This window comes from Populus alba, chromosome 10 (genome assembly GCF_005239225.2).
Source record: "Populus alba chromosome 10, ASM523922v2, whole genome shotgun sequence".
NCBI lineage: Eukaryota > Viridiplantae > Streptophyta > Magnoliopsida > Malpighiales > Salicaceae > Populus > Populus alba.
In genome coordinates this window covers 9,661,494-9,800,570 of record NC_133293.1, presented here as the reverse complement: position 1 = coordinate 9,800,570, position 139,077 = coordinate 9,661,494, and the positions used below count along the sequence as shown (strand labels likewise).

Here is a 139,077-nt window from a genome sequence, read left to right as displayed (position 1 = left end):
ACAGTACTGTATGGCCGGGGACCATTCAAGCTACCTCACCTCACTGTACCCTAAATTCTGCTTGCCGAGAAAGACCAGATGGGAAGATACAAGAGTTTTCAATAATCTAGGCTTATAGGGGTTACTAGAATACAAAAACGCCTCTGTCCATCCCTCTGTGCGTGTATGTTTATGTAAAGTTGCCGTGAAAAAAAAAAATCACCAGCAGGACACCAGGTACATAGAACCGCGGTCCCTCGATCGAGATCCTTATTGGGTTGTTGACACGCGTGTTTCGACGTATCTAAGCATTTTAGGCCCACGAAGCATGGCCCGCATATTAATGTCTTTGTGGCCAAGCAAAGGCCTCTCGTCAACATGAAGATTTAATAGTTTGGATCGTTATTATACGGCTCGGGTAATCCAGGTTCTTGCCTGAGTTTTTAATTACAAAAACATAAGTTTATAAGTGCCATGGTCAACCTCGCCCACCTATTGAGTCAACCTGAAATCTGAGTAAGATTTTTTTTTTTATATATATTTTTATTTTTTTATAAATTTTAAAAATATAAAATTAATTTATGAATAATTAGCCTTTATATATTCTTTTTTATAATCAAAATTCACATGGATTATTTAATAACTTTTCAATATGGAATAATTATATATAGAATACATCCACATAAATTATTTTTAAAATTTTTAATTTGAGATAACTATATTACATTTTATTTTTTTATAGCTTACATCTATATGCATTATTTTTTTATGTGAAATAACTATATATGGCTACATTTACATGAATTTTTTTTAATTTTTTTTTATGTGGGATAACTATACTACACTTTATATTTTTTTTATAGCCCATATCCATAAGATTTATTTTTTTAACTTTTTGATGTGAGATAATTATATATAGTTTACATTCACATGAATTGTTTTTAAAGTTTTTGATGTGGAAAGTATACCACACTTCACATTTCTTTTTTATAATCTAAATCTATATGAATTGTTTCTTAACTTTTCAATGTGGAATAAATATATTACACTTTATTTTTTTTTATAACCTACATTCACATGCATTGTTTCAAAAAAATTTTATGCAGGATATTAAAACCTCAAATATAATTTTTTTTCTATTAACCTTAGTCAACCTATATAACTTGGGACCCAGCTTCTTGGCTAGATAAATCCCTGACCGAGTTTAATAACTATAAAATATAAAATAAATAAATAGATGGGTTGTTTTATTTTGTATGCATTATCCACCCGAGACTTATTTCAGTGCTTACTTTCATGTTCAATATTTTTTTGTTTACATCTCCTTTAAGATTTGTTTTTCATTTGTCATTAAACTTTATTTCTTTATAATTTCATTCTTGCTAGTTATGTTAACATAGTTTTTTTTGTGTTGATATCTATTTTGATTTGCATGTTGTTTTTATCAAATATTTCATATAGTATTTCAATATTTACATAATAGAAATTTAGGTTATTGTTAAAAAATATAAAGGATAAAGGAGCAAAATTAAAATTAAAAAAACAAAGGTTTTTTTTTTCATTTAAGGTACCAAAATCTTCAATTTGATTCCTAAAATTTCAATTTATACATTTGGTCTTGTTCTTTTAGTTTTTTATATTTTTATCCTAAACTTTATTTTTCATCAATTACTGTACTTTCTCATAGGAGAGAGAAAATATTTAATTAGTCATACTTCAATTCTAAAAAAAGTTGATTTTAATATTAATGAGTTGAGAGTTCAATGGAGATTGTGTTTTTCATCGAAACATGATGGAAACAAGTAGATCGAAGTCTAAAAAAGAAATTATTCAACTTAATTTTTATTTTTTAAAGTGATTCAAAGATTTTTAGAATTGAAAATAGGTTTATTGAGAGACTTTTAAAATGTTTTTAATGTGTTTGAAAATATGTTGAAAATTAATTTTTTAGAGACTAAAAACTCAAACCTCCAAAAATTATAATAGTAAATGACTGGTGAACAATGTGTATTCCAATCTTTTTGTTCAAAAAAAGTTTTGGATGGATAATGTTTTAAACAAAACAAGCACAAGGTCATGATCTCTATTTTTTTTAGGCCATATGCATGGCTGACCTTTCATGCCCAATAATACTTGGCTTTTTTTTTTTGTTTGTTTTTGTTTTTATTTTAGTTTTTTTAATTAATATCTTATAAATTTTTCTTGTTTAACTATTATCTCATATTAAGTAGTCTTTCGAAGAGTTTTTATAATTTCACTATACATCAAAGAGAGATTATTGTATTTTTTTATTATTTTTTTGTTAAATTTTAGATAAATCTATTATATTTGTATTATGCATTTATTTGATGGATAATCATATGTGTTTATCAATCAAACAAAATCTTGGAGATAAATGTAAGAAAAATATATAAAATAAAAGAACAATCCTAAGTTAAATATTTGCATTTTTATCTATCTTTTACCTTTTGTTACAAAGATCAACTTCTTGCTTTGTTTTTCAATTACTGTTTACAATTTTTATTTACGTATCATTTAATATTTTTTTTGTAATTCATTGTTTTAAGCATATACAATATCTTTTAATTCCTCTATGACACAAATTTCATGATTCTGAAAAAACATATTCACACTGCTAACACCTCCTTCTTTTTTATATTAAAAATTAACTTGAATTAATTCTACCCGCAACATAACACACATGGTATATATACAAAAAAAAAAAAAAAAAAACAGAGAGAGAGGGAGAAAGTAGAGGTATATTTTTATTTGTTTCTTGTTATTAGAGTACAAAATTTTACTTTCTATCTCTATTTTTTAAACTAAATTCAATTCTATCTTTTTCTATATCAATTATCTTTATTCTAAAATATTAGTCAAATACAATCACAATTAAAGAGAATCGGCACATTTTATATGTATGAATTAATAAAAATTAATTCTTAATATCTAATATATATATTTTAAAATTTCTATCTAGATATGTGCTTCTTCTTAGGGATTTTTATAGCACTGTTTTCCATCTTCTTCCATTCGTGTGTAATCATTTACTTGATTTTGTAAAAATATTAAATATCAATGACAAATAAATTAAGGGAAAAACAACTATATATCTATCCAAAGAAAAAGCTAACTAAAAATTGTAGCATTAACTTACTTTTCAAAAAAAAAAAAAAAACTGATAAACTCACTTTTAAATAAAGGCATTCATACAAATATGAATTTAATGATACTTTTTTTAAAATAAAAAAAATTATAATCAAATATAATAGTTTTCATAAATTACAATTGAAAATATTGTTTTTTTTTCCCCTTCATAAACGTGGATTAAAGTTCGCGTTTTCTGTTTTTTTTTTGTTTTTTTTTCCTTTCTTTATGTAGTTGACATAAACAATTATAAAGAGAATCATTTTGTTTTATTTTCATAGTTATTTTCTTGGTTACATGTTCTCCTAGTTTTGGATCAGTTACACAACCTTACTACATGTAATTAAAAAAGAAGCTATCATACAATATCATCATTGGTTTTGGTACGTTTCATATACTTACTCACTTTTGTGGGCCCAGACAACCTTAAATTCAACTTTCAAAGCTACCACGCTACCTAATTAATATACTTTTTCACCTTTTACACATTGATTTAGTTTGGTACGTTTCATCCAAAACTTTTAACTACATCTTTTTTTTTAACCGTTATTTTATTTGTAATCTCTATATATAATACACAAAGTTTCCAGACAATTTTCGATACTTTTTATATCACTGAAGTTTCTACTGAATTTGATCTTCCTTGGCTCAAAAATAATTCTCAACTAATAGTTTAATAATATCATGTGTTATTAAAGCATATTACTAATTGTAGTCAAGATAATAAAATGGACTCTTTAGTAATAGATATTAAATACTAGAAAAATATATATGCACAATACTTTACCTAATTGACATCAAAACTATAGTTATTTAAGCATCCATGTATAATTATAAATTAATGCCACGATGTATTTGATTAATTTTCTATCATTTATTTGTTTAACGTTTTTCTTAGGAAAGAAAATAATTTAACCTCAAGCACATATCTTAAGGTGCAAACTTGTATATGATATAAAAATTAAACTTAGTTTTCACATTCATAAACTGACTTGAATGTGTCACATGAATGATCATATAACAAGAAAAAAAAAAGAAAAAAAAAAACTATATCACCCTTTATGCACCGGAGTATTTTGAGACGAAATGATAAGGAAATAGAAAAATTTTACTTGGTTTGAAGGAGTAATAAATACTATTTTTAAAGTGTTTTTTTTTAATCGTATACAAATAACATTATCAAAATACAATTAAGCCCTTAAAATCTTAATAAAATAAATAAATAATACAAATATAAAAAATACATTCATGAGTATTAGTTTTGTGTAATAACAAATTTTGTTAATAGACTTGAAACAACAATAGAACTATAAACTTTTTACAAAAAAAAATCATGTTTTTAATTAAATAGAATAATTGTTATTAAATTTAATTCACCGGTAATTTCTATCCATAAATTAAATATAAAAATTAACAAGATATTAATTTAAAAGATTTTATTTTGTTTTTTTAATATGCGGGATTATGAATTTATAGACGTATTACAATTTTTTTTTCTTTTAATATAAAAGATTATAAACTTATATGTAAGACATATTCCTGATATTAAATAAAAAATAGTTTATTTTTTTTTATGATGACATTAGAACGGTGAAGTTTTTAACATGATAAATAATAATCTCCTTACTGAGAAAACTTTTCTTAAACTTTAAACAAATTAAATATTAGAAAACCTAATATTTTTTTTAATTTATATTAGACAAATAAACAATGTAACTTACTTCAAATAAGATATACTATGGTGCTAATATATTCTCTTTATATAATCAGTTCTCATTATCTAGACTCTGAGACCAATTAAGATATTCAGTGATCAAAATACTAGGTAGGCGATTTTTATTTTTTTTTTTTATTGACATGATTCTTGATAATCTCGATTTAGGAGAATGATCACTATGACACCGCACACGTGCAACAATAACATTCAATTTTTTATTCTATTTTTTTTATCACATTGTAGCATGCACCATATAATATAAACAAGTGCTATTTTGTGTAGCCCCTCTTTTTTTTTTTTAAGATTTTTTTTAATATTTTTTGTTATATTTCATACGCTTGTCTATTTTTGATTACATAATTAAATAAATAATGAATTAAAATAAGTTTTCATCTTCAATGTTTTTTATACATTTTTATTAGAATTATCATTCCTCAGAAAACTTTTCTGGCAAAATTAGCCTCGTTTTATTAAACGTACGCGTCTTCTCAGCAAGCAATATATTTTTTTCTTGGCGGTGAAAAACGCATTGCTGATGACTATACATCTTTTTATTGAAAAAAAATTAATTTATTTCATCCCGCGGCAAAGCGTAGCCACGACACTAAACCTCTAAAAAGAATGTTATCATAAATGAACCCGACCATTAACCGATGAAGCTCCCAAGTCATTGATGTTGTGGTTCGACCAGTGATTGTAAATATTATTTATATTGTGTTGGAATTTCCTATATAAATTAATTTTCTAGTCTAGTAGTTGACGTATCTTTTTTATTGTTCATAAAAATTGGGTTCGGATCGCATGCAGCAGCCACGTGCCTTTTCCCATTTGCTTGTGTGGACATATGGCAAGGATATTTATCTATATATATTCATTGCAAACAGGTCGAGCCACACCGCTAGTGGCCAGCTGGAGAAAAAAAAAAAAATCTTTTTGACCGGTGGTCTTGGTTCGATGCTCAAGCAAACACTTAATTCTATGTTTTTTTATTGTTTAAAAAAATTTAAATTTTTTTCCTTCTTAAATTATTTTTTATATTTTTAAATCAATTTAATATACTAATATTAAAAATAAATTTTTTAAAAATTTTATTTTAATATATTTTCCATACAAAAAATATTTTAAAAAATAATATTCGCTGCATTCTTAAACACATCCTTTTATTTTGTTTTTATTTTTATTTATTTATTACTAGATGAATGCAAGTATGACCCTCTCGAATTTCACAGCTGATTCATATTTGCAATGGGCACTTCATCATGAGCAATAGCGTGCATACCGAGCAAACAAGTGTCTGGTGAAGTCGAGACACACACACACACAGTACTTACATATGATTCGAGCTAAAACTAGGGTCTAATATATATATATATGGCAACAACTAGTTCAACAAATATAGGCTTATTATGTAATTCATCGATCCTTGGCAGTCTTCATCATCGAGAAGTTGGGTGAAGATATGTGACAGACCTCTATTAACCGATACTAAGGTAATTTAAATCTCAAATGGGAATCTTTGAGATTTTGTGAGGGGCATGTGCATGGCCACTGCATAAAATCATGATTCTTGCATGAAACTCCTTGAATCCGTGCTTCATATGTTGTGGTTTAGCGTGGCAACCATTTATTTTGGAATAGATGCTATGCTGGATTTTAAAACTATATATCTTATTCTCTAATCCAGTTTCTATTAAATAATAAATTGCTATATGTTTGATTGAATGCAACGTGATATAATATAATTGAATGTGTAATATTGTAATGAAAAAGAATATAATATAACGAAATGGGATAGTTTATTATATTCATTTGTTTGGTTCCAATGTAACGAGTGCGCGAACAAAGTTTTATTTGAATTCTTCCAAGTTTTGAAAAAAGTTATTGCAGTCCTTGCGTTTTATTTCTATTTATAAATTGGTTTTTATTTGAAAGCTTTTTGGTCTATGTACTTTATAAAATCAGAACTTAAGCCTTTATAAAGTTTTTTTTACAATCATGTCCTTGTAACATTACTCTTCGTCAGCTAATAGTTTATTACATGATTTTTAATATAATGCTTGAGATGTAATAAGTCATTATATATAATTGTAATGATCTATTACATTATAAAGTCATAATTGTATCATATAGTCCATTATATGTAATTATCAAACGTGTAATTAGTTTACACAGTATTTTAGGACGAAATATTAATTCGTAGGCTACTGACAATTCATTGATTTTAGAAAGTATTCAGCAATCAGGCGGATCAATTATTTGAACAAGGCAATATCAGGTATGCTAAAATGGAGAGAGGGGCTGCATAAAAGGCAAATCGAGAGATGGTTACAAGCATGTCAGTATATTATCTGGAACATTTACGTACAACCATATGTAGATATCAGGTATCCTGCGTAGATACCGAAAGAAATGCCCATCTCTCTCATGCAAACCTTTCAGTAAAACCGCACTTAGATTGCTTTCTTATTCCAAGAGAGAGAGACATTTGTTAAAATTTGCAACGCTTATATACAATATATATATACAGAGAGAGAGAGAGAGAGATTAAAAAAGAAGAAGATACTTTATATACAAGAAACAAAAGCAATCTACAGATTACCAATTAAAAAAAAATAAACAGTATCTTCTTCTTTTTGCCTCACATTGTACGTCTCGTAGCCGATTGTACAAATTTCATATGTAAGCAATCTAAACCAGAGTGTGCGCATAACATCGTATACTACTACTACTTAACTGCAATGTCATATATATAAGTGTGTGTGTAATGATCACACAAGCTTAATTAAGTTATTTGAATTGTTAGTTTCTGGTTAATTAGTTAAGGGTTTTGTCGTCAGGGCATGAGCTTTTTTTTGGGTGCAGAGGCATGAAGAATGAGATTCAATCAAGTTATATTATTCTAAGCTTGATAAATTAATGAAGTTCATCAATACAATATTAATTTGTATAATTAACTAATAAAATCGTTGGGCACCGAGTATCTAAGATATGTAGATATGCGCAGAATATATATATATATATATATATATATATATATATATATATATATATATATATATATATATATTAGCTATAAAACCCTAGATGAAGGGAGATAACCTAGATCTGCATATATTATGGGGTTTACTATTGAAGTGTTGAGTGTTTATTGGCCCACATCAGCGTAGGTACAGTTAACTTGCTTATGATAGATTGCATCCATATCGCAGGAGGAATATAGCAGCCAAAGGGAATCTATTCCAAGAAAGAGAGGAGATTTTGAAAGCAATGATCATCTATTGGATATATAAAATAGATGTTGAAATCAGAAAAAGGGATTCATTTGGAATCTTGAAATCGGTAAATGATATCTCAAAAGGCCAAGGCAAATCTAATCAGGGTCTGGGAACACAGATCGATCAGCCATATGTTAGGTTATAATTGAATCGCAACATATATCCATGAACTTTATTCTCGAGAATGGCTCACGGCGTTGCTAGCTAGCTTATGCACCTGGTTCCATCATCACACCAGGTGGTGCAAAAGGGCTTCTAAAACAAAAGAAAAACCTCAAAAAACAAGTCGTTTTCCTGATTGTCTAGATCAGATACATGTTTCTAATTAACAACTCCACGCAGCAGCTGGCACCAACCAGGTGTAGGATCGGCAAATATCCAAGATATGGCAAGTTTGCAAAGAAAAAGGTTATCATCAGCGAACAAAGAAAAGATGCTTATATGGAATTGGGATAAACACACATCACATTATCGTCAGAGAGAGAGAAACAAGCAGCGATGAGAGATTCACAAATTAAATCTCCTTTCTTCCTAGCAAATTAACCATGCAAGAATTTAAGTAGATATGGTCCCCTCATATGCTCTCCTAGCATTTGTACACCCACCCCCCTTTCGGCTCCTGGGTTTGATGCTTTACTTCTCACAGTCAGAGAGATAGTCCCCCACCCTCCCAGGGCCCAGCCTAAGAAAGTATTTAATGCTCCTACAATATATATGGAAACACTCACTAACTTGTCTGCAAAATTGCATGGTTCTATTCTTGGCGTGACAATATTCAATTTGCATCATCAGGGACCACTCCTTACATTTTCCATATATAAATTTTGTTTTTGTTTTTATTTTTTCCCTGAAGCCCGCTTTCTCAATTTTCACTGTCCTCCTATATATTCCATCAACGACGAAAAATAAAAATAAAATTAATGATAAAATAATCCTGATAATTCATAACTCCCCTTCAATCCCCTCCCCATCCTTCTATATATACCTCCTTTATCCTCTCAACCTCTTCATACCCTCTCATCTCCTGCTGTTCTTAAACTATAACATGTGCTAGCTAGCTCTTCTGAGATGACTGTGCGTCTTCTTATCGTGCACCTCTATCAGTTGAAGCTGCCAGCATGATCTTAGCCTTCCTCCTTTGTTGAGGAAAGAAACAGATCATGTGGCTGTTTCACCTGTTGTTGGTATCACGAGAAACCCTAATTCTAAATAAAACCTAATCAATTTCCTTTCTTACATGGCTAGCTAGCTAACATTAGGGTTCTCCTTGTCCAATCCCTAGAAAGGTAAGTGATCTTCTTTATAGAGTATATCATTTACTCTCATCTGGGTTTCTTGGGTTTTGCTTCTTACTGTTGTGTTTGCCATAAAATTTTGCCTCTTTTTTTTGTCTGTGTGTTTAGTGTATTGATTGTTGTGTTTCTGCTCTTTTATTATGTGAAACTTGTGAGGAAAATTTTCAGTGCTAAGGTTTGTTAGGGTTTTAGGTAACAGGATTTTGCGTCTCGGTACAGTTCGACGATTTCAAGATCCGTCCTGTTGCTTTGGTGATTGAGCCCTGAGGTTCCTATAATTAGCTTGTCGTACGGATCTTGTTAATTAATTTGGTAATTAAGCCCCTTCTATTTCCTGTAGATTATAAATGTACTATATCTTATTTTTCTTTGTTTGGGTTTTATAACACGGTTATATGAATTGATTCTGGCTTAGATTAGCGGCAACAAATTTCGAAATAGCAGCACTCATTTTAGGGTTTCAAAAAACATCTTATATGCACCTTCCCATCATCACCTTTATTTTAAGTTGATTTGGAATATAAGCTCACCTTACTAGTCTGGCTAGGGTTTCTGTGAAGTGCGCGCATTCCTTTCTAATTTAACAACTCGCAAATCAAAGTGTTTGTGTGTGTGTGTGAGATCAGAGAAAAGGAGAGAAGAGTCAATAATTTCTTTAAATTTTTTGCGTTTTTGAGACTAACACTGTTTTCTCTCTCAATTAATCGAGTACTCATGATATAGAAAGCAAGTTTTTTTCTTGTTATGTTTTCAAAAACTTGCTCTTGTATTCCTTTGTTGTTTCCTGTTTCAGGTTCTCATGATGTTGGTTAATTTATCCAGTCTTCTCACTTGGTGAGTCGGATCTTGGTCATTTTACTGCACAAATACAAGTTACACACCCACAAACTACCCAGAGTTTTTCTGGGAAGCAATTGAGATCTTAATATGTCATCATTTGAGATTGGTCAAGAAGAGAGCACTCGGTTTTTTTTATGTGCGTGTGATTTTGCAATTTTGAGTCGTGTAAGATTTCATGAAATTAAACAGTAAGATTGAGAGACTGCTTGAAATTTGGAGAATATATCTGGTACATGAAATAGAATAGTAAGCTTGTCCTATTTGAAAAAGTTCTTTCTTTAACATTTTATAGATCATCTCGTGGATCTCTTATCTCTTGTAGCTTAAAGATTCACAATGATGAAAGCATGGGTTTTTTTTCATACATATTCTTTGAAGTTCCTTATCTCTTCCAAGTTTGATGGTGAAGAAGAAGAAGAAAACAATGGTGACGATGACAGTGAGAGGGATTATTAAGATGACAACCTCTTAGTCTTTAGTTTGAATAGCTAGGAGACATCTTGTCTTAGGAATATACTAACAAAGGGTTTGGGGATCCAGTTGTAAATTATCAACATGAAACGAAATAAATAACCTTAAGAAATTCACCTAGTATTTCCCTACTTTCTTAATTACATGTGAACAGCAAATAGCAGAACTTTTGAGTTGCTGTAACCTTTGGGCCTCTAAATGCCTGTTTGATTGTTTAATTGATATTTGGTTGCGTTTTGGAGAAGGCTGAGAGCTACAGCATTATTAGGACAATGGTCTGGTTAGCACCAGCCCCAGCTCTGAGACTTAGACTCTATATTTGCGGACCACAACAATACAGATCGTGTGGACTGGCTGAATTGAGCATTAATGGGGAGTGAACCACGGGACAATTTATGTTGCGATTGAGAGAACCGCAACCCCAAACACTGCTTAATTTTACATCCTATTTTTATCCTTTGTCAGATCACATGCAGAATATTGCAAGAACATTTGAATCTTGATAGAGAAATCTGTCAATGGAGCCCAGATGTAGACATGTAACATTTTGAATTTTGAGAACTCACATTTCTACATCTGGGCTCCATTGACATATTTTTTGTATGTGATTCGTGCTTATGTTTCATTTTTGTCTCAATAAAATGTATTCTCTTGTCGTGTTATCAAAAATATTTAAACGTTGGCTTGCATGTGAACCCCTTAAACTCATTCCCAGTCCTTATACTCCATGTGCACACAAGAGTACAAATTAAACATTATAGATGTACATACATACATACATACATATATATATGAAGGTTGATGGTTCCCATCTAGCTATCTCTATCTTCCCTAGTAAATGTCACCTCTCTTTTATCTAGACATATGTGCTCGCTTGCTGGCATTTTTTTTTCAAGTACACAACAAACACACACACACTGGGGATGCTTATGCTTAGATACTTGAAGTCTATAGCTTCTCTCTTGATTGTTCAAGTATATATGGCCCCTCTATTTTTGTAGGAAGATCTATATGGACAAGATTCGATATTGCTTTCGTTTTTCCAGAGAACTCCAGAGTGCCCAAATAAGTAAAAACGTCATTAATTTGATTTCCCCAGCCATTACCAGAGCTTGCAATTGTCATTTTCGTCGAGGACATTGGGTGGAGGATCCACTGATGATAAGGCCTTGTTACATGCCATTTTAAGGATGCTCTTGGGAGACCATGATGCTGTCTGGACAACGACAATACAACTGACTTTGTTTTCTTGAAGGGACCCGGGAATGGTTCGCGTTTAATTGGTGAAAGAGAGAGATCAGTTGAAAAGGTTAGCAGAGTATGTGCCTTTGATGAGGTAGTGTGTACGTTGAAATGGATAAAGCTTGTATGTATCCTGGTACTGCACAATTCACATGCGGAGATAGTATCTTTGATATCTTTAATAGGGGAATTAATGCATATACTCAATGTGAGTTAGTGCTTCTTACTTACTTCATATGATGTGCCTTGCATTTTTTTTAGCTGTTACAGTCTTCCTAGCTGGCATCAGTACTTGAATTTTAGGATATGCTTAGCTTTCGGACGTTGGCTTAATGCAATTTGATGAGCTCCATTTTTTAAGTCTTTATTTTATACTCTTGACTGTTTCTGATGTAATGGCGGAATGACATTTTCTCTCAGAAATGTAACTATGCTTTAGCGCAACAAAAAGCAAATGAAAACTTGGTTAAAATTGAAGGTCCTGAGTTTCATTAGATTCTCAAGCATGGGGCACAGCGAATGCTAGTGGAATTGCAAGTGAACGGTGAAAAACTGAAAATGGATGGTACCTCACAGGAGGAGTGGACTGGGACCTCTACAGTTCTTAAAAAAATATATGTAATTATATGCTCTTTTACTATGAATTTTTAAACGCAATGATTTCGTGATTTTTAAATTATTCTTATTGATTTTTTCTGTCAAATTAAGTATTTAACTCTTTTTTTCGTTACTTTTCTAATTCTTACTTTTAAAAAGTGATTCTGCTCGAAGTTTATTGAATTTCATTTTGACAAAAACATGAGAATTGATCTCTTTTGATTTTAAAAAACAAGAATACACTGTGGCACTTTCAGGTTTTCTAGAATGATCAGTTCTTTTGCAATTGAATTTGAAGGAACTGTACATTTCCAATAGCAAGACGAATACATTTCAATAGTGGTTGACTTGAATTTTATCTTTTTACTTAAATTATGTAAAAATATTTTATTTTATCAATGCAGTATTCACTTTTTAAAGTAATTTATTTGAATTTCTTTAAAAAAAACCATAAATCTATGTTAGAGGAAAGCACCAGTATCTTCATTTTTTATAAAAGTAAATTGAAGAGTGTGTTTTTTCTCGAACAATAATTAAGTTCACTTAAACCCATTTCCCCCCCTCCAAGATAGTTCAACTTATATTGAATTTTCCAAAATACCCTCTTGATAAATAATTAATTTTTATGTTCCTTAAAAACATGCTTTTTTCTTTTCCGGTTCAATATATATATATATATATCTGTTTCCTGTCTCAATGTTTCCAAGAAAAAAGAAAAAGAAAAAAAGAGTATTTAAAAAACTATAGTAGAAATTGAAAACAATCTTCTAAAGGTAACCTAGTTATCAATGATGATACAAAAGGCCAGCTAACTTCCCCAAGATCAGCTTCTAGTGATATATATCCAAGATTTACTTGAGTCAATATTATCAGTCGGTTAAATTATAGCTAGCACTCACTATTCGCCTCTACACTAGCATAGAGGGAATAGCAGGACATGCATAAGGCAAAGCCGACGTGAAGTGTTAAATAATATTTATATAGTTTTATTTATTAAAAATAGAATAATATTTTCAGTTTAATTTATATATATTTATTTTTATTTAGATTAAGAATATATATTTATAATAAATAAATATTCAGAATTTTAATTTTTTTTTTTTTGTGTTTGATTTTAAAATCCATTTTTTCGGTCGCTTTCTCGGAAGGCCAGAAGCTTTTAATGGGCAAGAAAGAGGTCATGATTAGATGGCCCAGTCGATCCTCTCAAGTCTACCATATTTGGGTTAGGTTTAGACCGAAGACAATTCAATGCCAACCCGCTCGCCTAGCTCGAGCCTTTGAAGAAACTAAATTTAGGGCTGGGCTGGGACTTTAATGTAGCCTTAAGCATTAAAGTCGTATGAATAAATATTGTTCCGAATTTGTATGCTTCCTGGCTCTCTGCTGTTGCTAACACTGAAATTTTACTTGGGTAAATCTTGATTTCCCCTCTTGACTAGAGGATTGTGGAGGGTCTCATTGTAGGCCCAAGACTTTGTTTTATCTCATTCACGTCCTCCAAGTTTCACCAATTTTCCAATCCTCCTTCGGCCCGTGTATGTTTGTGATTGAGGAACTAATTAAGTGAAACTATTTTGTCTCCATTGTCTTCAAGTTTTGAAAAACTATCAGCTAAAGCAACATTCATGAATCATGATTTTCTTCTAGGATTATATTTTCAAGGGATTTCATAGGTTATATACACATACAGTAATGTTAATCCTTGTATATATTGGTGAATTAAGGCAACATGTGTTTTTTTCATGGATAAAAAAATAGAGTTCTTTGAACTTTCCCAGCCAGATTTTATCCATCCAACACTGTCAATGGATATCATTCTCTTTCGAATAACAAAATCAAATCTCAAAATATTTATTTAAATGACCGAATCTTTCAAATAAACTAGAAACATAAAACTCTCATTTGGCGAGAGATAAACATACCAACAAATCATATTTGAATAGATTCATTCTAGCCCTTTATAGTCTTAATAGTTCAAAATTGTCCTCTTTCTTTCTAGACAATCACCTCCGTATCTCTTCAAACTTTCTTTACCCCATACCCTTGAATCCTTGCTCAGACCCCCACCGAACCGTTGGAATCAGACCAAGGCTATGGTCAGTCACCAGACTTTGCCACAAGTCAGTTTTTGCTGCAAATTCTTTCTTAGATCACTTGTTCTAAAATCCTGAAATTTTTACAAGAAGAGAAGTTGGGTAAGAGGGCTGTTGTCTGGTTCTCATGCCAGCACGAAGAGCTCGCACTGTGCCCAAGCACCCACCGAAAAACCTAGTCTTGGCCTCATTTTTTACCAGCCAACTTCAAATCTTTTGACCCTCTGCAAATCCATCTGTCGCTTCCGTTCTGCATTTTAGTCTGGAGAAATGAATGGTAACAGATTGATTATAGCATGTGTGACCATACTAGTTACACACACACAACTCTAAAACTTATCCACGAGCCAAAGAGAACACAAAATCGGGGTTGAAACTTCACAAGTTACTAGATCATGCGCTCCTCAATGGGGCAAAATTTCCTACGTAGCGATCGATTCATTAATGAACATTTCTTTACAAGGCCTACTTTGTTCTTCCCGTCACCTGTGTTTAGGAGCGTTTCTCATGTTTTGAGATGTTTCAAGAGAACAACCGACCAAAGGCTTTTTGGGATTCTAATCACTGAGGTAGAATGAAACATTTTGCTATCATGCTTGTGTTGTTACATGTACATGAGAATTCTCAATACTAGCATCTCCAGCTAACCACTACCTGAATCCAACTTCCATTCCCCCCTAACAATAAAACATTACTCTCTTTACATTCTCTTTCAAGGCCGGCAGTGGCCGGACACCAGATTCTCCTGCTCGTGTTCCCTTAGCACCATGGCCGGCACCACTGCCTGCTGAGCCATTCTCCTGCATTACTGGCTCCGTGTAAAATCGAGCACGAAAAGCAGCTAAATGTGCATAGTATGCCGGAGGAACTGCACAAAAACCACTAACCACTTGAGTTGCAAGTTGTAAAACAATCTGCTAGAACACCCCGCAGAGAACAGGAAAAACTTGAGATGAGGAATTCATCATATGTCCATACTTTATTTGTTCGCATTAAATGCACCAGACTAGCTAAAAGCCGAAGATTGCATGTATTGTGCATCTATGGGTTTGTGCGGGGCGGGAGCATATGAAAAATCATGAAACAAATTTCCCTGATTGTTCCTATGTTCTCCCTCAAGCGAGGAACCTCATTAACTAGTAGCCAATTTCATAGTTCCTTTTGTTTTCTCCAAAAGAGAAGTTCATAAAAGCATCCAATTAATCAAGCTTCTGCTGTACTTTTTTTAAAATAGCTTAATTTTCTTAGTTCTTGCAAAAAGACTTTTAGGAGGTTAACTTCAATGGACAAAGGACCAGTATATATATTGTCCACATGATTTACCTACTGAAACGGAGCGAGTGCACCTAGCATATGTGTAGCAGAGATTGTTTGTCAAAGACTGGATTCCATCAGCTGTGAAGTTGTTCTCATCCCACAAAACATGATAGTGCGCTGGCCTACTTGTCCCCTGTCACATCAGATAGAAGCAAGTTCATCTCTATCTCGGAGAAAGCAAGACAGACAGTAGTAAATAAATATACTGATATTCAAAATTTGGAAGAAATAAGTCATCCTTAATTCAAACTGTCAGCATTTGCAAGAGATCCTCAGCAACAACACAACAACATTGAGCATTTGCAGAACAAGTTAAAGGCAATCAACAAATCACTACTTCAAATCTCAAATTTGGCAAACATTATCTGGCAGCATCCACCATGCTTGGAAATTATATCTGACACAAATCTCTGATCTGTTCATCAGTCTGATTTCAGTTTAATCCAACCTTAAGTAGCATCAAGTTAAGCTTTCTGCGTTTCCTATCTCAACACGTTAAAAAAATGTCATAACTCCTTAGATAGATCAATACTCAGAGATCCAGTCTGTAAACCATTAGCACGCCGTTTACCTGTTGGCAAGTAGCTATGAACCTAGCCTCTCCCAAGTCCCAACCCAAATAACATGATTCAGATTTCCAATCAAATTGAGTTTGTCCATGACAGTTGAGTAAATTATCACATTTGCATAGAGCAAAACTTCAACAGAAGAGGTATGATATTCATTGGAATAAGAAACATCCGCCTATGACAGTCTATCTAACTTAAATTTTAATGCAACTGGCACCTTATTCCTTTTCCTCTCTTTGAAAAAGTTCATCCATTACAAACACCCCACCACCACCACCATCTAAACAACCATCATAAAACAGCAAGGAGGTACTTGCTAAACATATACTTATGTTATGATTAATGAACCAAAACATTTCTAGTTGCTTATGAAAATTTACATTGAAGATAAATTCTACCTGAATACCAGCATGGCTACAGAGATAGAAGTCAAACTCTGTTGGATGACAGATTTTAGAATCAACCACGGTGCCTGGATAACAAAAACATCAAGAAAAACGAATTTGAATAATATAAGCTATTAAAAAAGAGGGAAAAAATAGACCAGTGCATCTTTGTGCACATACACAGCCAAAAAAATATTCTAAACTTTACCAGGCAGTATGTTTCCACTCTTGTCTGTGCTAGTCCTGTCCCTATGGTTGTTAGCAAACAATCTAGTGTGGTGACGTTTTTGTACAACAATGAAAGTTACTGGTGGCTGATAATTTGGCTCCAAAGACGCACAGGCCTGTGAAGAAATTATTTTATAGAACCAAAAATATTTCCATTTTTTTTTAATCGGAAACATGAATGTGGATTCAATTTCTAACCTTCCGAATCGCATCCAACTCATAAAGCAGAACTTGATAAAATTGTCCTTCACTAACACCATCCCTGCACAAGTTACATCCCATCACTTTAAGAATTAAAGTATAAAAAGTGTTTAATACAATGCATGCATCTTTCATATGTTCATATAGCAGATCCCGTAGGCAGATTTGCATGCAGATGCACAAGCATTTCCAGGCATTTGTAGAACAGAAAAGTTGAAAATGGTGCAGGTGCGCATGTATCCATGTGCAATCATCTCAGCTACCATTAACTGAGTATCATAGTAGTTGGGTGCTCACACCAAAAAAGCTGAACATAAATGCATTTGCGCATGTAGCCATGTTCTGATTGAACATGCAGTGTCTGCCCTGAAATGATGCATACATGTTATCAGAAATTTTTTGCATAAGATGACAATACTCGCCTGTAAAATATGATCCTTAGCGGCTTTTGTCCAGTTGCTTTCCTGAAAGAAATCAGAAGATCTCTGCACAGGAGAATATGATATTCAAATTGCAACATTCGGAACAATTATATAAACAATATTAAGAATTCAGGCAAAAAATAAGCCGAGGGAAGTGAAATTTCTTTACCTGATCATGCCACCGCTAACAGTACCACGAACAGGATCTTGCCATGTTTTGTACAAGTCCTGTATGAGTTCCTGTCTGTGAGCTTGAGCACAAACTAGTCCAGCATATTTTGTTACTTCAGGCCAGTCCTGAGAAGCCACCACCTGCAGGCAGGCCAACATCTATCAGCAACCAGATCTTAATAAATTTGAAGAGCAGGTTCAGCAAATAGAATTTGGTAAAGAAATTCTACAGCAGCTATTGAGGGGCTTGAGTCCTCTCCGTTCTCTGGGTGAGTCACATCTGCTCCAAAAATAATGGTTGGTATGTCGCTAACTAAAGGTATTCTGCAGCTGATAGCATCTAAAAGGACCGTATTTCTACCACCCATCTGCACCATGGACATGGAGAAAAGTAAGTGCTGGGAGCATGAATGATTAAGTAGTTAAACATTCAGGAAAACTTCAGACACTGATATGGAAATTAAAGAGCAAAGTAACTTATACCCACCAACACACACACACACATGAGAAAAATCAATTAGATGCATGCGTTCCATTGTAATTCTAGAACGTCACTGAGTACTCTGGTAGTTTTATAAATATACAACATTACAAGAGTCACTTCATAACTCTAGAGGTGCTTCAGACATTTGTACAGCATTGCTATTTTCATAAATCAGAGAGTTGATCTAACCTTTACATTGATCTTGAGGGACACATTTGCCAAGTACTGCTTGCTGATCTTGAACACATGTTTCGAGAGACAGCATTGAGATATTAAACCAAGATCAGTTTCGCATATTCGCTTCAGATCACCTAAAAAAGAGGCATATGTTACAAAATTCAAGTACTGAATCATATCTTCATTTTTTTTGTCAATTCAAGAAAAAAGAAAAAGAATAAGCATAAGACAACTTAATAGATCACAGCAATCAAATCCTCAGCACAAATGGCATACCATAGAGGGACCCATTGTTGTCAGGTAGAATAGCTAAGAGAAGCTCTAGCTCTTTTCCTTTGGTTCTGTTTGTGGATGCATGAATGACGTGCTTCAAAGCTTTCTCTACATGCTCGGGCCTGGCATTGTAGATAGGGATCACAGGCTCTGAATTGAACTCCTAAAAACAGAAACAAATTATCTACTTAATAATTGGTAAGGAAAAGGAAGGACGAGTGTTAAAAAGGCAGTCTGAATTATAGAAAAACTACCATTCCAGAAACTTGACACATTTGGGCAAGTTCATTGCAAAAGCCACGAGCAACACTCTCTTGCACACTCCTTGAGAAGTTAATACATGCCCACCGGCTTACAGTCATTCCATTAATCATTTTCTATGCATATGTGAATCAGTAGACATAAGATCATTGTTAGAAGGCATCAATGAATAGGAGTCAACTCAAATGAAAATGATATTCTTAACACATTCCAATATTCAATGTCCATTTGCAGCTTAGAGTATAACATCATATTACCCAATATATATATATATATATATATATAAAATAAAAAAAGAGTCCATGATTAAGGTACCAGTGCAATACCTTGTTCATCATATTCCATTGCCCCACTTGAGGCAAGCAATCCTTTTCTTTTCCAGTTTCATGATATTTCAGCTGGAGGTTCATGTGTCATTAGATGATGAACATGTAACAATACCATCTTCCTCTAGATCAATACAAACTTTAAAGCGAAGACTTTATATTTACCCAAGGGGCAGGGAGAATTCGAGCCTCAACAGAAGCAAGCTTTTCACTGATTTTGATCCCAAACTCCTTCGCGTAGGGGTCTTGATCATAAGCATTATTCTGAACAGTCTGCTTGTGTTGGAAAGTGCAGAGTACAGAATATTAAAAGATTAAAATAGGACACAAAAAAAAAAAGCAAAACATTAATGCAATACCAAAAGACACTAGACCACAAGCTAATTTCTAGAAAAATTGCATGCTTCTTTGTGAGCAGGAGTAAAATATACAGTTTGTGCAATTATTTGAACATGGAAATGACAGCAGTTATTCCATCAATGTCAGTGCTGGTCCAACTAATATGAGAGAACTCAAGATTCTGTCAGAGACCTTTCATCTAACACAAAGCTTGTAAAGCATGGTGTGGCACTTCAGTCATGGCATAACATGTGATATTATTTTTTAAGCAATAAGATTGCACAGTTTCTATTTTTCCAGTGATAGATGCGTGTTGCTCAAATTCACAAATCCAACTTGTTTGGTCTACACAAACAATATTCGCTTGAAGAGAAGGGAAGTCAAAACACCACAAATACCTGCAAAATGTCATTTTCCCGATCCCTGGGTCTTTGACACGTAACTTTTAGAAGGGCAGTAATTTGCCTCTCATTCAACCGTTTTGTATACCGTTGCCCCTCCACAATTTTGCAAGCCTAGCAAGCCAATTTGGAATCCACAAAAACTTAACCAGAGTAAAAGAAAGACAACTGAAAGCAAGGCATTGAGCAGAAAAAAGGACCTAGGCTTACCTCCATGGGTAGATAATTTGCTTTCTTCTGGTTTCCAACCTGAAGGCAAGGTAGATGTGCATGTTGAATGGTGAAGCCATACATCTCTTGGAAGTATTCAACAACTGACTTCATTGTCGAGTTATCATCAACAGGAAACCTACACAAGAAGAGCTTTGACTATAAGAACACGCATAAAGAATCACAAATATTCAGAAGCTCTTTGAATAAAACAAAATTAGAGAGAATCTTCCATTTCCTTGATCTAATTGCATGCTGAATAACCTCAAATAACTAATCAATTGCCGTACCTTTTTCACATAAAAGAAAATCTCAATGGCCTGAGTAATTAGATAATTTAAAGAGCACATAAGCATGAGAGAACTAAAACTTACACAAGTTCTCTTGTAGGCTGAGATGTCAAGCCCGAGACACGATACTTTCTTCGTACACTCCCTCTGTGAGTTACTTCAACTTTCACTCCTCTTAGACCTTTTTTAATCTGTCATCATGTTTTTAATTAGCAGCTCAAGTTAAAGTAAATTCCAAAAGATTAAAAACAAAAATAGCCTTCGTCATCTCCACGGTTTAAAGTACCTTCACTCGATCAGAATCAGACAATGGCCTTGACAATACATCTTTGCCTAGAAGCTGAGCGACAAACTCTATCACAGGAAGAGGCTCAATGAATGCAGCCGAGGCCATATCTACGCCACAATACATAAAGAAACATAAGATGAGACTGAGAAAACATCATGCAAACTACAAAAAAAATCTATCAACACGCTTCAATTTCTTGTAATTAAATTACCAATGTTTAAGGACAGTCCCATTTGAGTCGGTCTTATACTCTGGTAAAATCCGCACCAGGATTCCAAGCCATCACCTAGTCGCTGTGGTGCTCTTATATCGGGTGAAAAAAAGGATCTTCCAACAGGGCAATACCTTGACAGAGAAAAGACATCATGAAATAATAAGGCTCAATCCAAGAATTACAAAATTATTGTGCTAAAATTTGAAATGATCAGTAGACTCAATAAGAAATTGTACCTCTTTGTAGAGAGCTCTCTCAGTACAATGTCAAGAATCTGTAGAGCTTCCTGCGGGGCATCAGCATGTTTTCCAGCTAAGAATTGACCCAAATGATACATGTTTGCCCTTGCAACAAACTTGATCACCACTCTGTATTCTCTCTCTCTCCTGAATAATTGTTACAAGGGCCAAATAATTACTTCATAACCGCGAATAAAACAGAAGAAAAATCTAGCATGCATTATTAATGTGATAAACAGGAACTTCTTTTTTTTTTCAAAAAACTTAAATTTATATTTCTTACCCTCAATTTTCTAATTCCTTATTAATAACAATCTTATATTGAGCCAGCAGAGGAAAACAAAGTAGAATATAAAATGAAGGAACCAAGACAGGGATAATAAATACTAACTTGGGACCACTGATACCATCCTCTGCATCAACAAGCTTAATAGCGAACTCCTTCCAAGCAAACGGAAGTTTACCAGCTGTGTACAAGCTCTTTCTGCCATCATAAGCAGGCAGTCGCATTCCTAAATCAGATTCTTTGTAAAGCCTCACGAGCTCTGCCATAATAGCTCTGTTCATATTTCTTGATGCCACTTCAGGAGTTATAGTAACCTGCAAGAATCAGAAGGAACAGATGGTGAAAAATGGTAACAAGCAAAAAGAACATATTAACGGCCAGATTTAACACACTCGTAAATGTCACCAGAAGTACAGAAGAAAAAACAGAAACCATTTAATTTCATCTACAATGCAACAGCAAAAGATAAGAAGAAACAACAGTATAAACGCGTCAGCTGTCAGATTTAGGGCCACGAATCAGCAATGCCATAAATTCTCTTCAGAAAAGAAATTAAAAACTTAAATATTCTACAGCAGCGTATATCAACAGTCATGTTCAATACTGTAAGAATCCATCCAAGAAACAGAGAACAATAAGAACATTTATATGCTCAGTGTCGGGTTAAGGGCCCAGATGATGAATACAGAAAAATCCATTAGACAAAACTTGGGAAGAAAAGGAAGAGGAAGGAAAGAAAAGAAACAAAAGACATCATCTTTCCCTTCATTACAATAAAAGAAAGAAGCTTACATCATACTGGTTCAAGTCCTTGTCTGGTAACTCTGCAAAGAAATGGTTGGCCTTAACAATACACTTGCTACCAACTTGACCAAAACCAGGCCTGCGCGCGAAACTCAAAGACTTGCTTGAGGTAGGGAACCCCGGACCCATCTCCATTTCACAAACATTTTTACCAGTCTCAATAGGCCCAGTTGAAGTAGTTGACTGGAGATCACCAATTGGATTCACAACAGGTTTATGTACTACGGTACAAGGCCTTGAACAAGGCCTCATACATACATCTCCTTGATCAGACTTTCTACCACCTCTGCCTCTCCTTCTCCCTCTATTCTTTGCAGGAGGTGAGGTCTGGTTTTGGGTTTTAGTGTTGGAACTTTCTTGGAGTGGTTGTGGTGGTCCTTTGCCATTTTGAGCAGTTTTGTGGTGTTTTTGAGGTTGGTTTATGGAGTTCTGCATGTGAGTTTTAATCACTAAGTGCTGCTCTGAGCTCTCTTTCATTTGCCTTATAGGCATAGCTAGTTTTTTCTTTCACTTTATTCCCTTCACTCGCTGAAACTTTATGTGAAAGCAGCAAGATACTGTCTTCAAAAAAGTAAAGATTCACCGAATGGCAAAAATATACTTTATTTATCTTCTAGTCTTTTGCTTGTTGGCCTCACAGGCTTGGACCTAAGACCACTTCCCCTCTGCAACCAAAAAAGGTTCAAAATCAATAAGAGAAAATGCATGGCAGCCCAGTGAACAAAAAACTAGGCACTGTAAAGAAATAGGAATGATAATGATGACGGTGCAATTCAAAGGAGTTTTATACGCAAGTACAAGGGTATGGATAAAAGGCCGGGACTTTTTTGCACTTCACAAGCAGCACTAGTCCTTTGCAAATTTTGAAATCAAGCCTTTCACCTCTGATTCAGCATATAAACCCCATAAACATAAATAAAGTACAAAAAAAAAGGCAAACCATTGAAGTGGCGAATGCAAAACATGAGTGCACAATACATTAATAGCACAGGCACATATATATGGTATAGATTGTTTGTTGAAGCTTTAAACAGATTTTTTTCTCTTTAAAAACTACCTTAAAATCTCAGGAAAGGAACCAAGAAAAAGAAGGGGGGGAATTAAAACAAGAAACCCCAAATAAGACCAACAACTGAAAATCAGGTCCGCGACTCGAAAAATGATGCCAGATTCAAAGAAAAAACTGACCATCGCCAATCCAAAATCTTCTTATAGATGGTTCTATTTAGCAAGCCCAATGACAATGAATCGAAAGGACAAGAACAAGCAAACAAAGCAGTAGTACAAAAGAAAAAATCAAATATGTTAGTAGAAGGAAGAAGCCCAAGAAATACATTAGTTATATACCCAGCAGACAGAACCAAAACATTAAGCCTATCTGTTCCTTGTACAAAACTGAAAGTTCATAAATAAAAGATCAGGTAAAAACCAAGCAGAAAAAAACACAGCAAGAGCATTACAGAAAATTCTATTTTATTTAAAGAGAGATTTGAAACCCATATGAGTACACGTAGAAGAAAACAAAACAAAAAAAAAAAACAAGAACAAGGAGGAGTAAGGTTGGTGTATACAAAGCGAAGGAATAAACTTTGTAAAGGGCAGTGAAATCACTATCATACCCAAGCAAATTTATTGCTTTGATAAAAATGTCACAGCAATAAATACCAACAACGACTCCGACAACAAGAGAGAGGGTGAGGGAGAGAATTACTCATACACAACACTCACCTGCTCACTCACTCAGTCGGTAACAACCAAGATACAAGAGTTGAGGTTGCAAGAAGAGAAATGTTTGAGAGAAGAGGGAGACAAAGAACGTGAAATGATGGGTTTAAGGAGAAAGGAAAGTGAAGGCTTTTTATGGAGGGTTTCAGTTCTTCTGGCTTTAGAAATAAAAGAGTAAGAGAGAGAGAATTCTAGAGAGACGATGATGATGATGAATCTTTATACACGCATGCAAGTGTGCTTTTGGTGTTTTCTTTATCACGTGTAAAAGGCTTTGTGAGTGAGGCCCTCTGCCATGCCTCCCTCCCTCCCTCCCTCCCTCCCTCTCTCTCTCTCTGCTGCTTTATATATTACGACTACCCTGCTTTTAGCCCCTCTCTCTCCCTGTCTTCGGTTTCAGTTCTTGATGACTGAATTGCGCAGCCTCGGGGACGTACCATTGCTTAAAAATATAGGAGCAATTTGAAAAGAAAATATAAAAATAAGCGAGCAAATATGTAAGTGACACGCTTAAGAAAAGGGCAATGCGGGAGACAAGACTAGAGGGAGGGGAGGGATGGGGTTTAATATTAGAGAATACTGATATTATTACTATTGTTGTTGCTATCTGTATGGTCCAAAGAGAGTCACTGAGTAAATATAAAAGCAATCATCCACGGAAGAAGAATAATTCGAACTCACAGTCCTCACTCCTGCAGATTTCTACATATGTTATGTAATGTTCACTCCTTTTCTCTCCCTCCCTCTCTCTCTTTTTTTTTTTATTCCTAATTCTTAATTTCTCTTATACTACTTCGAATATTCTCTAGTCCCTATGTGCCCACTAAACAAACAACACCCCCATCCATTATCACAGCCTTGCTGAAGCCTTCAACGGTCGATTCAAGGGGACTTTAGAACACCGGGTCCACCTTCCTTTATTTTCTTTTTTTTTTCCCTTACTCCTTATCTATATATGTGGCTCCCACTGGCCTTTTGTATTGATGGTCTGATGATCCAGCGGGCATCATGCTCTACCTTCAATTCATGGCCTTGGCCCCCACCAATCTGAGGGCTTTGATGAGGAGGAAAGCAAAGTGCTTGGCCCTTGTTGCTTTCTTATTTTGTTGGGTTCTGTAGGGGAAATGATCAAAAGATCATAGATTCATAGGTTTGTTAATGAGCAGGGAAGTACTTAATGATAGCCTTGGATTTTTGGATAATAGGACAGGAAAAAAGAGAGGAAGGAGTGCGTAACGAGGGAGAATAGTGATTATGTGCATCATGATATCCTAGACTTGGGGAAGGAAAAGGATCCCACTAAACGCATGTTCTTGGTGGGAAATCAAACTAAAGTTTGATGAAAACCACTTCATTATATTTTGGATGGTTCTGATTGGATCGTCTCGGATGGATTAGTGCTTCGTTGACCATGTTTGAAATGCTTGTGGCTTTGCTGTCTCTGTACAAGCAATGGTGGGCAGTTTATTAGCGGGTAAAATAAATCATTTCCAGCAAGAGAGGGTAAAAAAAAAAAAGTGTTTGTGTTTGTATCCTCGACGGGGATACTTTGGATTTGTTTCTTCAAATAAACGTGGTGTATTTTGTCATAAAAATAAAAAAATCGTGCAATCTCTTGGATCTGCTTCTTCCCATATCAATTCACTGTGAAGATATACGATTGGTCCTCTCGGCTGTTTTACATGGTATCTATTGACGAAATTGTTTATGTGATATGATTACGTGGTGATAACAAGCATCCATCTCCGGTTTTTCTTTGTTTTGTTTTGATTTTTTTTTCTAGGAGTGTTGCAAAATAATCGTGCCATCAACAACAGTTGTTGCTCTCACTTTGCCAACCCTAAACTCTTGGAAAATCACCAATTATTTAGCGCTCCGAACTCTACTGTTTCTTTGAGTTTTCTTGAACTTTTTATAAACCCATGTAACGTTTTGTGTAGGCTCTTGTTGTATGGATGAATAAGAATTTGTAATATCATAAATCACCAATTGAGTTTTCTTGAACTCCATCCATGTTTTTTCATATTTTAACCATGTAATTGCTAATATTAATAATATTAGAAATTTACCTGATTATTAATTTCAGAGTCTATAAAAATTAGTCAGGGTGCGCGTAATCTTACTTGAATACCCAATATAAATAAAAAAAATACAAATTTGTAATATCTTTCATGCATCCTTTTAACATGTTTTTCTCTAAAGTCCTAGTTCAAGAATATCTCGACTATTAAAAAACTTTAGCAATCAAATAAACAGGTAAACCCCCGAAGATCATGAATATGGATTCATGATGAATATGTCACTTATGAAAGAAGGTTTGACATTTGCAAGTTAGAAATCCAGCAAGTTCAGATGTAAGGTGGATATGACCAGCATTATCTTTCAATATAAGGTGAAAATTAAACGTAAAACCGTGGATTGGATGGGGAGTTGCTTCACTATGGGTGATAAAAAAAAAAATGAAAATATAAAAAATATGATACAGCAGATCACCCCATCTTCACAGTTTACATGGTCAAAGCTATAATTTGGATCATGAATTTTACCGAATTTAATAATTTTATTTTTTTAAAATTATTTTTATTTAATTATATGATAAAAAAAACTCTCATAAAATTAAATATCAATCTCATATCATGATATTTTTTTGAGATTGCAGCAACCCTGTAAAAAGCAGATAAAAATCAACTATAAAGACATCTTAAGTGCCATGCACTAATTATATACTCGAACGTTTAATTGAAGACTATGATAATTTTATAATAAATAAATAAAAATAAATATGAAGGTTAATTTAAAATTTATCAAATAATACACGATAAAACTAGAAAATAAAAGGCTTAAAGAAAATATCAAAGTGAAAAAAAAATTGAGCCACGAACTGCAACAATTATTTTTTCTTGTTGTGCTAGATTCCATTTTTTTTTTTTTTAGTGACATTGCTCTTTAGAAAAAAAAAAAAAAAAAAACCCTCATTTGGGACAAAAATCTTAAAGGTTGACTTTAACAAAATAAGTAAAATGAAAGGAAAAAACATTGTGGCCATGGACTGAATTTACTATTCAACATGAAAGTGTAATTACTTATTTCCCCTTCAAAAAAACAATTCAATGAACTTGTTTTTGGAGGGAACTTGGTCTTTACATATAGTACGTCTATTAGCTACTATAAAATTAACCGGGAATAACTCGGTTTTTTTTTTATTTTTTAGCATAGTAGAATTATTTAGGGTTTATTTAGAAGTGTCGGTTGATTATTAAAATGTTTTTCTCTTGAAAATATATCAAAATAATCTATTTTTTATTTTTTTAAAAAAAATATTTTTAACATTAACATATCAAAATAAAAAAAAACATAAAAAAATAATTTAAAGCAAAATAATTCAATATTTAATGAAAAGTCGGTGCAACTGCAAGCCCAAACAAGGTTTAAATTATCTTAAAAATAAAAAAATGAATTGTCATTTTCATCCTTTTCTTTTTATTAGCGTAATACCCTTAAAAAAATAGCAAACTATGGTGCTATTTTTGGCCTTTTTCATTTTTTTTTTTATATTTATGTTGACTCAAATATAATTTTGTCTTTTAATGTTTATAAAATACTTAAAAAAATATAAAGTAATTGGCACATACAAAACACGCGTTCACATGTCATGAACTCCACCACTTTTGGACGAGGCATGCAAAGGCTTTCGACAATCAACAAGGGGCTTTTTTTGGTGTGGTTCAATTCATCTCGACAACTTCTCCCTTTCACGAAGGCAAGTGTAGCGTTTTGACCTCTAGTTTGATTTTGATGGGCTTTTCTTCTTTTACTTCTCTTTTCTCCACCCTTGATTTTCATGCATAGCACTTCAGAATTTCAAACAAAACCTTTAATTTTTTTTCTCTTCAGATTTGATTTTTATTCTTTTGGATATATATTTTTTTAAACGGTTTATATAATTTTGATTTTGTTTCAATTTCATTCTCCTTTAATTTATTATATGTCAAATTTAGATTGTTGTTTATTTTATTTTGAACAATTTTTAGAATTTAAGTTTTTTATTTTTTTCAATTTCATCCTTCTTTTTTTTTATTGTGTGATTTGATCCTTGATTTTTTTCTCAATTCTTTTCACTTTGGCAATTTTATTTTTTTACGATTTCACCCCAACATTAAATTGATTGAGAATTAAGTTTAGTGATTGAACATGAATCTAGGATTTCACGAGTTGTGACTTTGAAGGATTAACTCAAGTTTGTAAGATTTACGTAGTTTGCTTTTTTTTTTTTTTTAAGTTAGGTTTTTTTTTTATTTTATCATTCAACATTTATTTATTTTTTAATTTTATCCCTTTTAGTTTTTTATATGTTATATTTTATCCTTATTTTTTTAATTGTTATTTGTGCTTGTCTCGGGTGATTTTTTTTAATTAAAGTTTTTTTGTACAATTTCATCCTCCTTCAATTTTTTTTTTCCTATGTAATTTGATTCTTATTTTTTTTTTTTTGCAATTCTTTTTTCCTCTGCATTTTTTTAATTTATATATATTTTTTTTACAATTCCATCATCCAGTATTAAATAAGTTGGGAATCAATTTTATTGATTTAACCCATGTCTGGAATTTCACATATCGTGAGTATGGATAATTAATTACTCCGGTTGAGGAGATTTATCTAAACTTACTTATTATTTTAAGCTAATGTTCATATAGCCTTCATCATTGAACATTTATTTATTTTTTAAATTTCACCTTTATTCTTTATTCCAACTCGAGAATAGTTCTGACTTGATCAAGGCCCAACCATGGAAAGAATAAGGGAAGAAAAATGAAAGAGGTAGATTTCTAATCCACGTTAAATCACTGTGATCATGTCCATTCCACGAATAGTCAAATTTGCAGATTATCACAATTCAATACAGTGTGGCTATCTTTTCACTTAACCCCTTGTATTTTTTTTTGCTATTTAATCATTTGATAGTTCATTGTTTCACGTTTGAGTTAGGATTATGTAAAAATTAAAATGATAATATTATTATATTTTTTAAACCAGATCATCATTTAAACAAATGATCAGTTTGCTCGTAGCCTGGTGGAACAAGCCACATCAACTTTTTCCCCCCCCCCCCGATTATTAATGTATATAACGATTTATTAATTTTATATAAAACAATGATTAAGTTTTTAATCTTTATTTCAAATATTTTATTGCATGCATGGAAAAAAAATTAGTGACACTTGCATTTATGTAATGCAGCTGTCGGTTTGGATCCGATTCGCAGCCAAAGCAAGGACCCGGACCTGGTTCATTGTTTTTTTTTTTTGCCTCGCTTAATCTTAATAATGAAAGTTCACGGCATTGATGAAATTTTTATCTCGAGATTTGGCAATTCCCAGTTTCCCATCAGCATCAATGGATCCCTGTTGCCTTTTCTTCCTGTATTATTGTCTCTGTGACTCTTGGCGATTAATTATCCTCCCATCTCTGCTACATTAATTTCCCTGTCATCGGCACTGTAACTCTCTCTCTCTCTCTCTCTCTCTCTCTCTCTCTCTACCTCTCTGTCATTTCTTCAAAGAGGTGATTAGCTGTCTCCAATGACAGTTACAATGCATAAAACTCCTTTCCAATCCAGGACCAGGACTAAATACTACATGACGATGATATTCAATGAACGTGATCTGATTATCAATCTCTACCAACAAATTGCATTTCCTCTAATATCCCTCAGTTTCATCCCGTCCTTTTCAAGGTTCGATTTTAAAATTTTTAAAAATAGTCTTTTATCATGGAAGTCCCTCTCGACATTTAAATATGGAGTCCAAATCTCAAATCTTAACAGGCTGTCATCTCAATTATCAATTCTATTGTCATTTGAGCTTAGACATGAAAAAGCCTCTTACACAATTATTTCCGTCGCTGGGTAATCACTGTAACGACTATTTCTTGAACATCTAATATCAATCCAGCCTCGAACCCCGTACTTGGGAAGGATATAAAGTATATATATACTAGTTTTACTTTATAGCGATTCATTACGTTGCTGATCCAATTTTTTAAAAAATTCTAACATTTAGTGTGTATTTCATGTTTTGGTAGTTTTTATGATTATGGTTTTAAAAAAATAGATTTTAAAAAGTAGTTTTAGTTATGATTTTTAAAAAATATATATTTGATTAAAATTATTGTATGATGAATTTTTACCTTGGAGATAAATGAAAAGCATATTCTTACAAATAAAAATATACTATTTTCTACTAAACTAATATTTGAACTATAATTATACATGAATTTCAATGTAAATATAAAAAGAAAAAATTATTTGATTAACTAAACACTAACATGTCAGTAATCTAAGAAAAAAAAAACAAATATTTATAGAAAAATAGAAGCTTGCAGTACTAAACAATATCTTACAATAAAAGAAAAGAAATGCAAGTGTTATTATTTTTTTAGATTCGAGAAAATTTTATTTTTCAGAAAGTATATTTTATGAACTCCAGATGAGTAAGTAAAATTAACTAGTGTTTTAGGTTTTTAAAAAGATATATATTTTGATTCGAATTCGAGAACTGCTATGCAGGTCTCAAATTCTTTACCATCACATCATTATCCCTTGAAAAAAAAAAAAAAAATGCAACGTGTTATCGTATCTAATTAATCATGAACAAGAACAGCAGAAAAGGGGGGGGGAGCGTGTCCAACTCTTTATTTTTCACCGTTTTAAAAGGAAAGACTGAAGAATGCCATGCATGTACACAGGCGAGAGTTAGCAAGCCATCTACATCGCACAGGATATGAACACCATGTTTCTGACGACACGGTAACAAGAAAAAATCCTTCGGCATGATGGCGATAAGCTTGAAAAAAACAAGACCACTTGGTCTAGGATTCTAGCGAGGAAGTCTATGTATCGAGGGGGGCAAGGGCAGGATATGTACTGGAGTACACATCATCACAAGATCTTGTGATGTGAATGTGGAATGGTCCACACAAATGAGAATGTACCATTTGCTGGATGGTTTTGGTGGCATGCACACACATAATTCAAAATACCATAAATTCACCAAATCATTACCCCCACAGGGGATAGAGGAGAGAGAGGGCATTTTTTATATATATAGCCAAAGGAGTTTGTGACTCTGGGAAGGGAAGGGTATGTATGGGCCTGTCTTGTTTTGTTTTTGTCATCAAATAAAATAGTGAAAGGCATGTATGCTCAGTCGCTCACTATGTTGGTATTTGTGGACAAATTAGAGGTATATTTGAGAATGGTGATGACAGTGTGGTGGGGTTTCCAAGTTAATGTCTTCCCTAAAAAATGAGAAGACAGAGAGAGTGCGTGTGGCGGGGCCCATCCTCCACCTTGTTCATCACACGCACCTGCCCTCTATTTTACACTTTCGTGAACTCGCTCATTTGCCTCTCTTATTTATTCCAATTCTTTCATTGCATTTATTATTATTAATTTTTTATTTTATTATAAATTTTCAAGTTAACTTACATATATATATATATATATATATCAACTAATTCTTTAAAATTTTAAAATTAATGATCAAATAAATCTTCAATAACCTTGAAATTTTTAACATTCAAATTAATAACTTTTTTAAAAAAATAAAATAAATTTAAAATCAAATAAGTTAAACTATTCTTTAGTAGTAGTAGTTATTATTATTATTATTATTATTATTCAAGTGTCATGGGAAACAATGTTTTGGACAGTAACTCACACGTGTAGAGAAATTGGACGAGTTGAACAGATAAAATTAATCACCTTTAAAATGGTTACATGTCCTAATTATTTGGATGTGGACATGATGGATGGATGCTCCAAGTGCTTCAAGTGGGCTTGGAACACGACCAATCATTAATAGGACAAGTTCCTATCATGTCATGTGAGCCCCATGTACAGTATTACGTGGCACCATAGTTGAGATGGATCATCATCAGCTCTTTCATCTTTATTCATTTATTTTCATCTCTTAGAATATTGGATGATCATAGAAAATTTATTTCAACTAAGTTACTGGTTTTTTGTTCGTTTGTGTTTGTTTTTATAGAAAGTTATTTTTGTAAATTGTTTTTGAAATATTTTAGTGCTCGTTTAATATTCAAAAAATCAGTTAATAAATAATATTTTTCAGTCAAAAAATAACATGAGAGTGTTTTTTTTTTAATTCTGAATGAAAAATACTTTATAAAAATTATCAAAAAATAAAAAATATTTTTTTATTTGTTAATTATATTGCATTTGGTCTTTATTCTTTTGATTATTATATATTTTGTTTTAAATATATTTTTTTAGTTTCGCATCTTAGAATTTGATTTAATTTTATTTTTATGTCAACTTTGATTTTTTTTATCATTATTTATTTTTTCCTTATCACTCTTAATTGAATTTTTTTACCTATTTAATCTGTTAATTGCTATTTATTTTATTTTAAATAATTTTTATTTTTTTAATTTTATTATCTTTTAATTTTTTTATTTATCAAATTTAATTTCTATTCTTTTAATAAAATTAAAAAAAAAACTAAAACATTAACAAGTTAGTTTCCAATTTATTTTTCATAACATAATTAATATTTTTTAATTTATTTTTTTGTGATGTTAAATCACAAGGAAATTAACTTTTTTAAAAAAGAACTTTAAAGTACAAAAAGGGGCCTAGAAACAAGTGAAATGGTCCAAAAATAATTTTTGATGATCATAGAAAATTGATTTAAGCTAAAAGAAGGTGCAATGGTCTAGAAATATGTTTTGTTTTTAAAAACAAAACCTTGATATGTCCGCCGTGGTAGCCGGTGGACGGTAGGGTATGAAATTGGCTGGTTGTTGTGATCATTACTAGATGGTCCCAATGCATGTTTAACAACGAAAAACAAAATTCTTCTGTGATATCATGCTTAGGACCCGATTAAAAGGATAGTAATTTTGATACGCAAAATTCTACCGCTATAATTTTTCAAGTGGTTTCCTTATAAAATATAATTGAAGGCCATGATGCTTCGTTGTTGAAAAAGTATCCGCGAGTGTGGTTATTCTGGTACCACATAGGATAATGTTCGGTTATTATTTAAAAAATAAAATAAAAACTAGAAATAGTAAAGATAAAAGAGATAACATAAAAAGTAAGAATAAAATAAAATTACAATCGATAATGATATACATAATATAATAACTTTCTCTGTATCATATTTAATTATGATAAATAAGATATAATAAAATATAAAAAGTCTGTTTTATTTTTAATATGTATTGTTGTTAAATTCATGTTAAAAAAACAATTCAATATTATTATTTTTTATTTTAGTTTAAATTGAGTTTTGAAATCAATAATATTATAATAATTCTAGTTATAAAATCAGTATTGACTTTACGAGTTAATCAAGGGCCTAAACTGGTCCAGTTTAAAAAAACATAGAGAAAAGATGGACTCAACTTGACCTGGTAAAAAAATCCAGGTCAACTCGCAATAAAACACGGATCAAAAACCCATATGAATTTTTTTGAAAAATTTTTTTTTGGGACAACCAAGCTTACCTTCTTGACCCGTGACTCAAACTTTGTTTCAGGTCGATTTTTAAATTAAGTTTTAAAACTATGATAATAATTATCTTTATTCATACGTTAACTTAGGTCAACTTGTATCAACCCGCTTGACCTATGACCTGGTCCTTACCCAGATTAACTCTTGAGTTGAGTTTTTAAACTATGAAAATAACAATTACATTAACATGGATCAACCCAGATTGACCCTTTTGATCCGTGACTCGGGCTTTGCCCCAGGTTGATCCCAAAATCACATTTTAAAACTATGATAATAACTATTTTTATTTTACATTGACCTTGGTCAACCTAAGTTGACCTCTTGACACACGACTCAAGCCTCACACTAGGTTAACCCTTAAGCCGGGTTTTTGAATTATGATAATAACCATTTTTATTTTTATGTTGAACCGGGTTAATGATCAACCTTACTCGTGATCCAGGCCTTGCCCTTGATCGACCTTGAATCTAGTTTACAAATTATGGTAATAACCACTAACATTGAATTGGGTCAACTTGGATGAATCCGACTCATGACTTGGGCTTTGTTCCAAACTAACCTTTAAATTGGTTTTTTAAACTATAATAATAACAATTTTTATCCTTACATATCTTAGCTGAATAAATTTGAAACTAAAAGTTTTTTACATGAATATTCTAGGGACAAAAATTAATAAATATTGTCTTCGAAGACCTGTCCCCTTTGTGCCTCCTGTTTTAAAAGTATAAAAATTCATTTTAAAATTATTTCAAAGATAAATTTATTTTTATGCTTGTCTCTTAATTCAACCAAAAATATTTATGTTTTTATATTCTTTGTTCTTCCTATCCAAGACATTATAAGATGAGAAAAATTAGAATTGATACCTGTATGGTCACTAAAATTAAAACCCTAATACCATTTTAAGAAAAATTCCTTTAAAGCTTAAGACCTTTTTAAGCAAATATTTTAATCCTAATATATATCTCATGGACCATCTATATTCTATTTGTCATAATAATAATAATAATAATAATAATAAAAAGGGTGCTTGAATGAATCGATTATGCATCGGTAAAAACAAAATTGTATCTCATATCATGTCTGTTCATACTTTAAAAAAATAGTTATACATATACTTAAAATCAAGACTTAATTAATATGCTTATTCAATGGGAATATATATAACTAAACCAACAAATTAAAAAAAAATAATAATAATAACAGTAACAGTAAAATAGTTGCCCTACGAACACCTTGCATCCCATATATAAGTTATCTTGCATCATTGAGGCATTAACTATCTTCAAGCAAGTAGATTCCAAGGCTGCGTTTTGCTTTGCTCGAGCAAAGAACCTCTGTTTCATGAAGGGGGGAAAAAACTCCAGGAGAAGTAGCATTTTGCATAAATCTAGGTAGTCTATCACAAACAAAGCTTCTTACTTGCAAGACTCCAAATATGCATAACTGGTATGGTAACACAAGATTCAGGCTCGTTTTGGGTTCAATATTATATATGCAGTTTCTTTCTGGCAACACTCGTGCGAGTCACGATTATCTTCAACCTCTCGTTTTCCCTGGAAATGAAGGGCTTTAATTAAAGAAGTCCATTTCTTTAGAATAGATATTGGCGTGGCGGCAGAAGAAGTGGAAGTCATACTTGTACGGTATGGTTAAAGGAATTAAATAAAATTTATAGAATTCTCCCCATCATGAAACAAGCAAATTATTTAGCTATCAGAACAACGACACATGCCCAGCATTAATCTTAGTTTTCGATCCTGTTTAGATTTCTTTCCGATTTTTTTACATGTTATCTTAATATAAGTTAAGTGCCGGTCTCCCAGCCATATTGCATGCATCACCTCCCAGGTCTTTGATTTAGTTTTTATTCTCTAATTAATCTAATCCGTTCATCTCTCTTTCTGCTAGTGCTAAATGTTGTGGATGTAGTCAAAGAGTGTGATAAAAATAACTTTTTATTTGCTTTTCATCTGGTGACGAGGAGTTCCAAGTGCTTTGCACTCGATATTGTGGGCACTAGTGAGAATGGAAATAATTAACAAAATGTGAAGAGTCGGACTCCTAAGTGACTTGACCATAACATTATTGTGTCATCCTACCTACCATCTCTTGCATGAGGAGAGATTCAGATTTAAGCAAATCGATCTTCGAGCCGTTTGCTGAGTTCTTCGGATTCATCCTCTTCTTGTTTGACAATTAAACTTTATTCCAAAGTATATAAGATCAAATTTGCAAGACATTTCCTCCGGATTAGGGCAGAGTTATGAACTTAGAAAAAGAGCCCCGTGAATAGGGTTCATAATAAGAACAATCCATCAAAGTCGCAATTCTCAAAGTCGATTTGCTTTTAATTTCTCATGATTTGACCCGTGTACGTAGTACTCTTCCAGTTTTTTTTTTTTAAAAAAAACATCTTATACTCTTAGCTTTTTTATATCGACCGAGTTTCTCTGTACTTTATTTTGCTTTATAAGGATTATTCTATCATTACATGAGTTCATTCGCTTGTATAAAACATTTTTTTATAATAACTTTTGTGTTTATGAAATTATTTAATTAAAGAAATAAAAAAACTAGATATACAAAATTCAATTAGCTTTCCTTTGAGTGTCAAAACTGTTCAAAGTAGAAAAGACAAAAGCAAAAATAATGTGGTTGGGTAGTTATTTGTCTCAACCAAAAAGTTTTGGTAACATAAATTGTCAAAGAAAATGACAACGAGAACTGAAATTGCAAGCCAAGCTAGTTCTTTTGATTGCACGCAAAATCAGAGGGAAGAAATTAAGGAAAGCATTAAGAAGAATTGAAAATTAAACAAATAATCCATTCATTTTACGGAACAAATAAATTAATTAAAAAAAACTATGATAGAATCGAATGTATCCAGTCAAGTCAAAAACCCTAATTAAAATTAAAAACCAATATTAAGATAGATTACAATACGATCTTGCAAGGTTTTGGCTTCTTCAGCCACGACTCGATCGGCTTGGTGAACAACAGAGTTGTTCCCTACTTCCACTGCCTTGCTCACATAGAGAGAATTGAACATAAAGTGATACAACATACTTGTTTTTCAACAAATGAAAACTTAAGCACAGAAAGAAAATTAAATTGTCCCTGGTGCTATTAATCTGAATAGCTATAACTGCAAAATATTAAGATTCAAAATATGAGCTGAGCTCTTCCTCTTGAGTCCATGAAAACTAAATTTTTATCCAAGACTGAGTTTATATTATTGGGCTTTTCTTCAAGGTAGAGCTCATGAACAGTTGGAACTGTACATATTGCATGAGACTTGAGTTTTTAGGTTTTCGAGGGTTTATTTTTATATATATAGTTAAATCTGAATTTATCATGTAGCAACTTGAACCATTATTATCTATGCAATGGCTTTCGAGTAACATTAGAAAATGCCATGGGTATAACTGAGAACTTGTAGTAAACCATTATCGCAAGCAGCGTAGTGAAAGCTGCTGCCTCAGACAGGTGTTTTCCATAAATAGAAAGTAGAACGCTTATCTCCTGCAGAAAAGTATCCCCAGGGCTTAAAAGAGATGGGGCAGGAGCAGAAGGTAAAGACAAACACTAGCTTCGTTATTAGCAGAGATCTAAAGTTTTTATTTCTCTTACAAGTTTATTTCCGACCCTTTGTCATGGATTACTACGAGAGTCGGAGACACGAAACTAGTGAAACTGCCAAAGAGGAAAATGTTTTGGCTTTTGGGGACGTCGATTTTCTAGCAACAGCAAGTTATTAATTAGAAATGTGCAGAGAGCTGCCGCAAAACGTTTGCCCTTCCTTCTGAAGTTCGGATAAGAGAGTGTTTGGTAGTTCCGGCGAGATTGTCTTTAAGTGGACGGTTTACAATTCTCACGTCACAAGAGAGGCAGACGGCGGAGAGTAGCAGATCGAGCCCAATCTAGATGAACTTATCATCATCTCTTACTTTGGACCACACCGAAGGAAGAGGTCCCAGCAGAAATCCAAGGGAAGATTGATTCAAAAGAGTCTAATTATTAGCTTAAGCGAGTCCAAGATGTAGGCTAGGTTAGGGTCCATTTCGGTCACCATCACCGGGTCATAATAGTCGGACCCTCATGGCTTCACTATTTATTATATTTGTCTTGATCATACCTTTTGAGCTCGACTTGCGTTTAGCCTCTCCCGATCATCTTCTTGCTATTAGTTTTTAACTAGACTGCGACTCGCGAGCCCCATGTTTTGTATCAAAAAGTAATTTTCACAGGGACCTAATTTGTCTGTTCCTTTGACGTATAGCCTCAGAATTCGAAGCAAATTACCATGATCCCGTGGATGAAAAGGGACAGCCATTATCTATGAAAATCAACAGTGTATTTTTTTTTAACGTGAAAGAAGTAGAGGCCATTGCTCCCTTAATGGTCCTTCTTGTTACCATTGTCCACAATAATTCAAACAAAAGATCCATCACTATTTTATGTTTGATGGCATTTTGGTCCTTTCAAGACATGCTTTCTATCATTGAGCAAACACACATGTTGGCATCGAAAGGCACCATAACCTTTTATCACTCGCCCAAAAGCAGAAACGGTCAGAACTCAAAGAAAACACCGAGTGCTTTAATCATCAGCACCACGCCCCCTTTATTTTACGTCAAAGGTGCAAAGGGCATTCTTGTTCAATAACAATTACACACACACACACACACACACACTCCTTGAGAATCTTTTTATCTTGGTGGGCCCCACAAAACCCTCTCAAAGTCCATGGGCTAATGAATGTTGTTGTGGGGGCCCATGTAATCCCCCACCTCCAGATATCATTCCGTACAGTGATATGGGCTAAGTACTCGCTTTTGAGTTTTGACCGACCGATTTTTTAAGATCCAAAAACAGCTTTGATGGCATTTTGATTCTCTTGAAAGCGATGTCCAACAGATGATACCGTGAAAAATGCTTTTTTCACACTGGTTTATTCAATCAAGAAGGTTAAAAGAGAAAAGAAAAGAAAAGGAATGATTACATCATTTTCGTAAAAAGTGGGCTTTGCTTTGGTTGCTGCATGAAAGAAGCTCGAAAGGAAAGGGCATCACTTTCACTTTATGATTTTATTGGAGATCACAAAAGGTGTGCTTGTTTGTTGGGACACTGAGAGCAAAGTGATGTGTTTAAGACCAAGACATTATCCCTTTTGCTTTTCTTGACTGCTAATATGTCTGTATGTGTGCCATACGTTAAACTTTATCTTTTGATGGAGCCTTTTATTTATTTTTATGCATCTTTTTAGTGTAAATGCACGTCCGTGTGCACATTATCATAAGCATTTTTTCATTGAAACTTCTTGTCCATGCCTTGCACTGTTTTCCTTTTCTCTCCTTTGTTACGATCCAGGCGTCATATTTGAACATATCTAGACCAATTAAGAGCTGTGTAACCGACCACATTTGTCACTAATCATGCAAATATTCAAGACTGTTTCAGAATGATAAGAAACAGTACTGATGACATTACCTTATCCGAGTCACCTTTCTGTCATTGTTGAGATTCAAGAATGCTCGTCCTAATCTTGAATCTTTCACACCAGGGTTAGGTCGTGGGGTGTCTCGTGCAAAAGGAAAAGCTAAATATGATGCATTCTTAGGGTTTTGATACCTTTTGGCATTGATATCAGCGTTGAGCTTCTTTTTTCTCGGTTACAAGCATCAAGTTATAATACTGAAACAATCAGCAATCAGGATTTGGGAGCAAGATTGTACCGAGAAAAACAGACATTCATATGAAATCTTGGGCGAAATGCTGGCAAAAGATCGAATTGGCTTCTAATGAGCTGGATTCTCTTACTACACCCCCTCCTCGTTCATCAACCTAGGGTGGACTGTGTTTTGTATGGGCCTGTGAGAGAGGGAAAAACAGAGAGAAGACTCTTTATGAACGTCTGAATGTGTTGAGATTGGGGCCTGTGAGTTTCATTTTTCTAGTACAAGTTTCCAGATGAATTAAGGACCAAGCTCCGGGGCCAGATTACAGATGGGCTCTTGCGAGCCCGCCTAAGACTGGCTTAGGAAGGACTCTCTCCTGGTTTCTAGTAACTACAGGCCTGCCCAAAAGAGGCCCAACAATATTCCTCTTCAACTGACCGATCACAAAAGCCACGCCTCCATTGCCTTCTCTCTAACCGTGTCCTGGTCACCACACCATCAAAATCTCCCTTCAAAGCTAGTGGATCCCCTCGGAGTCTAACATATTTTTGAGTCGACTTGTCTACCCGGTGAAAACTGTGATTCAAGTTAAAAAAAGAAAAGGAAGATGTTTTATAACTTGAAGCACAGCAAATCACTTAGACAAATGGATACTTAGCTCTCATCAATCATGTCTTGAAATTCCCTGAGAACCGTCGTGTGATCGCTGTGCTCAAGCCTCGTTGCTTAAAATACCATGGCAACTGTGGCAAGCTGGATGCGGATAGATCCTTGCCGCTAGTCCTAATTGGGACGTAGATGTTGTTTTTGGAAATCCTACAATGCATCACAGTCGCGAGCTTCCAAATAGAGCATGGTCTATTTGTTTTCATTACATTTCCTGCAAGCATAAGATTGTGCTAATTGGTTGGTGAACATTGATTAGTCATTCTCTTGAGAGTCCTTTTTGGATATTAGCAGTTTTTTTTCTTCCTCCGCTGTATTGAACAGTTTTGGCATGGACAAAGTGACTGAACACAGCAAGAAAAGGGGGGTATTTTGAAGCTGATTCTTCTCCAATCATTGTGATTTGCAAATTATATTTGATTTGACATTAAATGATCACTTAGATATTTTGATTTGACAATAAATAAGAATCTGGATATTATATTGTTACTGTATACATATTTGACTGGGAGCGGTTGCTGGATGCAGACTGCAAAGCACATTGGGGTCAGAGACAGGCGGCAATAATATATATTCATTATCAGCGTGTCTGTTTTTTTTGTTAAAAAATGAAGTGTATTTAAAAAAAATTAATTTCTTTGTTGAAATTATATTTTTTATAATTTTATATAATTTTGATGTATTGATATTAAAAATAAATTTTTAAAAATTAAATAAAATATTACTTAATATATTTAAAAATAAACTTTAAAAATCAACTATGATCGTAATCTCAAAAACTAAACCAACGATCTTTTGTCTCATGGTTGGAAAGGAAACACCCTCTAGGTGAAGACAACTAGCTGGGCAAAAAAGTTATCAGTTGCCCACAACAGGATTTACTGCAATGACTAAGCTCCCTGTTTACATCGTGTTCCCATTTCCGCAAAGCATTGCAGTGTTAGTTCTCGTTCTTAGTACAGGGAAAAAAACATTCTTTTGGTGATGTTTGTTTTATGAAAAACACTTTTTTCAAAAATTATTCTTCAAGTTTTATCATGTTTGTTTAAATGCAGTAAAATTGTTAATGAAAATCGTTTTCTAATCAAAGGAAAAACTAAAAAATGTTTTCCTTCTCTCTATTCCAGAAAACACTTTCAGATCTTTAACGTAAAAAAAAATAAAATATAATTTTAAAATAAAAAAATTATTGTTGTGTATTAGACGTGCTAGCATATCAGACATGCCACAACACCTAGGTGATGCGTGAAACCACATACAGTGTCTAAAAATAATCGTTTTTTGATGTGGTTAGAATCATCACGACATCCTTTATCTTTTTTAACAGTGTGTGTTGCATACCGGTTTCTGATGTGAAGTTAACAGTCGTTTCTCTTATTTTCTTTTCTCTCCTTCTTCTCTTTCTCTTCTTCTTGTTTTTTGTATCGAACCCTTTGAAGTTTTCAAACAACTCTTCAATTTTTTTTTTCAAATATAGTTCTTATTTTTCTGATTATTATTTATTTTATTTGAAATAATTTATAAATAAGAGTTTATTTTTCAATTTCATCCTCTATTTTTTTTATCTGTTAGGTTTGGTCCTCATTCTTTTTATTGTTTATTGTTTATTTTAAATAATTTATAAAATTGAATTTTATTTCAATTTCACCCCCTCAACTTTATCATCTATCAAATTCGGTCCTTATTTTTTTTTATAAAATTTAAAAAATATTAATAAGTGATTTTCCAACTTATTTTCCATGGCATTGTCAAATATCAAAAAGTGTTTTCCAACTCATTCTTTAATGGCATTGTCAAATATCGAAAAATAATTTATTTTTCCATGAAAACCATTTCCCAAAAAAACTATTTTCCAATAAGCAAATAGGTTCCAAAAATCAATTTAGCCCTCAATTTATTTAGGTTTCTTAATTTCATCCAAAACCAAAAAAAAAATCAATTTGATTCAATACCTATCTTTTTTATGCAATCTTGTCCTTTCATTGAACCAACATTATCACTTGCTCATACTAGCTATTAACTCACTAAGATTACCACAAAAATTATCCAGGAATATACAAACTTTTCAAAAAGATCATTGGTAAATTTGAATTTAAATAAAAATCTTGAGGTTTTAGGTCTGTTTTTTTTTATAACTCTTGTTGTTTATTGAAATTATAAAGACTAAATTTAGGATGAATACTTTGAAACTGAAGTCATAAAAGTTGTATGTTCAAGAGTAAAATGATTATATTTTAAAGGAAGTTTATCTTGTGCATTATTAGTATTTGTGATGGGTTCATTATTATGTATGTATGGAAGGGTCCATTTAGATTTTCTCATTTAGGTTTAAAATTAAGAAAATATTGAAAAAACTCAATTGAAACTTGCTTATTTAACATCATTAAAGAACTAATTTGAATTTTTTCTTGGGAAATCAAGCTTATTATTTTAACTATTAAAATTATGAAAAAACCTCAAACATAAACTATGTTCTATAGAGCTTTGATCCTAGATTGATATGTGAGCTTTTCTTCAAAACAAGTCTTTAATGAGCATATAAGACACTCCAATAAATAAGTTAGTTAAGATATAAATGGAATAAATAATGTACAATGAATGAAAAAATAACAAGGAGAAATTGTATAATTTAGAAAATATTGAGCTGGTGTTTGTGATTCTATTAATTGTTGAGTGAATGTTTATAATTTTAGAAATTATTGGGTGCTTATTTGTAGTTCTAGGAGTTGTTGAATACAATGAAATTATTGGTTGGTTGATGATAATTCATAGATTTGGGTGGTTGAAGGCAGATCATAAAATTACATGGGGGAGTTTAAGATTTAGAATCTTGTTTATTGGTGTTTGTGACCGAATTATTTATACATCCGGTACTTGAATTTATTTAACAGATAAGAAAAATATTTTAATGAAAAATCAAATCACTTAAATGTTGTGTGATATTTGTCACTAGAAAAGATGTTGATAATGGATCATGCCATTATAATAGAAAATAATACTTACTTCGTATAAATTTACATGAAAAGTTTGCACACGCAGCTCTTAAAATATGTTATAAAAACACATTTAAGTACGTGGAGGACAATATTTAAACATCTAAGGAACTAAATTCTAGCCGTTCAAGGACAGACAACTATAATTTCTAATTGTTTGGCAAGCCCAAATGATCAAAAGTGCCAGCTGATTCGGCTAGGCACAAACAGCTAGAAGGTCAAGCCGCTCCAGTTGCATAGTTATCTTGTTGGTTAGGAATGCTCTTATAATTATTTTTTAAATATTTTTTTTATATTAAAATACATGTTAATGATATTTTATTATTTTTTAAAAATTATTTTTAATATTAATATATCAAAATAATTTGAAAATACTAAAAACATATTAATTTGAAGTTAATAAAAAAAATTTTAAATTTTAAATTTTTTTTCAAAATGTAAAAACAAACTGATGTGAAATGAATTTTTTTTTTTTTAAAAAAAAAATGTTATGCTCCATCACTAACCAATTTAGGATTTGATAAAGAATAAAAAACCACCGCAACTGCATATTAGTTGAAAGAAAGGGATCAGAGATTCAAAACCGCAAAAGGTCAAATACTTCGACTATAATAAGTTGGGTGAAAAATTAGAAGTCCAAAGCAAGATGACGACCGAATGGTGGATGTTGGACGGTAGCAGGGGCATTCTTGTCCGGACTCGTTAGATTTACTATGGTCATTCTCTTGTCCGGACTCGTTAGATTTACTATTTAGATTCGATGATGCCCCGGAATCTATATATATATAGTTTTAGGGATAACAGGTAATAAATATCTTGATTTTTTTTTAATTTAAAAAGCTTTGGAATTATAATAGACGGTTTAAATATATGTAAAAATAGTTTCAATCTGGAGACTCAAGACTCTCGGATAATGAAATTAATATTTTTACAAAAAAGTTATTAAATAACTAAAAAAAAAAATTTTAAAAATAAAAATATTTAATTTTAAATTTGTTAATATTATGAGATATAAATATTTTTATTTTAAAAAATAAAAAGTTGTGAATTTTCCCCCAGAATAATGAATACTTTAGAGAGCATTTATGTATTCTAAATCTTGTTATTTTTATAAAAAAAAACTAAAAAATCTTTTATTTTTAATGATATTAATAAAAATCAAATATCTTCTACGTATGAAAACTTTTATTTTTTCTCGGATATCAAACATAGGTCATCTGAAATATATATAAAAACTATGAATCATCTCGACTTCTTTTCTTTTTCGCATGATCCATCCAATAGTTTTGAAGCTGCCAAATGAGCCCATGACCAGAGGTGTCTTTTCCAAATTACAAAGGGCATGTTAGCTCTCAGATGAGATCCATTAAAACAAGGGATACGTTGAAATCTAATTCAGCAACAGCTCATCATCATTTTTTAATGTATAATTTTCTTATTAACATTATATTCTTAAATCACATAAGTATATCATTTATGATTTATTTCACAATTAAATTTAAACAAATCCTTAACCATGTTATTATTTTATCCAATGATATTATTGAAATGTTCAGTTGATTGATATATAAAAATTGTTTATTCAACTTTTCACGAACCATGTTATTATTTTGTTAAATGATATTATTCAAATGTTGTGTTAATTGATATATTAAAGAAATTGTTATATTTGACTTTTCACACAAATTAACAACCCTATATTCTCTAATAATGATAAAAAAAAATTATTTAATACTACTGTTAGAAAAATAACTTATATATATTAGATAAATAAATAAAAAGAATTTTATTCTACATTTAAAAAATAAAAAGTTTTATTTTGCCTTATAAGATAAAAAATATCAAATTAATAGATTTGGATGTTGAAAAGAAGACTTGAAATAACAAGTCACTTTTTCTCTTTCTCTTTACGTGTTCGCGTGCATATATATTTTTTATTTATATTTATTATAAATAAATAAAAATTCTTACAAAATTTATAGTGAATAATTAAAGGCAGATTCTCTATACATGTGACTTAACAACCACTGCATAAGCATACATTAAAAAACAAATCATAGAAAAAAAATCAGGACTAATTAATGCAAACAGTGGCAGATCCTCGAAGGGACATGAGAGGGCAACAACCTTCCTAGGTTTTGAATAACATTACGGTTGGTCCATACACTTTTAAAAGTTACAATTTTATCCCTAACGTTGTATTTAATTATATGACTCGTGTGAATGGCAGAATTATATATTGGTCCTTGGTTTTTAAGAGAATAAGTTTATGTATATTTATAAAGTAAAATCCCTTAAATTGTCCGATAAGTCAATACGTAGGATGGAGAAAAATAATTGTTTCTATTAAAAACTTTTATAAAAATGCCAGATTTTTTACTTGCATGGGTAAAACATTTGTTCAACTTGAATAAAAAAACTATTTTGTTCAGATTATACATTTACGTGATTTGAATAAGAATGGTCAATTTATAAATAAAATATTATATATATGAACAATATTATAAATAATATCATATTATTGCTATTTTGATCAGGATCCGCCATTGAGTTCGAAAATTTGAAATATATTATATCGCACAGTGTCATGATTCCATGTGGACTCAAAATTTCAAATTTATTGATAGTGTGTTTGGTAACTGTGGGTGAGGTCCTCGTAAAATGCTTATTTATAAAATCAAAAGCTTGAATAACACTTACCGTGATAGTGATATGTGCACATTTTTATTTATGATTATCTTCCTAAGCTTTGGCTCAGCTATATGACAGGAATTAATTCAAAAATATATGTGAGATTTCAATATATAATTTATATATATTTTAATAAACCCTCTTAAATAAAAAAAATTTGGATTTAAAACTTTTTTAGATTCACGTCACTTTAAATTTAATTTTTATCAAATAAATAAGGATAGTGAGATTCAAAATCATGACCACTAGATTATCAAGACTCTGATACTATATCAAAAAACCATTTCAATTCAAAAGCTTGAGCTGTTAAGTGAAGTTTCGAGATATAATTTATATTAGTATCTAACAAGATTATTCTAGATGAATGAGTAGTATAGTGCATACTTAATGTTCTCTTCATAAATTTCAATCACCATATAATTTTTTTTATTTCAATACTACTTTTTTTTTAAAAAAAAATAAAAGATAGCAATTTTATTAATGATTTAAATCAACTAATATATCACTATTTTAATGTGATAAATCCATATTTAACACGCCAAAAATTCAAAATCTTAGACAACTTGCATGAGCCCAATCGCCCATAGACTTAACGCGAAAAAAAAGTTCAACTTTCATAAGTTCAGTCTTGAAGAATAACTTAGTATTATGGACTCAACCTTGAGGAAGAGTTAAGCTCTCGTGATCTCAACTACATTTTAGATTCTATTCTCTCTATATCTTTAGCTATATAAAAAATTCTCTTATTGCATTAATGTTTGTGTAAAATATTTATTTCTCATTAATACATATGTAAATGATATTTATTTATCATTAATGTTATCATGATAAATAACAATTTTACCTCTCATTTCCACAAAAAAAAAAAAAATCATAGGTTATAACTACTCTATAAATCCTTCAAGTTTCAGATTCATAATTTTTATTCTCTATTGCATATATATTTTCAAAGCATCTCTCTTTAAAATATCATTATACTTTCTCTTTAAAAATTACTTAAATATGTTAAGAGTTCGTAAATCTATCAAACAAAATATTTTGCAAATATAGCCATCTTGACTTACTATATATATACTAGATATAAGCCAATTATCTTGGTTAAAAAATAATGAATTAGGTTGTCGATTATCCAACACATAAATTTTATTATTGAGGTATTTGAATATTTTGATCCATCATCACAGTAGTAAAATGACTTGAATTATAAATTGTTATAAAACCTTTTTTTATAATATTGAAGAATAAAAATATCTTAGAAAACAAGTAGTCTTTATCATCGAAGTTATTAAAAATTTAGAGAATCATCCAAAATGGGACCCTTTTTTCTGCGGATCGTGTACACGGTCAAACTCATAGCATCATAGAGACAATCATCAATTACCAAAAATTACCAAGAAAAGAAAAGACGGTGTAGATCTCTTGTAACCCGCAAGAGACAATCATCATCATAACGCAATTTCCTGGTAATGCCGGTATTGTGAGCTTGCGTGCAGCGTGGTTTAGTTTTATCCAAATGCCCCAGAAGAAACATCACCTTACGTGCGGGCAAGCACCTTTCTTTTTTCTTTTTCTTTTTTAATCCTGTTGTAAACGTGGAATTGGATAGTGTTTATTCTATTATATTTATAGCTTTATTTTTTTTTTAATTCGAATCTTCTCATATTTGTAAAGAAACATGATACACACTGTTTTAAATCTAATCATTCATTCTAATTTCAATAATCTGAATTATATGAACAGTTAAAATATTACTATATTTATTATGTACTAAATCATACATATTTAATTTAATAAATCATATTTTAAAAAAATACAATAATCGTGTTTTTTTTACAATTGCTCCTCTAACAACAAGACAACTGTGGTTTTGACATATGTAATTGTCTTTTTTAAAATAATAAATGGGACTCCCAAGAAAACTTTGCCTCCACTTCTTAATGGTGGCTTTGAATCTGGCCATGAAACAGGCAGAATTCAGCTGAAGAAGACGTTAAAAGTAACGTCAAGTCGACATAAACTTGAAAGAGACGGCTTTTTCCTTGTACAATTCTCTGCTTTTAACAGCTTTTCTACTGGACATGTTGCCGCCATTTGCCGCGAGCAGAGCAATTTGTTTTTTGATATAAAAAAGTAATAGATTGAAAAAAAAATAAGTCATAGATTAAAGTGAGAATTTAAATAATATGAAAAAAAAATTATTCGATTTTATTTGAATTATTAAACAACTCAATACTAACATAACCAAAGAAAAACAAGAAAAGAAAGCCAAACTTTAATTAAAAAACAACTAGCTTAAAAAAACAAGAGAAAAATCAAGCAAATACAGAATGAACTTTTTAAATCCAATCTAATTTGAAAAAACTTGCAACATGTTAAATTATGAATTCAAGTTCTATCAAAAAACTTCAATGTCATCAAATTTAATTTTAAATAATAAAATCGTTGAAAAAACTATTAATTAAAAAAATTACAGAAGAAAAAGAACAAAAAAAATAGGGCTAAAATCTGACAGCAAAAAACCAACAAGGATGAAATTTAAAAAGAAAAATCATCCCAAACAAGAAAATTGCAAATAAAAAAATTAGAACTAAACTTGAAAGAGTTAAAAAATCACAAGGGATGAAAATAAAAATAAATTATAATATGATAAATTATTTATAAATTAAAAAATAATAGGGGTGAAGCAAAAAAAATATCTAGTGTTAATCAATGTTTAGTGATGTAATTTTAAGAAATAAATCCATTAAAAAAATGATTTTAAAAAAATATCAATTAAAAAAGTTATGATCAAACTTGATATAAAAATCAAATGAAAATAAATGCTTAGGGGTGGAGTGACAAAAAAAAAACAAACAATCAACAAAACAAAACAACTATCAATTAAAAGAACAAATATCAAATTTAAAATTTTTTTTTTAAAAAAAAAATCAAATGACGAGAGATGAAATCAAAAATAAAATCTAATTAGAAATAATCAATGTAATTAAAAACATTGCAAATAAGAGAATATAGACCTAATCAGAAGAAAAAATAAAGTTAAGGACTAATATGATTTTTTACATGTCAACACGTAATATGAGGAAAAAATAGAAGGTAAGGAAAAGAAAGAAAGAGAGCAATTTGGGGCCAAACCATACCGTATCACTATAGATGCGCCATCCAGAGAAAAATAAAACGTTGAAATGAACTAGATGATACAACAAAATCATGGTTACTACCACTAGAGTTAGCTACACGTGTTGCAAGAAGACGACAAAGTGACTTTTTGTTATTTGTACAAAATCAAAAATACTCCAGATAGATTCATATCAATTTTTTTTGCCTTTTTTGTTCTTATTTTACTTGTCATTGTATTTTATTGATTCATTTTTTTTATTTATATTATTTAAATTACTAGAATAATTAGTATTTTTTCATGTAGAATTTTGTTTTAACCAGCCCGAGTCACCGCAAATCCAAGTCTAACCCTACTTCCGTTCTAACTACATTAACAGTACTAACTTTGCATTATGTATTGGATAGAGTTGGACGGGCATAGATTTTATAGATTGTGGAATATCATGCTTCTGGTTGGATTACTTTTTTTCTTTTTATCTTGTCGACTCCAGAAGTATTGGCCCTCGTACGAACAAATCATTGAAGTCACACCAGAGACCGACCATGGAGAATTGCTCTGTATTTTAAAAATATTTTTGAAAAAAATAAAATGTTTTTATTTTTTATTAAATTGTTTTAGTATTTTCTAATTGTTTTATATGTTAATATAAAAAACAATTTTTAAAAAATAAAAAATATTTTATTTAAAATAACGATGAACAGATTCCAAGCAAGATATAAATAAATAAATAAAAACCAAACATAAAAAGTGAAACCGAAAACAGTGTTCAGGTCCTCCCATTGTTTTGTACTACTCAACTCTCCTCTCTCTATTTCCTATATAAATCCAATCCCTCTCTGTGTCTCCAGCTCCAAGCCAAATTCTGCATCATCAGATTTCCACTTACCTAACATCTCCTTGTCACTTATTACTATTACTAAGTTTACAAAATACCCTCGTCCTCATTATCAAACAACTAGCCTCCAAGAAATAATAACTTAAGAGAGCTACAGATAGAGACTCTCGGTCATCTGCATCAATGGCTACCATGTCTACTCTATTCACCAAAACCTCTTACAGTTCTCACTCTCTCCCAAAACCAGTCAATACCCACTTTAGCCCTACCCTCAAGCTATCATTTGCCCCCAAAACCCAATGGAAACGGGTCAGGATTCAAGCCGGGTTGATCGACCCAGATGGTGGGAATCTTGTTCAACTATTCGTTGAAAAGTCACAGCAAGATCTTAAAAAGAAAGAGGCAATTTCATTGCCTAAAGTTAAGTTAACAAAGATTGATATTCAATGGGTGCACGTTTTAAGCGAGGGCTGGGCAAGCCCTCTCCGCGGATTCATGAGAGAATCCGAGTTCCTCCAAACACTTCATTTCAACTCGCTCCGTTTGGAAAACGGGTCGGTTGTTAACATGTCGGTGCCTATTGTGCTCGCTATTGATGATTTGCAGAAGCAGAGTATTGGCGAGTCCAAAAGGGTCGCTCTTGTTGACTCTGATGACAATACCATTGCCATTTTCAACGAGTAAGAATAACTTTTCTTTTGTTGGATTTTATGCTATTTGCATGTTTCAGCTGCATTGATGGAAAACGAATATGTAGGGCAAAATTCTATATTCGTGTTTGAAAGTGATAATGAATATGAATACCTAAAGTTTTGATTTGAATGGTCTAACTTATAATGGTTTTATGAAAATTTTATTTTACTAAGTTCTGTTTTATTTTCAGTGATGGACTGTGCTTTCCTTTTATTTTTAAGATATAGTATTGATTTTACTATATGTGTTTCAGATTTAATCAGAGTGTAGATGTGGGGATTGGAATTTTAATTTTTTCAGCTTATGTTTTTTAGATTAATTGAATTTGATTTCCTGGTATAAAATAACATGACCTCGGTTATTCTTGGAGGTTAAGATGTTATCCGTGATCTGGTGTTTCTTTGTTAATTTGACTCCAGTCCTTCTGTTATATGGTCTAATATAAATCACATTCTATATTCTTGATTTGGTTATTGATTTCATATATCAACAAATTAAGTTGTTTCCTTTGCCATTTCAAGCTATCAATACTGTAAATTTCGATTCGCCATTTTGAAATAAAGGAATAAAGAAGACTTTCCTATTCTGCTCTGCAGTCCATGATCTACCCTTGATTTTTTGGTGTCTTGTTTGCACTCTAAAATATTTTTCAAAGGCCTGAATTAATTACATTTACATGAAGTTATACAATATTATGACCATACTAGAAATTAGAAATTCTATGTCGTCTATCCAAACACCTTTCAAGCTAACCTTTCCTTAGTTGTTTAATTTTTTGCTGTTAGCTTCGTTCGCATGGATGGATGTATGCAGTGAAGCTGGTCTTTGTCCAATGATGACATCAATGCCCAAACCCTCTGTTTTAATTGTCATAGTGATAAGGATCATACAACTTTGAAATGACATGATTAAAGGGCTGTTTAATTAGATTGCCACGACTCTCACTTGCCATTGCCACATTTAGTTTTGTTACTTTTACTCAACGAGTCCTTGTCTAAGTTATGAACATCTGTGTTTGCCATTTTAAAACGTTTTAGTGCATGGCAAGACCAGCAAAAAAATATTTGGTTCACTGTAAGCCACAGGTTACATGCTGGACTCTATGATCCACCATTGCAAATCCCAAATGTACAAACTATTTCTGCTTGTTGTATTCTCTCTCATCTGGTGATTACTTTACTGAGGATGCATGATTCCTTCACTACTGTTGCAAAGGTCTGTGTTTAACCCTAACTGAAAATTCTCCATCTTGTTACCTCACAATGATGTCTAAAAGAATAGTTGAATGAACAAAATTGTCCTGGCTCGTGGTTTAGTCTAGTTTTAATGTGATTTATTGTGTACTTTATGCATAAATGATAGTCTTTCTTTTACCGAACATGCTAGGACAAGTCTACCAGAAACAGAAATGTAACATATGTCCACTATTGTTCATAATTGCTAAAGGCATACAAGTTAGATGATTGTTCTGCAAGTCGTAGATTGTGTATTTTATGCTATCCAATTTTTATCAATGATGAAGAAACTATTAATGGATTAACTAATATCCTGATTTATTTATCTGTTTGTTTGTTTCAGTATAGAGATTTATAAGCACCCCAAAGAAGAACGGATTGCCAGAACATGGGGAACTAGCGCTCCTGGTTTACCTTACGCTGAAGAAACCATAGCTAAGTCTGGGAACTGGCTGATTGGAGGGGACTTGGAAGTTTTAGAACCAATCAAGTATCATGATGGCCTTGATCATTTTCGGTTGTCACCTGCAGAACTCCGTGAAGAATTCACTAGGCGTAATGCAGATGCTGTCTTTGCATTCCAGCTCAGGAATCCCGTGCACAATGGACATGCTTTACTCATGACAGATACTCGCAGACGGCTTCTTGAGATGGGCTATAAGAATCCCATCCTTTTGCTTCATCCACTAGGAGGCTACACAAAAGCAGATGATGTTCCACTCAGCTGGAGAATGAAGCAACATGAGGAGGTATGTGCAATTAAACTCTCCTCCCTGCCATTTTCTTTTCTCTACATGGATTCATTTGTTGTTGATTTATTTTACTGATTTTGTTTGATGATGATGATACATTCTCAGGTGCTTAAGGATGGTGTCCTTGATCCAGAAACAACTGTGGTTTCAATATTCCCATCTCCCATGCAATATGCTGGTCCAACTGAGGTGCAGTGGCATGCAAAAGCTCGGATTAATGCAGGAGCTAACTTTTACATTGTTGGCAGGGATCCAGCTGGAATGAGCCATCCAGTTGAGAAGAGAGATTTATATGATGCTGATCATGGGAAGAAGGTGTTGGGTATGGCCCCAGGACTGGAGCGTTTAAACATTCTTCCTTTCAGGGTATGTATCTTCTTATCATGAAGTCTTTTGATATTACTCCTGTAACCTTAATTTGAAAAACTCATGGTGATCGTAATTGGATGCAGGTTGCTGCATATGATAAGACTCAGGGTAAAATGGCATTCTTTGATCCCTCGAGGCACGGAGACTTCCTCTTTATATCTGGCACAAAGGTATGTAGCCAACTTATTTTTTCAATTCTGTGATTGTCTAAAAGATATTAGAAACAAGCGGAGGAACAAAATATGAGGAAGAAGTTTTGGACCGAGTGGGACAGAAACTTAATATTTTTCATTTATATATAATTATGTTGATCTTTTGGCTGCATATCACAACGCTTGCTTGTATCCTGCAGATGCGAACACTCGCAAAGAACAAAGAGAACCCTCCCGATGGATTCATGTGCCCTGGTGGCTGGAAAGTGTTGGTTGAATACTATGACAGTTTGACACTGGCAGGCAATGGCAAAGTCCCAGAACCTGTCCCAGCTTAAATGGAGTTAAGGATTTGTTGTACCATACTGTTATGCCATCTGGTTGGGAGATACTGTAAAACTTATTCATCTCCATCGTGTGCTCCAGCGTCTGTATAGATTCTCTGTCCAGATATCTAATAAAATCACGAGGCACTGGAGCAGGGACAAAAAACTTGCCTCAATTTGCAATTAGATGCCTGCTGTGGCATCTCGCTTTGGCAGACTAGCATGTGTGTTGGGAGCATTGTATCATACTGTGGTTGTGATTCTATAAAAGACATGGTGTGTTTGTTTAATTTTTTGGGTACTTTGTTGAAAACTCAGTAGCCACAGCACACATGAATTGAAAGAATCCCAAACGAGGGATGCTAATGTCTTGACTCTTGAGCTACAAAATTCCTGAGGAAAGTGTACGCTTCTGGAACTGTTTTTTACCGTGTGTCCTGAAGTAGTAGACCTCAATTACATCAAGGTACCTGACAAATATCCCAACATATTTTATAATTAAACTATAGGAATTTGTAATACCAACTAATATCTAACTTCTGTATAGGAAACATGCAGAGGGGAAAACATAAGAAAAATGACAAAAAACTGCGACTTGAAATTAGATCACTAAAATATTACCACGTGAACATATAATATTGAAGTCTATTTTCTGTACAGGACACACAAGAAAACTGAAGAAAAATGATGACAAATTGGAAGGGTGGAAAAGATAGGAAAAAAAATAAAAGAATCGTATGACTTCGACGGTTTATCTCTTCCAAGTGAGATAGCTGAAAATTGGTTTCTCTGGAACAGGTATGCACTTGACAACCCAACCGATTGGCCAAGACAGTGCTGCGATTCCGATACAGGCACCCCATTGGCCCCAGTTCAACCTCTCTGTGTCTGCAAATTTCTTCAAAAATTCCACCATCAGCACCTGCAGGAGAATGGTTATACCAATGATTCCTAGAAACAACTTGTTCTTGTGTATCCCTTTGAAAACATTCTTCTCCTCCAGCTTCCTCGCATTGAATTCGTTGAACACTTGGCATAGTACAAAAATGTTGAAGATCAAAGTATCATTTACCCTTTCAGTCAACCCGAAGATGGGTTCTCCCTTGAACTGGAGTGTCAAGAGGATAGCTATCTGAAACAAAGCTTGAGATAGTAGGTTCCTCCACATGATGTTGGTGATAAGTGGCTCAGTCCTACCCACTGGGGTTTTTTTCATGAGCTCCTGGGTGGGCTGCTCAGTAGCTAGAGCCAGAGCACCCAAGGTGTCCATAATCAGATTCACCCACAACAACTGGACTGCTGTTAGTGGTACTTCACCTGCTGAAACTGCTGCTACAAAGTTGATAACAAGAGCGGCAACATTTACTGTGAGCTGGAACTGAATGAATTTCTGTATGTTGCTGTAGACACATCTACCCCACCTCAAAACAGTGGCTACCGAAGCGAAATTATCATCTAAAATGACAATATCTGAGCTTTCTTTAGCCACTTCAGTGCCTTGAATTCCCATAGATAGTCCAATATCAGCTTCCTTCAATGCTGGTGCATCATTTGTGCCATCACCAGTTACTGCCACCACATGACCTTTTTGTTTCAGGCACTGTACCATGAGAAGTTTATCAAATGGAGAAGACCTTGCCATCACACGGATTTTATCGACCTTCTCCATTCTTTGCTCGTGTGTATAATTTCGGAACTCTTCTCCTTGTACCACAGCTCCATTCTCTGCACCATATTCGAGTATTCCACACTCAATCGCTATCGCTCTTGCAGTGAAAACATTATCACCAGTGATCATTTTGATTATAACACCAGCATGTTGACAATCATCAACAGCTTTCTTCACCCCAGGTCTAATTGGATCCTTGATACCCACAAGTCCTAATAGTGTGAAGCTGTCTTCTTGGAGCCTTTTCTCTTCCTTTCCATCTTCATACTGCTCCTCCGATAATTGTTTGTGCGCAAATGCAATGCAACGAAGGCTATTAGCTGCCATAACTTGGATAATTTGCTTGAATTTATTCCTTTCTCCAACATCCATGTCTTTCATTAATCCAGAAGCATCATAGTAACTGGAGCACATTGCTAGGATCATCTCCGCTGCTCCTTTCCAGTGGACGTGGATTGTGTTGTCCACTTTTCTCCTGGACAAAACACCGCTCCTTTTCTTCTGTGAATTGAAGGCTTCGACATAGAGAATCGTAAAACTATGCTTCATTTGCTCCATATCCATGTTCAGTTCATGGATAGCCCAAGAAAGAATTGCTTTTTCAGTGGGACTACCTGAGAACTCAAACTTAGATTCTGGACTTTCTCTGTAAGCGCTACTAGTCGTATTCAGAGCAACCCCTTGTTGTATCAATTCAAGAACATATGGAGAAATAGAAGGACCGCTCTGTTCCATTGATTCTTGACCCAGCCAAAACTTCGTCACCTTCATCAGGTTCATTGTAAGAGTGCCTGTTTTGTCTGTACAAATTGTGGTGGCAGAGCCCATAGTCTCACAAGCGGAAAGCTTCCTCACCATTGCTTGATCTTTCATCATTCTTTTCATTGAATAAGCAAGAGTGAGCGTGACTGCCAATGGTAATCCTTCAGGAATTGCAACCACAATTATGGTCACTGCTGCAGCTACAATCCCCACGACCGCATTCACTATATCATCAGCCTTGGTCTTGCTACCATTGAATTCCTTATTCCCACTCTCATCCTGTGTATTCCCAGTGAAGTAGCGAACCAACAAAACTACAAGAACAAGAAAAGCCACAGTCAATCCAACCTTACCTATCGATGAGGTTAGCTTATTGAGCCTAGCTTGTAAAGGTGTTTGTTCATCTGTGTCGCGACTGATGTGGCTCATCATTTCTCCCCATGTCGTGTTCATGCCAACTGAAGTAACAAGCATTTGACCGTAGCCATCAGCCACCTTGGTGCCAGAGACCAAGAATGGATTTTTCTTGTGATTGATTTCCACATGATCGCTTTCTCCTGTCATGCTGGATTCGTCTATTTGTAAGGAATGCCCATCAATGAACAATCCATCAGCAGGAACCTGATCTCCAATCTTTAGACAGACGACATCCCCCACAACAATTTCAAATATTGAAACTTCTTGTCTTCGCCCGCTTCTCACAACTTCAATTTTGATATTACTGCTGATTTTCGACAGCTTATCAAACTGTCTATTTTGTCTATAATTACTTATAGCGGAGACAGCAATGACAAGAAAAACAGCAACGAAAATGCTGCCACCATCATACCAACCTTCCTTTAGACCATGCTCTTTGATACCGAATCCAAGAGAAAGCGCTGCGCAGCCTAAAAGAATGGCAATGGTAAGATCTTTAAATGCTTCCACTACAAAATGGAAAAGGCCCTTTGTTGGCGGTTTCTTATACGTGTTGGAACCGAATGCTTGCTGTCGGCGAGCAATGTCCTCAGCACCGCCACAGATGCCACCTTCTTTGTCGGTTCCAATGGCAGAAGCAACACCAACAGTGCCACCAAAATTCTGAAGTTGGTGGAGGTCTTTCTTGTTAACAAGCTCTGCAAGACTTGATTGATGAATCTTGAAGTGCTCACTGTCTAAATTAATGTTTAGTGAAGTATAAGACGGAGAGGAAGAAATGTCGGTGGGCCTTTTGAGCTGAACAACTGGTATTTTCGCTAGAGAGTAAATGGTCCTAGAACAATAGATAGTTACAAAAGCTAAATGCCATCTTTTGTTGGGTTTGCTAAGGGTGGCAGGGACACCAAGTAATCGTTCAATGCAAACCATGTTTGCATGCAGATGGGGGGGCATGTATAATTTCAAAAGCTAGCAGAAAATTGAATAATGACAGATAGGAGAAACAGAAATGACACTTGACAAATTAAAAGAAAGGATTAAGCTGTATTAACCTACCAAAAACCAAAGAAGAAACGTAGCTGGAGGCCTACGTTCCGTGGGGATGTAGGAGTCAATGCAGATTAACACTCAATTCTAAATAAAAGATCGATTTAATTAACAATGATCTCAATGCTGTGATGATTATGGTTACTTGTTTTATATATAGGGAGGTGAGCCGTGAGCGCGTTAAGGAAGCGTAAAAGGAGTCGCAAAGGAAGAATTAGATTCCTGCTGTGGTTCCTTCCTTGTATTGGATACGTATACTTTATCTTTATCCTTTCTTCGTCAGCCACCTTTTGCATTAATATTTTTTTTATTAAAATTTAATAAATCTATTATTTCTAAATTTAATTTTTATAATATAATCGAAAAATAATTTCTAGCTAAGTTTTATTATCACGATGTTTCCTTAGTTGGAGAGTAATCTATTTTCTTCTTGGGAATCAAACAAACAGGGCTTGCTTTTAAACTTGTCAGTCCACAAAGTATATGTCGACATGCTCTGGGCCTTTCTGTTAAGGATAGCCCTAGTATGAGCTAGCCCATCAGCTAGCTTGAGAAGAAGCCCAATCAAAGCTTCTCCTTTTCTTTTCCCTCTCTTTTGAGAATCAATTAAAACTTTTCTTAATGGATACGTAACAGCCAAACATTTTTATTTTTCAGTGGGACCTTCTACTTGGGAAATTTAATTTCTTGAACTCGCATGATCGATGTGGCGATATGAAAAGTGGTGGTTGGTTGGGTCACATGCTAAAATGATTTAAAGGCAGACCAATCTTCTTCTTCTTTTTCAAGATTAATCACTTATTTAAATAAAAATAATTTTCTTAAATGTAGTTTGGAATTTCATTCCAAATAAATCATAAAAATATTTTTTTAATATATTTTTAATAAAAAAATAATTTAAAAAACAATTATCATCGCACTTTAAAATAGCCTTTTAATTTAAACTTTTCTGACAAACTTTTTTTAGACCATATTGTTTTGCTGGAAAGTATTTTTTTTGCAAAGTGAATTTTGAGAAAGTGAATTATTTTCTAATATTTGATAGTGTAATGAAAAATAAATTGAAAAACACTTTCCAGTATTTGGTTATGTTATGGAAAATAAGTTGAAAAATAACTTATTAATATTTTATTTTTCTCAAGTTTATTAAAAGAATAAGAAACAAATTTTACAAATTAAAAAGTTGAATGAGAATGAAATTGAAAAAAAAAATAATTTCATAAATTATCTCAAATAAAATAAATAATAATCAAAATAATTGAGATCAAATCTAAAAAAATATAAAAAAAATAAAAGATGAAGAAATTAAAATAATAATAATTAATATTTCATAAATTATTTCAAATAAAATAAGTAATAATCAAAAGAACAAGAATCAAATTTGATAGATAAAAAATTTCAATAAAATAATAATAAGGAAAAAAGTAAATAGCAATTATAAAAATGAGAACCAAAGTTAATATAAAAATTAAATTTTAAGAGATGAAATTAAAAAATAAATATTCAAAACAAAATATATATAGCAATCAAAAGTTTGAGAATCAAATTTGATATAATCGGTAAATAATATGATATTTTTAATTTTTTTATAATTTTCAGAAAGTGTTTTTCGCCTAAATTTTTTAGGAAAACATTTTCTTGAAAACCAAACTAAATTTTTTCTTTAACTAAAAAATATTTTCTATTAATCAACTTTTCTAATAACAAACAAACATAAAAAAAATTTAAAAAATAATTTTAAAAAACCAAGGAAACAAACATAGCTTAGTCACGACTTCCTGTTCGTCCATAGATGCCTTCATTAAATCATCATTTCGGCGCCTCACATTTTGTTAAAAAAATTTGAGGGCGGTGGATTTTCACCGGCCCATCCTTTTATATCTTTTTCGGTTGGGCGCGTTTAAAATTATAATAGTGATGAAGAATTTAAATAATTTTTTTATTTAAAAATATATTAAAATAATTTTTTTTTTAAAAATTTATTTTTAATATATATCAAAATAAAACCAAGACGTATCACATTTTTATAGTTTTTATTTTTAAAAATTTTAAAAAGCATAATTTGCACTGTCACTGTGTTCCAAACACTTTCTTCATATTCCTCTCAGCCAGAAAAGAAGAAGAGGGAGGGTCCAATTCGACGACTTTTGAGCCTGTGCAAAGGTAGAGAGTTCTAAAGCAACGCAAAGCTATAATGTGGCTGGCCTTTAAAAATAGCAGTCTTCAGCCACCCAGCGGGTAGAATAAACTTTAAGACTAAGAAATCTTGAGTAGCAGACCCACCCTGTTCAAAGCCTTACCACCACCATTATTCTACACCAGTCTGCTACTTTGCTGGAAGAACTTGGCCAATCTATAATCTACATGTGGCTGACGCCAAATCATTGGTTTCGAGCCCTCGAGTTTGAACACATGATCAGATAATGGCATGGATATATATCTTATGAGTTGAGAATGGATTAAATCATCAATCAATGACTCAAATGTGTGCATAACTTTATGTAAATTGTATCTTGGATTCTATCCGTGTCCCAGTAACCTTATCGGCCATATGGGTTGGTTATTGCCATCCATGTAGGCCCTTGAAACCCTAGCTTCTTTTACAATCGATCTGAACGTTGACATCCATTATGGAAGTAATTGCGGATAGGTGGAACCTTTCCATGATTTTCCACACATGCCTAGCATTACTTGGAGTTGGAGGCTTTCATAAACAACCAGATAAAATATGGTTGATGCTAAAATAAATGTCCTACCAAGCATTATTCTTGTAGTTACAGAGTAAATACTCACACACACACACAAGAAAAAAAAGGAACTGGAAACGAGAATGAAAGGATAAATTTGCCAGTACTTTAAGTGATGCATCAGTTTAGGTGACCAGAAAATGAGGCTTATGCTTTAAGCAATACAAGTTGAGAAACTGGCAGCCTCACAGAAATCAAGCCGTCCTAAATACTTATGGCTACAGGCAGGTGAAAACAATGATCATCATGGTATGTAGTTTTACACTTGTTGACTTTGAATTTGAACTCCCTTTACTTCATATACCGCCACAAAAAGAGTAGCCATCGCGGCAGACAACTGTTGAATGTTTGATCTTACTGCATCATTTATACAGCAGGATTTAAAATATTGAGCATGGGAAATGAGATGGGCAACAATTAACACATCTGGATTGCGAGGTACGGATTGAAATCTACTTTAGCTTTTCACTTTCTAATTCTGATGCTTATTAGTCAACGCTAATGTATGCAGAAGAAGATACCATGGCCGATGAGGATCAGGGAAAATATGTACAAGAACTTGTTAATGCCAACGTTGTAAAAGAAGAAAATCATGTGCTTCCTGCAGAAGAGAGTGAGGATTATCATGAAAAAGCTACAGGGTTAGATTCTGACGATCCAAAGGGTTCTGGAGATACTCATGATCATAACCAGGAATCTGATGAGTCAGGTTTGTGGCTTACCGATATCTATATATACATGGAATACACGCATCCATCATGAATTTTATCTTTTGGTTGTTGAAACTAAGGGTTTGTTAAGTTGAACTGAGTAATTTTAATCTGCTGACGGATTTCACCAAGAAACTATATCCATTCTGTTCAATACAAACAGTGCTGAAAAATCTGTAAGCTTAACTCATGCCTTCTCCTGTGTAGATCATACCGAAGTTCATCCAGCTGCTGGATCTCCTAAAGCAGAACTGAAATCAAATGAAGTAGGTGGAGAAGATAATCAATCTCAACCAGCTTCTTCGCCGAATGAATTGGAAGGTCATGAGAAGCCAACAGAGTCCAATTTGGAGGAGAATGTTCTGGGAGCAAACAGTAATCAGCTTGAGAAGCGAGCTTCCTTCAAGAAAGGTTAGCATGCCCTCAGATACTCTGTGAAACACTATTCTGATTGCTATAATACATGCCAATCATGTTTATATTTTTATTAGATAGAATTCTGTTCATTAATATTTGGAAAGTAGAAGTAAAACTTAGATTTACAAAAGTGTAGTAAAACCTAGTTTAAACCTTGTGTTATTTTACTATAAATTGCAACAGAGGAAGAGAAGGTCATGTCAACTTCACCTTTTCTTACCATATCACCATCACATGATCCAGAAACTCAAGACTCTGTGGGATTGAAGTTTGATCAGCATGAATTAACAGAAAATTGTGCTGACCAATCTGCACAAGATAGCTTTAATTCATCGAAACCAAGTGAAAATATCCTAGGAACAAGTATTGCAGGCATCACTTCGGAGAATGATCACCTGTTGAATACCTGCCTATCTGACAACCTGGATGGAATTCTTGTTTCTGGGACCAATCTAGATGTGGAGGAGAAAAGGGGTGACTTGTCAGAGAAAGAAATGACATCTCAAGAAGATGAGATGCTCAGTGAAGAGAAAGTTGAAGTTGAAAATGAGGTTGGAAATAATTCAGCCAAAACAAATGTTATTGACGCAACAAGGATATCATCAGATTCTCGAAGTGATTACAGAGATAAATGTGAAGAAGAGTTCACCAGTGAAATGGATTGTTATGGAAACAATTGCTCAGAGTCACATCCAGAGGCCAATCTGATGGCTAATTCACTAAACTCCCATATAGAACTATCTGTACCTGAAGACAAATGCATGGTCTCTACTGAAGAAACTGAATTCATGAGAAAAGAATCAGAAATAGAAGTTAGCGAGCATCATTACGACCTGAATCAGTTAAGTGAGGATTCAATTAGAGAATCAGAGAATGACTTGGCAAATGCATCTCAAACTGATTCTTTTCTCGGACCAAATTGCAAGAATAATGAGGAGAGTTCAGTTAATGTTTCTCATGATCCTGTTAGCAACGGAAGCTGCCAAGTTGAGAAGGCAAAGGTTGATGAGAATGGCTACCACGTTGACTTGTTCAATGGCATCCAGAGTGAAGCTTTTGAAGACAGCTGCAAGGAATCTGAAGGAGACGCTATGATTGTTCCTGAACTTGGAATGCTCCCAGAAGAGTTATCCATGTCCAACAGAAGAGGCAATGAAGAGGAAACAGATTGTACAATGGGGGAAGAGAAACCAGAAGAGAGGCAAATTGTCGAAAAGATAAAGGAGAAGACCGAAGTTCCATGTGCCGTGGGTAAGGGTGCTGAAGAACAGCAAAGCGGAGAACTTCAGTTTATGTCCAGAACAGTTTCGGTTCAAGCAGAGGCATATACCCCAAAGGCTCCGGCTTCTCTGTTCCAGACTCAAGATCAGCAACAAGAAACGGTAATGGCATCTGCCGTTGCTCAATGTAGCAATGAGTTAGCCCTGGAATTGAAGCCTGAGAGTTGCAAGGAGTTCCTTGTTGCGAAGGCTTCTACTGACCAAGCCGCGGGCATAAATATTGTAGGGAACTCAGCTTCTACGGTTGAGTTGGCAATGGACAAGCCTCAGCAAGAAGATTCATTCTATGTCATAGCAGCTCCAGAAATTGTGAGAGAAACCAAGTCCTTCGCTTTTGAACAAAGTGAAATACTTGAAACACCTATATTTCCAAAGGGTGGCCATGAGGTACAAGAAAGTGTGGGGAGGTTCAGCACTGAATCAAATCCTGACGATCTGAACATCCATGTACAGATGCGAAAGTCGCCAAGCTTTGATCTTGATCTCCGAATAGAAGCAAGGAGTGAAGAGTCAGATCAGACTCCACTGCTTTATCAAGACAAGACTACAATTGAAAGCTCATCAAATCAGGCTAACGTCAGACTGCAAAGTCCACGTCTACTTCCTCACTATAATCAAGAATCACTTCGAGCAAAGCCAGTGGAAGAGAAAGTGATTACTCTGGAAAGAAGTGATTCTGAGAAGTCAGGAACACCATCTCTTGGTTTCTTGAAAGAAGAAGAGGCTCATGTTCTTGTTACACCAACGAAACAGGATAATCATGCTGCTGCAAAGAAGGCAGCTAAGGATTTATGGAGCTCACGTACGAAGGAAGTGGCATCAGCTTCACCTAAAGCTAAAGAGAAGCATAAGCGCAGAACATCCCTCTTTGGTCAGTGCATGTGTTGTGCAACGGTGATTAATTAATAGAAATTGCCAGTTTTCGAGTTCTACTTTTCAATTTGTTTTGGATGGCTTTCTTACGTAATTCTAAGTTTTTCAAGAAATGGAGTTTTGATCTATGGAGAAACTGCCGGTTGGTTCAGTTGACCCAAGAAAGGGTGATTACTAAATCTTCTGCGTCTGTATTTTTTTGTGCTCTTCCCTGTATATACTTCTTCTGAACCTGCATTGCCTTGCATTCTGATGCAAGTTCTTAGCTGAATCTCTTGATTTAGTTCGTTTGTAAGTTTTCTTTGTTTATGAATTTGTTAGAGAGAAATTGGAAGGTTTGGAAAGGAAATTGTAAACCGGGCAGCTTTGCCGCTGCCTTTGATTTTGTTATTTGTTTATTCTATTTATAACAATCTTAGTGAAGCCGTTTGTTTGAAATTCCAACACATCTGTCTTGTTTTTCATGATAAAAGGAAGCAGAAATTCACATTCTTTTCAATCCAATAACTTAAATTTTTAATTAAAAATTTTTTAAAAAAAATTATATTATTTTTTAACACATCTCCTCGAATAAAAACTTACATAGATTCATATTACTTTGTGTTTGATTTTTTTTATCAAATAAATAGAATGGTAAGATTCAAACTCGTGACCGCTTGGTTATTAAGGCTTTGATATCATGTTAGAGAACCATCTCAACCTAATAACTGAAATTTTTTAATAAAATTTTAAAATATAATTTATATTATTTTTTAATAATATCATAATGTTTTCTAAATTTTTTGGAGGCGTCACATACAAACTCCCTTTTCTGATAGAGGCTGTGGGTGGGACGTGGAAGCTACAGAAAGAGCCCATGGACAGTAATCTGCCCTTCAGCATGCAGGGGGGAGCCCAAAGAAACATTCTCCTGTCAATTCAAGACGACAATGTCCCACTAAGGAACACCATAAGGTAAGCTCTTTCTGGTCCAGGGGATCACGTAAACCTCAACTGAATATATAACATGCCGTCCTTGATCAAATCCATACCGTCCTTGTCAATTCAGGTGGTCTAAGGAGGGAAATGCATCACAATTCATACATAGAAATTGAAAGGAATACTAAACCTCGGTTGTATTCCCACACGCGCATAGATTTAGCCATGTCAATGCCGACATAAATCTTCTCCCCATACGCGCATTGCAAAACACCACACGCTCTTACATCCCGACGTGGAGTCTGGAATGGTCTGTTGTCTTTACAATTGTATTGACGTTGGCATTACATGTTAGACAAGCGGAGGTCATTTTAGAAAGCACAAGTCAAAGAAACTTTATTTGCTTTTCTTCCCAAGTAAGATAACAGAAAGAAAGAGCAGCTCAAATAATGGGAAAGGGGCGGTTTTCTTCTCCATCTTTTCAAAAAAGAAAAAAAAGATGATATTTTACTCTTTTAAAAGATAAGAAAGGTTTTAATTGGAAATAACAAGAATACCCTTGACAAAATAGACAATAGATATAAAATCACATTCTTTTTTTTTTTCAGGCTTATAGCTTTATTAGTGAACTTTCTATTTTTTTATATTATACTTAATGTTATTTTGTATATAAAAAAAATTTATATTATGGATTTATTTATGATATCAATTATTGTGTAAATATTTGATGGAGTTAAAAGAAGAAGTTTATATAAATATTGGGTTTGCTAGATAAAAAAAACATGGAAAAGGACCTTATAAGTCGTGTGTGTATAAAGTTTCTTTTTTTTTTTATTTACGTGGGTGTCCGGGCCAGCTTGCGCGCACCACGACTAATCTCACGGCTCACTGAACATTCTGCAAACCCAGTGAACATGTAAAGCACCGCGGAGGTGACAGGCGTGTACAGTGAGGTTTGAACCCAGGATATAAAGGAAGAGAATAAATCCCTTCAACTGCTAGGCCAAGACCTCAGGTCTTGATCGGATTCGTGAAAAGTAGAGGTACTTTACATACATAGCCGACCATCGATCCTTTAGCAAAAGCAATGAGTGCAACCAAAAGTCATATCTTCTTAAATCCTTTGAATTGGAGTCCTGGAAAATATAGGAATTTAAAAGTTCTGGGTAAACTATGAATCAGTCCCCCAATTATATGGGCAGTTTTGATGAGGGGTTTCCAATATTCAAAATTAAACCACGTTACTCTAAAAATCCATCTCACCTTACTCGTTATTATCACCCCTCATTTCTACGTATCAGAACCAATATACAAAATTTGTGTATTATGCATTTTTTTATAATATATATTTTTTAATTATATGTGAATACATATAAGTTCATTGAATAATCAATGATTCTTGCACGAATTTTGTATCATGAATTGCGACAAATTCGAGCCATTCTTTGATCAAGTGGAACCGAAAATGAGCCCTACTTGGATATTTTTTGAGTCTTTATAGAAATACCCCAACATATATTGCTTAGATTAGGACCAAATTGAAATAGTCTCTATCAATTGGGGATTAATTTATAGTTTTTTTTACTGGCAGCTAGGGGTGTTCAAAAAAACCGACCAACTGATTAAACCAAGAAAAAATTAACCGAAAAAACCAAACCGATATAAAAAACCAAATAAACCAATTAAAAAATAAAAAAACCACTCAGTCTGGTTCGGTTCCGGTTTAAAAAAGCTTAAACCGATTGAACCGGACTAAACCGATTCGGTTTAAAAAAAAGTATAAAAAGAACAATTCCTAATCCTAAATCATTTTCCCTCTTAATAGCCGTCAACCCCCCCTCCAGCCTTCCCCTTCCCCTTTTCCCCTCCCCCTCCCCTTCCTAGAACCCTAAATCACTTTCCCCCTTTCCAGCCGCCACCCCCCTCAAGCCTTCCTTTCCATTTCCCCTTTCTCAGCCTTCCCCTTCCGGTTTCACAATCTAAATGCGAGGGAACCATTATTCAAGAAATCCATATAATATAACTTATACTAGTTCCATCCTTGTGCTGGGCAGAGGCAAGCTTTGAGATTCTTTATATACCCCAAAAGAAAAGGCTTTGCTAAAGCCAATACGATATTTATAGCTAGCAAAAGAGCCAAAGACCCAAGAAAATTTATGGTCAATCAGCTCTCTCAGGACCTCCCTTTCCCTTCCCCTTCTCAGCCCCTATGTGGAAAACTTTGATTTCTGGTTGCTTTTCTTGAATTTCTAAGTGGTTGCTGTGATTAATAGCTTAGATTGATATTTGATGTCAGATTTTTCCTTTGATTTAGCTCAGTGATGAAGATGAGTTCGGTTTTTTTGGTTTTTATGCTAAAAAACCGACCTGAACCAAACAAAACCGGTTCGGTTTGAACCGGTTCTCGGTTAGGTTCGGGTTATATTAATAAGAAATACTCTTTTCCGGTTCGGTTGAATTTTTGAGTTAAAACCGGACTAAACCGGACCGTGAACACCCCTACTGGCAGCTTTTCCCGAAGAGGAGGGAAAATTTGAACCAGTGAAAGCAATGGGAAGAGGATATCTGCGTTTGCCGACGCAATTTTTTTTTAAAAGGTGTGTCTGGATCGTGATAATATTTTAAAATATTTTTTAATTAGAAATATATTATCATAAATTTTTTTTAAAATTAATTATATTTTTACATTAATATATTAAAAACAATTTAAATTAAAAAAATTAATAAATTTATTTTTTAAAATTTAAAAAACCATGATTTTAACAACGCTTCAATTATGCTCCATACAACACGCACTAGAAAGTCTACACTAATTCCATTGGAAATAAAACTCATAGATAAATAACTTTTGGACCAAAAAACAAGAATACAATTCAGCTTAGGACAAATCAAATGGTGATTTTTCAGCTCATTCTAATTTTTGGTCACTCCTATCTAGCTACTTAGAGACAGTTTTGTTTTTAATTTTTTTAATATATTAATATAAAAAATAAAAAGATATATTATTTCAAATACATTAAAAACAAAAAAAAAAAAACCTACTACAATATCAAAACTCTTAAAGCAGCAGCAGCAGCTGTCTACTGATGCTGCAACAACAGCAAATGCATACAATAATGGAATGGGAGAAAGCTGATTTATGGTGGAATTTAGATGAAAATCAAAGAATTTTGAGTGTGGCATTAATCTTCAATCTGATTGGACTGAATTTTTTACCCCACATTCATCATCATTTTAACAAATTCATCATAATTAACTTGACCATCACCATCCAAATCAGCCTCTTTAATCATCTGCTCCACCTCCTCGTCCGTAAGCTTTTCACCTAAATTGATCATGACATGCCTCAACTGAACATGAACAAAAAGAGAGAATTTTTAATTTGCTTAGATTCTCTGGCCAATTAAATAAGTAAAATGCTATGATCCAAATGCAATGTCCCATGAAAAATGGTTAATGTTCACTGCATACTGAGCTGTACGGCTTATCTCATACGAATTTTTGTGTAAACTAAACCTTCAACTTAGGAGAAACATGTGAAATACCAGATACGAAGATTTATTAATTTTTTTACACGAATATCAATATAAAAAATTAACCTTCAACTTAGAGAATTATTTGTTTTACTTGTGTTGTTTCCAAAAAACACGAGTTTTAAAAATTTAAGCAAAAAAGAGCCCCATTTGCTTATGTTTTTATGGTCTGTTTTCCTTCAAAAATCAGTGATTATTTGGGAAACTCCTTTGTCTAGATAATTGTTTTTTTATTTAAAAATATATTAAAATAATATTTTTAAAATTTATTTTTAACATCAACAAATCAAAATAATTTAAAAATTATTAAAAAAATAATTTAAAATAAAAAAATTCAAAAACTTAAAAAAAAATAAAAACAAATAATATCTTGAATTACTAAACTTGATTAATAATTCTATTTTTTCGTCAACGTCAACCCTCGATAAAACAAAAGCAAGAGACATGTCGACTGAGGATAAGCATGAATTTGCATAGCACTATCATTTTAAATTTTAGAATGTCTAAATTTTTCTAGAAGTCTGAATTTTCAATTATGAGAAAAAGTACACAAGATATTGAGTTAGTTTCCATCGTGCGAGTGAATCTTGTGTGGTAATTTACTATAAACGTAAATTATTTTCAATAAATATTACGAATGAAGATGTCGATTAATAATATATATTAATAAAAAATGGAAAAGAAGGCCAAATTAATTACTCATATTACCTCATTAGCCGATATATAGCCATTCTGATCCTTGTCAAACACCTTGAAACGCCTCCTTAAGCTCTTCCTCCGCATCAGTCTCCTGATAAATTCATTAATATATTTCAAAACTGTAGCCTTATATATTACCAAACGCTATATATATATATTGATGAATTACTAACACAAATCAAAGGGTAATATTAATTAATTAATTAATTATAATTAAATCAAACAAAATGTACTGTCACGTGTGGGTGTGGGTGTGTGATATACCTTCATTTTTTTGGCCATCAAGTTTAAGAACTCAGCAAACTCTATTGTCCCATTTCTATCAGAATCAACTTCGCTAATCATATCCAGAAGTTCTTCTTCTGTTGGATTTTGATCCAATGACCGAATGACCGTGGCCAATTCTTCAACGGTAATGCAACCTGCATCCATATTTTATATATACATGTATGCTCCAGTTATAATTAATATATATATATATATATATATATATATATATATATATATATATATATATATATGTTGAACACGGATTGAACACACAGCAAATTATGACATAATTAAGCTATTTAGAGAGAGGAAACTAACCATCTCCATCCTTATCAAAGAGACAAAAGGCTTCTCTAAATTCAACAATCTGTTCTTCAGTCATTGCCTCTGCCATTAAATGTTTGCTTTTTAGTTCAAGAACAGCCAGAAATCAAAACTTCTGGTTAATGGGAACGAGAGAGAGAGGGAAGGAGGGAGAGAGGCAGGGGGAGAAAAGAATGCCGAGCACTACAGATTGCAGCTCAAGTGCGAGCGTGGGAGAGAGAGCGAGGGAGGGAGGTGTTTTTTTGGTGACGAGAGAGAATATGTTGAGTATTGCTCAATCTTAGCTGGGTTTATGTAGACATCCAATGAGGTGAAGTTAGCGGGATTTTTCTTTGTTTATTTTTTTTTTCTTTCAAATTAATACATCACGAGTCAAATCAAGCTTATGACTAGATTGGTTGTCACGGCATTATTGGCCACGAAAGAATCAAAAAGGCCATCTGCTCGGACCAATGACCTTGCATTGCTTTTAGATAGATGGTCTATAGTGTATGTATATCGTATCCACAGCATTAGGTTTAGCTAGCTAGATGATGCTTTGAATTGTATGTTTGACTTGAAAAATTTTACAGCTATCAGGGTTCGCTGCTCAGGAGACAAGGAGCATTCAAAGAGTAGATGGATGACTTATTGGGAGGGTGTGCGCTTTACTTTATGTTGAGGGATTAAGTGGTTGTTTTTTAAAATAGTTTTTTATTTAAAAATATATTAAAATAATATCACCTTGAAATGATTTGAAAATATAAAAAAAAAATATTAATTTAAAATGTTTTTTTTAATTTTTAAAAAAATATATTTGAAACATAAAAATAAAACAAGGTTTAATGTATTATTTGTTTTTGTGTTTCAAATGTATTTTTGAAAAAAATTAATTTTTTTTATTTTTATTTTTTTTTAAATTAATATTTTTTTTAGTATTTTAAGATTATTATAACATCTGATATCAAAAATATATTTTTTTAAAAAAATCATTTTAATATATTTTTAAATAAAAAATAACTATAATTATAGCTTAATTTAGTACCCAAAGCCCACGGTGCTTTGCTTGATCGAGAAGAGAGATATATTTCTTACAAAACCATCTTAATACGCATTTTGATGACCTACATAAATGTCTCTTGTGCTAAGCATTGCTTTGAAAATGTTATTTATTGTTGGTTTTTCATGTATCAAAAAGAAAAAATAAATTGTTAGTTTTTGCTTATAAAATGTATACAAGCAAATTACTTTGAAAAGTATTCAAAGCACGCTAGAATTTTAAACAGAATTAATTTGTAAAACTCTATTTTGAGCTCTTTGTGAAGCATCCAGTTTTTTAAAAATATTTATTTTTAGATTTTTGACATTAAAATATCAAAAACTTTGAAAAGCAATAGAAAAAAAAATCAATTTAATAATATTTCATGTCAAACATAGTTTGTAGCACCGAAAAGACATCAATGATATATTTGCATACATAAAATTTGGATTATTATATCTCTCATTTTTGGATATGTTCATTATATTTCAAATTTTATCATTGTTTTGTAATATAATGATTCTGAAAGAAACATCAAGTAATTATATTTTTATCATTTTTAAATATGTTAAAATTAAGTTCCTTCATTTGAATTTCATGATTTAAAAATAATAAATATTACCAAATATGAAAGGATTTCAATCTGCCCATGCTACATTATCTCCTTTTAACAATTACAGTTTATTAACTTTATTGTTAATTAAAAGGAAAATATGAGTGGGACCATTCCTACTCGACTGGGGGCGTGTGTTTAAACTCCTTGGCCGGCTTATGATGTAGTTAATCTTTTTATAATATATGATTAATGCCAGCCTTGAGTCATAAATGGAGCTAGATGCTTATTAATGAGACTGCCTGTCGACGCGGTTTCTCTTTATTGGGGTGTTCATATTACAGGTTGTTTTTAAAAATATATTTTTTATATAATATATTAAAATAATATTTTTTTTATTTGAAATAATTATTTTTAATATTTTTAAGTTGTAAAAATGTTTTTGAAAAAAATTGAAATTTTTTTTATTTATTTATTTTAAATTAATATTTTTTGATATTTTTTTATCTGATATACTGATTTTAAAATTAATGTTTTTTTTAAAAAATAAAAAATATTATTTTGATATATTTTTGAGTGAAAAATATTTTGAAAATCAACCAAGTCATATTCTCAAACAGAATTTAAAATAATTTAAAAATATAAAAGAAATAATTTAAAACAAAAAATTAAATAAATAATTTTTAAATTATAAAAACGATCTGTCAAGATAATTACGATATCGGTGGTTGCGACAGTACATTGCAGGCTGTATTATACAGTACGGTAAGTACGTATCATAGAATTCAGTCCACGGCTTCTCTTAGAAGGCCCAGCATTCACGTGAATTGTGGTCCAACACTTACGCTGTAAGTTATTAGAAGACTGTTGACCTATAAACTAACTTGAAGGAAATTGATCGAGTCCTCACCACGACTAGGCCACACCAATTGCTGAAAATTGTGTCCAACTTCTCGAACTCGATTTGAACGAGTCCTACAGCAACAACTTTACAGGTCCATTGCCTAGACAACGAGAACGAAATCTATGAGGAATTTTTTTTTAAAGGGTGGAATTGAAAAAAAAATTTGCAACTCTAAAATTATCTAATTCAATAAATTATTTTTTAATAAAATTATAACCAAAAGAATAGAAATTAAATAAAAAATAAATAAAAGTTTAGGGGTTGACCTAGAAAATCAGATGGTAGGACATAAATACTGAGTTAAAAAGAAAGAAAAAAATCACCGGTGACAAACCAAAACCTTTTATTGATGCATGCACCATATATTTAGAGAGGAGATGTTGAGATGAACATGAAGCCACCCTGAAATGATATTTTTTTGCCTCTAGAATCAACTGCGTGCATCGTTCCAAAGACAATGAAGCTGTTGATGCGTGCGCAACACGAATCTGTCTTTTTTCTTTAATTATTTTTTTAATTATTAAAATACTCAAATGACCCCACCCCAAACAATTAATTAAAAAAAAAACAACAATAAAATAACAAAAATATCATTTTAACCTAAGAGTTAATTACTTGACACAAAGGGTGTCAAGCATAGTTTTTAGAATCGGCCCAATCCAATGCCCGAGTTCCAGGTTTTGACCGGATCAATTTAAAAAAAAAATTAAAAGAATATCATTTTTGTAAGGAAAAAAACAAAAGTCAATGGGTTGCAACCGGGTTTTGCGACCTGGTTAACCCACCGAGTCACACCGGATTTTTTTTTCCCTGTTTTTTCTTTAATCCAGCCTGGTTCCATCTCCTGGATATGCCAAGTCCCAGGTCGACCCGTCGGGTTGGGCTGGGGTTTAAAAGACCAGGTTTTAAAATTATGGTGTCAAGATTTTTTTACTATGCAACAATATTGAAAATAACAAAAAGGCCTTCCATTTGCATGATATTTTTTTTATTCCTAGGGTAAAAATGTTCTTTTAATATGTATTTCTAGTTGAAAATAAAAAACTAACCTTGATTAGAAGTTCAAAAATTAAATTATTTTAAAGATAGTGTTGTAGATTCACTGTACATTAATCCAAATGTGAAATACCCGTTCTTCCTCCAATCAATTTTAGAATACCAAAATTATCCTAAGATAAAGATTATTTTACCCTTAAACACATGACAAAAAGCTTCTTTTTTTTAAAGACCAAGAAAAAGAAAACATTGTCCCAGGCCATAGTGAGTTGTGTCTAAGACTCTAAGTGAACAATGTTTTCTCTATCTTTTTTAGTTTTCTTATTTCTTAATATTAAGAAGCCAAAGAGGAGCCCCGGTGAGTCCATAAAATATATATATATATATATATATATAGAAACAAGAGAAGAAGAAAAATTAGTTGAAAAAAGGTTTGTCAATGACTTGTAAAAAGCTAGGTATTATTGTTTTTATTCAATGTGCGATTTTGAGAATGATGAATCAAGATGTTGGTTGGTCAGCAACAAGTCCTCCACATGCTAAACTATTGATTAGTAGAACTAGGAAGGATGCGAACAAGGAAAAGTTACTAGCCCAATTTACCTTCTTCCTTTTTTTTTCTTTTTCAGATTCATCTTTTATTTTCACTATAGATTTCCCATGTTGTTACGACCAGGTTTCTATGTGTGTTTGGTAGTGATATATTTTTCATTGTTATAGTTTGAAAAAATAAATTTAATAAAAATTATAAATTATAGTTTTTTTCTTAATGAAAACTTTAAGAAAGAGTTTTCAATGAAATTTACATAATGTATATTAATTAATGAAATATTTTTAATTATATAGTCAGTGCAAACACAGACCATATCAAACTTCAATATTACACTACAAGGATAAGCAAATCATTTTGAAATATTTCATTTGTCATTTTTTGTGTATTCTAAGGGAACGTTATATATAAAACGATCATAACGGCTCAACTCCCTGCACGCATGCATGATACATCCCCTTCGCGGCTATTTTCCTTCATGTTTTGTATATGAACCCATTGCACACAAATAAAATCCAAGAGAGCCCGTTTTCCTTTCTCAGAGAAACAGCCCCTCTCCGTCAACAACAAGATGCGTGCACCTCCTGTTCTTGTTAATTATTGCTAGTCGCTTGTTATTCTTTATTTTTCGCTATCTTCCCTTGTGTGAATTGGGGAGCGTTCTTTTATTGGAATGTATTATGGGTTTCTCATTATCTTCTGTTTGGTTACTGAGAAAATGGAGGAGAAGAAGTCATCAAACGTAAAAGAAAAGAACCTCCGTCTTGTGTTCTTACTAGTGCTTGCTTATCTTGATGTTTTTTATTTCAATAAAATGTAAAATCCGAGCCCAATTTAATACAAACAATTGCAATTATTATACTATTTTGGCGGAAGGTTGTTTTCTTGATATATTAAATAATATTCTAAAAATGCGTGGAAAAACTGTTGTAGTTTCCCACGCCTTTCACTTTTTTTATTTTTAATATATTTATTTATTAATATTTTATATTTATTATAATTATAATTATATGCTGTTTTTTTCTTTTTTGTTCTTTTTAATGAATTTTTTTGTTTGATTTAGCTTGCTTAAGCTATTTGGTTGAAGTGGTTCTTTGATATGGTATTAGAGCCTTGATGATTACGCGGTCATGAATTCGAATCTCATCATCCCCATTTATTTGATAAAAAAATCAAGCACAAGGTAATGTGGGCTTGTACAAGTTTCAAGATCAAAGAGCTTTCACTTGAGGGTGTGTGTTAGAGAATAAAATAAATCATATCTTGAATCTCACCTGATAATTTAAGCTATTGAGTTGAAATAATTTTTTGACATTGTGATATACAACAATTGGCAAGGTCATTGTTATTAATTATCCTTTTCACTTTTTATTTAGCTTAAGGAAAATGGTTTAAAGGCACTGCAAAAACTGCCCCTTAAGTGAATTTTGCGATGGTATTTAGGTTCTTTGACAGGTAATTAGTTAATATGCCGAAAAGAAATTCTGCTTCGACATCCAAGCAGTTTGGGGCATATGAGCTACTAACTGTAGAAGTCTAATAATGCACAATTGCACATACTGTCAATAATATTTTGTGTTATCAGAGTGATTTGATAACCTACAGTTGTTCGTGTCTTTCTACTTTGTTGAAAAGTAGATCATCTGCTAGGATTATTATGATGGCTTGCTGGAAGCTTTATAATTTTCTTATATTGTTATTACCTACTTAAGTTTGTGTTCATTTACAAATTTGGTGATGTTAGACATTTTGAGTATAAATTTACTGGATTTGTCTGTCACAGCTTTAAGAAAATTGTTCTAAGTTCTAATTAAAGTTTGAGTTATTAATGTTACATTAGCTCTTTTGAGAGAAGAAGAATGAGAAATACACAAAATCCTGAAGTATTTTTAGACATATCCATTGGCGGGAATCTTGCAGAAAGAATTGGAATAGAGGTAAGATATTTTCTCTGTTCACACCCCATTGTGGCCCTGTATTTACGCAGTCATGCCCTTTTCAGCTTCTTGCAGATCAGGTCCCTAAGACTGCACAGAACTTTCTAGCGCTTTGCGCAGGTGACATGTAAATCTTCTCTATATTGTTAGAAATTCTGAAAGGCATGATGCTTGAATTTGACAATGTGAACTTGTTTAGAAAGCTGGATAAACATGCAATTGGTTCTATTTGTGTGCCAGTTGACATATAGATTATCAGATGGGTGGCTTCTGTAAATTAATTAGGTCAAAATTATAATTTTTGCCATCTCATGAATCTCAATAGGAACTATATATCAAACTCAAGTGCCAGTTGACATGGGGCTTGGAAAGCATACGGGAAAGCCTATGTACCTCAAAGGGTCAACTTTTTATAATATAGTGAGGGGAAAATGGGCTGAGGTATTCGTCTTCCTTCCTTTCTCCCTTAACGGCTTTATAGTTTGTCTATAGTTTGCTGTATCCAGAAGCCTCTAAATAGCGGTCATTACAGCATGCCATTAAATAAGTAAAAGTTATGCTCACTGTTTTCGTGGTTCATGCAGTGATTCATTGTTTCATTCTATTACGATAGATAGATTTTGGTATGAGCCTGTTCATAGAATTAGTGAAATCATTTATTATGGACTAGACCTTCTATTGAATGATATGTCTCATTTTTCATGGAACCAAAAAAATCTCATCATTTGCATCCCTTGGTTTTGCTAAATGTTTCATGCAACCTTATTCTCTTCTTAATGTTTTTTCCATCTTCACAGGGTGGAGATTTCTCTGAGGAAAATGGTTAGTCAACAGCAAGGTCTTCTGATCCTTTTAGTTATGCAGCCGTTTTTTTTTTCATCGTTATTCACAGATTAGTAAAGCATCAGCTACAATGATGATTTCAGGAACTGGTGGAGAGAACATTTTTTGGTATGTAATATGAGCCCGTGTGCCTTAATATGCAGATCTCAGTCACCCTCTTGTATCTTTGTTTCCGATGCATGTTTTCTTATGTGTGTATCTGAAAGGAGAAGTTTGCTTGTGACTGTAGTTTGGATTATCGTTTTCTGTAATTATGTTAACGTCTTCAATCTTTACACATGCAGATGAGGGCGAGAGACTCAAACATGATGCACCTTGTCTTCTCACAACGGCAAGTGATTATCATAAATATACAATCGATCCTGTTTCTTTATCACCTTCAATGAGCTACATGAACTCGATGGGTATGGTGTTATTTTGTTATTTGGCACAGAGCTCTAATTTCTAATTCCTATTTTCTAGATTACTTTGTATTTCACCATGCTAACAACTTATTCAGCTTCACTTATACTTTATTATTACACAACATTCAATGATGGCATATTCTACCTGTTTCCAGGAAACATGTTGTGTTTGGAAGAGTTGTGAGAGGCTATGAAACTGTGCAGAAAATTGAACAGGTCCAAACATTTCCTGATGGAAGGCCCGAACATCTTGTCATCATTACAGCATGTGGAGTTTCTCCTAAAACTAGAAGTCTTAATTCAATCTTGATAAGGAAAGGTATAGCATTTGCTGAATTTTCTAAACAGTTTGGAATCTTAATGCTTTTCTTTCCTGAGAAAAACCAATATGATTTGCCTTGTCAGGTAAAAAAAAGATTTCTCCAGCAATTGCATATTGAAAAGGCAGATGAAGACTATGCTCTGTAATTTCAAGTTTCTGGCTGTAGTTTTCAACAGTGTTCCAATTATTTGGGTTCTTTGACAGATTCCAGTTTGCCTTCTGAAGGAAGACATTCGAGAAAAAGAAAGTAAAAAAGACACAAGAGTTGTTGAGCACCACTCTAAATCCAGGTTTTTGATGTTGGCTTGCTTTGATCCATTCTGATGTTAGCTTGCTATTTTCCTATATGTGTTGGGCGCGGAATCCGGTGACCGGTGATGTACTGATAATTGCTCAACGGAGGGATAAGCACACTGTGACAGAATATTTTACGTGGTTCGGCAAAACCGCCTACATCCACGGGAGAGAGTCCATTTATTAGAAATTAGAGAAAGGATACAATAAATACATGGAGGAGGAGGCACATCCTCTCAACTCAACTCACTATTCTCGCAGCTGCAGGGCTGCTGCCATGGGCAGCAGCTCTTTCTCTCCTCTTTCTCTTCACTTCATTCTCACGTTCTCTCACACTCTCACATTCTTGCTCTCAAATATAAGCCTTTATATAGGCAAGACCATGGCTGAAAACATGGCATGAATTATGCCATAATTCATGCTTCCACTTACTAGTGGTGGGGTAGCCCCACTAATGGCAATACCTAACAATCACCCCCTTTGCCATTTATGTGGGCAATTTTCCTCTTGCTTCTTCAGCACAAGCTTGCATCTTGCAGCTCTTCCAAGCTTACCATTCCGAGAGCGTCTGTGGCTAAGTTTACAGGTACTCGCCCAACTTTTCAATCACCAGAGTCACCAAAGCACACCCTTGCTTACACCAAAGGATCACTTCAACCAGATGGTCTCACACATCACATCTGAAGAGTGTTAACGCTTGTCTCTGGGACACAACATTCCCCTTCGAGCGTATCAGCCATGCTCAGTCCGGAATGATTTATCAAGCCTTACACCAAGGCTTACAACACCCCCTCAAACGGATATTCCAAGTGCGACAGTCATTATTTGAGTATCTCAATATGATCACAAGCCCACCACTCTTCCAAGAGTCTACTCATCCAGGAGTTGCGCCTGCCCTTTGTTCCACCATAGGAACCACGCCTTACTTCTCCATGAGTCTCTCGCTCTTAGTCGTAAGAGTCCAGGTAGCTCTCCACCTTTAACCATGGGGGCAGCCCATTAAAGGTTGATCCATATCTATCTCCATACTCTGAGTATTACAATGTCATTACCGAGCTCACCACCTTGACAAGAGTCAACTCGTTCCCGGAACCTGCGCATGCCCTCTGCTCCTTCATAGCAGCCGCGTCTTAATGCTCCACAAGTTATCCACTTATTGTCCAAGGCAAATGTCTTCTAGCTCATTGATCTTTAGCATGGGGGCAATATCCATGAAAGTCAATCCTGCATTTGTCTTCATACTCATCATAGCCACTTCATTGGCTATCCATCTGTCCACTTATATCTAGCCATCACATCGGCTCTGGGGCGTTCTGAACTTGGGCTCCTATCCTGGCCCTCACACCTTCTCATGAGGTGTCTCCGCTCGTCGTCATGCGGCGGTTTGAACTGGGCTCACATCGTGGCCCACACCTTCCGTCTGAGGTGTCTACACCTGTTGTCTTGGGCGACCTGATCTTGGGCTCATTTCATAGCCCTCACACCTTCTCTCTAAGGTGTCTCCGCCCGTTGTCATGGGGCGGTCTCATCCTCCTTCATTGGGGATGACTCAAGTGGCTCCAAGATTCTCTACCACCATGTGGACTTGGGAGAGATTACTGCCACTAACTACATAGAAAGAGAAAGTTGCAGTATACTCCTCGCAATCCTCCACCTCGATTTCTATGTTTGGAGCTTCTATGCCTTTCTGCTTGACAGCTCCACCTACACCACTCTCTTTGGTGTCTTCGCCTTTTATCATAGGCATTTGCACCCCCTCAATTAGGTGCCTCTGCAACAGCTCTCTTTCCATCCTTGCATGCATTGGAAAGGTCTTCGCCTGTTGTTTTCATCAAGAGCATAAAAGACTTCCTGTTGTACAAACTTTAACAGTCTCTGCTCTGAGCTTCATCTGGGAACACTTCTTCTCTTTGCACCTGTTGTCTCATTTCAGTACCTCGTTGGATCCCTCGGGTACTCTTGCACAATCTCCGTGTGCCCTCGTGCAATTTCTGTTCTCCAGATTTCTCCCTATTCCTTGCTTATGTTTGACAGCAGCTCATCCTGTCACAACACCTGTCCAAGTCAAAATAGGGTGCCAATCTTCATTCCCTTGCTGTATTTCTCTTCCATTATCAGGGTCTTCATCAATTCTCCCCTCGAGAAATCACAATCACCGAATCTGCCTTCTTTGGAGAAATCACCACTCCATTAGATCCTTGATCATGCGGAACACAACTGTTCCTTTGTGCCGTCATCCTGCTAGTCTTCAACCGTTTCATTACAAACTGCTATATATACGAAAATAGTACCGTATGGATAATCCTTCCACTAAGCAAGTTCCCAGGAAAGATTGGAGGGGTCACACTAGTCCCGCTTAAAACCCAATCTCCTAGACAGAACTTCTTAGGCCATATCTATCCATCGTACTGTCTCTTCGTATATACAACCATTTGCTAGCTTTGTTGCGGCTTTCCTTTACAAGTGATCTGGGATATACAGGTTTAATACATGATTTCTCAACATCTGGCGAGACTACCAGTGCTTAGATTCGACAAGATTGGTCTTCATCAGTTTTCACTCTACACCTCAAATCGTCCACATCTCGGGTGTCCTGAGTGTCCCAATTTTGCCTTCCATCAAGGCATTAAATTTTTCCATTTAACAGTTTAGCGCATGTAATTGGGTAAACATGTGCACCTTCTTCTTCTTCATCTCCATCGACCTCAGTCCAGACCCTCAGATGCTTCCTGATCGGGCAATCTCTCTTCAATAATTCACCACTGCCATTTTCGGTCTTGAATCTCAACGATCGGACCGTACCATTGCATCCGGAATGCTCCAATTAGCTGGAAACATGTCTTGAATCGTCCAAATCGCACATCATACAGCTAAGATTTGATCAAAACAATTCTGGCCTGATCAACGGCTCAGATTCACTATCAGATCCGGTTGCACCTAGACTCTGCTGCACAGAATCCTTTCCCTCAGCTCGCGGCTCGGCTCGGCTCCACTGGCTCGGCTCCGCGGCGCTGACGTGGCAGTGGGCCCCACTTAGCTGACGCCACCATTATGTCATGCTGATGTCATCATGGGCCATGCTTACTGTGCATGCTGACGTCACAAATTACGTCATGATGACGTCATCCTTATCCGGGTCAGCCACGTGGGTCGGGTCGTCTGGTATTCGGGTCGGGTCAGCCCATCCGGGCGAAGAAGACGCGTGTGACGCGTGGCGCGCGTCTGCGCGCGTGGCCAGTCTCTTCGTCGGCGCGTGACGGCGCGTGTGGACATTTCCAAATCCGATTTCGACGCGGTTTTCACCAGTGGCTTCGTCTCGTCCTCCTCTACACAGTGGTATGGTCAAAACACAATTTTGACAACTTTCATTTTTGAGCAAAAATCAAACACCACTTTAACCATATGCTCTGATACCAATTGTTGGGCGCGGAATCCGGTGACCGGTGATGTACTGATAATTGCTCAACGGAGGGATAAGCACACTGTGACAGAATATTTTACGTGGTTCGGCAAAACCGCCTACATCCACGGGAGAGAGTTCATTTATTAGAAATTAGAGAAAGGATACAATAAATACATGGAGGAGGAGGCACATCCTCTCAACTCAACTCACTATTCTCGCAGCTGCAATGGCTGCAGGGCTGCTGCCATGGGCAGCAGCTCTTTCTCTTCACTTCATTCTCACGTTCTCTCACACTCTCACATTCTTGCTCTCAAATATAAGTTTTTATATAGGCAAGACCATGGCTGAAAACATGGCATGAATTATGCCATAATTCATGCTTCCACTTACTAGTGGTGGGGTAGCCCCACTAATGGCAATACCTAACAATATGCACGTATGAAAAGATGTTTCATAAACTCTTTATCTGCTTTCTTATGCGGGAAAACTTCCTTTTTAATTCAAAAGGCAGAAAAGCTAATCTGTCTTAGTATAGCAGATGTGGTGACTTGTCGTTGTAAATATTCTGAACTTTTCAGGCATGATCAAAATCAGAAAGGCCATTCCAATCAGTCATCTCCAAGCCATTACCAAAGCAAGTCAAGAGAAAAAACTTCCCCTTGATGGTATTCTCTCGTTAGTACACCGACAGCAATTGGCTCTTGTTATGTTTGTTTCAGCAGGAGTGCTCGAAGCAAGAAAAACTGACACGTGTTATCATTTTTTCAGGAATTATGAAGGCGACGGGAATAGTGCCAAGGAATCAGTCCCTAGGCATTCAAGGAGCAAATTGAGAGACAAGACTTCCCAAGGATCCCGATGGTATACTCTTTCTCTCAAACGTTCTTCATATACCTGTTTTCCCTTCATAAAATAGAGAAACCAAAGCATGAAAAACGCATAAATATTGTGTTTTTTGCAGGCCTAGTCCAATCCAGAGAAGTGATTCCAAGCACTCACCTCGGAGGCGTAACCGGAGCAATTCAAGAGACAGAACAGGCCATCAATGGTATTCTATCTTCATAATTTATTGTGATTATGATGGAAGTCATTTTCTTTTGGTTGTAAAGTAATGTCTTCCCAAACCAGCCCGGCTCTCAGAAATTCTTGATTTACTGTTTTCCCCTTATAAAATACTTGAGTAAGAGAGAGCAAGGCAGGTAATCATACACATATTCTGATTTTTGCAGGCGTATTCGAAGCAGTGTTTTAAAACCCGGATTGGCCCGGCGGGTCAACCCGGAACCCGGCCGACCCGGGCATGGAACCGGTCCGGATGAAGGCCAAAACCCGCTTGGAAATTGGCCCGGCCAGACTGGTCGACCCAGGACCCGGTCCACCCGGCCAGACCCGGGTGAAACAAAAACCATAATAAACTGGGGCTGATAAAGTAAAAAATAACCTATCGTTATGATGGGGCCTTGGTGTTCCTGTTAAGTAAACGATAACCTCCAAATGTATCATGAAGTTGCAAGCGATGTTCAACAGCTTGTGCAATTATACTATGTGGGAAAATAAAAATAAAAATCAAGCAAAAAAATCAAGAAAAAACTTGCAAGAGTAGCGACATTAGAAATGCAGTCGACAGATCCTGAAAGGACTACAGCCCATCTGATGAATGAACTATTTCCTTTTTTATCAGTAAAATTGAGTAAATTAATGGACCTGAAATCATGCATTTACAATTATTGGCTTCCCAAATAAAGTAAACTTCATCATAGCCAGTGTGAATTAGGAAGTAGCTTTTTGACATGTTTTACCTGATCGGGAAGATGATTATGAACACCACTATAATGTTGGTTTATAATTTAAATTTGGCTTATGTAAGTGTTGCATTGTAATTAATTATGTGTTTTTTTATATAGTTTTTTTGGGTTGACCCATCTGACCTGTGACTCGATCACTTGACCGGGTCAATGGTCGGGTCGAATTTCAAAACTATGATTCGAAGTGAGAGAAGTGATGCAAGGAACCGATACATGAGCAAGTTAAAGTGACAAAACTCATTTTCTATTATATTGAAATTCATTTTCTCTAGTTAATTTAACCAACTTCATGCCTTTTCCGATTCTAAATTAAAGAAGCAAAGGAACTTATTTTCTTCTCTAAGACCACTCCATTTTTCATTGACAATTTCCCCTTATTAGGGAAAAATAAATGATGCATATATCTGTGTGTGTGTGTTTATTTATTTTTAACATTGCTTAAGAGGGAAACTCCATTTTTCATTGAAATTTTTTTTTCTTAGAATGAATTATTAGATTGAGAATTTCAAATTCATACCAAAAACAGGGAACTGACAATTTTGAATCATTTTAATATTATTTTTCTAATTTTTAAAATTGATTGATTTTTCTATTGTTTTTTATTAACGGGATTTTGAATATATAATATATGATTTTGTCAAATCTTTAAATCTAAATACTTTTTTATAATTTCATGATATTTTAAATGAATTATTATAATTTATCATATTTTTTTAATAGTATGTTGACTATTCATTTGCTTTAGGTTCATGGAATTTGACCTTCCCCTTGAAATATAACAAGACTTCCACAGAATTACTACATACGACTCTCTACTCCAGATGCAAAATGAGCCTAAAGGAGGCATGGTGATCATCATTCCAAATAGCCCATCAAAGAAAAAGTAAGTTATATTCATATTCAGAAAGGATGCATCTTTTGCAATGGACCTTTGCACTGAGTTTTATGCGCCCCACCACCTATCATAGAAGGCGACATTTGGAGGTAGGGTGCCGCCTCACACACAGCTAGAAGAGCATGAGTGTTGCCTTCTTGCTGACATGTGTATTGTATGTGTTAATTACTTTTTTATTTTTAAACAATATTTATATTTATTAAAAAATCAAATTGCCCCTAGACAATTTAATAATTACTAGAAAACCAATTTTTAAATTTAAAAAAAAAAAAGCTTTGAATGACAGTTTGGAAAATATTGCTTTAATGATTATAAATTTCATTTTATTTTTGATGTCTCAATTTACCAGTTTGAAACGTTATTCTTTATTTCCGTTGTTTTCGAAATAAAAAAAAAGGTAAAAAAATATAAGCAGTGACGATACCAAGTGGACCTTGGTTTTTATAATCTTAGCTTCCACTGATGACTGAACAGTCACTTTTTTTAAAAAAATAAAATAGAAAACTAAGAAAATAAATCATCCTAACTGTCCATTTAATTTCCCCTGTGCTGGGTACTATAGGCTTCGAAGAATATGCTGGGAGCACTTCCAGTACTTCAGCAGCACCAGTCAAAAACCTTCAGATGACGAAAAAAATATCATTAAGAATTTGTTTATTTACTGAAAAATAGTTTTTTTTAAAAAAAATAAATTCTGAAGAAAGTGAATTTCGAGAAAATATTTTCTGATATTTGATAATGTAATAGAAAATAAGTTGGAAAAACACTTTCCAGTGTTTGGTTATGTCATAGAAAATAAGCTGGAAAATAATTTATTAATATTTTATTTTTCTCAAGTTTATTAAAATAACGAGGAACAAATCTTACAAATTAAAAGTTGAATAAGAATGAAATTGAAAAAAAAATATAATTTCATAAATTATCTTAAATAAAAATAAATAATAATCAAAATAATAGAGATCAAATCTAAAAAAAAATAAAAGATGAAGAAATTAAAATAATAATAATCAACATTTCATAAATTATTTCAAATAAAATAAGTAACAATCAAAAGAATGAGGACCAAATTTGATAGATAAAAAATTTCAATAAAAATATGATAAGGAAAAAGCAAATAACAATTATAAAAATAAAGACTAAAGTTAATATAAAAATAAAATTTTAAAAAGATGAAATTGAAAAAAAAATATTCAAAACAAAATATATATAGCAATCAAAAGTTTGAGAATCAAATTTGATATAATCAGCAAATAATGACATTTCTAATTTTTTCACAACTTCTGGAAAGTGTTTTCCCACTAAATTTTTCAGGAAAACACTTTCTTGAAAAACCAAGCTAAATTTTCTTTTTACTGGAAAGTGTTTTCCATTGACCAACTTTCCTACTGGCAAACAAACACAAGAAAGTTTGGAAAAGTGATTTTCCGAAAACCACTTTCTGGAAAACAAACACAGCTAAAGGGAAAACACTTTCCTGAAAACCAAGTCAAATTTTTCTTTGACTGAAATTGATTGGAAAGTGTTTTCCGTTGATGAGAAAATATTTTCCATTGACCAACTTTTCTAATGACAAACAAATACAAGAAAATTTAAAAAATAGTTTCCTAAAAATTACTTTTCAAGAAAAAAATATGGTCTAAATAAAAACATTTTTTTTCCTGCAACTAAAATACCAAGTGGGACCAAAATACAATCCCATCCACCCAACTAATCGATCAAACTTGGTGTACATTTGATATTATGATAGAATAGAAAAAATATATTTAAAAATTATCAATTATTTCTTTTACTTAATATTTGAATTTTTTTTATGAAATTTATATAAAACTTTAAATCATGTTAATTATATCAAAATATTTTTTAAATTTATAATTAAAATGAAATATAAACCACACCATTCCAATTGAAGTTTTTATTTGGCTGCGTATTCTAATTATATAAATTTTAATTTTTTTTATTTAAAATTATTATGTTTTATATTTTTAGATTGTTTTAATATATTAATATAAAAATATTTTTTAAAAAATAATAAAATATTATTTTAATATATTTTCAAATAATTTTTTTTTTTTTAAATACCAACATTATAAAACACTCCCGACCGTCAATCAGGTGACCAAACTCTCCCTGCAGCAAAGCCCACCGCAACACGCTCTACCCTCCTAATTAGCCGTAGTGGAAATAAATGCAAAGAGTACACATCATGTTTGGCAACAGTGACTCGTTCTGTCCCCTTCCTGCCCTGCTCACTTGGCGACTTCTACAAAGCTCTTTCTCACTTACTCTCCTCGTTGCATCCGCCCCTTTCCCTATCTTTAATAAAACCCCTTCCTTCCTCGTTAACCAATCCCCAAACCCTCCTTCCCTCCCTGTCATCACCTGACCACATTTTCCCGGTAACCATGTCTCGGTCTTTACACATCTTCAATCCCTCTAACCTCACTTTCCCCAAACAACCCTACCCCAAGCCCTCCAGCAATCGCCGGTTACCGGCCACCACCTTCTCTCCGAAACTCATCTCAATCAAAGCCTCCACGTCATCAGATCCCAACTCCAGCACGTCTCCGCAAGTCCTAATCTCCAACAACGGAACCGGAGCAGGCGGGATTTTATCCTCTACACCGCAGGACAATGATACACCGCCGTCGCAATCAATTACCTCCGACTCGAGCTCGATCGAGGTAGATGCGGTGACGGAGGCGGAATTGAAAGAGAACGGGTTCAGGAGCACGAGGAGGACAAAACTGGTGTGCACGATCGGGCCAGCGACGTGTGGATTTGAAGAACTGGAGGCGCTGGCTGTTGGAGGAATGAATGTTGCACGAATTAACATGTGTCATGGGACGCGTGAGTGGCACAGGAGAGTGATTGAGAGAGTGAGGAGATTGAATGAAGAGAAAGGTTTTGCTGTTGCTATTATGATGGATACTGAAGGTAGTGAGATTCATATGGGTGATCTCGGTGGTGCATCCTCTGCTAAAGCTGAGGTAACATTGCAATTTTGGATAATTCAGTAAAATTATGTGATTTCCCCCCTTTTTCTTGGATGTTGTTATGAATGTTATTCTAATTCAATTGAAGGACGAGGCTAACTTTTTTAAGCTGAACATGATTAATTAAATTATTAGATAATGCGCAAAGTGATTTGGTTGTCGGAGTTGTTCAAAGTGTACATTAAGATTTGGAGTCATTTTGCAAAATTTCGTTAGATTTGGAGGTAATAGTATCGAGTTGTTGGACGTGCGTGTGTGCAGGATGGTGAAATTTGGACTTTTAGTGTGCGAGCATTTGATTCGCATCGACCAGAACGCACCGTCAATGTGAATTATGATGGTTTTGCTGAGGGTAATTTTCTTAATGCTATCGTTGTTTGACGAAAAAATATTACTATTTGTTTTTGCAAGAAACTACCAATCTTTAGCTGTAACTCAATCCAATATCTGATGATCAACAGATGTGAAAGTTGGGGATGAACTCCTTGTTGATGGTGGAATGGTGAGGTTTGAGGTGATGGAGAAAATTGGTCCAGATGTCAAGTGTAGGTGTACTGATCCTGGACTGATGCTACCACGAGCTAATGTGACTTTCTGGAGGGACGGAAGTCTAGTACGAGAACGCAATGCTATGCTCCCCACAATTTCCTCGAAGGTTGGTGCCTCTATTTTTTATATGTTATTGAAATCAATATCTTCTGCTAAGTGTGAAAGGTGTCATTGATAGTAAGTAGAAAAGCCATATTTTCCCTGCACGTCTTTAAATGCTTCCGGAAATTTTGAGAGTTTGCCTGTCATTAGTTGAGGAGAATATATCAAGTTATCAATCCTTTTCTTTTATTTTCTCTTCTTTCTTTCTTTCTTTCTTTCTTTTAAGAGGAGGTTGGGGGGCTGAGGAGTGCTTAACTGGTTATCCGGTTCAAGTTTTCAGGATTCAGAAAGTGTTCTTAAACTTGAAATTTTCTCGATCTCATGCAAATATTAACAAGAAGATATAAAAATTGACATTTAGAGAAGGCGTGGGGAATTTTCATCTAGACAATATATACCACCATTTTTTAGAAAATATTTTTTTTTTATTTCATTTCATTTTTGCTTCCCCTCCCCTCCCCCCTTCTCTTTCTCTCTATATCTGTTTAGTGGTTCTCACCATTAACTGGATGGTTTATTTCCCCGAGCTGAAATTAAATTTCTTGATAACTAAAGTTTGTCCATTGACCACCCTCATAAAGAAAAAAAAGTTGGTCCATTGTCATGGATTCCCAAAATAGAAAATCTATTACTTCACAAATGAGGGACATACCAGTTATGCTAGATGGTTTTGAATGGGAATGCTTTTGTACCAATCATCAGTGATTAATTTTTTGGTTTCATACAAGACTTTCCTAGCCTGTCCATTATATGATGCATCAAGTGCAAACTTCATGTGAATGAACTTTCATACTGAAACATTCTTTTCTGCCATACCCCTTCCATCCACTTTATATTAGTACTTTCTCTGTTGGCGGGGATACCATCATATTTTTTTAAATAAATGTTACACACAAACACACATATTTGAAATAGATTGCATTTTAAAAACTAAGATGTAGGGTAATTTATAAAATGTACTCCAATTTAAGCCTTAGGTTGGGAATTGCCTTCAGTTTCTAGGTTAACTCATTCCAGAAATCTATTGTGACCTTAACCCTGGAAGAACTGTAGTCTGTTCAGCTTTTCACAACTGGAGTTGAAAGTTCCCTCATAAATAGGGGTTGTTGAGAGTTCATTCTGACAAACCACTTGTAGGTCTTGTAAATATAAAAAATCAACTGTAGATGTTGCCTGCTGATGCAAACAGCATGTTTAGCAAAAAATATGTTTTTGTAAATCTTTAGCGAGGTGTGCACCACATCAATTAACCAGTTAGTGCTGCATCACCCATTTCTACCGCACCTTTTTCTGCAAAGTTGAAAATGTTCATCTGATTTCATCACCATTTTTTTCTATATATATTTTTCAGGATTGGTTGGATATTGATTTTGGGATTGCAGAGGGCGTTGACTTCATTGCAATATCCTTTGTCAAGTCTGCTGAAGTGATTACTCATCTTAAAAGCTACATAGCTGCACGGTCTCGTGATAGGTAAGCATATCAAATTAAAATATGTAATGCTTTCCACTCTTATGATTGAATCTCATCTTAGCCAGTCCCCCAATCTGAACAAGGCTGGACTCTTTGTTACCTGCTGGAATACTTGGAAGTTCTTTTGTCATTATCTGGACATCCAGTATTTCATTTATCTGGGTTTTTGGTGGACTGAGTTTGTCTTGATTTCTTTATTGTGTCTGGTATCTTTAGATTTCAAATACTAGATCAGTTTATGTTACCATTGAAAGTTGCAACATGAAGCTGAGTTACTGTCATGTTGAAAGTAACATATGTTGCATGTGTTTTTTTTATAGTGTTTGCCTTCATTAATAAAATGGTTGGCATAGTTGCCAATTTTCTGGACAGGCACTGATTTTTAATTCTGATGCAGTGATATAGCTGTCATTGCAAAGATAGAGAGTATTGACTCATTGAAGAACTTGGAGGAGATCATTCAAGCATCAGATGGAGCAATGGTAGCCAGAGGAGATCTAGGTGCTCAGATACCATTAGAACAGGTCCCAGCGGCCCAGCAAAATATTGTTCAAATTTGTAGGCAGCTAAATAAGCCAGTCATTGTCGCCTCTCAGCTGCTTGAATCTATGATTGAATACCCTACACCTACCAGGGCTGAGGTAGCTGATGTTTCTGAAGCAGTTAGGCAAAGGGCAGATGCTTTGATGCTATCTGGTGAGTCAGCCATGGGCCAATACCCAGAAAAGGCATTGGCTGTTCTGAGGAGTGTCAGTGTGAGAATTGAGAAGTGGTGGAGAGAAGAGAAATGCCATGAAGCTATGGAACTCCCTGTTGTAGGATCCTCATTTTCTGACAGTATTTCTGAAGAGATTTGCATTTCTGCTGCAAAGATGGGTATGCACGCTTTGGTTCTAGTCTTCTAGACATCTGCTAATGAATTTATTTTAGCATAAGAGGCGTTTTGTGTGATGCAACTACTTGAAAAATGAGGCACTTCACAGAAACCGATTTTAAAATACTTTCAGGGGTTTCATTCATTGAGTAAACCCTTTTTTTTTTGTGTGTGGAATATGAACACCATAGGTAAAGAAAAGTGAAAAATGAAGAAAATGCACCCATCATATTTTGATTGCAAAATTACACCAGCTATTTAGAATATACTGTTGTATTTTATTGAAGAGCAACATTTCTAGAAGCTGTCCAAACTCCCAAATTAAGGTTACAAATGCTTTTATATATATCCATGTCACTGGTGTTCAAAGGGGGATTTCGATAATTATGTCTTGCATATTGTTTGTAATATTTCTTCTTCACCCTACTGCATGATCAGTAATTGCTATTGTTTCCTGTTTTTCTTTTCTTTCATTTTTTCATATTGCCTTAAAATTGAGTTACCTTTTTCTGACCATTGTCATCATACAGTTCTAAATTGTTGCAAGTCATCTAATTACATTGGTTCAACCAAGCATCTCGTTTTCATTCCCTCTTTGCTTGGTTTGGTTCTCATGACTTGCTTACTTTATTGGTGGTGGTTGTCAGAGTGACCAGCCTCTCCAGTAATTAGATTCTAAACCCCCCTCCCCTTCTCACCTTTCTTTGAAGTGCCACTTTATTTTTGTTTGTGTACATGTATTTGTTCATTAAATTTTACTTGGGTTATGTGGTATGATTTGCATTTTGCAGCTAACAATTTGGGAGTAGATGCACTTTTTGTCTACACAAAGACAGGCCACATGGCTTCTCTCTTGTCACGCTGCAGACCTGATTGCCCAATCTTTGCTTTCACAAGCACGACATCTGTAAGGAGACGCCTGAATCTACAGTGGGGCCTGATACCTTTCCGCCTGAGTTTCTCTGATGATATGGAAGGCAACCTTAATAAAACTTTCTCATTGCTCAAGGCGAGGGGAATGATCAAATCAGGTGACCTTGTCATTGCTGTCTCGGACATATTACAGTCCATCCAAGTTCTGATCGTCCCTTAGATTTTAGGTTAGATTGCAATCGCCACCTCAGCCCTTCTTCTAGGTTGGGTTATCTAGTAATTTCTATGTCCATTGTCACTGGTTCAGCAATTTGGTTGCTGCTAGAAAATTCTAATTGCTATAAAGGAATCTGAGGGTGGTCATCAAATCATCCCTGCTTTCACTGGCTTTGTGCCTGATTCAAGGACACATCCACCCATTCAGCAATAAGGTTTGGCGGATCACTCCATGCTAGCAGCTTTGATTTTTTTGGCAGGTGATCACAATTTTACCCAGTGACTTTGTTTTGACATGTTTCTAAGTGTACCAATGGAAGCAGAGCTATATTTTCTCATATATTGTTGTGTGGTTTTGTATAACCAGTGTAGTCCAGATTGCTTATGTTGTTTTTTCAGCTAGACTCTTAGTTCCGATAAATGCTTACAGAAAACAAGGTCAGCAGAAGTTGTTACCAGATTTGCTTATGCTATCCAGTTATTGCTTTGTATCTATTCACACCTATTTATCTTTCCATTTTATATCTCCAAGCATACTGAATTTCTTATTATATTTCTATTGATGACTCCAGGCTGAAGATATGTGTGTGTGTTTTCTACGTATGATCACCATTTGTTTTATGTTTAGGCAGGCCTTTCAGAAATCCTCTCTGGTTGTCTCAATGAGATTGATAAAAACCGAAAAGGTATGTTATTAGTACTGCACTTATTTCTTGAGAAGATGCCCATTTTGCTGTGGTAGTGTTAGATGGTGCCAACTTTGTGAGTCACGGTTATGAATGGCCATAGGAGCTGTTTTATATAACTGGCGGACTTGTTTGGAGGTGATGGGTCCTGAAAGGAAAGGAGCTGGAGTCGAAAAAGTTATGGGTATTGGAGCCCATCATGGAACAAGCGTAGTGCATTTCTTTTGCTTCTCAGTTCATTGAGCAATATGATTCCTGTTTTCCTCTTGCCTTTTTTTTTTTTTAGTTCGTGTGTTGAAATAAAATATCGTAGCGATAAAAAGGATTAAAAGGAGGAATTCATATCTATAGCTTTTGCTGAACTATCCCAGTGTATAGAGTTGTTTTAGCAGAGAGCATTGCAAGGATTTCCTAGGACCTCGCTAGGTTTGTAAGGTTACCATTGAATCATTACGGTGCCGTTTCTCCTTGACAGTCTCCAATTCTCGTCTCTGTTAAAGTATTTTCTTGTCACCCACTCCATGTAACCAGAGGAAAAACTATTTTTGTCCAAAGAAACCTTCAATTTGTAATTCAGCTTTTGAAAAATAGTAAAAAAGGGTTGGATTTTTTACGTTCGGAATTGAAGTAGCTTAGGGTCACTCTTATATCATCTGTCTCAACAGTCAGAACTTCTGGGGCCTGGCTTGCTAGAAGCCCATTTGAGATTCTCGTGTTTATCATCTTGAACTCGAGTAAATTATAAATTAGTCCCTTTAATTTTGAAAAATGATTGGAATGGTCACTCTAGTTTCAAAAGTTTATGAATTAGTCTCTGGATCAGTTTTGATCATGCTTAATTTACTAGTGTTACGTTTTAAAAAAATACCTTCTTTTGTATCAATCCTTTTATATTCATGAAATAAAAAAAATATGAAACGAATATAAAAAGTGAAGTTATAAATGGATTTAAGGAGCTAAGGATTAGATGTATAGTTTCTAAACCCATGATAATTAATTAATTATTTTTTATATAACAGAGGGACTCTTATTAACAGGTCCATAAAAAAGCAACAGGCAAAGAAACTGCAAATCCGTGTGAAAGAAACCTTTTTCAGCCTTGTCTTAGTGTTTCTCAAACTGGAAAATTTAAGTGACTGATAAAAATACGGAGTGCTTTAACTTTAAGAGCATTTATAATCTATGTATATAGTCGGACGGATAACAATAATGAACTCAATAAAAGGGTAATTGTACACTGTAACTCTGTTACAAAACGATTTCTTGTGAAATAAAAGTAGGGTTTGAGTTTTGAATTTTGAATTTTGAATTTTTTTATCTACTGAAAATAAGTGTTTAAACCTTGTAAACGAAGCAGGAAACCAATGGCATCACTGAGTCATCCTCTCATAATTCTACGAAAAACCAAAAGAGTAACTAATCAGATGATCCTGTTAGTGCAGTGAAAGAAAAATCATTCAAGCTAAGCTAAGAAAAAAAACATATAGATGATCCCCAGTTGGTTTGGTTTTAGTGGACATCTTTTTTAACTGTTTGTTTTTGTGTTTTAAAAAATTTAATTTAATTTGATTTTTTTTTGCTTTAAAATTAATTTTTTTTATATTTTTAAATTTTTTAATGCGTAATATAAAAAATAATTATAAAAAAAATTATTTTGATATATTTTTTAGTAAAATTATTTTAAAAAGCAACTGTAATTATATTTTGATATGCTGGTATTAAAAAATATATTTTTAAAAAAAATATATATTATTTTAATATATTTTTAAATAAAAATTATTTTTAAAAAACAACCGTAATCATATTTCCAAACATGCTTAAATGTTCCAAGCTTTTTTCTTTTTCCTTTAAAAGGAGCAATTCTTTTACTTTCGAACGTTCTAATTTATTGTTTCTAAACCATGATTGAAGACTGATTTATACATGGAATTAAAAAAAAATCAAATGAATAGTTTGATAATTAAGAAAGTTTGTTCCCTTTTTAAATTTTTTGGGTTCAAAAATTGGAGTCAATGTTCAAGAAACAATTATTAAATTTCACTTAATATATCAGGTCAAGGTGGGGATGCGCTTTTAAAATCATTTATGAAGCGATTTAATATTGAATAATGGGTACGATAATTCTAGGATACTTTTAACGGAGCTTGTTTTTTAAGTCCATAACTCAAGCAATCTATAGTTGATTTCTTTACTTCATTTCCAAGTAAATTAGGTAATTAGCATAGTAAACATAAGAAATTGATGGAATAATATTGTTTTAAAAAAGATTTGATAAAATATTTGCGTTTTGTGTTTGTTAAAGACAACTTCAAACACAAAATATAAATATTTGATAAGGATAGGGGATGCAAATATGAAGCTCAAATTCATAATTTTATTATCTCTAAAAATAATATTGATGAATTATATTTTTTTAGAAGATTTATTAAATTTTAAATAGACCGGAAAACCTACATCAATTATGAAATAAAAAACTAAAAATAATAAGGAAATAACCATAAAATCTGGAAGGAAATCCGAAAAAAATAACAAAACCATCCAAACTGAGTCCTAGTGCAAGAATTTCAATATCTTAATATATAATGGCCCTTGCAGCGCTATAGGAGTTATATTATAAAAATAAGCCTCTAAAATTTCCCGTAAAAATTTAAATTTTTATATATTGCTGTTTATAATAACCTATTATCTCAAACCCTGCTACATCAGGTGACTTGAGAGACTACTGGAGATCACCTACTTCACTTAAAATCATAGAGTACTAGTGACTTTGAAAGACTTAACTATTTCACAGTTGATTTATTAATGAAACATCCACTCCAATTTTTAATGATTTCCAACAACGACGATGACAGATAAATAGGTACCCTCTTAAGCAATGCTATATATATATCAACATCTTCTCGATTATCAATTGATAATTGGATCACTCACCCTTTGGGATATTTCATATCTTACAAATAGGTTTTTTTTTTTTATTAAAGAAAAGCAAACAAACAGCCATTTTCAGATTATAAAAATTACATATCTGATATATATATTTTTTTCATATTTCTCATCTTGGCGTTATCGTAGATGGGTCCGACACTCTTAGTTTAGACGCTAGAGTGACCCAGTGTTCTATCAACTCAGACTAGTTCAACCCTCAAGACATGAAAATAGCATCGCTATCACACTAAAATCGTGAAACAGTTGGAAGCAGGAGAATTATTTCCGAACAGTCACCTAAACCCTAATGCTATTGCTATGGAACAGATAAAGGGTAGGAATGATGCTGATTTGGCTTTGCTCGAGGAAAAGAAGAACCCTAAAACAAGAATCCAACCACTCAAGTCGCAGAGGAGAGAAGTGGATTAATTTTGATGCTGGAGACCGAAAAAAAAAAACCAGTCATTTCATGTTTACCTTTCCTTTTAAAATACCTTTTATGCCTTCATCAGTCATCATCTCGGTTGTAAATTATATCTTTATAGTTTATTTCTGTGACACCAACTTAATTTGATGTGATTGAGACAAACAAAAGGGTTATTATTATTTTTGTTGTTATTTTTCTGGGGATAATAAAGGTATTATAATGTTCTTATTAGGGAAAAATAAATGATGCAGTCCCCCTTTAACATGGACGATAAATCCAAGGCCGTGAATTTGTGTTAATTTTCTTCTAAAGTCAGTAGAATTTTCGTCACTTGACCTTCCAGCATAGACGACACTTGCAATAGTCTCAGAGCCGGTTGAAGTAAAGAATTATTTGCAGCAATGGTTAAAAGTCTTATTTAACAAAAACTTTAAAAATAAATAAATTATCAATTATGCTTTATCAAATGAAGATTCTCTCCACTTATCATACATACATAAAAAAAATTTAATAAAATTTTTTTTAAAACGCTCTCTTTATAGTCTTACCCAAAACTCTCATTCACCTCAAGTCAATTCCAGTAGTCTCCTTTAAACTAAAATGGGCACTATGTATGTGAATTTGTAATATAATTTTATGATTGTTTGGGTTCGTTCATGGCTGAATTTTGTTGCAAAAATATAGTTATTAGAACTATTATAAAAATAAATACATTAGATCATCAACTTAATATTCCCATAAATAAATGGCATACAAAATAAAAAAAAATTGGAAAAATTAAAGTTTACTAAAGATTCTGATTAATCAAGCACCAAAAACTGAAACAAAAAATGATAAGAATAAAAAGAAAAAAAAATAGTTATTTTTTTTTTAAAAAAAATTCACAAACTAGAGCAAAAAAAAAAAAAGGATTAGGAAACAAAATCAACTGCGCAATAAGAAGTATTTATATCTAATATAGTGAAAAATCAAGCGTAAGACTTAGCCTTGATGGTTGAATGACATTGACAAATTGAGAAAACCAAAATGAAATTTGGATGAGCTTTAAAGGCAATGTATACAAAAATGCGAAGTGCGAGGCAGCAATTTCGCGCGCGTGTGTAAATGAGGCCGACAGCCTTACACCACAATAACCTACAAGTAATTAAACTTTAATCACATTGATAGACGCTGATGTGTGATTAGAGATTAAATTGATATATTTATCATTTGAGAAATTGATAGCTGAGTGTGTGGTGGATTGATCTTCATCTTCAACAACATAGGAATCTTAAATATTCACTGTAAGCTACCAGCTTACGTTACTATCAATCCAATAAGCTTACAAAGCAACACCCCGAATTATATAAAAAGCTTGCCTCCATTGTCGATGGACAAAAGAATATTAGACACCAACAAGCACAATATGCATTATCTATGAGGAAAATAAACCAAGCATGTGTCTGATGATGCAAGTTGACATATGCAAATATCATATTGTAAGAGGCACTATAGTGTTAGTTTATTAAAAGTGTTTTTAAAAGGTCATGGATTTTAAAAGTGTTTTTAAATAAATTTTTAAAAATAAAAAATATTATTTTGATGTATTTATAAAAAAAAATATATTTTAAAAGGTAACTAACTTCTAAAGACTATTTAATTATTATCGGAAGCTAAATAACTTGGTAGGCCAACAAATGGGGTCGTCTTAGAGGAAGGCAAGGCAGCGGTGCTCATAATCTGTGACGTTTGCTCCTCCTATAATGGTTCAAGTAGTTACTGGTAGATGGCCATTTTTATAATCACTAGGGCACGTAGCTTGTTTAGGCTGCTCACCAAAGTTATGGCCCTCTGTTCTCTTGACAAGAAGACATCCAGCCTCAAGCCAAACTTTGTAATTGTAATTGAGTGGTTGATTTGGGGATTGGTTAGGCTGATTATTTTGCTAATTTGTTTGATTAGTCGGTGAAGTGATGAAGAGTTATTGCATGTTTAGTATTGTGATATATAATATATTAAGCTCTGAATAATTAAAGGTTAAAAACATGTTTTTCAGTTGATTTATGTAAAGAATGTAAAAGCTAATTACTGGAGAAGCATCTTTTTCCATGCTCCTTTTGTATTTGTCTAGAAACAATGTTTACATGGAAGTATTTATTGCGAGTAAATATATAAATTTTATTTTTATTTTATATATATCAACATATTGAAATTATTAAAAAAAAACATTAAAAAAAATATCAAATCCACTTTTAAAACATGATTAAAAACTCAATACCAAACAGTAACAACCTACCAGCTTTAGCAGCCATTATGACAAAGTTTTATTGATATTAGATCTATGGATATATTTAGTGGCATTTGACATAAATACTCTTAGATCTAATTTCAGAAAAGATATAGTACAATTGTTACTAATTGATGTAGATGCTGCAAAATGTATATAACAGCGGCGATTGTGAGAGACCATTATAGAATATTTATATAATATCATTTTTTGTTAGTACAATCTGTGCTTTTTAATGTGATCAGGAATTTTATTATTGCAAATAAAAGAGAAATTACAAGCAATGGGAAACCATGAGTTTTATAATAGCCAAGACTTCTTTTAATAGCAATAAAAGTCTTGGCTTTGCAAGATTAGGTTTAAGAAAAAGTTTATAATTAGTTCTTTTTCCTTTTAAGTTTCAAGCAATTCTTTTAAGATTTTAACATTTTTTATTGTCAAAAAATACAAACAAAAAATACTAAATTTATCAGCTAGAAAAGAAAAAGATATCAACTAGTTTAACTCGTCAGATTCTAAGTTCAGTTCAAATTTTATAAATCCCAAGGTTATAGAAAGCTTATATAATCATTAATTTTATGATTTGTAGAATTAATCAAGATATACACAAACTGACCCGAACATCCACATTAATAATAATAATAAAAAAAAAAGATCTCAAATCTGGAGAGAACTCTCGGGGATTCCATACAAGCTAGAAAATCAGCAAATTGATCTCCTTCATGTCCTGCGAGGTATGGAGAGAACATAACCTATGATCTCTTCAACTAATCAGGTTGAAATTACGAGCTATTTATGACAGAACTAATCCCGCATATTCATGGATATTACCCATATGAGATCGACATTGAAAACCACATGCATGATTATACCGTATATCTATTTATGTTGAAGCCTCAATAATTCTTGGAGGACCCTTATACCGTATATCACAGTCGAGTCAGTGATTGCACAACCTCTTGTATCGTGGTTAGGTCTAAACAGTTAATGCTTCATGTAGTTACCAATCATATTTGAGTAATCCACTGTAGAGACGTTACAGACATCCAGATCTGGGGCGAGGAATGGTCACGGGCGGCACCGCCTCTAGGCTTTCCAGATCAAGGGTTTGCAAAGATCAGCAGCTCCGGTAGTGGGCGGAGCTAGTGTATATGAAAGCAGTGTCGTTTTCATGGGGTTTCACCTCATGGATTGGACTCCTTATCTGCCAGTGGATATAAAGAGAGAAGGCCCTACCTTATCGACACTTGTTAATAGATATCTCTTTCTTCTGGAAGATTTTATAAACTTGTGGATAATAACCCCTCGTTGGCTTTAGTTTCATACCCCACTCGCTTCCTCTTTATATGATAAATTCCTTTATGCCTAAATAAAGCTAATGTTTTATTTAAATTACCATTTTCTTTCTTTTATTTCTCATGTAAAACAGTCATAATAAAAATCTGTATAAATTAACTAGTTAAATTCCAGATATGCTCCCCATAAATTACTATTTCAAGTGCTATAAACATCAAATTGCTGGAGGCTTATTATTAACTTTCTAGATCTTGAAAAATTAATTAAAATACAGGTAAATTAATACAGATATCCATGATTACTAAAAAAAAAAAACAGAGAGAGAGAAAAGCTCCTTATGTTCAAGAAAATAAAAAATCATCTCTTGATGTTCGTTCTTTAACCTCATAAAATCCAATTCACACTTGTAAACAAAACAGAGACAACTTCAAAATATTATCAAAAAGTAAACTTGATCTCAACACACGAAAGTAACTCAAAAAATCTTATAAAACTAAAAACAAGAAAAAAAAAATGTATTATTTTATGGATCTATTGTGTTTCAATTCTTTTTAGCGCAATTTAAACTCTTGTGAAATTAGTTCGAATGTATATAATTGCACTAAATCCAAGGGAAACTTTCAAGTACCCGTAAAATAGCTCATGATGAGCTTGTATGGTTAATTGAAGGCAAACATCCGAGCCATCGGTAAGTTCCTGGGAAATTCAAGGTAATTACCATGAAAAGGGGGGCTGAGATTAAGGTTCCGAGGCACCAGGATTTGCCCGTTCGAAATTATGAGAGGGGGCCTCCACCTAATAAAATTCTCTCCGGTCCTTCACCGAACACAAAAATCCCTAAAGGTTGCAACTTTTTCTCAAGTCACCAAAAGTAATCCATGGCAAGTAAAAAGCATCCGAGTCTCCAAAAGCTGATAACGAGCCCCTGTTCCCATGAGAAAAAGAAAAAGGGTTTTAAAGAGAAAATCATCAAGTTCTTAAAGGAGATTCGATAGACGACATCAAAAGAAGCTCGATAAAGAGGCATCAATAGCCTTGCCACATTAAAGTTGGAACAAATTCAGGCTGTAAACCCTAGAACCCAGCCGATTAGTGACAGATCTCCAATCCATGGACCATGTTCAATGCTACACTGCTAATTGTCAAGCTTTGTCTTTTCGTTACAATAAAAGAGAGAGAGAGATCCAATCAGTACATGACAGTGGATGTAGCTACGCTTCAGTGCTGTTCGGACAAAGTTATTGCATAATATTGGTTTTTCAAAACTTCGGCGTCCCTTTACTTGCACAAGAATATAGGGTGTTGGTATGTAAAACATTTTAAAATGATTCTTTAAAAAGTTTTTAAAATAGAGATATTTCTTAATCAATTTCTTAAAGCAGAAAATTTATTTCTTCTAGATGATTCTACACGAGAGCCATCCACAATCATTAAAAAAAAAAAATATTCCTATCATCTTAAAATTCATATCCTAAATAAAGTTGTAGAGAATATTAAAATATATATATATATATATATATATATATATATTACTGTAACCTTCTCCTGAAATACTGTATGATAGAATAGTTTTTTTTTTTCAATTTTAATTCAATTATTTAACTTTAGTTTTATTGGGGATTAAAATTTATAATTTTATTTTAATTTATTTTTTATGAGGTTATCTCATATTCGTAATCTAGATCGCGAGTTTGATTAGTTAACTCGATTGGCTCAAGTTTTTTTCCCCTCAAATTAATCTTTTAATATTAGGTTGATTGAGAATTAAATTTTGTGATTTATTTCGGTTTGCTTTTTATGAGATTATCGACATCTTATGACTTGGATCACGAATTTGATAGGTTAACTCTCGTTGACTTGAATTGCCTTTTGCTCTATTTTTAATTGATTTTTTTTAACATTTAACAATGGATTGATTGAAGATTGGATTTCATAATTTATTTTAATATTTTTTTAAGTTGTCATGATCTCATGATCCGGGTTGGGACAGGTTAACCTGAGTTGTCTTGGGTTATTTTTTTAAAATTTTTTTTAAATATTTTTTTTTAGTTTTATGCTTTAATATTGGGTTTATAGGAAACTAAGTTTTGTAATTTATTTTGATTTTTTTTCCTATAAGGTTACCATGATCCTATGATCTAGTATGCAGATTGGTAGATCAACTTGAATTATCTGAATTAATCTAATATATTATCATCTCAATATTTTTAAACCAATTATTTTGAGTCAAACTATAATTTTAATAGTAATCTATATTATTTTTGAACCCATTAATGTAATAGAATCACATCAAATTAATTTTCAAATGATTTAATTTTTTTATTAAAAAAAATATTAACAATACTTATATATTTTTATATTAAAAAAATTTATCCTGACGAATAACAATGATATGTTACCATCTACAGGTGAAACTAAGCCCTCAGTGGCGAAAGGTCAAATACTACCATGTCCTGATGGTACACAAACTTTAATTTGTGGCAAGTCGCTGTATCCCAAGTTTGCCAATGCCCAGACTACTGGCCTCATTCCTTTTCTTCAGTGAACCAATTTAATACCCCCGGGCGAAAGAGTTTTTTTTTTTTTTTATTATAATTGTTTTTTTAAATAATTTTTTGTGTTAGAATATATGTTAATAATTTTTTTATTTTTTAAATTATTTTTAATATCATCATATAAAAATGATTTGAAAACATTAAAAACATATTAATTTAAAATTAATAAAAAATAAAAAAAATTAAAATTTAAATTTTTTTAAAAAATAATTTTAAATGCTGCAGGCAGGAAATGGACTCCAATCATTCATTTGATCTCTCTGTTTTATTTTTTTGACGCACAGAATTGCTGCTTTCGTTATCGTAGCGTCCTTGGAGCTTTGACTGTGTGGACAATGACCAGACACGAGGTTTCTTGCTCACTGTGGGAGTTTGTGCCGCTGCCTGCTCAATCGATATCTATATTTGCAGGTACGAGGGTTTGCTCTTAAGGGCATGCAATTATAAATTCACCTTATTTCAGGAATTATCTTTTCTTTCATTGAAAAATAGCGAAAAATTTAGAAATAAAAACCGTGAAAAATAGCTCAGTAATTTGAAATTTTTTAGGTTTGCTTATTAGCATAGGATTCCCAAGCAAGTACCGATTGTGTGAATCCTAGAGTTATTAGTTAAATTACTAATTTATCCTGTATAATTGTCATTGGATAAATTCGTCTTCTTTTACCAAATTATAGATGACAAGTCCTACACTTGGAGTCCAAACGACCCCCTCCTTGACTTGTCCACAACAAAAGGGTAGTTTGGAATTATAGTTTAAGCAGTGTTTTTTTTAAAATTTTGTATATTTTTATATTATTTTAATGTGTTAATGTCAAAGATATTTTTTAAAAAAATAAAAAATATTTTTTTTTTGATATATTTTTTAGTGAAAATATTTTTAAAAACAATCATTATAATGTTCTCAAATACCCTATAAACTCATATTGATATATTAAAACTCGACAAATACATGAATATTAAAACCAATATAGATGATGATAATGTTTGTTTTTGTTGTGATATGTGATTTTTTGAAAAAAATAATTTGTTTTTGCACCACATTAATTATTATTTTTTATTACTTTTGGATTATTTAGTGTAAAAGGAAAAAATATTGTAAAATATACTAAAACGCATCAGTGTTTTACTGTGGACTGCACTGTGCAGTCCACAGTAAAACACTGATGCCTCTTTTTTTTTTTTTTTTTTGCTTTTTGTTTTTTTTCTTCAAATGGATATTTTACTGATCACTCTTTTTTTTTTAATTTTTTGTTTTTTTTCAAGTCTTTTTTTTCATAATTGAGTTGTCTTTTTTTTTTGTCTTTTTTTTACTTTTTACTTTTTATTTTTTGTTTTTTTTCTACATTTTTTCCAAACTTTTATAACACGCATAGGTTTAACGGTTAACCCAGATTTTTTTTTCTGGTTTCATAGGTTATTAATTAAACCCGTCAATATGCAGTTATCAAACTTATGACGCGAATTCCTGGTTGACGAACTTGGTTTTGAGGGTATTAATTTAGATTTTTTGCTTTTCTTTTTCTTCAAATGGATATTTTAAAATAAAAATTTTTATTAATGATAGCATTCCAGGTTTAATGGGTTAACTCAAATTTTTTTTTTCTGGTTTTTCTTTTTAATTAATTTTTTCATTTCCACAGTAAAATTCCTTAGGCATTTTTTTTAAGTTGTCTTAGTTCTGTATTTTTTTTATGATTTTTTTTTGCTTCTTCCTTTGTTTTTTTTTAACAAATTTTTTTGTTTAATTTAGGTTTAATTTTTTTATTTAGTTGTTAGACTTTCATGAAACGTGGTTTGACAAGTTATTTTTTTGCTTTTTAAAATTTTTTTTTCAATTAGTTTAGTTTGTTAATGTTAAATTTCTTTCTATTTAGTTATTAGACTTTCACGGATTAACCTGGTTTCACGGGTGAACCCAGTTAATTCCGGATCAATTTTTTTTATTATTCATAGACTTTCATGACATAGATCCTGAGTTTAACGGGTTAGCATACGAGTTAACCCAGATTTTTTCTTTTTACACTTTTTTTTTATTTAGTTACCAGACATTCATGACACGGATCCCAGGTTTAACGGGTTAAATGAGTTAACCTGAAGTTTCGTTTCGTAATATAAATTTCTTTCTATTTAGTATTTTTTTCTTCTTAGAGGTTTTATTTCTTTTATTTTTTATTTTAATTAATTTTATTTAATTAATTTAGTAACTTGCAGTCCACAGTGAAGGCTGATGCCCCAGGATTCCGGGTTTGACAGGTTTAAATTGGTTTGACGAGTTAGCCCAGTTAATTCTAGGTTAACCCATTAATTTGTTTTTTTTTTTTTAATTATCAAACTTTCATAATGCGAATTCAAGGTATGACGGGTTAACCTGGTTTGAAGGGTTAGTTTTTTTCTTCCTAATCCACGACCCTTCCAATGCCCAGACACTTTTATGCTAAGGGTTAACCCAAGTTTAATGTTATTATTAATATTAAAACGGCGTTGAGACTTTTAAATCTTGACTACCGCGCATCGCGCGGGGCATGTAACTAGGTAGCGACCACGTATTTCAAGAGCAAGTCTCCCCAACAGTAAGAATCCAAAGCACATAATGCCAAAGGTATTCAAAGATTAAATATTTGTTTTCTTCTTTTTATTTTTTTATCACTCGGTAACGTGAAAACGAAACCATTATATTCTATTTAATAAATTATTATGAAAATGAAATCCTGGTTGAAGGTAAAAAGAACAGTGCAGTTAAAGTTGGAAAGCATATCTCGTACCCCACAATGGACACTTCATGATTATCTATGCACCGAAGATGACCTTATTATATAATTAGAATTAATCTCGTCACAGTAATCATGGGTTATTCTCTTAATTGGTTCTTGTTTTGTCCTACGTGTGACTGGCAAGTATTCACAATAAAAATTAAGTCAGTATCGTAATACATGTGTGGTGGGGAGCCTTCTGAATAATATCAACGGGACCCCACCGACGAGAAAATTATTGCTTCCCACTCCCTTACCAAGTGACACGTTGGCATTTTGCTTTTATATTCTTATTAATATAAATGGTTTATTGTTTTATTTTTTTATTCTTCTCTTTCACAGTTGCGGACCACAATAATTGGGCATGGACCACGTCAATCAAGCCTTTTTTTAATGAGTTTTTTTGTTTTATTGGCACAGTTAAAAAAACAAATTGGTAAACTAATACAGTGAAAAAAACACAGTACAGTTTTACAAGTCGTAGGTACTGCATGCGACTTCATGGTTAATAATACTCCTAAAAATAACAGTATAGTGAATGATATTAACATGTGCGGGTTTGATCCAACGGTGATGGTGAATGGAGGTGGGGTCCAAAGCACTCGCTCTTGATCATAATCAGGTCTCTTCACTTCCATCATCGCCACCCCAAAATCCAGCAAGGTTCCTCTGGTTCCATGGAGACCAGCCTCGTCATTCTCATCCACTCCCAAAAAAGAGGCTCCGGTGGGTTCCCAAGCGCTTGGTCTTGATCATAGAGCCTAACTTTAGTCGCGGATAAAGAATGATAATATCGAGTCGAAGACGGTACGTATCGACGACTCACTTGCCGCGGAAGTAATATGCGACTTGCGTATTGTATTTTTTTTATTTAATTATGACTCGATTAAGTGTATTAGATTTCTAAATATTTTCTTAACAATTTGTATAAGTCGGACTATATATAATTCGTGTAACCTCGTTTTCATAGGCAAACGTGTTGACCCACCAGCTTTTGAGTTATTTCTCTGCGCATAAATATTTTAGCATAGATTTAGGAGGTCAATGATCGTAAATGAGGCTAATCAATAATTAAAACCAAACCAAAAGGTCAAGATAGCTATCCATCACAGGGTTACATTCGTCAGAAGCACACTGATAAAAACACAACCGGAAAAACAAAATGTACAATGGTGATCTATGGGATAGTGTTGAAGTCGAGTCAACAAAATCAGTAGTATTAGCTTACGATAAGTTGGAACTTATGATAGGGAGCTAATTATTAGACATTCAATTAATTATGGGAGAAAGTGGCAGCAAGTTGTGGGAAGTTTCGATGGTTTTTAGACATTGTCAGTTAAATGAAAGATTGTCTAAATCATAAGACGCGGGGCATGATTGAAAATGCTCAACAAAGTTATCAAGTTCGTAAAAACATTAAGGAGCTTGTCCAATACTCGTTACAATAAAGTTATTAAGTTCATGAAGAACACGAGAAGAAACTGTTTTATATCCTGAAAAATATTTTTTAACTTCCATAAAATTATATATAATTATTATACTCGACATAAAATGTTGGTGGTGAGGAAAAGGATTTATGACCACTATAAATATTATTAATAATTGTTCTATCCTACTTTAGTAGTTGTTGTGTTCATAATATTGTTATCCGGGAACAAAAGTAGAACTCTAGCATTAAACGAGTTGGAAGGGTAGGCAACAAAAGAAAAACTGTATTAGGGCAAACTTGAAATATGAAATTAAAAGCTAGAAGTCTTAAAAAAGGAAACAAATTAATTTTTTTCGTGAGCCAGATGCTTGATTATTAAACATAAGGATTAAATTGGAAAGTTTTAATATTCTGGGGCCAAAGCAAAGTCTAGGACCGCCACCGATAAAAATAAAAGAGCTTCCGAAGGACTTTAATGTCAATTGCCAGTCTTTGTTCAGTCCTCACCAGCAAGGAAAAATAAAACGTCATGAAAGCCAGTCAGTTTCCCGAGGCGGAGACGTAGAGTCGTACAGACCTCCCATGAATTTTCAGTCAAAATAGAAAATAGCCCGCGAACTAAAGATATTATTATTTTCTATCTAAAATTTTGTAAGATCTTCTGCTAGGTTTCGTTCTATCACAATTAGTTGATATAGCCCGCGAACTAAAGATATTCCTATACAATAGTTAAAATGTGTTTGTTTTTTGTGTTTTAAAAATTATTTTTATTTTTAAATAATTTTTTAATAATTTTAGATCAATATGTTTATCTTAAAAATAATTATTTTAATAAATTTTTAAATAAAAAATATTTTTAAAAACAATAATTATCATAATCTCATTCATCATCTGAAATTAACTCAAGGGAGTAATAATCATTGAATCCCAATTGCACTGCACCATCTCATATAAGTGTACAACAACAATACAAAATAATAAATTAATTGTTTTATAGTTTAATGGTAGATTAAATTAAACAGTGATGTAATTATTATTTTACAAAACAATAAGTAAAAATACTGGATAAAGCGTACTATAATGGCATTTTTAACATCATCATTTCTCACAAGATGCAACATCCTTTTAATAGACATGACTAATTTACAATAATTAAGAAAAAAAAAAAAAAAGACTGATCACACGACCTCATTTCAAAAACATCAACTATAATCAAACGGTCCAAAAAGACCAGTGACCATTCAAACTTCAATTGTTGAATTCATCAAATGGTCCTCCAGCATATTAATTATCCAACCAAAAACAAATAAAAATAAAATATTATACAAACAACTGATCCTGCTACAAGTCTCACAATGCCGGGCACCCACCTCTTCCTTTTTATTCAAATTTCAAATTTACCCTTTAATCACCAAACACCACCATTCCACGTACTCCCGCAAGCCGCAACAACGGCACCGTGGGAGGTTAATAGAGTAATTTTACATATGAACAAGCCAATCACGAGACCCCTTGATTTTTTTGAATTAGTGGCGCGTGGAACCATAGAACCAGATCCACATAAAAAAAACTAACTGCAAAATTCAGGATAAGACTTGCCATTTCAGAAAATACGTGGAATGTCAAATCCATGTCAGCATGAGACTTTCCCCTATAAGATGTCCGAACCCCATCTATTGGAGCCAGTCCATCAGTTTCCACCCTCCTCTTAAAAGAAGTAATCTCTCTGCGTCTCCTCTGATCTCCTTCAAATTTCTTACCGTAGCCGGTTCTCTGGATATCGCCGGAGAAATGAATATTCCGGATATTTCATATTCTAATTCTATACGCAATGTCCGTGTTTCAGATCATCGCCGCCATGTCTTCCACGAAAAGACTCTAAGCTAAAACTCATTGTCTTCTCTTGCATAGCTTCCAAGTTTTACTCTTATCCTTTAATCATGCAAGGAAGGTACTAGATTTTCCCTGTACACAAATTTTGGTAGAATAACTCTTTTTTCTTGAGGCTTTAATTGGGTTTAGTATATATTTTTTTTATTTCCTTTTTTGAGCTTTTTGGAAGAGAGAGAGATAAACACTGGTAGGGATCAGTTTTACCCAGTGCACATTGATTTTAATGAACTATACGAAGTAAGAATCATCAGGATCCGGATAGGTCATTGATGATTAGTCAGTCTCGGTCACTGTGTAAGTAAGCAGGTCTGTATTTGTGTGTGAGAGAGGGGGGCTAGCTAGAGCTGGATATGGAGCAGCTGCAGAACTGACAATCACCCAGTGTTTAAAACCACATAGCAATCCATCCTTGTTAACCTTCACTCTTTGTTATGCCTTTCCCTATGAAGATCCAACCTATAGATATTGATTCTCAGGCACGGGTTCGAGCTGAACCGGCTAAACCGGTGCTGAAATCGCGTCTAAAGAGGCTCTTTGACCGGCAGTTACCAAACGTGCTGCGGATTTCCTCTGTGGACAAACCACCAGGTAGTGAAGCTCCGTATGGGAATAACAGTAAAGATGATCAATTTGAGCCGAGCTCGGTTTGTTTGGCTAAAATGGTGCAGAGTTACATGGAGGAATCCAACGACAAGCCATTTCGGGGCCGCCATCGCTGCAATTGCTTCAACGGCAATGGCAACGACAGCTCGGATGATGAATTTGATGTCTTTGGTAATGGTTTTGGGGAATCAATGGGTACGGCTCCTTCCGGTGATGCCTGTGATTTTCTCAAGGTAAATAAAATCGCTTCAATTGAACTCTTTCTTCTTGTATGTCCATATATAAGTATAAATAGATTATTTTCTGAAAGAAATGATCAGAGAGAACTAAAATAACAGTGACTTGTTTGGTTGATTTTTAAAAATAACAGAGTTTGATTCCTTGCCCGAGTGTTGCGGAGAGAAATCTATTAGCAGACACTGCAATGATTTTGGAGAAGAATAAGAATCACAAAGAGAAGACGGTTTTTTGAGAAAGATCGTAACAGATGGATTGGCATCTCTCGGCTACAATTCTTCTATTTGCAAATCTAAATGGGACAAATCTCCTTCTTTCCCTGCCGGTACATGCACAATTCATCCCGTCTTTGTTTTTCTAATAAAAAATTCGAATTTTGTTTTGATTTTGTTTTAATTTTGTTCTCTGATTAGGTGAGTATGAGTATGTGGATGTGATAGTTGAAGGAGAGAGATTGTTGATCGATATCGATTTCAGATCGGAATTTGAAATAGCGAGATCGACCGGGGCCTACAAGGCGATCCTGCAATCGTTGCCGTACATCTTCGTCGGAAAATCTGAGCGGCTTGGGCAGATTGTGTCGATTGTCTCGGAGGCAGCCAAACAGAGCTTGAAGAAGAAAGGCATGCACTTTCCTCCTTGGAGAAAAGCGGAGTATATGCGTGCTAAATGGCTCTCACCTTGTACCATATTACACGAAAACGTTTCGAACAATAACAGCAACGAAACTGGAGGGCAAAAAGAGGAGTTTCCAGAGAGTGATGATTGTTGTGGGGAGTTCGAGCTTATTTTCGGAGAGAATTCGACGTTAGATTCCGAGTCGTCCATTTCGTCTCCTGAGAAAAGTTCCGGTGAGGATGAGAAAGTGAAGGTGAGGACAGTGGCGTGGCAGCCACCGGCGGTGAAATCGAAAGGTGTGGAGAGAGGAGCCAGGATGGTGACTGGATTAGCTTCTCTTCTCAAAGAGAAACCATAAAAAATTTTGGAATTTTTTGAGGTATAAAAAATATAATTTCTATATATAATTATAAATATATCCTTTTTTCCCCTTCGTTTTTTGTTTGCGAGGTGAAGGGTTGTTTGTAATCTCTGAGGCAGGTGAATCTATCGTCAATGTAATAAAATATCGATAATGTAAATATTAAAACAATGTAAAAAAAAAAAAAAAAGTTAGAAAAAAACTAAGAATATAAAAGCACCTGAGGATCGATCCTCGTTTCTCTAAATGGCAGATACTGTCTATTAAAAAATGGTCTCATACCCATTTTTCTTAGGTATTGTTTCTATAATGGGAACAGAGGAGGATGAAACTTTCCTTTTTTTATATCAGTATCTCATCTTTTTAGGCAAATTACCTTTTTTCAGATTCTTTATTTTTAAATCTTCTTAAGCGGTGTGTTTGTTATAATTGTTGTTGATGACGGACGGCAGTGGCTCGTGGAATCTCGAACGCCGTGAGGAGGAGGCAAATAAAACGTTCACTGGAATGGCGTGATATTATCTCTAGCTTTCCATGGATTTTTTTTAAAATTTGCACACTAACCTAAATTTTTTTACCATAACATATTTTAATTTCTTTTTGAATGAAATACCATATTTTTATATTATTGGAATTCAAAAGAATGATATTTATTAAATGTTTTTAAGTACGATAAAAAAATAAAAAAGTGTGATAACTTATCATGTCACATAGAAATACGACATATCGTGAAATTTAAATTCTTCCTCAAATTGATACAGATGCAATTATTCTCTTTACAAAACTCATCAATTACTTGTTTTTTTGCCCTTAAAACACAAAATACTTGAATCCATCATAACATGTAATATGGATCCTAGGATGTTTTTCTCTTCAAAATTCATCATTGCCACCACCTCCTAAGCACTTTGTAGTCGACAAGTAAAAGTAAACATACAACATTTTTATTAAATATATGGGTTTTATATTTAATTTGTGTCTGATTTAATTGAAATGAAATTATTGTTTAGGTTTGACATTGAATTTAGGGCTTATTGAATTAATAATTAGTTATGATAGATTTGATATAATTAAACATAAAAATAAATTGAATTAATTATGAATTAATTTGATATTTTCAACTTTTATCAATCATTTTTTTATGAATTTGGGTTAGATTTCATGCAATCAAGCATGAAAAACACCAATTACATATGATATCATGAATTTTGTTTAATTTTAGTCAGGTACGTGTTTTGTTAAATTTTTGGAATTTATTTGAATTTGCTATGAATTTTGACAATTATGGTTAGGGTAATGCAATTTAGTTAAAATTATGTCTAATTGAAAGAAATTCAATTTGTTTCTTTTTTTACAAAATATCTTGTAACATATTTATGTTATGTCATTACGATTATACTTTTGTTCCTAATGTGAGCAATTTTAGACATGTACAAAAATAAAAGAAACTATTTGTTATGTACTTGAGTGAAATTATAATGATATAGATGTTGAAATAACTTGGAGGTGTTAACTTGGTGAACATCAGTATTATCATATAATGATTGTATGTAATGATATTTTTAAGACAATAATTGATTTTTTCATTCAAGATGGATTAACACATGATGATATTGTATGTAAGTAGTCGATCAAAATCTTTATGTATTCTGGCTTTTGATCGAATATGTACAAGTGCATCATGATTTGTTAGTCCTTCAAAGTCAGTTAGTAGTAGGAAATTTCTTTATTGTTGAATGATTTGTTATAAAGAATTGATGATACTATTTTTGACAATCCATTTATCAATTAACATAGATTTAACTATTCTAAATTAAGTGACAATGAAAATAATAAGACATTAAACCTAAATATAACAGTAAATATAGATGATGATATTGATGAAATTTGAAAGATAGAGGAGAGATTAGGTGATTTTGTGAGAGAAACAAGTTTAGAGGGGGATAGAAAGAGAGGATAAAGGGTTGGCTGCAAAAAAAGTTAGAGAGAGAAAGAAACCATGATTCGAGAAGGAAGAAAAAAAGTGCTGATCATCCAATTTGCCATTGCTCATCCAAACTTGCTGGGTGAGTCATTCTTCTATAAACTATTATCATTAATTAGTGTTTAATTATGGAAATTGAATAAATCTTTAATTATTCAAGTTAGGGATTATTGATGAAATTTAGGGGAAATGGAAATTAAGTGTAGAATTGTGAAATAAGAGTTTAATGACAATAAAATAGATGAAAATGCATGAAGCACAGATGCAAATATTTGAACTTGAGCTAGGTGATTTGCTGATCAATTTACAATCCTGTTTTGGTTCTTGGTTTTCTAGAGTCATCTGGGTCATATGTACCTGCTGTAGCTCATTACCGAGGAGGGCGAGCATATCATAATTTGAAATCTTTTCTTCTATCAATCGGATCATGAGGAACCAACCACTTCTTCAAGGAATCAGCTCCTCCAGTACCATTTAAATGCTAATAAAATGCCATTTTCCCTTCTCCTCCAGGCTCCAGTACTATCATATTATATTTCTTGAACAACTTTAAGAACTTGGCATATCTAGCGACCAGGAGTGGGGCCTATACATAATACATCTAATTAAAATTAAATCCCACATTGTATTATCGTATTCATGAGCTATTGTGGGGTCTATTTCCCTTTTCTTATTTTTTGGGTGATAATGGGGTGGGGTCTCTTCTTCGTTCTTCCCATTCAAGGCAAAATTATAAAAACAAATTTGCCTAAAGTTTGACGATAATTCTCTTATGAAAGCAGCCCATCACCTACCTACTCTCTCTCTCTCTCTATATAGAGAGAGAGAGAGGGAGGGAGGGAGGGAGATGGTATGGAGATTGCTTGCGAGGAGTAGATTTGTTAGCCTTAGCCTTCACGAAATCAGAGTATTCATGATGCACAATGGAAAAAGAACAGTTGCTCATGGGAAGAATGTTGGGCTCCCACTTTAGAAATGTTAGGCACTTTGCTGGGCTTCCAAAGACAAGGACTTCGAGGAAAGTAAGGTAAATTTGCAACATGGAATTGGAAACGATGTTTTCTGTTTTTTTTTTAAAATTAGTTTTTTAAAAAATTAATTTTTATACACAGCCCAGATTATTCGTTTATTAAAAAAAAGAGAGAGAGTAAATATTCTTTTTTGATAACAGTATATGATTTGGAGCTTTAAATCACAAATGGTAAGGGATGTCTCAATCCAAAACCGAGTGAGAGCCCATGAAAAGTCTAGACAGCTTGGCCTCTTTTCTATCGAATCATGATGTAACATGTTTGCGGGTTGCTCGACAAAGCTTCTATTTCCGTTGATTTTTGAAAATGTTCATGACTTGAGAAAAAATAAATTATTTTTTTAGTATTAATGTAAAAATAAAAAAATAAAAAAAATTATTTTAAAAGATATTCGACACCACAATTCCAATCATCCCTAAAACGATAACAATCCTCCTTTATTCAAAGTCATTTATCCGTTATGACATGGATTCAATATTAGGTGGCATGCGGTCCTTTAGCCTATTCTTCTTTTTATGGCCTTTTCTCACATGTTACCGTTGCTTTCCTCCTTACCCACTTCCTTTTTAAACCTTGAATGCACTCAAACTCAAAAAAGAAGACAACAGCCACATTGTCAGGCGACGAGGCAATTATACTTCTGATATTGCTACATTAATTAATCAAGCTTATGTCTCGAGAAGCATTGGAGTGATGATCTTTTAAATCTGGGCTAACATAGTTTACTCAGATGACTAGCTCTGCTGCAGCTTTACCTCATCGAATCAATGGAGCGGATCATCGTTAAACTATAAAGGGTAAATCACAGAACACCTCCCTGGTGCTCGTGTTTCCGCCGCTTGGTCCCCCATACACTGCAGTTTTTTTCTAATTACTTCCCTGAATCTTCACTTTTGTTTTCAATTTTATCACTCCATCTTTACTTTTAGTAACTTTTCTTTATTACTTCCATGTTTTTGGGCTATGTTGCTTGATAAAATTCCTCCAGAACTTTATAATGATCTCCGAATTATTGCAATATCCACCTTCAGATTTGTGATTTTGGTTTTCAATTATGTCCCGACAAAAATAAATTGAAGTATTCTAGTTGCATTGGTTGATAAAATAAAAGAGAACCTGAAACCTCACCCCATGAGAGTGTTCGACAGAAATTGTGGTTTAGGAAGAAATTTGACAGAACTCCAAATATCAGGGGTGATTTTTTTCATTTGACTCGTTAATGCAGCCTTTGGGTTTTTCAGGAAATAGATTTTAATCGTTAAAAAAAAAAAGGTCAACAGAAGCGCAATTGCCATTCGGCCAGTCAATGTTCTGTGATCGCAGAGATCTTATTATCTTACCCAGTCAAGACAGGCATTACAACTTACTCGACATGCATTTGCCTAATCGTGATTTGTCAGCAGGCATCATATATATAAAATAGCAATTTAAACTATAATTATTCCTCAAATACACATGCATGTGTCTCAGTTAGAGTTTCTAAACTCTCAATCTGCTATTCTCAAAAAAAAAAAAAAAAACTCTCAATCTGCTGCAAAGAGACTAAGGAAATAAACCAGCTGATGGGATCATCAATTTCGACTTATCTACCAAACGAGAGCAGAAATATTAATTAATGAACTGTTGCGTACTGTATTAGTCTCTTAACCACCCAGTTGGTTCCATTAATTGGCTTCCTTGGAATCAAAATTATATATGAATATAATATAAATGATAAACTAAATGATTAGATAAAGAGTTTGACATGGAAGTCCTTTATTTATATATAAAAAAAGGGGTAAGGGATTTGATAAAGATTAATGATTTTCCAAGCATCAAAATTAATATATCAACTAATTAACGAGATTCCAAGAATTCTCATTAAAAACAGCATCGCTATGCAAATTATCTTAATCCTGTTTTATCAAGTTTACAATCAAAATTAAAATGATTTGGATGTAAAGTCAATAACACCTAACAATATATTTGATGTTTGCCCAAAGAAAAATCCAACGAGACCCTAATGTACTCGCATCAGACCATTTTCTAGCAGTGGTTCTGATGTGCAATGGCTACTGCAACTGTGTAAATGGCAGAACTTATCGATTCAAGATCAAATCTGTGTCCATCTTCATGAATTCTCTCTGGTAGGGTCAAAAACTCACTATAAACAAGAACGTATCCCCTAATGTCCCTGTGCTCTCACAAAGCTGCAAGGAAACTCTGATGGAGACGAGGGGATGATCTGAGATCTTGAACGTATTCAACTGGGCTGTCAGACAGCTAGGCCAGGCCTGTATGATGATTTCCAGCTGCTTTTCTTGGTTAGCAGTACAGTACAGAATCAAGAACAGCCTAATTATTAAGAAATAGTTGATTGCTAAACTCCAAAATCAAACGGTAACCTCCCCCACCACATGACCCACCCTTTTCAGGGCCTTTACGACCCCGATGACATTCATATGTTTATCCACCCCCTGCAATAATATAATATAATACAATGAATAATTTAATGCCTCGACCAAATTTGATCAACTGTGATTTTCTTTGCTGATTAATCTTCCCAACACACTCACCTTTTATTTTGGGATTAAATCATGTAAGCAATAAATTAGCTTTTCAGATATACTATCAACAACATGGATATATTCATCAGAGTGTTAAATCTTGCTTTCCTAGCACAGAAAAATAAAGATATATTTGTTGGAATTTACTCTTACGTGCCTCACTTGAAAGAACTTGGTTGATAAAAGGCCGAAATTTGTAGAGTTTCTTAGCTGTGGGGTTGCTTTTTACACCATTAATCTCGTAATTTTGGATATATCAAGTGCAAATACATTTTCAACGTCATATTTTATCAATAACCTTAATCTACAGCAATAACTACAGCCCGCCCTTAATGCCAAACACGAGCTAAAATATATTAAACTATTTAGTTAAGAATTATTATATTATATTGGGACTAAAATAGCTTAACTAGTTGGTAATTTCTTATTTTATTATTTGTAGTAAAATTGTCATTAAGAATCTAACTTAAATTCAAGTATTTTTAAGAAATTAAAATAAATTATTTGAAAATATTAACTCTTTCATTTATCAAAAAAATATATATTTTTAAAACAATATAAGTAAGAAAGAAACAAGAATTAATACATTATATAAGTATTTTTAAAATAAATAAAAATACTATATAATTGCTATTAGTTTTTTTTTTTTGTCAGAGTTGAGGAAATAAAGATAAAGAACCTTCCGTGTAGAAAAATCACTTGGAAAAGCAAAATGATCAAAGATTCATTATGTGGCAAATCTCTGACATGAAGGCCGCGATGCCCGATGATCCAGCAAAGTAAAAGCCCAAACCATTAAAATAAAATCGAATCCGGGTCAATAAACCTCCCCTGCCCAACTGCCCTGAAAAATGGATCCCGCGGTCGCCGACCCAATCGCGATAGCCAAACAAGACCAATAGACACACAAAATAATGTAGAAGCTGGGCCAAGACAAGTCCGGGGGCGGCTCCTTAGCCCTAGCTCCTAAGAGAGGGTGTCCCTTCGGCAGCACAAGTGACTGTGCAGCAGTGCAGCCGCCTCACCTGCTGCAGATTCTGTGGTACAAGTTGAATCAAAAGGGTATCAGCCTTGATGAACTCCAGGAGTAATTAATAGAACTTGTGGATTTGAAAGGAAAAATGATAAAAATGTGATGTTAGCAGTCAGTGGAATCAAAAAGGGTATCGGTTCATGACCCCTGAATGAAAAGAGAGAACACTGCATGTGATGTGCAAAAGGGAGTTTGTGAAACAAAGATCTAGCTCTTCTCTTATTGCAACCAATGTATTCATGCTTTGGTATGTCGGAGGTTGCAGGAATGACGAGTGTTTAAACATGTGATTTAACCTTGAGTTTATGATTTGGTTGAGAAAGATAGAGATATCCCTGTACTTGCTGAGTCGGCAAATATCTTTGGAGAATAGAGCCATAGAACTCTGCATATACATTCACCTTCACATACAAAAAAAAATAAAAAAAATTTAAAAGTTGGTTCACATCTCTTGATTCTATTTTATGATATCAGGGCTGTTCTTTCTGGTTTTGCATTGTTGAAAATAGTCTGTTATGAGATTAAGATATCATTAAAGCCAAACAAATTGAACTGGGAAAGTGAAACAACGCAAACACAGCACCTAGGGGATTTTAGTGTATTGATTCAAGGTGTGAATTATCAAAGGTAGTCAGATAATCGCACATTGTTGTCATGGTAAATTATTTTTTGTTTTGTTTTGCTCTTCTTCTGTCTTCCCTCTGTCCCTTGGTCACAGCAAGAGAAAAATGGTTATTTTGACGAAACCCTTCACAAATACACCAGTACAGCATATGAAATCGAACTTATTTCTGGTGATGTAATTATGAAGATGCTTAGAAAGATATCTGCCCCGATTATGCTTTCAAATACTTGAGAGAGGATGCTGAGCTTGTAGATTCAACCTTATGATTCTTGAATGGCTAAAGTACATTTAATCTTTGTGTGAGGTTGTGCGAAGTCATTTGCATTTTTCACTGTTCTTGTGTTTGCTCTTCTTTTCCTGCCGGTAGAATGCCATTGTCTGCTACATAGTTTAATATTGCAAGCGAATTTTGGATTTGATGTGTTTGTGATTAGACATTTCCTGAGGGAAGAAAAGAAAGTGCTGTTGCTAGCTGAAGGTTAGCCTTCTAGGTTGGATGCAAAGGGAGTTAAGTCAATGCAATTATATTCCTGAAACATAAGCTTGAGTTTATAAAATTGTTTGTCCTGTCCCTTATTTCTTTGATACTTGTCTGTGAAACTTCTGGGGTAAATAGAACACACACACACACACATGTATATAGGATATTACTACTTCTAAATGAGGGAAAGTTCTATCAGGTCTCCAAAGTATCCTCTGCCGATGTTGCATTTAGAAGAAAGAGGACCGATGGAGCATTAACTTGGGGATGTGGAGGAGACTAGGTTAGAGAGTGACTAGCGATGTTCTCTATGGCTTAAGGTCACAATGCCCTTGTTTCATTGGGACCCATGTTGATTATGTAGAGTTTCAACTATCACTTTCTACTCGGTGTTCCATTAAATATTGTTCAAGGAAATCCAAACAGATTTAAGAAAAGCTGTATTCCAAAGCCACATGAAGAACACCACTTGTTCCGATTGCTCATAGTTTCCTTGTAGCTTAAATAATCCATTGAATCATCTGGTAATATAACGAGACGAGTTTGGACATCTGGGTAGTTTAAGTAGGTTTATCTTAACACATCAAAGGCTCAAGTTATCATTAAAGGCGATGATTATTTGTGAGAAGGTTTATGAAACCACCGTGTCTTTGTCTGGTGGTGCAGTTCTTATTTATAGAGTTTCTCTAACACTATTACAGCAAGTAATTAATTACAGTGTCAACGTATCCTTCTATATATATAGCTACTGTCAACGTAACCTTCTATATATAACTATTGTCTATAATCAAGGAATTGCCTAGAATCATGAGATTGAGTTTTGATAAAAGATACAATATTATTTGAGGAGAATCTTGGGGATACTGATATATTCGTAATACCCCCCCGCAAGCCTAGTATCTCAGAATCAGAGATGCGAAGCTTGGAACGGAAGAAAATAAATGCAGGGTGACCAAGACTTTTGGTGAAAATGTCAGCAATTTGTAAGTGAGTTGGAATATAACGAATGGTGAGGACGCCGGAGGTCACCAGCTCTCGCACAAAATGATAATCTAAATCGATATGCTTAGAACGCTTATGAGAGACTGGGTTGACAGCAAGAAAAATGGAGCTTTGATTGTCACAGAGCAGAACCGGAGGAGATGAAGAAGATACATGAAGGTCCTTAAGAAGATGTCGCAGCCACTTAACCTCTGTTGCAGTATGAGCCAATGCCCGATATTCAGATTCACAGCTGAACCGAGAAACCGTGGGCTGTTTCTTAGAACTCCAGGACACTAGAGCATCACCAAAGTAAATAGCATAACTAGAAATTGAGCGACGGGTATCTGGACATCCAGCCCAATCGACATCCGAATAAGCAGTGAGTTCTTTAGAAGAAGATGGAGTGAAAGATAAGCCGAAGCGAAGAGTCCCCTTAACATAACGTAGTATCCGTTTAACAGCCTGAAAATGAGAAGTAGATGGCTTATGCATGAACTGACTGACAACACTTACAGCTTGAGAAATATCCGGACGAGTAATTGTAAGATATTGAAGAGCCCCGACAAGCGACCGGTAAAGAGATGGATCATCAAAATCAGTTCCAGCCATGGAAAGATGCTGAGCAACTACCATGGGAGTACCCATTGGTTTGGAGTCAACCAACTGTGCATGCTGTAGAATCTCATGGGCATACTTGGCTTGGCTAAGAAAGAGACCAGTAGACGTGCGATGAGCTTCTAACCCCAAGAAATAGTTCAAAGAGCCAAGGTCCTTAGAGGAGAATTCATGAGTGAGTTTGCCAATGAAGGAATGAAGAAGTGCTGAGTTGCTGCCGGTCATGACAATGTCATCAACATATAATAAGAGGTATAATAAGTCATCACCCTTGGAGAGCACGAATAAAGATGGGTCGGCAGAACTACAATTGAAGCCAATGGCTAGAAGAAAGGAGCTGAAGCGGTGAAACCATGCACGGGGAGCTTGCTTGAGGCCATAGAGAGCACGACGAAGCCGACAGACATGTGTAGGATATTTAGAATCAACATAACCAGATGGCTGATCCATGTAAACTTCTTCCTGCAAAAGTCCATTAAGAAAGGCATTATTGACATCAAGTTGCCGAAGAGGCCAATTATTTGAGACTGCCAGAGACAAAACAACTCTAACGGTGGAAGCCTTGACAACAGGGCTAAATGTATCAGTGAAGTCAATGCCCGATTGCTGCGTGTAGCCCTTTGCAATAAGACGAGCCTTAAGACGATCAACAATACCATCAGATAGATATTTGATGCGGAAAACCCATTTGGATCCTACAACATTTTGGTTGGGTGATCTAGGCACTAGATCCCAGGCGTGATTTTGATGAAGAGCCTAAATTTCTGCATCCATGGCAGCAATCCAGCCGGGATGCTTAGCAGCTGACTTGAAGCCTTTGGGCTCGCGCATGGTGAGAAGAGAGTGGAATAAGCTGGAGTGAGGAACGGTGCACACATGGGAGCGGTGAGAAGGTTTGAAAATGCTTGATTTGGAGCGAGTCTGCATCGGATGAGTGCCAATCTGTATAGGATAGCTAGGAGAGGATGCATCAGTGACGGGATCTTGGTCAGCGGACACAAGAGGCAGGGCAGGCAGAGACTCATGCATCGAAGGAATAATGGAGTCAACAGTAGGAGCCTGCAAACCTGAAAGAGGAACAATACTAGCAGATGGGTCAGTTAAGCAAGATCCACATGCACGTGGTATAGGATTGAGTTGTGTTGGTAGATCAGCCACTGGAGTGAAAGCAGGCTCAAGAAATGCACTAACAGGGGAGTTAGGTAGAGATTAAGAGCAAGAGGATCCTTGAAAGGGATAATTAAGCTCATCAAAAATAGCATGTCTGGAAATAAATATATTGTTAGTAGAACGATCAAGGCAACGAAAACCATGATGAGACATACTGTAGCCAAGAAAGATACATGGACGACTGCGAGGACTTAATTTGTGGGGAGCATAGTCACGTAAGTAAGGAAATACAAGGCAGCCAAAAGGATGAAAATTGGAATAAATGGGAGATTTACCGTACAGAAGCTCAAAAGGAGACAAGCCATCAAGAGTTGGTGTGGGCAACCGATTGACGATGAAAGCAGCTGTGCTAAAAGCATCAACCCAAAATCGTAGAGGAACATGTGAGTGAAAAAGCATTGCTAAACCAGTTTCAGTTATATGTCGATGTTTTCGCTCGGCTCTGCCATTTTGGGCTGGTGTATAAGGACAAGACATTTGATGATGAATGCCACAGTTTAATAAGTGATCCCGAAATTGATGATTTGTAAATTCAGTGCCTCCATCACTTTGAAATGCTTTGATTTTAAGTGAAAATTGTGTTTCTACAAATTTCTAGAATTGAATAAAAATACGAAAGAAATCGGATTTAAATTTTAAAGGATAGAGCCACGTAAATCGGGAATAATCATCAATAAAAATAACATAATATTTATAACCTAAATTGGATGGAACAGGAGATGAACCCCATAAATCACAATGAATAAGATCCAGAACATGAGATGCCCGTTTGTCATTATGTTGAAATGGCAGTCTATGACTTTTTGTGAGTTGACAACTAGAGCAAATAGTGGGAGTAGGCAGTAAAGAGGTAACACATAATTGACGCTTTTTATTTAAAAGAGAAATAGTAGAGTGTGACACATGGCCCAAACGTGCATGCCAAACATCAAATGAAGCTCGAGGACAATTATTTGAAAAAACAGAAAGCAAAGAGTGATGTCCACGCTTAAGCACATAAAGATCATTTTCACGCCGCCCGGTTGCCACCACCTTTCCTGTGACTAGATTCTGTATAACAAAGCGGTCATTAGTAAAGGTGATAGAGAAAGGAAAATCAGAGGTAAGTTTGCTAATGGAAATCAAATTTTTGGTTAAGCCAGGCACGACTAAAACATCTTTTAAAGTAAGGGAAGAAGTGGGACAAAGGATACCAGTATGAGAAATGGGAAGAGTGGCACCATTACTTACAACAACACAATCCTTACCTGTGTATAAATCAGATTTGTCCAACTGAGCAACATCATTAGTCATATGTGCAGTAGCGCCGGTGTCTGTATACCAATCAGAGGCCTGAGTAAAAGACTCCACAAGGTTGGCAGATTTTGAGGAATTAGAGTAACGATCATGACAAGAAGTAGCATAATGCCCTTCCTCACGACAAATCTGGCAGCGAATAGGGCGGTTGCGTTGAAAGCGACCATTTCCACGGCTACGACCCCCACGAAAGGGACGATTACCACCACGAGCAGGGACAGATTTATTTCTGTGGTAGGCAGTGAAGGCAGCAGAAGTGGATCCCGTGGAAGACAGCTCCAATGATTTAATAAAATTTTCATAACTCTCCGCCATAGGAACAATCTCCGTAAAGGAAGAGAGAGATGGAAGAGATAGCTGTGTAGTAGAGAAGGTGGAGAAAGCAGAGCCAAGTCCACGTAAATACCAATGTATTTTGTCGAGATCATCTACATGGCGACCCATTGCAGCAAGCTGGTCACAAATAGATTTGAACTCTCTGGAATATTCAACAACAGATCTAGTATCTTTCTTCATGTGCTGTAATTCATCTTTGAAACGTAGCTCCCGGGATTTGGAACGATGACTGAAGGTTGTCTCCAAAGTAGACCAGATAGCATATGAAGAGGTTAAGCCAACAACAACAGACATGGTTTCTTCAGTCAACGAGGTAAGAAGGAGGCTTAGAATGAGTTGATCGGTCTGCTGCCATTTAGCAAATGCTGGGTTGGTAGTGGCAGAGTCATCAGAACCGATGGTTGCGGAAGGAGGTTTAATAGAGCCATCAACATATCCAAGAAGATGTTGGCACTGCAGTAATGGCATCACTTGGCTACGCCAGAGGAGAAAGTTGGAAGAAGACAACTTGATGGTTAAGAGATGGACCATGGTGTTAAAAGACAGAGTGGAGGACGGAGTTTCAGAGGCCATTTGGATCAAGGGAGGTGAATCCTTAAAGAGGCTCTGATACCATGAGAAGGTTTATGAAACCACCGTGTCTTTGTCTGGTGGTGCAGTTCTTATTTATAGAGTTTCTCTAACACTATTACAGCAAGTAATTAATTACAGTGTCAACGTATCCTTCTATATATATAGCTACTGTCAACGTAACCTTCTATATATAGCTACTGTCTATAATCAAGGAATTACCTAGAATCATGAGATTGAGTTTTAATAACAGATACAATATTATTTGAGGAGAATCTTGGGGATACTGATATATTCGTAATAATTTGTTTCTAGTTTCACAATTACCAGTTGAGGATTTGATCTCAGAAAACAGGGTTTTTTTTTTTTTTTTTTTTCACTCATTTAACATCATCACAGCATTTAGCAACGCTTTAATTTGCTTTATGATAAGGAAGAGCGTATCAGGGTGGATATTATACTCAAATTGCAAATTATCCATGACCCTGTTCTTCCCTCCTAGCACATCCCTTGAGTTATTTCCTCAACCCGCCACTCCCATCCTGTTTCTCAGTTTTTCCTTTTGAGTAATTTATTGCTACAGTGCAAGTAATTTAAGTTTTGTAGCTTCTCTTTGCTTGCTTGCTTGGTTTTGTCATTGGCAGTTTAATTGTAATTCCTTGTATGGAGCGCTTAACTTACGGTATTTTTGAATTTTTTTGTGCACTGTGTATGTGTTGAGGACTGACACTATTCTAGCTCTCTTTTCCTTGCTTGCACCATATGATACAGATGCAGATATTAGATGTTTATTTTTCAGTCTTAAATGCTGCTAGTTTTTCACAAGGACAGAGGACGAGGAACTTGTTGCGAATGCCGTCGAGACAATTGTAAATTTTAAGGAATGCGACAAACAAACTAAAAAATGACAATACGTAAAGCTGCTAAATAGTAAGGCCACTGACCCACACTGTAGATACGTAAGTGTCAAGACATGTACGATATATAATAGTCCAGACTCCAGCCTTAACTTTTTGATAAATAAGATTACATAAAACTGAATGCTAAGGACACTGGACCACACCACAGATTACATAAATATACAACAGAGACGATGTCGAATGGTATAGCTTATTATTTTTTGGTTGGGCGATTGCATTTATTAGAATTTATTTTATTTTATTTTTATTTTTATTTTCTTTTATTTTATTTATTTATATTAGATAATTTTAACTAATGAGTTGAATCAAATAATTGAATGTTTTAAAATTATATATTTTTTTAATATTTATGACAGTTTTGATGACTAAAAATAATAAGATATTTTTCTTTCTAAATTCTTTTTTTTTTCCGTAGCTTTTTCACTTTATTCGCTTTTAATTCTTAGTTTTGTTTTCTTCAAAACCTCTTTCTTTGCTGTCTTAATTTAATTTAATTTTTTATTATTCCGAATCAATCAAACCAAACACACCTTGTTTAATAGAGCGTTTCAAAATGTAGATCAACTTGTATATTAAAAAAAATTTAATTTTTTTTATAAAAATTAATTTTTTTTATATTTTAGATTGTTTTGATGTACTGATCTTAAAAAATAAATCTAAATAAATAAAAAAATATATTATTTTGATGTATTTTAATATAAAAAATATTTTAAAAAATAATTATAACCAAATTCTTAAATAACTTTAAACTTTTTTTTTTCTGAGAGAAAAAACAGTGTTTTCTTTAAAGTAGGTGCTACTGTGTCAGCGTTTTCTTATTTTCTTTAACCACTCTGATGTGTGATCAGATTTGAATTGCAAAAACTTTTATTATCACTGGTGGGGCAAAATTTTAATTTATTTTTTTTTAAAAATATATTTTTAAATTTTTAATCCAATGTGTCAAAACAAATTTGAATATTGTTTTAAGAGATACGTTTAACATTAAATCACAGTAAATTTTTATTTTCATTTCCCTCAAAGCTCCGAATATGTACTATGATTCGTTGCTAGAGTATAAGATCAGTTTGCAATCCTAAAAAAAAAAAAAAAAAAGAAAGAAAGAAACACATACACCCATGAACATTTTTTTCTATATATAGCCTATTTGTTTTTATGGTTGAAAAGTATTTTTTTATAAAAAATTAATTTTTTTATTTTAAATTAATTTTTAATATTTTAAAATCATTTGATATACTAATATAAAAAAATTAAAAATATATATTATTTCAAGTAAAAAATATTGTAAAAAACAACAATCATATATATAATATACATCCTACATATCCACCTCAACTGATGAAACCGTGAATTTAAAGTGCAGGAGACAGGTGGGTTTGGGTTCAACCGATCCAGCAATGTTAGTTGGGAGAAGTGAATGTTTGCCCTTGTGTGCAAGACATCAAAGTTTATGTTTTTAGTTAACTGGAAATGAAGTAGTGCAGGTTATTACAAACCCAGGGTTTTTTTTATCTTATTTGTCTGAAATTTTGATTGTTAACCTTTGAATCGACAATATTCCTCCTTTTGGTGCTAACAAGTCTTGAAATCAAAAGACATGGTCAATAATATATAGTATTGTATATTTTTATTCAGCAGCACATTCATTGAAAGTAATCTTAAGAGTTGGACTTCGTAGCCAAGATATCAAGTTTGCTTATTTTCTTGATTTTTTAATTATGTTTAAATCTTAGGATTAGTAATTAAAAAATTATTAAATTTCTTCAACAACATGCTACTCACTTCTTCTTCTTCTTCTTCTTCTTTTCTTTCTATTTTATACATCAAGCAAATTCATGTCACCCACGTCATACACCACCATTTCAGTATTAACACATACTTTAGCATCATTTTAATCACGGATTAATTAAACTTGTATTAGACAATTTCATCATTCTCAATCATATCTAATGTTAATGTTTTAGCTTGTGGTTGTTGTAGCTTGTAGCTTATAAACATACATGTTGAAGTAGAATGATTTAGGTCCTGTTTGGTATGGTGTTTTAAAAGTGTTTTTGAAAAAAATTAAATTATTTTTTAATTTTTTTTATTTTAAATTAATATTTTTTTGTGTTTTTAAATCATTTGATATACTGATGTCAAAAATAATTTTAAAAAAATAAAAAATATTATTTTAATATATTTTAAAATAAAAAATATTTTAAAAAGCAACCGTAACTACTTTTTTAAATATTTTATTAATTAATTCTTTTTTTGTGGTTGTTGTAACTTGTAGCTCATAAACATACATGTTGAAATAGAATGAAGTGTACCGAGTGAATGCTGCTCACTTTTCTTTTCTATCTATTAATAAATCAAGCATATTCATGTCACCCAAGTTATACACCATCGTTTCAGTATTAACGCAGACTTTAGCATCATTTTAATCACAGACTAAATAAACTTACGTCAGACAATTTTATCAATCTCAATCACATTAAATGTTAATGTCTTAATTGAATTTTTTTTCTTGTGGTTGTTGTAGTTTGTTGTTCATAAATAGATGTTTGAGTATATCAGCCACCAGGTGAAGCAGGCGAAAAATTTAATTTTTTGTTTTGTTGTCGAGAATAATTAATAGATCGAGGGTACGGTGGCCTGAGATCTCAGGGGCGGGACGGTACTATTAATTAATATTTAGTCAATCGGTCCGGGAACAAAAATCCAGGAAACTTGCACTCCATCCTTCCTTATTCACAAGTGGCTGGTTATGCCGGCCACTAGTTATCGTGATGCTCCATACCACCAACTTCACAAAACCTAGTGGTATTTTAGGAGTTCACTTTTTCCTTCTTTGCTTAGCGTGTGAGACGGGAAGACTTCACATATTTATCGTGCAAGTCTTTGTTTATATATTTAGAAGACCGGTTTAATCTTAACAACTATATATAGTCAATGTGATATATGTATCTGAAGACGCTACTTGCCGAGTTGAGTTGAAAGCTAGTCAATTCTGAAATATCTTCTTCGAGGGTTTTTGGTTTCCATTAAATTTCACCTCTGTTGTTGTTCTGCCTTTGTCATCATGTAAATTATCTCTTAGATACTTTTGCACAATTACAATTTTTAGTGCATTAGTTGCATCCTTATCTGTTCTGACATTTTAGCTTTAGGTCTCCTATCGAAAATCCTATGAGTTAGTGTGTTTGACAATGGTTAATAGGGCTCGAAATTGTAGTTAATAAAATCCATTTTCTTTGTTTCGTTCTTGTTGAAGTGGAGAATTATAGGAAGGTATATAATAATTACCCTGCAAGATCGGTGATTTGAAGGGTAGAAGGACTTTTGAAAATGTGGTGTGTTTTCATAAAATTTTAATTTTTTTTAAAAAATTTAATTTTATTATATGTTTTGAATCGTTTTGAATATATTAATTTTAAAATATTTTTAAAAAAATAACATATACCAAACTCCCAGGCCAAAAAGTTTACATTCAACGACTAAGATTTAGTTTTCCGGTCTATCGACTCTTGCCTTAATTTTTGTCTCAAAAGCACAACCAATTTTTATCTCTCTCCGATCACCACTCATATTTAAATTATTTTCTCTGGTTAATTTTTTCATTAAGCTCAATTATTTTATTGAAGAACAATCCAAAGCGTCCCAACTCTTAAGATGCATGCATGTGTATTTTATCGCTCGGTTTAGTAGCACGTAATTAATGTTTGATGGAATGGAGTGAATAATGTAATTAATTTCCTTCATTTTGATTGTAAATTAAAATGCCTTGATTACAAAAATTCATGAATTTCAGCTTTACTCAAAACATTAATTGAAAAATGTCATTTTAACTAAATTGATTAGTCTGAATTGACCTGATATCTCAAGAATTAATTGTTTCAATATAATCCAGATTAATACCTCAATTGAACAAGATTTTGCGAGAGAATGTCTTTCACCAGCACAATATATATATAATATATATATATATATATATATATATATATATATATATATATATATAAACCGATATATATTGGAATGAAAATAGCGGGCAAGAATGCCACTAAACACCAACTTGACCACACGATAATAAATAAACATCGGACACGATCAGTGCTACGACAGGATTGCACAAAGAAACGTGAAAACATATAGCTAGAACCATTACATTATAACACCAATTTCGATAATGTTATATTTCGACACCAAAAGAGATGTGAAAATAACATTTTTATTCCATGTTATGTACTCCTGCATTCAGATAATAACATGTTGCCTATTGAAATAATAATAACGACGGACGATGACCTATTTTCCGAGAAGATGTTTTTAATAAACAATCGGTGCCACTCTAGGCACACGAACTGGAAAGTCATCAATCTCATCCATCCAAGGATTCTTCTCTGTGGCCGGGTCGATAGCTCTTACAGCACGCCACACGGCACTGTTGCACTTAAATCCTGAACCAAAACCTATTTGCCAAATTCTGTCCCCCTTCTTGATCCTTCCCTTGGCCTCGGAGTACGCCAACTCATACCACAAAGAACTGCTGGAGGTATTTCCGAACCTATAAAGAGTCATTCTTGATGGCTCCATATGCCATTCAGTGAGCTCAAGATTTTTCTCAAGCTCATCCAGCACGCCTCTTCCTCCCGCGTGGATGCAGAAGTGGTCAAATGCCATCTTGAAATCAGGAATATATGGTTTTATCTTCATCTTGAAGATTTTTTTGGCAACTAAGGTTACAACGAATAGAAGTTGTTCGGAGACTGGAAGAACTAATGGGCCCAGAGTGGTTATATTCGTTTTAAGGGCTTCTCCAGCTATAGCCATCAAGTCTTTTGAGAGAGAGACGCCAACTGTTTGGGTGTCAAGATCCTCTCGTTGCAAGACACAGTTGAAGGACTTATCATCTGCACCCTTATGTGTACGTACAGTACGGATAAGTTGATACTTTGAGCGACGTCGATCAAATGTCCGGTTGGATAGGAGGACTGCGGCTGCTCCCATACGGAAGAGGCAGTTGGTGACAAGCATCGATCGGTCATTGCCAAAATACCAGTTGCGAGTAATGTTCTCGGTGCTCACCACTAGGGCATAGGAGTTGGGATGCACCTGGTACAATGAAGTGTCAATCCTTGTAATTATTATTACTTTTATTATATAAAGGAAAAATATTTAAACCCGAGACTTTTTGACACGTATTTTTGAAATATGTACAAACTGATGCTTAATTTTTAGAATATCATACATATGTGCAAATCATGCTATATATCAACCGTCGTCAAATTAAATTGCTATATCCGAAAGTGGCACCACCTTAAAAACCTTAAAAGTTTGCCGTTTGAAGTAACAAACCTGTAAAAGGTCTTTGGCAAGATCAATAGAGATAAGTCCTGCACTGCAGCCCATACCACCAAGATTATAGGTCAAAATGTTCCCTCTAAGCTTGTAGTGATTCACTACTCTAGCTGAGAGAGACGGCGTGGGATTGAACAAACTGCTATTCACCACAAGTATTCCTATGTCTCTAGGCTTCACCCTTGTTTTGGCCAAGAGATCGTCAATTGCTCCGAACATCACCATCTCTGATTCCCTCCAGGATTCAGCCATGGACTGGTCTGGCGGGACACGCATCAAGCCTTTTGGAGCGTAGGTCATTTCACCATAGCCTGATTTCTCTAGGATTTTCTTTTGAAAAGCTAAGCTTTGCTCTGTGAAAACCTCGGACGCTGCAGATAACTGCATGAAGAGTTCTCTAGATGCTATATGAGCTGGTCCGGGCTTGTAACATGAAAAATCCACCAAGTAAACTTTTCTTGGACGGCTCATGAAGTAGAGTGTAGCAGTAAAAACAATTGAGGTTGAGGAAAGAACTACTGTCACAAAATTGAATTTGAGTTGATTCCAGAGTTCATCAACTGTGACTGTTGAAAGATGAGCAAAAATCACGCAAAGTGCTGGCATGAGCATGAGGTACATGGCATTGGAAACCAAGTAGTGGTAACCAAGTTTCACATATTTGAGCTGAACAGATAAAAGGAAGTTTGGTAAGGTGTTTTTCTTCCTCTCGGGTCGAGGTTGAGACAACACCGGTTTGTTTTCCAGGTTTTGTTTCTTCTCATCTGCCATATTCTACCAGTACCAACGAAGTTCAATTGGCAACACCTCAATTCAGTGATCAAAGTTCAAACATTCGGTGTCTTTTATATACGAGTGGTGTGCTTGTACTGCATTTTTTAATTTTTTTTACATAGTTATAAAACTTTGCCAACCGGATAGATTAATGTAGGAAATTCAAAATTCAAAGCTTGAATCGGGTTAGGTTACTAGTTGAATTAACCAAGATTTTGACCAGCTAAAACTCATTTAACTATGATAGGTTTTTAATAATTCAGGTGATCCGGTTCAAACTCAACCGAGTTAATAGCCAAAAAAAAAAAAAAAAGCAATGAGTAGTCAGAAATATTAAAATGCCTTGATTAAAAATATTCATGAATTTCAGCTTTACTCAAACCGGTTTTAAATGCAGTAGAAACGTTGGTTGACTTAAATCCAAACCCATATTGGAACACTCACTGTTCTTGAATCAGAAAAACTGAATTTCACTCACTGCTTTATTCATTATCAACATGTGGCTTATATATCCATTTAACAACAGCTTATCAACATGTGGCTTATATATCCATTTAACAACAGGCTTACGCTGTGCATGCATTGTGCATGTTGACAGCTAAGGAATAACCGACTTCTAACAGACTAACTAACTCTTAACAGACTAACTTCCATCCGTAATAATAGGAAGTATAGTAACAGTATTAACAGAACAATAACCGGGAATAGTAAAGGAAAAATAGAGAAGAACAAGCAATACTGTTAATTCCTGTTAACAGTCTATCAATCCCTCCCTTAAACTGTTATTCAGTTTACATGTGGAATTTCACACAATCCCAGCAATCTTCGAAGCTTTAAGAATACCTCTAACCCGAGAGGTTTTGTCATGATGTCAGCTATTTGATCTTGAGTTTTACAGTAACTCAAGTTAACCACATTCTTTTTCACCATTTCACGAAGAAAATGAAACCTTATATCAATGTGTTTGCTTCTGCCGTGGAGAACAAGATTCTTGGAAAGTTTTATGCTAGAACTGTTGTCACACAAAATTGCAGTGTGTTCCTTTTGTTCACAGCCAAGCTGCTCCCAAACTCTTCTAAGCCAAACACACTGACATGCACATGATGCAACAGCAATGTACTCAGCTTCGGTTGTTGATAGGCTAACAACAGGTTGTTTCTTAGACAACCATGACACTGCTCCATAGCTGATTAAAAACACACAACCTGTGGTACTTTTGCGATCATCTATATCTCCAGCAAAGTCGCTATCTGAGTAGGCTGTAAGTTGCTTGCACCCTCCTTTCTTGTAGAAGATGCCCAAGTTCAGTGTTCCCATCAGATATCTGAGTAGCCTCTTTGCTGCTAACCAGTGTTGCTCTGTTGGTCTTGACATGAACCTGCTAATAAGACCTACACCATACATTAAGTTAGGTCTGGTTGCAGTTAAGTACATAAGGCTGCCAACCACCTGTTTGAACATGCTTGCATCGACCTTGGTTCCCTCCTCATCCTTTGACAGTTTGCAGCTTGGAACTATAGGATTCTTGACTGAGTTGCATTTATCCATGCCAAATTGTTTTAGAATTTCTCGAGCATACCTCCTTTGACATATATAAATCCCTTCAGGATTTTATATCACCTCAATTCCTAAGAAAAACTTCATTTTTCCCAAATCTGACATGTCATATTCCAGCATCATGAGCTTCTTGAACTCTGAACACATGTTCTTGTCGTTCCCAGTGAAGATCAAATCGTCAACATACAGACTGACAATTAACACCTTTCCTCCTCCTTCTAGTTTAGTGAACAAGGTGTGCTCACAGTAGCATTTCTTGAAGCCTTCTTGGAGAAAGTAAGCCTCAATTTTGCTATACCAAGCTCGTGGAGCTTGTTTGAGGCCATATAATGCCTTGTTGAGCTTATAAACCTTGTGTTCCTCACCCTCTTTCTCATATCCTTGGGGTTGTTCTACAAAGACCTCCTCATTGAGCTCACCATGCAGAAATGCACTCTTTACATCTAGTTGAAAGACACTCCATCCCTCTTGAGCTGCTAGAGTAATTATCACACGTATGGTATCCAATCTTGCAACTGGAGCATATACCTCTGTATAGTCAATTCCATATTGGTGTGCATATCCCTTCGCCACAAGTCTAGCCTTGCATTTATCTATCTCACCACTCTCATTGAGCTTGGTTTTAAATATCCATTTAACCCCAATGCTGTTTACTCCTTCGGGTAAGATAGTCAGAGCCCATGTGTTATTTCGTTCAATAGCCTCAATTTCTTTATTCATTGCATTTCTCCATTTCTTGCTTTTCACAGCTTCCTCAAATGTGGATGGATCATCTTTACTTTTAATAACCATGGCATTTAAGTCCTCTTCTTCTGACAGATTCTCTCCTGTTTCATAATCTTGCATCCAGGGTGGAATTCGTCTTACCCTCCCTGATCCTGAAGGGTTCACTTCATGTGTCACACTGGGATGTGCATGATTGTCACTAGATCCTGCCTCATTCATGCCTTTGAAGTTGGTCTCTTCATTATTGTTGCTATCTGTTCTAAGTCCTCCATTTGAATTTGTTTCTTCATTCTCACTATCCTCTGTGGTCAGCTTTTGTGTATTCTGAGCTTCATCAGTTTCTTCTTCAGAATCACCCCATTCTAGTGCATCTGAGGTTGTTTCTTCACTGCTCATATTCCAATTCCAGCCTTTATTTTCTTCGAAAACAACATCCCTGCTGACAATTATTTTCTTAGAAGTTGGATCAAATAGCCTGTAAGCTTTTGATTCATCACTTACTCCCAGCAAAACACATTGTATGCTTTTATTATCCAACTTAATTCTCTTCTGGTCTGGTACATATACGTACGTGTGCCAAGCACCCAAAGACCCTGAAATATTCTACAGTGGGCTTCAAGCCACTCCATGCTTCCTCTGGAGTTAAGTGCTGGAGGGCTTGAGTAGGACTCCTGTTGAGCACATGCACACACCACCTCACAGCTTCTGGCCAGAAAACTTTTGGTACTTGTTTATCTGTAAGAATGCACCGTACTAAATTCATCACAGTCCTATTCTTTCTCTCGGCAACTCCATTCTGTTAAGGAGTATAGGCTGCAGTTAATTGTCTACTGATGCCATTTTCCTTGCAAAACTCCTCAAACTCATTTGAATTGAACTCACCACCTCTATCAGTTCTTAAGCATTTGAGGTAGGCTCCTGTTTCCTTCTCAACAGAAATCTTGTATCTTTTGAACATGATGAAAGCTTCTGATTTTTCATGCAGGAAGTAAGTCCATGTCTTACGACTGAAGTCATCTATAAAGCTTAAAAAATACCTCTTGTTGCTGTTTGATGCTGGATTTATGGGGCCACATATATCTGCATGTACCAATTCTAGCCTTTGTGATGCTCTCCATAGGCTCCTTTTAGGAATCGATCCTCTGTGTTGTTTGCCAGTTAGACATGTTGTGCAAACTTGTGCACAAGCTGCTGGTGAGGGCAAACCAGCAGGCAATCTGTTGACCATCCTTCTGATTGAAGGGTTCTCAACCCTTTGAAACTTATGTGGCCAAATCTGCAGTGCCATAGGTAACTTTCATCTTCTATTACAGCTTGTAGACAAGTATTGACTTTAGGAGTCATTGTTGCGAGTACAGCAAACATCCTGTTTGTACTCATTTCAGATTGAATGATTAAGCCCCTGGTAGGATGGAAAACTTTACACTTCCCATGCTGAATCAGAATAGTTACTCCTTTGTTTTGTAGTTGCCCTATGCTCAACAGATTGTTTTTCAGCTCAGGAATGTAATACACTTCTGTGATCACTTGAGTGATTCCATTTACTTTCATTCTTGCATTTCCCTTCCCCATAACTGCCATTTTTGAGTTATCGCCTAGCTTTACTGTGTGTCTGAATTGATCATCCAGTTCTGAGAACCATTCTTTGTTTCCACTCATGTGATTGCTACAACCTGAATCAAGAAACCAGATCTCTTTTCTTTCTTCATGATTAAACTCCTCATAAGCCATTAATAACAGTTCTTCTCCTTCATCTGTTTCTGCATAATTAACTCCTTTCTCCCAAGTAGGACACTCATATTGGAAGTGTCCTAATCTGTGACATTTGAAGCATTCGATTGCAGCTTTATTGAATGGTAGTCTGTCACGTCCTCTCCCTCTTCCTCTTCCTTTAAACACTCCTCGACCTCTTCCTCTACCAGTGTTTTCTTCATAAGAAATTTTGAGAGCCTGTTCTTCTGCTTGATGACCATTCATTATTTGCTCATGAACTAATAGACTGCTCTGCAGCTCATCAATGGTCAAAGTATTTAGATCATTTGACTCTTCGATAGAGCAAACCACATAATCGAATTTAGAGGTCATAAACCTCAGGACTTTTTCGTTGATTGTGGTTTGACTCATCAAATCACCATGAGTCTTCATTTTATTGGCAATAGTGAGGGTGCGACCAAAGAAACTGTTAACAGTTTCTCCTTCCTTCATGTGCAGAGTCTCAAAATCCCTCCTGAGAGCCTGTAGCTGTGCTCTTTTCACCTTAGTGGAGCCTTGGTACTTCTGTTTCATGGAGTCCCAGATTCCCTTTGAGGTATCTCTATTTAGAATGGTTTCCATGATATTTCGATCTATAGCTTGGAAAAGGTAATTCTTCACCTTTAAATCTTTCAGCTTCTACCCCTCAATTAGTTTGTGTTGTCCCTCTGCTGCTCCTACTGTGGACATGGATCCTGGATCAGTCCTTTGTGGCACCTCCATTGATATTCCATTCTCTATGAGATCCTAGTATTCTTTGGAGCGAAGGAAGTTCTCCATCAACATCGCCCAATGATCATAATATCCATCAAATTTAGGAATAGCTGCCTGAACAAAACTGCTATTGTTGTTATCCATGATTCTGTTAATTCTCTCGGATCACAAGGAGATGTTGGATTTCTTCTTTTTGTTCCTCACACTCACACTCACACTCAGGTCACCTATGATGCAGGCTCTGATACCAATTATTAGAACACTCACTGTTCTTGAATCAGAAGAACTGAATTTCACTCACTGCTTTATTCATTATCAACATGTGGCTTATATAGCCATTTAACAACAGGCTTACGTTGTGCATGCATTGTGCATGTTGACAGCTAAGGAATAACCGACTTCTAACAGACTAACTGACTCTTAACAGACTAACTTCCATTCGTAATAATAGGAAGTATAGTAACAGTATTAACAAAACAATAACCGGGAATAGTAAAGGAAAAACATAGAAGAACAAAGCAATACTGTTAATTCCTGTTAATAGTCTATCAACCCATGCCAATATTTTTTTTAAAAAAAAAATTAATTAAAAATATCATTTTAACTGAATTGATTTGATATCTCACAAGTTGATTCAATATAATCCAAATTATTTTCTGAGCCAATACCTTAAGTGAACCCGACATTAGAGATATAGCCATTACATTTCATCGAACAAGATTTTGTGAGAGAATGTCAGTCATGAATGAGTTGTCAGAAATATTAGAGTTAGCAACTTCCCCGCACAATATATATATATATATATATATATATATATATATATATATATATATATATATATATATATATATGATATATATTGGAATAAAAATAGCTGGCAAGAATCCCACTAAACACCAACTTGACCACACGATAATAAATAAACATCGGACCCGATCAGTGCTACAACAGGATTGCATGCACAAGGAAGCATGAAAACATATAGCTAGAACCATTACATTATAACAACAATTTCGATAATGTTATATTTCGACACCAAAAGAGATGTGAAATTAACATTTTTATTTCATGTTAATAATTACTCCTGCATTCGGATAATAACATAATATTGCCGATTGAAATAATAATAACGAAGGACGATGACCTTTTTCCGAGATGATGTTTTTAATAAACAATCGGTGCCACTCTAGGCACACGAACTGGAAAGTCATCAATCTCATCCATCCAAGGATTCTTCTCTTTGGCCGGGTCGATAGCTCTTATAGCACGCCACACGGCACTGTTGCACTTAAATCCTGAACCAAAACCTATTTGCCAAATTCTGTCCCCCTTCTTGATCCTTCCCTTGGCCTCGGAGTACGCCAACTCATACCACAAAGAACTGCTGGAGGTATTTCCGAACCTATAAAGAGTCATTCTTGATGGCTCCATATGCCATTCAGTAAGCTCAAGACTTTTCTCAAGCTCATCCAGCACGCCTCTTCCTCCCGCGTGGATGCAGAAGTGGTCAAATGCCATCTTGAAATCAGGAATATATGGTTTTATCTTCATCTTGAAGATTTTTTTGGCAACTAAGGTTACAACGAATAGAAGTTGTTCGGAGACTGGAAGAACTAATGGGCCCAGAGTGGTTATATTCGTTTTAAGGGCTTCTCCAGCTATAGCCATCAAGTCTTTTGAGAGAGAGACGCCAACTGTTTGGGTGTCAAGATCCTCTCGTTGCAAGACACAGTTGAAGGACTTATCATCTGCACCCTTATGTGTACGTACAGTACGGATAAGTTGATACTTTGAGCGACGTCGATCAAATGTCCGGTTGGATAGGAGGACTGCGGCTGCTCCCATACGGAAGAGGCAGTTGGTGACAAGCATCGATCGGTCATTGCCAAAATACCAGTTGCGAGTAATGTTCTCGGTGCTCACCACTAGGGCATAGGAGTTGGGATGCACCTGGTACAATGAAGTGTCAATCCTTGTAATTATTATTACTTTTATTATATAAAGGAAAAATATTTAAACCCGAGACTTTTTGACACGTATTTTTGAAATATGTACAAACTGATGCTTAATTTTTAGAATATCATACATATGTGCAAATCATGCTATATATCAACCGTCGTCAAATCAAATTTGCTAAATCCGAAAGGGGAACCACCTTAAAAACCTTAAAAGTTTGTCATTTGAAGTAACAAACCTGTAAAAGGTCTTTGGCAAGATCAATAGAAATAAGTCCTGCACTGCAGCCCATACCACCAAGATTATAGGTCAAAATGTTCCCTCTAAGCTTGTAGTGATTCACTACTCTAGCTGAGAGAGACGGCGTGGGATTGAACAAACTGCTATTCACCACAAGTATTCCTATGTCTCTAGGCTTCACCCTTGTTTTGGCCAAGAGATCGTCAATTGCTCCGAACATCACCATCTCTGATTCCCTCCAGGATTCAGCCATGGACTGGTCTGGCGGGACACGCATCAAGCCTTTTGGAGCGTAGGTCATTTCACCATAGCCTGATTTCTCTAGGATTTTCTTTTGAAAAGCTAAGCTTTGCTCTGTGAAAACCTCGGACGCTGCAGATAACTGCATGAAGAGTTCTCTAGATGCTATATGAGCTGGTCCGGGCTTGTAACATGAAAAATCCACCAAGTAAACTTTTCTTGGACAGCTCATGAAGTAGAGTGTAGCAGTAAAAACAATTGAGGTTGAGGAAAGAACTACTGTCACAAAATTGAATTTGAGTTGATTCCAGAGTTCATCAACTGTGACTGTTGAAAGATGAGCAAAAATCACGCAAAGTGCTGGCATGAGCATGAGGTACATGGCATTGGAAACCAAGTAGTGGTAACCAAGTTTCACATATTTGAGCTGAACAGATAAAAGGAAGTTTTGTAAGGTGTTTTTCTTCCTCTCGGGTCGAGGTTGAGACAACACAGGTTTGTTTTCCAGGTTTTGTTTCTTCTCATCTGCCATATTCTACCGGTACCAACGAAGTTCAATTGGCAACACCTCAATTCAGTGATCAAAGTTCAAACCTTCGGTGTCTTTTATACACGAGTGGTGTGCTTGTACTGCATTATTTAAATTTTTTTTTACCATATTTATAAAACTTTGCCAACCGGATAGATTAATGTAGGAAATTCAAAATTCAAAATCGGTTCAGGTTACTAGTTGAATTTGTTAGAAAAATAATATAAATGGACCTCAGCTAGCAATTTAAGTTATTGGATTAAAATAATTTTTTGATATGGTATCATAGCCTTGATGACCAAGCAATCACGAGTTCGAATCTCATCATCCTTATTTATTTAATAAAAAATTATGTAAAAGATAATGTGAGCCTGTGCAAGTTTTAAGCCCAAATAGCTTTCATTTAATAGGGTGTGTTAGAGAATAATATAAATCATATCCTAAAAACACACATAACAATTTAAATTATCGGGTTAAGATGGTATTTTGACAAAATTGACCAAGATTTTGACCAATAAAACTCATTTAACTATGATAGGTTTTTAATAATTTAGGTGATCCGGTTCAAACTCAACCAAGTTAATAACCCAAAAAAAAAAACCACTCAACACTTCCACGAGATTACGGGAGTGTTAACTATTGCAGTGTTGTCGTGCTTTTAAAAAATATTTTGTTTTTTACTTCAAATTAAAATTTTTGATATTTTTTAATGGTTTTGATACGTTGATATTAAAAATAAATTTTAAAAAATATTATTTTAATAAATTTTCAAACAAAAAATAATTTTTTAAAAATCATTATCACAATTTAAAACTACCTATTTTGATTATGACACAATCATTCGCCACAAAACAATTATCCTTCATATTAATTTTCAACAATATGTGAAAAAACTTGAACTAACCTTTTTGTCTATTTTATCTTTCAATATTAAGGTAGTTTAGAATTGAACCTCATAATTTATTTATTTTTAATTTGTCTTTTTATATGGTTAAAGTAGTTTGCGAATTTACTTGTGTAACCCAAGTTATCCTAGTTATGGGTTTAGTGGAGTGTTTTTTTTTTTTTTAAATATTGAACTTGAGTTTGTTATCATTTATTTTTTTCTCGTATAATTAAAAAAAATAGTTTCAAAAAAAATACATGCTATTAAATTTTATAAAGCTCATAAATCTGTTCACAGGTTTGGTTTGTTGACATTGTTCGTGGGTTTGGAAAATTTAACTTTTTTGTCGATTTCATCTATCGATAGTGGGTTAATTGGGAATTCAATATCAGTATTGAGTTGATGTTTGATTTTGTGATATTTTATTTTTATTATTGTATAGTTAAATAAAAAATATATTTTTTTTAAAAAAAACCAAATTATAATCTCAATGAAGTCCATAACCCGATTCACTGGTTTGGCATGCTAGCTCAAGTTACTTAATTCACAGGTTTGACTGGTTTACTAACAGACTGGATATGTTTTTTTTTTTTATCCTTTATTTTTTTTATTTCATCATTCAATATTGGATTGGTTAGGAAATAGACTAAAAAGTTTATTTTTGTTTGTTTTATATAGGGTTATCATAATCTTAAATAAATATATATTTTAGGGTTGGTATTTAATTTTATGAGTATCTATTTTTATTATATAATTAAAAAGAGCTTACAAAAAAAAGTTATTAAATCCAATAGAGTCCATGATTCGAGTTATTGGAGGACCAGGATTGATTTAATCTATCATTGTCTCAATATTTACAAAAAACATTATCTTGAATTTTTTTAAAATGCTAAGTCATGTTTTCATTAGTCATCCACTTTACATTTGGATCGATAAAATTGATTATTTAAATTGGACTAGCTCTCATGCGATTTAATTTGAAACTTAAGTTAGACAAAGAGCTGAGACGAAAGGTTTTAAGATTGACCCATTTGATAAGAATTCATAACATTATCAAAAAAACTCTTCGTGCTCTCAATAGTCTTTTTTATGTTTTAAAAAAAATTATCTGACCAAGACAAAGCACGAGTCAATAAACTTGTAACATAGACTAGTTAACGTTTTTTAGCTTTTTTAGCTGGTGAATTTTTTTTCATCATTTAAGAATATTTAAAAATGCAAAAATTATAGTATAATTGATTTTAAGATATTATGTAGGAGTTATAGAGAGGTTGAAATTTCATCGTGATTTATATATGTTAGTTCAAACTCTTAAATTTTTAAATTATTATTTAATTTTAAAAATAATTAAAAATTATTTTAAAATTAAATTAAAAGTTTGTTGAAATTGAAGCATGTTTACATTCAACACACTGAATTATTTTAAGTAGTTGTTATGCCCGCGCGTTGCTACGGACTTATGCCATGCTTGTATGTTGTCATGGATTTGTAAGAAAAAATTATATGGAAAAAAATTATTGTAACCCACAATGTATTCAAGAAAAAATTAAATTACAAAGCTAAATTCTCAATCAGCTGAATATTTTAAAAAATAAAACAGACAATGATAATTTTGAAAAAAAAATCATAAAAAAACAAAACAAAAAAAAAAGGCATGTAGAAAAACACTGTAGCAATCTATAGTGTTTTGTGAGGAAATATACAATTATAATTCTCAACCAACTCAATATTAAAAAAAATAAAATCAATAAAGATAATTTTAGAAAAAAATAATAAAAAAATAAAAGGGAAAAAAAACTATGCAGGAAAACACTTTAGCAATTTATAATGTTTCATGAGAAAATCTACAGTTGTAATTTTCAACCATCTCAATATTAAAATAATAAAATCAATAAAGATAATTATGAAAAAAAATTATAACAAAAAAAAATCATGTGGGGAACACTTTAGCAATCAACGTTGTTTTAAAGAAAAAAACTATAAAGCTAAATTTTCAACCAGCTCGGTATGAAAAAAATAAATTCAACAAAGATAATTTTGAAAAAAAAATTGATAAAAAGACTTGTGGGGAAACATTGTAACAAGAAAAAATCATGTAGGGAAACACTGTAGAAATCCACAATGTTTTTTTTTCAAGAAAAAAAATACAAAGCTAAATTATCAGCCAACTCAATATGAAAAAAAACTAAATTTGACGAAGACAATTATAGAAAAAAAAACAAAGAAAAAAAAACTATAGGAGGAAACATTGTAGTAATCAATAGTGTTTTTTATATAAAAAAAACTACAAATCTAAATTCTCAACCAGATCAATATGAAAAAAAAAACTGAAAAGAACAATTTTTGGAAAAAAAAATCATACATGGAAACAATGAATCAATTCACAAAGTTTTTTTAAACAATAGAGTTAAATTCTCAACCAATTTAATATTAGAAAAAAAAATCAACAAAATTTTTATAAAAAAAATGCAATTTTTTTGTTTTTTTAAAAAAGAAGTCAATAGTCAAAAAAGAAAAAAATATATGTAAAATTAATAAAAAAAAATTAGTACAATAAAAACAAAAAACTTAGGGAATAATAAAAATAAAAGAATAGGAAAAGCTACAGTACTTTTTAGAGTATTGTTAATATAATATTGCATGTCATTGATCCGCTGAATATTCCTTGTTTCCTCTTCCCTCTATCCTTCTTGTCTTCAAATCTTCAACGTATCTCAAATGATTAACTT

At 33.7% G+C, this 139,077-nt stretch overlaps 9 protein-coding genes, 1 long non-coding RNA gene and 1 pseudogene across 12 annotated transcripts; 6 read left to right on the top strand and 5 right to left on the bottom strand.

The window, feature by feature from the left end:
* The first annotated feature begins 9,410 nt into the window (after positions 1-9,410).
* Positions 9,411-12,511, top strand: LOC118061506 (uncharacterized). The gene is made up of 3 exons (XR_012170949.1): positions 9,411-9,725; positions 10,207-10,247; positions 11,726-12,511. It is a non-coding gene; the product is annotated as an uncharacterized lncRNA (long non-coding RNA).
* A 2,556-nt stretch (positions 12,512-15,067) lies between these two features.
* On the bottom strand, positions 15,068-24,954 carry LOC118061507 (protein argonaute 10). The gene is made up of 22 exons (XM_035074954.2): positions 24,275-24,954; positions 22,535-23,211; positions 21,848-22,056; positions 21,454-21,603; positions 21,215-21,348; positions 21,001-21,110; positions 20,799-20,905; positions 20,425-20,563; positions 20,212-20,328; positions 19,640-19,747; positions 19,475-19,546; positions 19,142-19,264; positions 18,891-19,050; positions 18,627-18,748; positions 18,184-18,321; positions 17,952-18,094; positions 17,783-17,845; positions 17,358-17,421; positions 17,140-17,275; positions 16,944-17,017; positions 15,983-16,109; positions 15,068-15,527 (listed from the first exon to the last, which is right to left on the bottom strand). The coding sequence occupies exons 2-22, from the start codon at positions 23,036-23,038 to the stop codon at positions 15,337-15,339; spliced, it is 2,991 nt and encodes a 996-aa protein (XP_034930845.1). The 5' UTR covers positions 23,039-23,211; positions 24,275-24,954; the 3' UTR covers positions 15,068-15,336.
* Positions 24,955-49,761: 24,807 nt separating this feature from the next.
* LOC118061509 (ATP sulfurylase 1, chloroplastic) lies at positions 49,762-53,611 on the top strand. The gene is made up of 5 exons (XM_035074962.2): positions 49,762-50,474; positions 52,066-52,471; positions 52,580-52,840; positions 52,927-53,013; positions 53,196-53,611. The coding sequence occupies exons 1-5, from the start codon at positions 49,978-49,980 to the stop codon at positions 53,331-53,333; spliced, it is 1,389 nt and encodes a 462-aa protein (XP_034930853.1). The 5' UTR covers positions 49,762-49,977; the 3' UTR covers positions 53,334-53,611.
* On the bottom strand, positions 53,385-57,328 carry LOC118061508 (putative calcium-transporting ATPase 13, plasma membrane-type). Of its 2 annotated transcripts, XM_035074961.2 has the most exons (2): positions 54,394-57,328; positions 53,385-53,791 (listed from the first exon to the last, which is right to left on the bottom strand). In XM_035074961.2, the coding sequence occupies exons 1-2, from the start codon at positions 57,121-57,123 to the stop codon at positions 53,783-53,785; spliced, it is 2,739 nt and encodes a 912-aa protein (XP_034930852.1). In that variant the 5' UTR covers positions 57,124-57,328; the 3' UTR covers positions 53,385-53,782. The 2 variants fall into 2 exon arrangements, with proteins under 2 accessions (XP_034930852.1, XP_034930851.1); XM_035074960.2 differs by lacking the exon at positions 53,385-53,791 and having other exon boundaries at positions 53,900-57,328.
* Positions 57,329-59,764: 2,436 nt separating this feature from the next.
* LOC118061510 (uncharacterized) lies at positions 59,765-63,668 on the top strand. Of its 2 annotated transcripts, none has more exons than XM_035074965.2 (5): positions 59,765-60,212; positions 60,341-60,401; positions 60,475-60,672; positions 60,881-61,084; positions 61,274-63,668. In XM_035074965.2, the coding sequence occupies exons 2-5, from the start codon at positions 60,365-60,367 to the stop codon at positions 63,274-63,276; spliced, it is 2,442 nt and encodes an 813-aa protein (XP_034930856.1). In that variant the 5' UTR covers positions 59,765-60,212; positions 60,341-60,364; the 3' UTR covers positions 63,277-63,668. The 2 variants fall into 2 exon arrangements, with proteins under 2 accessions (XP_034930856.1, XP_034930854.1); XM_035074963.2 differs by having other exon boundaries at positions 59,766-60,212; positions 60,338-60,401.
* Positions 63,669-67,146: 3,478 nt separating this feature from the next.
* LOC118061511 (calmodulin-like protein 8) lies at positions 67,147-69,271 on the bottom strand. The gene is given in 5 exon segments (XM_035074966.2): positions 67,147-67,511; positions 68,403-68,450; positions 68,452-68,484; positions 68,658-68,815; positions 68,982-69,271. Coding segments are annotated over 5 exon segments (453 nt in total). The 5' UTR covers positions 69,058-69,271; the 3' UTR covers positions 67,147-67,373.
* A 6,031-nt stretch (positions 69,272-75,302) lies between these two features.
* LOC118061619 (uncharacterized) lies at positions 75,303-76,838 on the top strand. The gene is made up of 5 exons (XM_035075118.1): positions 75,303-75,386; positions 75,743-75,767; positions 76,073-76,199; positions 76,348-76,597; positions 76,719-76,838. The coding sequence occupies exons 1-5, from the start codon at positions 75,303-75,305 to the stop codon at positions 76,836-76,838; spliced, it is 606 nt and encodes a 201-aa protein (XP_034931009.1).
* Positions 76,839-85,114: 8,276 nt separating this feature from the next.
* On the top strand, positions 85,115-90,486 carry LOC118061512 (pyruvate kinase isozyme A, chloroplastic). The gene is made up of 6 exons (XM_035074967.2): positions 85,115-85,898; positions 86,166-86,256; positions 86,366-86,559; positions 87,907-88,028; positions 88,426-88,904; positions 89,694-90,486. The coding sequence occupies exons 1-6, from the start codon at positions 85,314-85,316 to the stop codon at positions 89,993-89,995; spliced, it is 1,773 nt and encodes a 590-aa protein (XP_034930858.1). The 5' UTR covers positions 85,115-85,313; the 3' UTR covers positions 89,996-90,486.
* A 15,508-nt stretch (positions 90,487-105,994) lies between these two features.
* On the top strand, positions 105,995-108,113 carry LOC118061513 (uncharacterized; annotated as a pseudogene).
* Positions 108,114-125,630: 17,517 nt separating this feature from the next.
* On the bottom strand, positions 125,631-127,802 carry LOC118061514 (3-ketoacyl-CoA synthase 20). Its single transcript, XM_035074968.2, has 2 exons — positions 126,972-127,802; positions 125,631-126,728 (listed from the first exon to the last, which is right to left on the bottom strand). The coding sequence occupies exons 1-2, from the start codon at positions 127,743-127,745 to the stop codon at positions 125,943-125,945; spliced, it is 1,560 nt and encodes a 519-aa protein (XP_034930859.1). The 5' UTR covers positions 127,746-127,802; the 3' UTR covers positions 125,631-125,942.
* Positions 127,803-133,379: 5,577 nt separating this feature from the next.
* Positions 133,380-135,524, bottom strand: LOC118061515 (3-ketoacyl-CoA synthase 20). The gene is made up of 2 exons (XM_035074969.2): positions 134,692-135,524; positions 133,380-134,447 (listed from the first exon to the last, which is right to left on the bottom strand). Exons 1-2 carry the CDS (start codon positions 135,463-135,465, stop codon positions 133,662-133,664), a joined length of 1,560 nt encoding a protein of 519 aa, XP_034930860.1. The 5' UTR covers positions 135,466-135,524; the 3' UTR covers positions 133,380-133,661.
* Positions 135,525-139,077: the final 3,553 nt, after the last annotated feature.

Coding starts and splice junctions, on each gene's coding strand:
- LOC118061510 (XM_035074965.2), top strand. CDS start 60,365: ATGAGATGGGCAACAATTAACACATCTGGATTGCGAG. Junction 60,673..60,880: donor CCAGGAATCTGATGAGTCAG/GTTTGTGGCTTA, acceptor TCTCCTGTGTAG/ATCATACCGAAGTTCATCCA. Junction 61,085..61,273: donor GCGAGCTTCCTTCAAGAAAG/GTTAGCATGCCC, acceptor AAATTGCAACAG/AGGAAGAGAAGGTCATGTCA.
- LOC118061512 (XM_035074967.2), top strand. CDS start 85,314: ATGTCTCGGTCTTTACACATCTTCAATCCCTCTAACCTCACTTTCCCC. Junction 85,899..86,165: donor CATCCTCTGCTAAAGCTGAG/GTAACATTGCAA, acceptor GCGTGTGTGCAG/GATGGTGAAATTTGGACTTT. Junction 88,029..88,425: donor GCTGCACGGTCTCGTGATAG/GTAAGCATATCA, acceptor ATTCTGATGCAG/TGATATAGCTGTCATTGCAA.
- LOC118061509 (XM_035074962.2), top strand. CDS start 49,978: ATGGCTACCATGTCTACTCTATTCACCAAAACCTCTTACAGTTCTCAC. Junction 52,472..52,579: donor GAATGAAGCAACATGAGGAG/GTATGTGCAATT, acceptor ATACATTCTCAG/GTGCTTAAGGATGGTGTCCT. Junction 52,841..52,926: donor TAAACATTCTTCCTTTCAGG/GTATGTATCTTC, acceptor AATTGGATGCAG/GTTGCTGCATATGATAAGAC.
- LOC118061508 (XM_035074960.2), bottom strand. CDS start 57,123: ATGCCCCCCCATCTGCATGCAAACATGGTTTGCATTGAACGATTACTT.
- LOC118061515 (XM_035074969.2), bottom strand. CDS start 135,465: ATGGCAGATGAGAAGAAACAAAACCTGGAAAACAAACCTGTGTTGTCT. Junction 134,448..134,691: donor TTGCCAAAGACCTTTTACAG/GTTTGTTACTTC, acceptor TCATTGTACCAG/GTGCATCCCAACTCCTATGC.
- LOC118061619 (XM_035075118.1), top strand. CDS start 75,303: ATGGGGCTTGGAAAGCATACGGGAAAGCCTATGTACCTCAAAGGGTCA. Junction 75,387..75,742: donor TGAGGGGAAAATGGGCTGAG/GTATTCGTCTTC, acceptor CCATCTTCACAG/GGTGGAGATTTCTCTGAGGA. Junction 76,200..76,347: donor ATGAACTCGATGGGTATGGT/GTTATTTTGTTA, acceptor ACCTGTTTCCAG/GAAACATGTTGTGTTTGGAA.
- LOC118061514 (XM_035074968.2), bottom strand. CDS start 127,745: ATGGCAGATGAGAAGAAACAAAACCTGGAAAACAAACCGGTGTTGTCT. Junction 126,729..126,971: donor TTGCCAAAGACCTTTTACAG/GTTTGTTACTTC, acceptor TCATTGTACCAG/GTGCATCCCAACTCCTATGC.
- LOC118061507 (XM_035074954.2), bottom strand. CDS start 23,038: ATGCCTATAAGGCAAATGAAAGAGAGCTCAGAGCAGCACTTAGTGATT. Junction 20,564..20,798: donor CAGCCTACAAGAGAACTTGT/GTAAGTTTTAGT, acceptor CTTCTTGTGTAG/GTTTCCTGTTGATGATAACT. Junction 17,846..17,951: donor GTTAGCGGTGGCATGATCAG/GTAAAGAAATTT, acceptor TCTCCTGTGCAG/AGATCTTCTGATTTCTTTCA.